This window comes from Talpa europaea (assembly GCF_964194135.1).
Source record: "Talpa europaea genome assembly, chromosome: 5".
NCBI classification, from domain to species: domain Eukaryota; kingdom Metazoa; phylum Chordata; class Mammalia; order Eulipotyphla; family Talpidae; genus Talpa; species Talpa europaea.
In genome coordinates, this window is record NC_140071.1 from 115,722,362 (window position 1) to 115,852,388 (window position 130,027).

Sequence of the window (130,027 nt, forward strand, 5' to 3'; positions counted from 1 at the left end):
AGCTATGGCTAAAATAATCAGATATTTCACAAATACATGGGAATCAAATTGTGTAAAATAAATTCACTAGTCCACAATACAGCAGATAAGTACTTTTTCTTTTTAGTTATCTCTCCCATTGTTCCCAGAATCCATCTGATCATTTAAAAACAATGATAAATGAAAAGCAAGAGGAGGGCCTCCCCGGTGGCTCAGTGGGTTGAGCGCAGCACTGTTAAGCTGTCCACAGCCTCTGTGGTGCGGGTTTGATTCCCAGCCTGCCAGGGAGATACCCACATGGTGCAGCAGACCTCTCCTGTCTCACCCACTGCTCCCCTCAGCAATGTATTTCAGTAGATCCGCCTGTTCTGTTCCCCACTCTGTCTCTGGTGAATCCTCTCACCCTCCTGTGCTTCTGGCCTATATCCCAGTTCTTGTATAAATAAATCTTTAGGAAAAAAAAGTATATATCTCTTGAATTGCCAGATTCCATTAAGTAGGAAACTGGTTAGAGAGCAAAGAGGGAGGAAAGGAGAGCCCGGTCTCCAGATTGGAGAAGACATAGACTATTAAATGTATGTCCATGGTAAAGTAGGGGTACATATTTGGATGTTTCCATTTTCCCCCAAAGGATTCTGCTGTCATCAATCTATAGACAACCCCCACTCCAGGTTGAGAATTACTGGATTACCACACTGATACTCTTATTTTGGACTGTAAGAAATCACAATCGACAGGGCGACATAAACATTTTTCACAGTTCTAGAAACTGGAAGTCCAACATGAAATTGCTGGCAGATCTAGTGTCTGATAAAGGCCTTCTTCTTAGTTTGCACATGACTTCTTTTATGTCCTTACATGGCAGAGAGCAGAAAGGGACTGACAATAATCTCTCATGTTTCTTCTTATAAAGGCACTAATTCCATTCACGAGGGCTCCACCTTTATGATCTAATTAACTTCCAAAGGCTCTACCTCTTAATGCCATCACATGAGAGGCAGGGATTTCAAAATATGCATATTGTAGGGACACAGATATTCAGTCATAATATTTGTCCCCATAATGACATACTCAAATGAATTCTCAAATTTAAAATTTTTCAAGAAAACAGAAACCACATTCAACATCTTGCTAGCTAGCTCATTTTTTTAAAGAAAAAAAAAATCAAAGTGGAAAACTGCCAGAAATGTTTGGAAGTGTTTACAGAAATATTGTTAGAAAGTTTCCATTGTGACAAAATAACAACAGAGAAATGTTTATGTGATGATTTACTCTGCTAGGGAACAATGCAAACATGAGGAATCTGTACATTTTTCTTCTCTACAAAGTAAGCCACAAGTGTAGAGAAATTAGGTCTCTAGAACTCTCAATCATCATAGATCAAGTTGTAAAATATAAGCTCTAGAATGGTCATTAATAAGTACCCCAGGGCCTCCCCTGGTGGCGAAGCAGTTGAGCGCTGGGCTGCAAAGCTGCCCACAGCCTCTGCAGCGTCGGTTCGATCACCGGCCACCTGCGAGGGTCCCACATGGCTTGCAGACCTCTCCTGCCGCCCGCTGCTCCCCTCAACAGTGTACTTCGTCAGTCTGCCTGTTCTGTTCCCCGCTCTGGCTCTGGTGAATTCTCTCGCCCTCCCGCGCTTCTGACTGTACCCAGTGCTTGTATAAATAAATCAATCTTTAAAAAAAATAAAAAAGTACCCCAAATTTCCATAGAATTGATTGAATTTCTATTTTATAGATTTCCTCAGAAATCTTAAAAAAAAAAAAAAAAAGGAACACTAAGGACATGTTGCATTTTACTGGAGTGGCAAATTACATCAGTTTACTCACTCATCAGTTTACTCAAGTTCCACCATATTATCAGTCTCCGAAGCAGAGTCCAAGAGTGTAGTGGCAGGACTGGCCACTCAGCAGGTTTTCTAGGATCCAGCAGACTGGGTAAAGGAGGAGTCAGAGTCCTCAGTGGTTTTTTGCAGGTCTTTATTGGGATTACCAGGTACACAGCAGGAAGGGGTGCTAGGGGACCGGTAGGCTGTCAGGCCTCCCAGCCCCCAGCAGGTCTTCACTCTGGGCTCCCTGGCCTTCTCTCGGCTTCTGCTTCTCTTTTGGCTTCTCCTGGCATCCCTGTGACGCTGCCCTTAAAAGTCCAGTCTCAGCCCAGGTGAATCCCACCTACCTATGCCCACACCCTATTCCAGGTGCCCACCATCAGGCATGCATTCAGGACCGCAAGGATCCATCATCTATCCTGATGGCGGGAGGGCAGAAAAGACTCACATTTTTCCTTACCCTACAGTCCACTCCCTCAGGTTTTTCTGCCATACAATCTACATATATACAATTTTCTTAGCAAACATAAACAATGCAGCCATGGCCCACAAAAGCAAATACATCACTATATAACAACAAAATACAACAGAACACAAATAAGTCCAGGCAGGGCCCCAACCTAGTGGCAAAAGACAATTATTGGTACCAGTAGATGAGCCACCAAATCTGCTGCTCTGCTCATATGAGGGAGGGGAATCACTCACAGCATCTACTGTAACACGCCAGGCGCCGTCAGGCTTCCTGGCCTTCTCTGGCTGTAGTCTCAGCTACAAGCCACACACCGCATCCACCCCCAGGATGCACTCTCTGGGATTGGCGATTCTATTCTGTTGGGGGTAATCGCCAACCCTCAGGGTTTCTGTCTGCAGTCGCTCCAACACTCGGCCTTCATAGCCACCAATGCGACTCGCAGACCCCTGCACTCAAGCCAACCCACTGCACAAGCACATGGGTCGGGGATCCAAACTCTACATTCGGCTTGGAGCCATGTTCCCCACCCGTCCCCCAAGGACGGGTTCCTTCGCTCCTCACCCTCACTCGACAATGAGCAGGGCATCACCCACAGGTGATTTTAAGAGACTCACAGGGCTTCAGCATACTTAGGCTGCTTAACAGCTGCTCAGGGCTTCCCAAACTTAGCATCAGCACCAGCTTTTGCCTTCTCAGTTGGCTTTTCTCCTCTGCCTGGCTGCTGGGCATACACAGGCTGCTTTTGGCCATCAAGGCCCACTGGCCACCCCCAGATTTTCAAAAAAACATAACCTGCCAAGGTCCTCCGCCTTCTGGCGGGATTGTCAGTCCAAGTTCATCAGTCCAAGTCTATTAGCCCAAGTCCTTTGGCCTCTCCCTGCATTAGCACTGGCGAGCTCCAAATCGTGGACCTCTCCTCTCCGACGATTCTGCTGCCTCGGGGGTCGTTGGCTGGTCCTCTAGGGTGTCTCCTCTTCGTGAGGTCTTGTCTCGCAGCTCCCGGACCTTGTCCCTCTCCTGTGCCACCATGATGCCTCCACCGTCGTAAACAGTCTGTTACTCCTTAGTCCCTCCAAGTCTTCGGAGGGCTCCAATACCTGTCTGCATGGATCATCTTGCCGACTTAAGCCAATTGTAGAGGGCAGGAATATCACAGGACAGGTTTTCTATGATCCAGGAGACCAGGTAAAGGAGGAGTCAGAGTCCTCAGTGGTTTTTTTGCAGGTCTTTATTGGGATTACCAGGTACACAGCAGGAAGGGGTGCTGGGGGGCTGGTAGGCTGGCAGTCCTCCCAGCCCCCAGCAGGTCTTCACTCTGAGCTCTTTTGCTTCTCTCTCTCTCTGCTTCTCTTTTGGCTTCTGCTGGCGTCCTCATGACGCCGCCCTTGAAAGCCCAGTCTCAGCCCAGGTGAATCCCATCTATCTATGCCCACACCCTATTCCAGGTGCCCGCCATCAGGCATGCATTCAGGACTGCAAGGATCCATCATCTATCCTGATGGCGGGAGAGCAGAAAAGCCTGACATTTTTCCTTACCCTACAATGAGTTTCCAGGATGCCAAACTCTTCTTTCTCCCCATTGGCCACAGACTTGGCCCCTTCCTCCAAGGCAGTTAAATGAGTTTGCTCAAAAGGGCCCAACAATCATAGGAAATGTGGTCAGCCGCACCCTCACCTGCCTAATATCCCAGGATTCAGCAACAGCAAGTACCTGCAGGCAGAGATGGTCGGAGGCTCTCTGAATCATGCGCTGGCCTGGGAGTCATCACCACCAGGCAGGGGAATGACGTAAGGCCAGTGCCTTCACGTACTTTCTGTGTAAACTAGTGAAAGGCATATGCTTTGACTTGCACCAAGCATGTTGTTGTAGAAAGGCAAAAAGGGATTAGTAAACATGTGTTTATATACAGAACAAGGCTAGTGTCTTCACAAATATTATATGGATGCATTTACCCCTATCAGCAAGGAGCCTTTTGCTTCTGGATATAGATTTCTTCTTAACTACCTCAGCTCTTCAGTTATTTGTCTATCCTAATGTTAAAAATGCCACTGAGTTCTTAATTTTAGTTGTAGCATTTTGAGAATGCTAGCATTTTTTTCTTTTTTCAAATCTCCTTTGTTACTTGATTGTTTTTGCTTCCCCTAGAATGTTCAAGCTTAGCTTTTATGTCCTTAAACACAGTAAATATAGCTGTTTTATAGATGATATGTGATAAACCCCCATACCTGAAACCTCAGTATGTCTTGTTTCTGCTGACTGTGGTTAGTGGTGTCTTATCTCATTGTGTGTGCAGTCACCTTTGATTAATGCACTGAGCATTGTGTATGAAAAAGTTATTTGTGTTAATAATTTGAGACCTGTTATTCTCCTGTTAGAGAATTATTAATCATATTTTTATGTTATTGTTTGTTTGTTTTCAACTTTGTCTGGACACATAAACCATTCTGAATCATCTTAATCTCAGTTTCAGGCCTGAGGCCCCAAGCTCAGGGCCTGTTTTAATAGCAAATTCTGATTTAGTAACACTGGGCAAGCCCTGAGACACCCACACTTTTAACAAGACCCACCTGATATCACCGTGCTTGTGATGGTTCATTTTATGAGTCAACTTGGTTCATTACAGGGCACCCATATAGAACATTATCTCTGTATGTGTCAATTGGGGCATTTTTCCTGGTGAGATTAACATTTGAATTGGTGGAGTCAGTGAAGTAGATTGCCCTCCTCAAAGAGGGTGGGCATCATGCTATCCACTGAGAATCAGAACAGAACAAAAGATGGAAGAAGGAGGAATTTTGCCTTTTTACCTCCGCCTGCTAGCCTCTGTTGGGACATTCATCTTCTCCCTTGATGCTCCTGTTTCTCAAACCTTCAGACCCATACTAGAATCTAGAACACTAGCTTCCTTGGGTCAGGCCCTCAGCTGCAGACTGAATTACACCACATGTAATTTGGTTTTCCTGGGTCTCCAGCCTGCAGGCAGTACATTGTAGACCTTTGCAGCCTCCATAATTGCATGAGCCAATTTCAAGTATATAATCTCTCTCTCTCCCTCTATCCATAAGCATATGAATGGAAGTGAAAGCTAAATTTTATATATATATATATATTTATATGCACACACATATAATTTATGGAGGGGGGAAAGAGAGAGAGAGAGATTATATACTTGAAACTGGCTCATGCAATATATACATTTATATATAATCCCATATATATGAGATTAGTCTCCCCAGATAGGCTTTTCTCAATATGCCCAAAGTAGGCCTCTTCCATTGTGCCACCTTGGTATGGGGAACTAAAGGTGAGAAGACCTAAGAACCTCAAAAAGTTGATTTTCACTAATTCAACTAATCAGTTCAGTAAAGTGGCAGGATACAAAATCAACACGCAAAAATCAGTAGCCTTCCTATACACAAACAATAAATCTGAAGAAGAAGAAATCAAAAAAACCATCCCTTTTATTATTGAAACAAAAAAAAATCAAATACTTGGGAATAAATCTAACAAAAGAGGTAAAGGACCTATACAAAGAAAACTATAAAACACTAGTTTTTAAAAGATATAGAAGAAGACACAAAGAAATGGAAAGACATCCCCTGCTCATGGATTGGAAGAATAAACATTATTAAAATGGCCATTCTACCAAAAGCAATATATAGATTCAATGCTATTCCAATAAAAATTTCAATGTCATTCTTCAAAGAAATAGAACAATTATTGATGAAATTCATATGGAATCACCAAAAACCCTAAATAGCCAAAGCTCTCCTGAAAAAAAATGAAAGGAATGGTGGCATCACACTCCCAGACTTCAAACTATACTACAAAGCCATAATCATCAAAACTGCATGGTATTGGAACAAGAACAGACACACAGACCAACAGAATCAAATAGAAAATCCAGAAATAAACCCACAGATTTATGGTCAACTAATCTTTGACAAAGGAGCAAAGAATATGCATTGGAGCAAAGAAAGTTTGTTCAATAAATGGTGCTGGGAAAACTGGGTCGCTACATGCAAAAGAATGAAGCTTGACTACTACCTAACACCATGCACAAAAACCAACTCAAAATGGATTAAAGAACTAGACATAAAAACTGAAACCATAAAATACATAGAAGGAAATATAGGCGAAACTCTACATGATATGCACATCAAAGACATCTTTACAGACATATCACCCAAAGCAGTGATAGTGGAGGTAAAGATAAACAGCTGGGACTACATCAAATTAAAGAGCTTCTGCACAGCAAAAGAGACAATAACAAAAACAAAGAGAAACCCCACCGACAGGGAGAACAATTTTGCACACAACACTAATGATAAAGGACTGATCACAAAAATCTACAAAGAGCTGATGAGACTCAACAAAAACAAAGAAAATAATCGAGTCAAAAAATGGGCAGAAGAGCTAAAAAGAAACTTCTCTGAAGAGGAAATGCAAATGGCCAACAGGCATATGAAAAAATGTTCAACGTCACTTGTAATCAGGGAAATGCAAATCAAAACTACAATGAGATACCATCTTACACCAGTGAGAATGGCACATATTAAAAAAACTAGCAACAACAAATGTTGGCGAGCTTGTGGAGAAAAAGGAACTCTCCTGCACTGTTGGTGGGAGTGCAAAACTGGTCCAGCCACTGTGGAGAGCTGTGTGGAGATTTCTTGACCTACTAAACATAGAGCTTCCATATGATACAGCAATTCCACTCCTAGGTATTTACCCAAAGGACAGAGAAACATCAATTCCAAAGAGCACTTGCACCCCTATGTTTATAACAGCACTGTTTACAATAGCTAAGCTTTGGAAACCACCCAAATGCCCAAAAATAGATGACTGGATCAAGAAAATGTGGCACATATACACCATGGAATATTACTCAGCATTCAAAAAAGATAAACACATGCAATTTGCAGCAACATGGATGGAGCTGGAAGGGATCATGCTCAGCGAAATAACCCAGAAAGAAAAAGAAAAATACTGGATGGTCTCACTCAAGGCAGGAATCTAGAAAACTTAAATAAGGGACCAGGAAAAAAGAATAACTCTAAGAAAGAAAAAATCAAAATCAACAAACAACTATGAACCAGAGACACTCTATGGGGGTTGGGGGGCGGGGAAAGGAGGGCTTGGGGTCAAAATAAGGGGGTTGTAATTGTATGGGGAATATAAAAATAAAATTTAAATAAAAAAGAATTACATAAAACAAAAAAAAAAAGTTGATTTTCAATACTGAAAGATGCAGTGAACATCCTAGAGGCTAAAAGAATCTTTGTCCTGTCTCAAACATTGCCCTTTTCCTAACAGAAGAAGCAATCACTACTCCCACTTCTTATGACCTAAAAGAATGTGGTTTGGGGGCTATCATCCAGGTGTAGGTTTATCAGTAAACATGTTCTCCCTGCTGACTCATCTTTTTATCTCAGAGTAAAAGGATGAGTCATCTTCTCCTTATCATGTGAAATCTCCTTTCTCCTTGACATGCCAATCCCTTAAACACTGTGTGTGTGTGTGTGTGTGTGTACACCAACACACATATATGATCTCTCTACCCCAGAGATCAAAAAGCGTCAGGGCTCTTTTCATTCTAAGATGTTGTATGCCTCCCTGAACAACATTCAAAGTCACTATTCCTTGTATAGATGGTGCTACTGGGCTAAATTCTCCCCATCACCTAATTGCTTGGTTTCAGTGAAGAAAATTCATTCCATGGGAGCCCCTTGTATGATGAAGTATGCCCCCTGACAGCTGGTGTGCTAACTGGTTAGAGAATGCTAACATGGTGTGCCATGTACAGGCATGGAGTGATACAAGCATGGGGAAGAGACAGATGATTCCATCAAAGCTCAGGGAACAAGAGTGAAGAGCATGCTAATGATAACAAATCCGCAAAAGTTCAATGGATATTATTCTTCTAACAATTAGACTAAACCTTAAACATTTTTCCCCTGCTTTGTCCCAAGAGGGATTTAAAACCACTTGATTTTGCAAGTAGTTCTTCCAACTTTTCAATAAATCAGTTTTCCATTTTTAAGATCAAAATGGTAAGATGATTTTATTAATCTCTAATAGTAAAATTTTCTTATATTGCTTCACATTCCATTTTTTAGATAATATTTAAGGAAAACAATTTGGAGGACTGTTTTTATTAAGTAATATGTTTTATAAAGTGATAACATTTCCCGCTGCATAGATAGTATAATTTTTCAAAATTGAGGCCCTTTGTGTGCAGCTTCCCACTTTCTTTAATCTCTTCTTTTTTATCTAACACACTTTTGTTTTCATTAGACTTTCCCAATCAATGAATTCTTGTTTTAAATAGTTCATAGAAAGTATTTGGGAGTGCTCATGTGAAAATGATGGTTTTTCTCAGAATTGTGTCCTTCTTTGTAGGATCCAAATCTAAAAAATAAAAATGTAAAAACCATTCAGAAAGATGTTTTTATGTAAATTTTTTACCATAACCTTATGGCTTTACTTATCTATCATAAAACCAGGAGGTATGTGATCAATTATAAAACAGCAAATGGGGCCTCCCCTGGTGGCGCAGGCGGTTGAGCGCAGCGCTGTGAAGCTGTCTGCAGACTCTGCAGTGCTGGTTCCATCCCAGCCAGCCAGGGAGAAACCCACATGGCACAGCAGACCTCTCCTGTCTCACCCACTGCTCCCCTCAGCAGTGTATTTCATCAGTCTGCCTGTTCTGTTCCCTGCTCTGTCTCTGTGAATCTTTTCACACTCCCACGAATCTGGCCAGTACCCCGGTTCTTGTATAAATAAATAAAACTTAAAAAAAATTGAAACAGCAAATGGGGAAATAGAGTTCACACTATGGGAAAGGCTCACTAAAGTTTTAACTACCAAAGTCCTCTTTTTGTGGTTATTCATCATTCCAAAATCACAACTAATTAAGGATTATTGACTCATAACATTGGTGAAGAATGTCTGGATTTTCTCCTCAGTTTGAATAATGTCTATTTTATAAGTGAAGGGATCATAAAATCTGAAATGTTATTCACGTTTCATTTATGCATATATGAAATCTATTTTGGCACAACTTCAACTTCTAAGTCTTCCACAAGTGCTCATGCACGGCACATTAACTACTCTACTGATGAATAACTAATTACATAACTCAGGTTGGTATGATGAAATACAGAAAGCACTGGAGAGGAGACAATTGAGGACCTGAGCAAATGAGGTCACTGACTTCCTTTTCTTAATCAGCAATCTCAATATCCAACTAACCTCATACTATAGAAGGTAGGAGATCTATTTACTTTGTCATCTCAAAATAGGAATGATAAGGAATATTAAAGTTTTGCAGACTTCGACTGTGCTATTTCAAGTCTAGAACTGAGTCCTATAGAAGTAATCAAGTATATTCCTAAAGATATAAGAAGTCCCTGGGAGAATTTTTTATAATAATGAAAGAACAAATGTGTAGAAACAACTAGAATGACTAATTTGTTTGGTATATCCATACCATATAATCATTAAAATATTTTCAGAATACATTCTATGGAAGGAAGTTCATCATGTTCTATTTGGATTAAAAAAAACAGGTTAACAAATAAAATGAATACACATAAGCACACATACATATATACATTTCATGTATTTATAAAGTTGGGGTATTTTGTAATATATAGATACATATGCAAATGAAGGAAAAGATGTATACAAAATTACTACCTGTGATAACCTTTGAATTGCTTTTCTCTCCACTAGAACACAAATTCTATAGGACAAAACTTAGTCCATTCATCACTCTGTCCTTAGTGTCTAGCACAAGGCCTAGCAGAGTCTTGGCACAGTGGTACTCAATGAATATCTGTTAAGCTATGGGTTTTTTTTTTCTCATCATTGCTTATCACTGGTGAAATACAAATCAAAACCACAATGAGCTGCCACCTCCTATCCATGAGAATGGCCCATATCAGAAAGCAGAAATAACAAGTATAGAAGTTGAAGAAAAAAGAACCGTTGTGCACTGTTGTTAGAAATGTACAATGCTTCAGCCACTATGAAAAACAGTATTGAGGTTTCTCAAAATATTAAAAGAAGACCTGCCATATGATCCAGCAATTCCACCCCTAGGTATCTTACCAAAGAATGCAAAAGGACTAATTTGAAGGGATACATGCACATCTGTGCTCATTCAGCACTATTCACAATAGCCAAGTTATAAGTGCCCAAGGACCAATGAGTGAATATGTAACATGTGGTACATACACACACACACACACTGGAATACTACACAGTTATTAAAAAACACAAACACATGAAATCTTGTCATCTGTGACAACATGACTGGACCTGAAGGGGATTATGCTAAGCAGAATAAGTCAGAAGGAATAAAACAAATGCCAGATGATTACACTTATATGTGGAGTATAAAGAAATCAAAGCAAAGGAACAGACAAAACTAAACCAAAACAGGGCCTCCCTGGTTGCGCAGAAGTTGAGTGCTGCGCTGCAAAGGTGTCCGCAGCCTCTGCAGTGCCGGTTCGATTCCCCGCCAGCCAGGGAGAAACCCACATGGTGCAGCAGACCTCTCCTGCCTCACCCACTGCTCCCCTCAGCAGTGTCTTCACTCCGTCTGCCTATTCTGCTCCCTGCTCTGGCTCTGGTGAATTCTCTCACCCTCCCGTGTTTCTGACCTGTACCCCAGTTCTTGTAAAAAATAAATAAACAAATCTTAAGAAAAAGAAACTAAACCAAAACAAACCCTAGAAACTTGGTTTCAGAACTGAGGCCAGTAGGGGGTCTCCCTGGTAGAGCAAGGGGTTAAATCACAGCACTATGGAGCTATCCGCAGTCACTGTGTCACTATCCACAGTCACTGTAGCACGAGTTCGATCCCTGGCCACAGAGCTAACCCACATGGTGCAGCAGAACTGAGGCTACTGGAGAGAGTGGAAAGCAAAGGGGAGGCCTGCGGACTGTAACAGAGTGCTATTGGTACTCTGCTGGTGGGCATCATGTGGTAACTTGCATCTGAAGAGGTGTAAATCTATATCCCTAAATCATATACAGTGTTGTAAACCAACCTTACCTCAATGAGAAATAATTTACTATTAAAAAATAAGAAAATAAAGTAGTACACACACCCTCAAAATAGAATGATTATGAATTCATCCTAGACATCACTATCCATACTTCACTCAGTTGCTATGATTTCAAAAATTACTAATTAGATTTCATAAAATATACCCTCAATCTATTATCAGATTGCCTATAATGCATTATACTGATAATTATGATGAATCATTGGCAAAACTGGTATTCTCTCATTTTGACCTTAAAAGATGGGCATTTCATATAGGTTAACCTCATTTAAGAGTGCATACTATGTCTGGGATGTTATAGAAATGGGATTTTTGGTAAGCCTAATATTCTTTGACTACTATCTTATCAATTTTCATTTGTACACCTATAAAAAAATTTTCAAATTAAGGAAGGCCTTCTATGTATGCCTCTGCTATATCCATAATTAAACAAGTGGGTAAGCACATCAAGCTGACTTCATATTTGGTCTGGATCAGCGTGCAGTGGTGTTATTTGGATAAAAGTAACAAAATATGTTATTTGGACTTCTCTGCACTCCGGTATAGGAGAATAAGGACATAGGAAAAGCTTTTCTTCCCAGATCTTCTGGTTCTATTTAAGAAGTGACCTTAATCAGAAAAAGGAGGGACACTTCTGTTGTACTTCTACTGTTACTACTATAAATACTATTGTTGCCCTGCAGTACTGGCTATGTGAGCATTCACTTTGCACTAGTCTAAGAACTTTATGTGTCATTCAACCTCAAAGAACGTTAGGGGGCAGGCACTGCTACTTTTCCCATTTTGCAGACGAGTGGCTTGCGGCATAGAGAGTAAGCATCTCGCCCACAGTTACTCAACTGTTTGTTGACAAGAGTGAGGATTTGAACCAGGCAGCATGGCTCCAGAGCCCACACTTCTTACAACCACATTACATTTACATAGGACAAGATCGAATAAGTAATGGAGCAAATCAAGACTTGGTCTAGTTTCTCCACAAAGTCATTGCCCATACATTGGTACAATTTTTTCTTTTTGTAAGGAGAGAAAAAGAACAAAAAAGAGAATGGATAAACATTCCTTTTCCCTCATCAAAATGAGGTCTGAGGAGTTTCTATAGCTGCAGCTGGTAAAAGTGGTAGAAATGTCAAATAATAAAAATGTATATAATTCGCTTAGGTTTAGTTTTATGCAGACGTTTTTTCTCATTTCCCAGTCATGGGAAGAAAAAAGAGCACATACTCTAAGTCACGTGTTTTGCTGTAAATAGATTTCTCAGATAATGTCTATTTAAAACTAAGCAAAATCCAACATATTTCAGATGGTAGAACATCTGTAATGGAAACAAACGATCAGCTCACCGTAGTCGCAATCCACTGCACATTAGAATAACCTAGAAAGACTTTTGGAACCCAAAGTCCTGACCAGCAAGAGCTCCTGAGGAATAGGCCTGGGTGGGGGTCTGGTAGTAGTAGCTTTAAAAGCTCCCATATGGGTCTGCGTGCAGTCAGTGCTGAATCACAGGAACCCAACGAGGCCCCCTTCCCACTTCTAGTCTGACACTGATGAGCCATGCAACCCTTGTGGAGTTATCTCCCTGTTCCTCTGCCTGAGCTTCCTGACTTATAAAATGGGGATAAGAAGAGTACCATCCTCAAGAGAACTAATCGAGCACCTAGAACAGAGTCTGGGAATACCAACATTCAGCAGCTGTTATGGTGTTAATGACGGCGACCATGCCAATGTGATTTTATTTTACCTGAGGTTTTTCCCAGAAAGCAGGAACCATGACTTCAACCCAAGCAGGATTTTTATCATCTTAACCATGAGTTCTCTTACGAAAAAAGTTGTAGAACCAGGGGCCTCCCTGGTGGCACAATGGGTTAAGACCTATGAAGCTGTCCACAACCACTGCAGCATGAGTTTGATCCCCGGCCGGCCAGGGAGCAACCCGTATGGTGCATCAGACCTCTCCTGACTCGCCCGCTGCTCCCCTCAGCAGTGTACTTCAGTCTGTCTGCCTGTTCTGTTCCCCACTCTGTCTCTGGTGAATCCTCTCACCCCCCAAACATCTGGCCTGTACCCCAGTTCTTGTATGCCTAAATAAATAAATCTTTAAAAATAAATAAAGCTCTAGGACCAAATATAATTTGCAGTTCATTGTCAGGCAACATTTAGTTTCCCTAGAGAGCGTGTTGCACCTTATAACTCTAGTGCATAACCTAAAGGAACTCACTCACCTGGGATTGAAATGAATATTCTCAGGAACTTCCCTGTGGTTTGTGACCACTCTCTGATTGTCTCTGTAATTACTGGGATTATCGGGGATCCTAAATTTGGCCACCTGAATTTCAGAGTCACTCAGTTCAGCATGGGAGATTCTTGCATAGCCCAATCTGCAACAGAAAAAGAAATGGTTGGTAAAGGTTTTATCATCATATAGAAATAGAATGAATTCTAGTAGATGACACCTTCATTATTCAGCCAATTTCTTATTTCTAACTCTATTCTGTATATTGCTAACATTCACTTGATTTGTTACTCTAAATATATATCAAAATATTACTTTTCTGATATAAATGAAATTGGAAACTGCACATACGTTTGTTTAATTAACCAAATGTACTTGGCAACCTTACTCTATTTTTCACACTAATGAATATTCTGTCTGTACAAACTGCCTCTCACACAATTATGTTTTGAGTCAGCAACAGGAATTTTACAGCATGACCAGAGCATAAGCCTAAATCCTTTCTTACCTTTAAAAATCCAAATACCACAGGCCTATTTATATCCACATTTACATGTCTAAAATAAAAGGTTTTATATGCCTGAAAAATTTCACATCCTGTTTTTGCTTAGAGCTTTCAGTTCCCCAGGATATTCAAAGCACTTTATAGATGTAATCCACAGTTATTGATAAACTTAGATGGGAAATGGAGAAACTGCAAGCAGCCAAGAATTTATTTATATATATATATATGTTTACTGTATCTATATATGTCCTCTTTGAAAATAAATAAATAATTAAGTCAATGCATTTATTCTATGGAAACCCAAAGTTCAGACCACCCAGAAGTCAATGAACACACACACACACACACACACACACACACACACACACCCCAAGTTCCTTCTACATTCAGGCTCCCTCCTGGGTCCTGGGGATAAACAGTGAACAATACAAAGCCCTTGCTTTCATTCTAGTTGGGGAGACAAATTAAATGTGTGCATATGCATGCATATCCATCAGGTGGTGACAAGTGCCTAAAGTGCTAAGGGGGGAAATCAGAGTGAAAAGCATAGGGACTACTTGGTGCCAGAAGTTGCTATTTTATAACAAATGGTCAGGATATATCTCTTTGATAAATGATGTTTGAGCAGAAAATTGAATGAAATGAGGGAGAAAAATCATAGCGATAATGGAGAAAAGGTGTTCTAGGGAAAGGGAAGGGAATAGCAAATGCAAAGGTCCCAAGGCAGAATGTGCTGGGATTTTTTGAGACTCAACTCCACAAAGACATAAGTAGAGTAAGGGACAACATATTAGATGAGCTGGGGACTGGTAGGCAGATTATGTAAAGCCTTCCTTGCTGACACGTATAAGGACTTCAGATTTTTTCTAAGCGTGAGATGGGAACCAAGGGGTTTTGTGCAGAGATGTGATGTCCACTGTGTAGAGAATAAACTCAGAAAAAGGCTTAAAGTAACAAGACCATTTAGGAGACCAATGCAATTAAAAAAAAAAAAAGACAACAGGATCTTCTTGTACCAGAGTGGTAGGAGGAAGAGCACTTTTAAAAAGTCTATAAATTGGGCTTCCCCTGGTGGCTCAGCGGTTGAACACTGGGCTGCGAAGATGCCCGCAGCCTCTGCAGCGCTGGTTCAATCACCGGCCACTGGTGAGGGTCCCACACGGTGCGCAGACCTCTCCTGCTGCCTCCCCTCAGCAGTGTATTTCATCGGTCTGCCTGTTCTGTTCCCGGCTCTGGCTCTGGTGAATTCTCTCACCCTCCCGCGCTTCTGACTGTGCCCAGTGCTAGTATAAATAAATTTTTTTTTTAAAAAGTCTGTAAATTACATACAATAGAGACAAAACAGAAACCCAAAGCCAGGCAAGGAAGACAGCATGTCTGCCCAGCATGAAGGGTAAGAGAAGAGCTGTGAGGACATCAGAGGTGGGTCTCAGCTATCTGACAGGATAATATATTTGTCTAAACTCAGGTCCCAAATCCCTGCATTTCTTTGTAATTCTAGCTCACTGCCTTTAGTAAATCTAGGTTATTTATTTCCCAAATCTCTAAGATCAAAGTTCTAACCTATTTCATAGACACTCCCTTCAAGCATCTTCCCAAAAGTCCTTAAAGATAAGAAAAATGACAATTCAAATCTTCCATGATAGCAGGGAATCTCTCATTTTTGTAAGTAAATATTTATTGCTAAGTGTGGGGCATTGAACTAGGTGATGATGATAAAGTTTATAGAATTGGTTTTGCAGAAAAAAAACTGAAAAAACACTAGTCCCAGGCTTTATTAATTGGGTATTATTGAAATTACCTTTCCATTTTTTACAGATTGAATGTATGTGTGCCTCCTACAAATTTATAAGTTGAAGCCCTCACCAGAGTGTTTACAGATAGGGCCTCCAGGAAGTAAGACTTAAGGAGGTTTTAAGGATGGGGCCCAGGTCCAATAGGATTAGTGTCTTTATATAAAGAATCTCTCCCTATCAATCTCACCCTTGATCTGTCTCCAGAACTGTGAAAAAAATAAATGCCTGTTGTTTAAGCCACCCAGTCTGTTGTACTTTGTTCTAGCAATCTAAGCAAACTAAATACATCTTTGACAGTCATACTGAATACATATATCAAAATATTTTTATCTAAAAATTTGCCATCCCACTCTCCTAAAGAGAGGTAGTAAAGGTCTTGGCCCACATGTGTACAGAGCTCAGTGATTAGCAATTATTGGCATTGGCACTAAAAATACCACTGTTCCTTGGCAACTAACAACTTGAAATTATACCTATTTCAGTCTGTGGCTTAAATTGCTTTCTAGAAATTCTAATATCCCCATTAAAACAACCATTTTAATATGACTTTAAGGAAAGAATGTTTTCAATCTGACAAATCAAATACTTTACAAATCTAACACTTTCATATGCTCTCACTTTAAACCTTTGAAAACTCCAAAATAATAGCCAAGCTATGTCTCCTGTAGCCATGCGGGCATGTGTTGGACTTCAATAGAGTTTCTGCATTGGTAGTGAAACCAGAATGATCTTAACATCTCAAGAGCCTCCTTGACCCACCTCAGTAAGTATATGAGCCCATTTTTGTGGTTGTCCAGAACCAGCAAAGGTTACTATTTTACTAAATAATATCCAAAGTCCTTAAGCAGAATCTACAGAAACTTACAAGATCTACTCTCTTCCTCTTTTGACCCCTTATCTCCTTCACCTCCATCCCCCCACACATACTTTCTAGCCCCACTAGTCTCACTTCTCTCGCTTATCCACCCAGCATTCCTGCCTTAGGGCTTTTGCATTCATTGGTCCTTCTACCTGGAAAGATCTTCAAATCTAGCTCCAGTGTCACCTTCTCAGAAAAACCTATTCAACACCTTATTTATAATTGAACCCCATCTCCATATTCTAGATGTTTCTTTTCTTGCTCAAAGTTTTCCCATCACACTCTTGGCCTCCAAAAATACAACATCATGGAATTAGCAACCATGCTTATTGCCTAGCTTCCCTCCACCACGAGAAGAGTTCTATTTGTTTTATTTGTTGCCTATACCCCTGGTGCCTGGTGTGCTTTATGCCCACCAGGGCTTGCTGAATGACAAATTGGATAAAGAACAGGAATACCTAAGAGTTTGCTTTCACCAAACAGTAACTGAACAAACCTTATATCCAACGGGAGAGAAACTGACTCTGTGGTTCTCTATTATTCTTAGACAGCAGACATTTTCTCTCATAAATGTAGATCACAGATCTTAGAAGGGGTGATCAGTTCAACATCAGCCTGTATCTTTAGGCAGGCAATGCCACAGCACCTCAGGGTGATGAACTGCTCTATATAGAGGAGGGACTAGAGCAAGAGTGGCCAATCCTAAAAGCACATGTCAGAGTTGCCAGTGGCGTCTTAAGAAAAGTAATTAGAACCTCAGGTCAAATATCTCCAAACAGATTCTGTACTAACAGGAGTACTGTGAGCAGCAGATACGGTCTCCAGCATGTTCCTGCCACTGGAGAACTCTGTAAGTGGAGGAAATCAATCACTGTATACATGCTCTGTACCCCCTTACCTCTCTCACATCAGCCCCATCTCACTCTACCGCAGTCACACTGACCACCATACTATCACCCAAAATACCAAGCATGCATGCCACTCAAACTTTTGCACCTGCTGTTCCCCTTGCCTGGAATGCTCTTCCCTGAATATAGACAAGAGGATTCCCTCATTTCATTCAGGTTTCTGCCCAAAGGTCACTCTATCAGAGCAGCTACCCTGCCCCACTCTGTAAAATATCCACCCACCCCTGGACTCCCAAATCCTTCTGACCTGACTTAATTCAACATATTTTCACCACCTTGATATCTTATGTTCTTATTTCCTGTCTCCTTCCACTGGAATGTAAACTCCAGGATAGTCAAGGATTTGGTCCTTATATACCCATTGCCTAGAACAACATTTGTCATATGGTAGGTATTTAATACATACTTTTTGAATAAATGAATGAAGAATGAATGATTAGTTCTTTCTTTTTTAGCATTAAATTGCTCTTTGTTTAAAGAAATATTGCCTTCAAAACAAGTTTACACACTAACATTTTTGAATTTTGAGGTCTTTCAGCTGTATTATTTGGAAATATAGGTGGAAAAGATTTACTTTTTGATGCGGAATGATATTTTTAAATATAATTTACCTAGAGACCTCATCACACTGTACTGGTGGCTCCAAAAAGTTAGTTTATTTGCCCAAGAGTACATGATAAGAATTTGGCAAATCTGTGATTCAAGCCTGGAGCTTTCCACCACACCATACAGTCAAAATGGTGCTATTCTAACACTGTTGACAGTACAGTACTTATCATGCCTAGTAACTTACACAATGTCATCTTTATATAATTAAGCTTAAATTGCTTAGCTATTTATTCCTTCTTCAATCATTAGATTACACCTTAGAAAAATGTTAAACTGTGTTACTGGCCAAATCAATGTTTATAAAAAGTAACACAATTAATTAATTCCATAAAGCTTTTCCTTCCAGAAAAGACCCAAAAGAGCACAGTAATCACAGATTAAAAAACAACCACGAAACCCCTATGCTCACCTGATCAGGCCTCGATACATAATGTATTCACACCATCTATCTTGATCTGTGCTGTCGATATCCTAATAAGGGATAGAGAAGAGAATGTATAAGGCATTAAAGACAGTGTTGCATTCTGAATTGCCAAGAAAACGTGAGAGCTACAGTAATAAATATGTCTTGAGCATGCTGTTTTCTCTGTCTGGTTGCTACTGATCCTTTAAGGTCCAAATTGTTTATTCATTCTCCTAATGTTTTAGAGCACTACAACATGCCATCTAGTTCCTGCTCTAGATGCTGGGAGGATAAAGGTAAGGTGTCTAGAGAAGGAGTCAGGCAGGAAAATCAATTATTACCATACAGCCCCTGGCTCCCTGCAGCTTTCCAAATTTCTCATCCCAGGCAGAATTGACTGCCTCTTCATCTGTCATCCCATCCCTCATCACACCGTCCTGTACAGTTATTTGTGTCTCTGTCTCCACCCTCCTGTTCCCGAGCACAGGGACCCTTGATCACTTTGCTGCCTGGTACTTAGCGTGAAGCCTGGCTTTCGGCAGGCACTCAATCTGTGTTTGTTAGATTGAATCACTGGAAACAAACACATTTGGGGAGCAATCATGAGTCTTTTTGATGTTGAAAGCTTGAGACCAGGGTTATTTTTCATCTAAGAAGCAGATCATATTTTTTTTATGTTGGGAAAAACTCTAAATATGGAACCTTTGTACTGAAGAAATCTCCATTTTGTTCTTTTAAAAAATCCTATAAATAATAAATACACCTGACTTCATTGTTTCTAGATTTTACTATTAAAATTTAATTAAAAATATATTTTTTGAATCACTAAAAGATTACACCACAGTTCACTGTTTTTTAATTTTCATTTTCTTAAGTTCAGTGGTAAACATTCGGATTTTTAAAAATTAATCTTTACTATTACTTTTAAATTTCACATGCATATGTATGTCTTTGTAGATATGGAAAAACTGTAATTTTTTAAATTAAATTCTTTAATGGTGAAAAAGCAACTATGTGAAAAAAAAGTGCTGTTCTGGTCTGCTTTGGGATGAGATGAAAAATATAGTTATTCAGCTATATGTACTGGGAATGATAAATTATGAATATGTTTAACTATCATTTTATTTTATTAGGGTTTAAAAAGATGCTGTCAAAATTTAGGATTGCAGAATTTAAATACTCATTTCTTAAGGAGAAAAATCTATTCTGTCAAGCATTTATGATTAAAACTCCTTCCCGCATTAATAAACTTCCTAATAGAAAAAGCCAAATAAGAACTCACTGCCAATCTTGACACAGTGTCTGACCATGAGAATGAAAATCAACAGGGAATTAAATAAAAATCAAATCAAATTCCTCATCCCTAAAACACACACACATACACACACACACACACACACACAGAGTTATACTTCCTTCTTACTATGATACAGTTTTTCCTCAGACTTGCCATGTGTTTTACAGGCCATGCACTGACACTTTTCTCTTGCTTGATTTTATACATACAGCCAGATGCATGCAATGCATATGAGTATCTACCATTTATCGAGCTCTTTCTACATACAAGACTGAGGGCTTTGCAGACATCATCTTACATTTCATCCTCATAACAACTGTATGATATTGCTATCACCACTTTACAGATACTAATATTGAGACCCAGAAAGGTTAAGTAATTTGCCACAAGGTCCCACAGCTACCAAAAGCAGCACCTACCAGGCTGGTGAATGGTGAGAGACCATGTGCACAGAGAGACCTGGCCAATAACCAGCACCAAGGCCCCAGATATGTGAGCGGAATCATCTTAGACCTTCCCCACTCCCAGGCATGGCCGAATCACCAGCCCACTCCCCCAGTGAACCCAAGCAAGAAGAGCAAACCACCCAGTCCATTCATAGAATCATGTTTTAAAACAACAAAGGTTTAAAACAACAACAAGGGCCTCCCTGGTGGCACAAGAGGTTAATAAGCACAGTATTATGAAGCTATCTGCAGCATGAGTTCTACAGCATGAGTTCTGCAGCACGAGTTCGATCCCCGGCCGGCCAGGGAGCAACCCACATGGAGCAGCAGATCTCTCCTGACTCACCCGCTTCTCCCCTCAGCAGTGTATTTCAGTCAGTCTGCCTGTTCTGTTCCCTACTCTGTCTCTGGTGAATCCTCTCACCCCCTGCACTTCTGGCCTGTATCCCAGTTCTTGTATGCATAAATAAATAAATCTTCAAAAAAAATAAAACAACAACAAACCATTCATTGTTTTAAGTTGCTAAGCTTTGGGATGGCTTTTTAGGGAGTGATAATCACAGCCTCGGTGATTCCACACTCTCTGAATATTTTTTATATTCTTATAACACCTTAATCTCTTTTCTAAAGTAATCTTTCTTCTCTTTCCTCACCCACCATTTCCATGAACCACATTAAATGTGGCTTTCATTGGAATTTTCTTTTTGTCTTCCATTTGTACTTCTTCATAAGCAACATCATCCACTTCAGTGGCTTCAGAGCTCACCTAGATGGTGGCAGCTACTTCAATCTATCTCTTCTCAACTCAGAGCCACGGAATCAGCTGCCTGCTGAAGATCTCCATTCACATTCCACAACTGCCTCAATTCAAGTGAAAGCTGAGCTCATCATCTTCTTTGCAACTCTTCTTCATGGAGTCTCTATGGTATTAAAATGTCACCCCCGGGGCCTCCTTGGTGGTGCAGGTGGTTGAGTGCAGTACTATGAAGCTGTCTGCAGCCTCTGCAGCGCGGGTTCTATCCTAGCTGGCCGGGGAGAAACCCACATGGCGCAGCAGACCTCTCCTGTGTCTGGCCCGCTGCTCCCCTCAGCAGTGTATTTCATCAGTCTGCCTGTTCTGTTCCCCACTCTGTCTCTGGTGAATCCTCTCCCCCTCCCACACATCTGGCCCATATCCCAGTTTTTATATAAATAAATAAATCTTTTAAAAAAAAGTCACCCCCATAAACCTTCTGATCAAGGGTCAAAATCAGTCTCCACTCTCTGCCTGTCCACCATGGAAGATATTAACTCATCTTCTCAAGATTCATCTTGCTTTTCTTCAAAGGTGCAGTATTTTTAGCAGAGTAAATGTATAACAAAAGTAAATATTGCACTGCCCAACTTCCTGTACACAGAGGTGGCCAAAGGATTAAATTACAGCCAGTAAGATTGGGAAAAAATCTTTGCACTCCATTCAACTGATAAGGGACTGATCACAATGATATACAAAGAACTCATACAGCTCAACAAAAACAAATAAACAATCCAGTCAATAAATGGGCAGAAGAACTTAAAAGACATTTCTCCAAAGAGGAAATGCAAATGGCCAACAGGCATATGAAAAAATGTTCAACATCCCTGATAATCAGGGAAATGCAAATAAAAACCACATTGAGATACCACCTTACACCAGTAAGAATGGCACAAATCAAAAAAACAAGCAACAACAAAGGTTGGAGAGGATGTGGTGAAAAAGGAACTCTCCTACATTGCTGGTGGGAGTGCAAACTGGTACAACCACTATGGAAAGCCATCTGGAGCTTCCTCAGTCTACTAAAAATGGAGCTACCATACTCCCCAGCAATTCCACTACTAGGACACAAAACACAAAGGACACAAAAACACTGATTCAAAAGAGCACCTGTACCCCTATGTTTATTGCAGCACTATTTACAATAGGTAAAACCTGGAAACAACCCAAATGTCCAAAAATAGATGACTGGATCAAGAGGATGTGGAATATATACACAATGGAATATTATTCAGCAATCAAAAAAGATAAACTCGAGAGTGGGGCGGAGCAACATGGCGGCGAGGAGACGCTGCGAGTAAGATCTCCCATTAAAAAAAGTTAATAGGGAGGAAAAGCGGCAGGTCCCAGTGAGAACCGGACACGGAAGATAAACGGGTGACTGCCCGAAGAAGAAAGTGGCCATAAAAGAGGACTAGAAGGGAGGGAAGCGCAGAACCCTGCTCCCCTCCCCCGCCCACAGAGGCGGCACTCTCCGACCAGCAGAGAGGAGGAAAACAACAAACCAAAACGACCCACAAGAACAAACGACGCAGCAAGCAGGACTGGGAGTGGAAAGGAACTATTGCAGCCACCACACCCCGTGAACGGGAGCTGAGGCGAACCCTGCAGGATTCGCCACGGCGGTGAGCGAACGGCTCCAGGCGCCATTAAAGAGAGACCCCGCCCCCAGGGAGGAGGCCAGGCCCAGCACACAGCCCCGGGCCGCCCGGTAAGCCTGCGCAAAAGCGGCGCGCTGGAAAAGCAGGCGCGGATCGCGGTCAGGATTCCGCGGAAAAGCAGCGCGCTGGAAAACCAAGTGCGGATCGGAATCGGGATCGCGCGCGGTAAAGCAGTGCAGTTGAAAAGCAAACGCGGATCCAGATCGCAGCTGCCCAGGTCCCTGCGCCTGCGACCTAGGCTTGCGGGGAGACGCGCGGAGGCCCTCACTGAGTGAGCAGGAACCAGGCGCCCAGGCAGGGGAGCGGGATTCAAAAGGCGCCATTCCCGCGCCACTGATCTGGGCTACAGCCCGCGTCCTGGAACTGAGGGCTTTGGAACTGAGACCCGGGGCACGAAATTAGGGGCGTGGGTTCCCCACGACGGTGGGGCACAAGGCAGAAACAGCACCCCAAAGCCATTGAGGTTTACCCTACCATTCCCGCTCTATTCCCTGTCCCACAGGGTGGAAAATCAGCTCCCCAAGGGCTCCAGGAGAGATCTCTGGCGCCACCTAGCGACTTGAAGCCAGCAGAGGCGCCTAGAGGAGCCAGTGGCCAGCTGGGGAGTTAGCCCACGCCGGGCCCCTTCCGACCAGTAGTCTGAGCCCACAGGGGGAGCGAGCACCCACAGCCGGGGCAGACCAGGCGCGCAGAAGAGTGTGCCTGAGACCGGACGTGCAGGGAGTGTGTCCCACATCACCATCTTAGAACAGGGACATTTCTTCAGTAAAGACTACCTGCAGAAGGCTTCCTCAGGAGCCAGAGGTGAGCGGGGGGAAGTTCGCCCACGCCAGACCCCATCTGGCCTGCAGTCCAAGCCCAGAAGGGGAGCAGGAACCCACCGCTGGGGCAGACCAGGCGCACAGGGGAGTGTGTCCCCACATCGGCATTTTAGAACAGGGACCTTTCTCCAGTAAAGACTGCTTGAAACTGACAGATGACTCCTGGAGGAACCAGAGGAGAGCAGAGAAGCTCACCCAAGATGCCGGCCAGTCCTAACTACACAGTGTCCCAACGAATACGGCAAATTAGAAAACAGACAGTAGGGAGGAGAAGAACCACACGCAACCTAGCAACTCCCCAGGGAAAAAGCACACCACAAAAAGAAAAGCAGCCCCCAGATTGCAACGACAGTAACTTGGAAGAACTTCTGAGCCTTCCAGAAAGAGAATTTAAAATTGCCGTGATTGGGGCCTCCCCGGTGGCGCAGCGGTTGAGCGCTGGGTTGCGAACCTGCCCGAGGCCTCTGCAGCGCCGGTTCGATCCCCGGCTGCTCCCCTGCCACCGGAGGAGGGTCCCACATGGCGCGCAGACCTCTCCTGCCGCCCGCTGCTCCCCTCAGCAGTGTACTTCGGTCCTTCTGCCTGCTCTGCTCCCCGCTCTGGCTCTGGTGAATTCTCCCACCCTCCCGTGCTTCTGACTGTACCCAGTGCATGTATAAACAAAACAAACAAACAAATGAATAAATAAAAGCATACCTCTATTAAAAAAAAAAATTAAAAAAAAATAAATAAATAAAATTGCCGTGATTAAAAAACTGACAGAAGTCATAAAGGAAAACAATGATAAGGGAAAAATAATCAACGATCAGAAGAATGCAATTGAGTCCCTAGAGAGGGAAAACAATGGTCAGAAGAATGAAATTGAGTCCCTAAAGAGGGAAGTAAAAGAAATGCAGGAGATCAAAGAATTAATGGAAGAACTAAAGAATTCTGGGAAAAGCAATGAAAGCAGAATAGATGAAATGGAAGAACGAATAAGTACTCTTGAAGACACAGAAATAAAAAGAACCAAAACAGAAAAGGAAAGAGAAGTACGAAGGAAAAAGAACGAAGAAAGACTTCGGGAACTATCTGACTCCATGAGGAAAGGAAATATAAGAGTTATGGGAATACCAGAAGGAGAGGAGAGAGATGTAGGAACAGAGAAAATATTCAAAGAGATAATTGAAGAGAACTTCCCAAATGTGAAGAAGGAGCTGAAAATTGATATACAAGAAGCAAGAAGAACGCCAAACTTCCACGACGAAAGGAAAAATACAGCAAGACACATAATAGTAAAGCTCCCAAGAATCCAGGACAAGGAAAAAATAATGAAGCTGGCAAGAGGGAAGAAACAGATAACATTCAAAGGAAAGCCAATCAGGCTGACATCAGACTTCTCCGAAGAAACACTACGGGCAAGGAGAGAGTGGAGGGACATAGTCAACAGACTCCAAGAAAACAGATGCCAACCAAGAATTCTCTATCCCGCAAAGCTCTCCTTCCTCTTTGAAGAAAGAATATGGACCTTCCCAGACAAACAGAAACTCCGGAATTTCATTACAACTAAACCCTCACTCCAAAAAATACTACAAGGAGTCCTAAAGCCAGAACCTCAGAGGGACGAATAACAATGAAAGAAGGCCAAAAAAAAAAAAAGTTATTAAAAGAATAAATAAATAAAATCAAAGGAAAGACAAACACAATGGCAAATACAGATGCTAACATATCAATATTAACTCTAAATGTAAATGGACTAAACTCTTCAATAAAAAGACACAGAGTTGCAGCCTGGATTAAGAAACAAAACCCAACCTTTTGCTGTCTCCAGGAAACACATTTAGCTACAAAAGATAAAAATAGGCTCAAAGTTAAAGGATGGAAAACAATCCTACAAGCAAATGGACCAAAAAAGAAAGCAGGAACAGCTATACTTATATCAGATAAAACAGATTTCAAACTCAAAAAGATAAAAAGAGACCCCAATGGCCACTACATTATGATCAAGGGGACAATACTTCAAGAAGAAATAACACTCATTAACATATACTCACCAAACGAAGGAGCACCAAAATATATCAGACAACTGTTGTCCTCTCTGAAAACAGACATCAGAGAAAACACATACGTAGTGGGAGACTTCAACACACCACTATCAACAATGGATAGATCAACAAGACAAAAAATAAGTAAAGAAACCAAAGCTCTAAATAAGGACCTAGAGCAATTGGGCTTAACAGACATCTATAGAACACTAAACCCCCAAAAAACGGAGTACACATTTTTCTCAAGCGCACACGGATCATTCTCCAGGATCGATCACATACTGGGGCACAAGACAAACATCAACAGATATACCAAGATTGAAATCATATCAACCATCTTTTCTGACCATGAAGGCATCAAACTAGAAATAAACCATAAAAAGAAGGCAAGGAACTTTCCTACCTCATGGAGATTAAAAACCACACTACTGGAAGACCACTGGACTAATGAGGAGATCAAAGAAGAAATTAAAAAATTCTTTGAATTGAACGACAAGGAGGACACCAATATCCTAAATGTATGGGATGCAGCAAAAGCAATAATAAGAGGAAAATATATAGCAATAGAAGCTCACATCAAGAAACAAGAAAGAACTCAAAGAAACAACCTAATCTCGAAGCTCAAAGATCTAGAAAAAGAACAACAAAAAAAACCCAAAACCAGTAGAAGAAAAGAAATAATAAAAACCAAAGCAGAAATAAATGAAATTGAAACTAAAAAAACAATCCAAAAGATCAATGAAACCAAGAGCTGGTTCTTTGAAAAAATCAATAAAATAGACAAACCCCTAGCCAGGCTCACAAAGGAAAAAAGGGAGAAAGCACAAATAAACAGGATCATCAATGAAAGAGGAGAAATCACAACGGACACAGCAGAAATCAAAAGAATAATCAGTAACTACTATGAACAGTTATATGGAAACAAGTTTAACAATCTAGAGGAGATGGACAAATTCCTACAACTCTACAATCACCCAAAGCTAGATAAAGAAGAAATAGAACACCTAAACAGACCAATTACAATTAGCGAAATTGAAATGGTAATCAAAAACCTCCCCAAAAACAAAAGCCCAGGACCTGATGGATTTACAAATGAATTCTACCAAACATTCAGAGACGAATTAGTGCCTATCCTTCACAAACTCTTCCAAAAATTGAGAAGGAAGGGACAATACCAAACACGTTCTATGAAGCCAACATTACACTAATACCAAAACCGAACAAGGACAACACAAAAAAGGAAAACTACAGGCCAATCTCCCTAATGAACACTGATGCAAAAATCCTCAATAAAATTTTAGCCATCAGAATCCAACAATGTATCCATAAGATAATTCACCACGACCAAGTAGGATTCATTCCAGGGACACAAGGATGGTTTAACATCCAAAAATCAATCAACGTTATCCAACACATCAACAAAAAGAAATATAAAAACCATATGATAATATCAATAGATGCTGAGAAAGCTTTCGACAAAGTGCAACACCCATTCATGATAAAAGCCCTTGAAATTCTTGGGATACAAGGAACATACCTTAACATCATAAAGGCCATCTATGACAAGCCAACAGCCAGTATCATTCTCAATGGTGAAAAGCTGAAAGCAATTCCATTAAGATCTGGAACAAGACAAGGATGTCCACTCTCACCACTGCTTTTCAATATAATACTGGAAGTCCTAGCCAGGGCAATAAGACAAGAGAAAGACATCCAAGGAATCCAAATAGGAAAAGAAGAAGTCAAACTATCACTATTTGCAGACGATATGATATTATACATAGAGAACCCCAAAAACTCCACAGAAAAGCTAATTCAACTCATCAATCAGTTCAGTAAAGTGGCAGGATACAAAATCAACACGCAAAAGTCAGTAGCCTTCCTATACACAAACAATAAATCTGAAGAAGAAGAAATCAAAAAAAACATCCCTTTTCTTATTGAAACAAAAAAAATCAAATATTTGGGAATAAATCTAACAAAAGAGGTAAAGGACCTATACAAAGAAAACTATAAAACACTGTTAAAAGAAATAGAAGAAGACACAAAGAAATGGAGAGACATCCCCTGCTCATGGATTGGAAGAATAAACATTGTTAAAATGGCCATCCTTCCAAAAGCAATATACAGATTCAATGCTATTCCAATCAAAATTTCAATGTCATTCTTCAAAGAAATAGAACAATTATTGATGAAATTCATATGGAATCACAAAAACCCCGAATAGCCAAAGCTCTCCTGAAAAAAAAAGAAGGGAATGGAGGCATCAGACTCCCAGACTTCAAACTATACTACAAAGCCATAATCATCAAAACTGCATGGTATTGGAACAAGAACAGACATACAGACCAATGGAATCAAATAGAAAATCCAGAAATAAACCCACAGATTTATGGTCAACTAATCTTTGACAAAGGAGCAAAGAATATGCGTTGGAGCAAAGAAAGTTTGTTCAATAAATGGTGCTGGGAAAACTGGGTCGCTACATGCAAAAGAATGAAGCTTGACCACCACCTCACACCATACACAAAAATCAACTCAAAATGGATTAAAGAACTAGACATAAGACCTGAAACCATAAAATATATAGAAGGAAATATAGGCGAAACACTACGTGATTTGCACATCAAAGACATCTTTACAGACACATCACCCAAAGCAGTGATAGTGAAGGCAAAGATAAACAGCTGGGACTACATCAAATTAAAGAGCTTCTGCACAGCAAAAGAGACAATAACAAAAACAAAGAGAAACCCCACCAACTGGGAGAACATTTTTGCACCCAACACTAATGATAAAGGACTGATCACAAAAATCTGCAAAGAGCTGATGAGACTCAACAACAACAAAGAAAATAATCCAGTCAAAAAATGGGCAGAAGAGCTAAAAAGAAACTTCTCTGAAGAGGAAATGCAAATGGCCAACAGGCATATGAAAAAATGTTCAACATCACTTGTCATCAGGGAAATGCAAATCAAAACTACCATGAGTTACCATCTTACACCAGTGAGAATGGCACATATTAAAAAAACTAGCAACAACAAATGTTGGCGAGGGTGTGGAGAAAAAGGAACTCTTCTGCACTGTTGGTGGGAGTGCAAACTGGTCCAACCACTGTGGAGAGCTGTGTGGAGATTTCTGGACCTACTAAACATAGAGCTTCCATATGATCCAGCAATTCCACTCCTAGGTATTTACCCAAAGGACACAGAAACATCAATTCCAAAGAACACCTGCACCCCTATGTTTATAGCAGCACTGTTTACAATAGCTAAGCTTTGGAAACAACCCAAATGCCCAAAAATAGATGACTGGATCAAGAAGGTGTGGTACATATATACCATGGAATATTACTCAGCATTCAAAAAAGATAAACACATGCAATTTGCAGCAACATGGATGGCGCTGGAAGGGATCATGCTCAGCGAAATAAGCCAAAAAGAAAAAGAAAAATACCGGATGGTCTCACTCATAGCAGGAATCTAGAAAACTTAAATAAGGGATCAGGAAAATGAATAACTATAAGAAAGTGAAAATCAAAATCAACAAAAAACTATGAACCAGAGACACCTTTAGGGGGGCGGGGGCGGGAGGGGAGGGATTGGGGCCAGAATGGGAGGGGCTGCTGTATGGGGAATATAACAATAAAATTTATTATCTAAAAAAAAAAAAAAAAAGAGTTGAATGGGAAAAAAAAAAAATTCCAAAGAGCACCTGCACTCCTATGTTTATAGCAGCACTATTTACTATAGCTAAGCTTTGGAAACAACCCAAATGCCCAAAAATAGATGACTGGATCAAGAAGATGTGGTACATATGCACCATGGATTATCACTCAGCAATCAAAAAAGATAAACACATGCAATTTGCAGCAACATGGATGGTGCTGGAAGGGATCATGCTCAGCGAAATAAGCCAGAAAGAAAAAGAAAAATACCGGATGGTCTCACTCATAGCAGGAATCTAGAAAACCTAAATAAGGGACCAGGAAAAATAATAGCTATAAGAAAGAAAAAAATCAAAATCAACAAACAACTATGAATCAGAGACATATTTTGGGGGGGCAGGGAAAGGAGGGGTTGGGGTCAAAATAAGGGGGTTGCAATTGTATGGGGAATATAAAAATAAAATAAAATAAAATAAATTAAATTAAAAAAAAGAATATGTTTATCTTTCCCCCCCAATCCTCAAATTTAATAAAAAAAAAAAAAGATAAACTCATGCCATTTGCAGCGACATGGATGGAACTAGAAGGAATTATGCTCAGTGAAATAAGCCAGAAGGAAAAAGAAAAATATCGGATGGTCTCATTTATAACAGGAATATAGGGGAACCAAATAAGACATCAATGTAAAAAAAAAATAATAACAGTACAAAACACAACAAAGCAAATACAGACAATTATAAATCAGAGACATCCTGCAGGGGAGGAGAAGGGAGAGGAATCAAAGGAGGGAGGGAGGAGAACAGGGGACTGTGGTGATGGTGCATGGGTGCCTTGGGGAAGGAAATTCTATGGGGACTGAACCTGAGGGGGGTGGGGGGAGGCAAATATTGTTTAAAAAAATTTAAAAAAATAAATTTCAGCCTTTGAAATGTAAATACAAGTGTGAGAGGTCAGTTTCCTGGATTTTGCCTTAGAAATGGCTTGCATATGTTATTGGCATCTTCTTTATCTTGCTTACTAGAACATGGATGCTCCATCTTGGGCATGAGGCAAACTTGGCAATGGAGGCTTTGTGGAGCAACAAAATAGAAGGAGCACATTCCTGACACCACATGGTGCATGCCAGTGCTGAATCTCACCCAGACTTTTACACAAAGAAATGTGCTTCTATAGCCAAAAAAAGAAAAGGAAGAAATATACTTCTCTCTATTTAAGCGACTGTCTTTTTGTGTTTTCTATCACATGCAGAAGATCCCCATTGTGCCATGCTTTCCTTCACCTTCCTTCTAAGCACTTAATAAAGTGGATAAGTTTTTTCTTTTTTTCTGTAGATATTATCTCAAGACATGAAGTCAAAAACAAAATGTAAAGAATCAAGAAATCTACATAGGGCTTGACTACATTGAACAATTATATTTCTAAGTTCATTATAAGTTAATGCATTTAGCATTCTAGTGCATACAGCTGAGGCTGGAACTACTTGAGTTTGCCCAGGCTTTTTTCTAGAACCCTGAGCTCCATATTCACTGGTTTAACCAAGCATGGATGCTGGTGGTTGAACACTCAGTACAGAGTCCATGGATACAGAGAGTCCCCTAAAAGGAACTTAGACATCTGCAGATGTTGGTGTCTGTGGAAGTGTTCTGAGACCAATCCCTTGAGGATCCTGGGGGATAACTGTAGTTAAATGTTTGGGGACTCAAAAGTTACAAGTGGGTCAGTACCCCCGACCTCCCACATTGTTCAAGGATTAACTGTATATCATTCTTGAGGACTTAATTTGGGTGTCTGATCCCCAGAGAATCATTATATATGGGTACACTGAAAAACTCAAGTGTTTTAGATATAAGCAGATGAGGACTAATTCATTGCCACTTAGGGAGGTCCTGCCTGTCTGATCAGCCATGCTTTCTGTGTGAAATTTCATTTTTATCTTTGCTCTCAGCATCATAATTAACCTCCATAATGTGTCTTTTCTAAGCATGGCTACAATATACTCACATTCTAGATGATATTCTTATACTGTGACTTTGATACTCCTCCCATCGAGAGGTAGAGTTTATATTTCTTCACTTGAACGTGAGCATGATGATGATGACAGAAATCACACTATATGACTTACAAGTCTGGGTCATACAAGGCAGTACAGCTTCTCCCTTGTTTTCTTGGGACATGCACTCAAACCCAGCCATGATGCAAGAAAGAAGCCCACGTGGTCCATGGAAAGCAACCAGAGCCCGAACCCAAAGTCCCAGCTGAGCTTCTGGTCAACAGCCAAGCACCAATTTGCCACCTGAGGGTCATGTGCAAAGTGGGTCATCCAGTCTCCCAGCGCCACTGTGCTTTACAGAGCAGAGATGAGCTCTCCCCACTGAACCACCCAAACTGAAGATTCACGAGTAGACAATTGCTGTTGCTTAAAGCCAGTGTGATTTTTGGTGGATTTTTATTTTACTTTATTCTATTTAGGAGGCATTTTATTGTTGCTCCAAGTTTAGAATTTCACTGAAACCAACACTTTCAGATAGTCTCTCACATCACCTTGCTCAGGTTCTGAATCTTGGCTTTTGCAGACACATCAACATACTTCTCTCTAATATGGACAATGATTCCACCCAGGGTCTTAACGTCTAACTTCAACACGTGATTTTCTCTGAGAAAGTTCTTCAGGATGGTTTTTAATTAAGTAAATGTGGCTTCATCTAAAGGAGATGCAGAGGTGAATGTGCCAGACGCTTCTCCACAGTGACACTCAGCATGGTAGAGAAGGCAGAGACAATTGCAGGGGGATTGTGCAAATGGCCTTTTTCAGCAAATAAATTTATCAGGTTGGATGTGAGGATAGAAAACCTTTTTCACTGTCACTTCATTTAGACTCTTCACTAATGGGTGGCTTCACATGGGGATTCCGAACAGAAGCAGCCATTTTGAGTTCCTTTAAGAGTTGCACCATGCTCAACAACTCCTTTTCTACTTACTCCAGCTTATTCTGTTAAGATGCAGCAGAATAAAGAGCAGTGGCATAGCAACCTTCAACACCACATATCTGAACAGGTGGCCTCACAAGTCTGATTATGGCCTGACTACAGAGGTACTGAAGCACTGCACCTGCTGGGACAGCCAGGACACTGCTGGGCGGGCATCTTCTCCTGCGAGCTGTTTAAAGCCAACATAGTTTTGGGTGGCTTTTAATGCAGCAGTAGAAAATCAGAATACATATTAAGTGTTGGGTTGGGATTTTTTTAAAGAAAAGGAAACATTTTACTTAGTAAATAAAAATCCTAAGAAGATTGTAGTACCTTCACATTGCCATGTTTAATGAGTTGTAGATAATCTCTGGAACCAGGTGCTGAAGTGACATATCCCAGAAATATCACTTGATGGGAGCTATTTTTCAGTAGTTTTGAAACAGCAATAGCCTGGAGTTTCCTATCGAGGTCATCTCTAAAAGAATGCAAAAAATGTATCTCTTTATTATAGTCACAAAATAATTTTTATAAAAGTCTTACATACCTAAGTTCCCATAGAATCTCTTCAAGTGGTACACTAATCCAGAACAAGTATCTTAACAGCATGAGAATGAATAAGACAGAGATACAGTGCTTCAAGTGAGTAGGCTGACAAATTTTTGACTAAGGACAACATGTTCTTTCTTCAAGAATCATTTGGAGTCAAGTTGATTTAAATATTTATCCTGAAACCAGCATTTGCTCAACTTCTCATCTGAAGAAATGTGTAAGTTGAGACCTGGACATCAGTATTTCAGCTTCAGACTAGTAGTCAAATAAGGAAGGAAGGCTGAGAAAGGAGGGAGGGAAAAGTGGAGGGAGAGAGGGAGAAAAGAAGGAAAAAAGAAAAGAAGGCAGGCATATTGGTAAAAAGGAGAATCCTAACATTCATAGAATATACCTATGTAACCTATTCAACACCTTCAACTGAACATTTTCTAAAAACCTCCCTAGTTCTCTAGGGCAACTACTGGCTTAGCATGATGCTTTTATTATGCTAAGCATGTAGATATATTGCTGAGATAATGAGACAAGTACATGAAGCTTTGGGAGGGCGGTTAGAGTCATACTATTTAGGGGAAAATAGGGACAATTTTTTTTTTAAAGATATATTTATTTATTTATACAAGCACTGGGTACAGTCAGAAGCGCAGGAGGGTGAGAGAATTCACCAGAGCCAGAGCGGGGAGCAGAGTAGGCAAAAGGACCGAAGTACACTGCTGAGGGGAGCAGCAGGCGGCAGGAGAGGTCTGTGCGCCATGCGGGACCCTCCTCTGGTGGCCGGGGAGCAGCCGGGGATCGAACCGGTGCTTCAGAGGCTGCGGGCAGCTTCGCAACCCAGCCGCTCAACCGCTGCACCTCTGGGGAGGCCCGGGACACGTTTTTTGACATAATCCAGTCAGGAAAACTAAAACTACTGTCGGTGTTTCGAACAAAGTGAATTTAATGGCGGAAAATGGTTACCTAGATGATGGCAATCAAATGGAAATCAATGAAGCAAGCAGAGTTTAGCAAAAATGAGACACTAGCAACATATTGACAGCTACAGAGATAACAGGAGGTGATATACTCAGAGTCTAGAACCTACCCCTGACTGTTGGGAGGGGACTAAGGAGGAGGCTGGCCCAAAGGAGCAGGAGCCCTCTGAGGAGGACCTGGAGCCACAGAAGAGATTCAACTGATGCCAGGCACAGCAGAAAAAGCAGAGAGAGGGGTGAGAAATGCCTTGACTTCTCTGTTCTTCCCCTCCAGTCTTGCACTAGCAGCGCCTCCCACTCGCTAAACCTACCTAGAAGCCAGAGGGCAACAATCTGGGAAAGGCAGTTCTCTACAATATGCAGCCAAAAGGGAGAAGAACCAGGAATGAATCCAAAAGCAAATAGGCAGTAGAATGACAGACATGTTTCTAGAAAGTTACATCATAAATGCTTGTTAAGGAAAAAATCATTGACAGAGGCAGATAGAGGGAGATCGTTGAGGACGAGGAGAAACCTCACAGAGGTGGGATCCAAAGAAAGGACTCAAGTTGGATAAGGATGTATAGACAGCTGAATACTATTAAATGATGTCTAAAGAAATAGGAGTGAAAAGAATGATCATTTGTTAAACATATTTGCTATTGAATGCCCATAATAACTGACAGGCAGACGTTAACTATTTTTAAATGAGGTTAAGTAATGTGTCCATGGGTTTGTCCAATTCTCCTGCCTGGCAGGCTGAGAGCCCCCCTCACCCCCAACACAAATGTTATTCCACCCACCCCATCCCTCCCCATGCATATTTTCTATTAGGTTTAGTCTGAGGCACTGGGAGATGAAAGGGTAGGAGGAGAGGGTAGTCGGGATATGCCTTGCTGGTCCCTCTGACAGTAGCTACATTCCCTGAACATGGTGGCCCCTCCTGCTGTCTCCAGGTCTCCCTGGACTCCACAACATTCGGTCAGCCCTAAGGATGGTGGAGTCTCACTGACACTGGTGTCTGAGTTTCTCAGCATCTCTCACCTGTCCCTCTGACCCTTCCAACACCTAGCATGCCAGCCCTTCAACAGGTGTGCAGGGAATTCTGTTCCTTCTGAAATGTGCAACAAAGACTCAAATGAAGACAGAGAAAATCCCAGTCACTGCTGCACCCCAGAGAATATTTTCTACTCTTCGATCACTTAGATCAAACTCCAGTATATAAGGACAAAAAATAAATGTATAATAAAAAGATTGGACACACAAATTTAACATTGTCTTTTTCTACTCTTCGATCACTTAGATCAAACTCCAGTATATAAGGACAAAAAATAAATGTATAATAAAAAGATTGGACACACAAATTTAACATTGTCTTTTTCTACTCTTCGATCACTTAGATCAAACTCCAGTATATAAGGGTCCAGAGAATATTTTCATCCACATATATTTTCCAAATCACTTATTATTAGAAAGTCATCTATGAATTTGATTTTATAATTTTCTTAGGAGGTAAATCTTATTCAGTGATAATGAGGTAAAAAGTATAGGACTGTGCATTAAGAAACGAGAGGGTGGGAGGAAGGAAGAGAGAACATTTTTGTTTTCTAAACTCTTAATATTTGATCAGCCCAATAATTCTATAAAGTGGGCTGGGAATAAAAAGAATTTTATCCAATTTTCAGAGACAATAGAACTGGAACTCACTGAGGTTATCTTACAACAGAAGCAAAACTAGAACAACAGACCATTGGTTCTGTGCTCTTCTTTCTTTGTATATTTGTACATATTATAGAAAAAAATGGTGATTAACTGGTAGCTCATTTAATTACCTAAAATATAGCTAAATGCTATTTACCTAAACAAGGTAAGTAAGCAATGCTAAGTAAGTCAGCAATTCTAAGCAATGCTGCTGTTTCCTATTTATTGGATGTAAAGAGATATTTGTGCAGCCAGTAATTTTTAAAATCCTTGTGATGCAGCTAATAGCATGCACAAGAATTCTGTAATTCACTCCTATTATGATTTCACATTTGTATGCCATAAATTTCTAGAAAATGAAATCTCTAAATAGTCACAGTAAGAGTTTTTGTATCTAGCATTGTAGAAAACAAAGGCAAACAAAAATCTGTAACGATATCTTCATGAATTACTGGAACTTGAACGCTCTCTTGTCACTTGTAGGGAGGCCATATTGTTTGTAGACAGGGCTTCTAAGCAGTGAACACAAGGTTGTGGCTCTAAGGCAAACAAGACCATACCAAGCACAGGTGTGGAACATGGCAGATGCTTGATTTATGTTTGATGAATGAATTCTTTTTTAAACTGCCCAACATATCGTACACTTAAGAGTTGTCTGATTTAGCTTAATGATAATGGTCAGTATTAATGGACCACTTAATGTATTCATGTACTTTGCATAAAATAACATATCTCACTTAATACTCATAAGAACCCTATAGAACAAACAGGATTATTACCCCTGATTTGCAGATAAGGAAACTAAGACCCTTGCTAAACAATTTAGTGAAAGACAGGCGAAGAATCAGGAATCAAACCAGAGTGTCTGATTCCATATCTGGCATTCCATGCTCTTAACCACTACACCGTACAGCTTCCCTCCCTCAAGTTACATCACCTTGTTCAGTGTTAGCTGTTGTTGGTATTGCTGTTGTTGTTGTTGTTATTATTATTATTATTATTAAATCAAGTGAATAATAGATAGTATTAATTAAATCAAAGAGTTTTGAATCCAAATTTCCCTCTTCTTTTCCAAACATTCTGAGGAATATCTTCTAGACTTCTATTCTTCTCAAGTATATTTTTTACATTTCAGGAAAGGTTAGAGGGAGTTGAAGGGGGTAGGGGCATCTAGGAGAAAGGCAAAGGAAAGAAGCAGATTCAACAGTTTCTTGGGTTGAAACCTTGTAATCCTTAAACACAAAAGTACCTGCTTTTAAAAAGACAAATCTGATTCAAGTGCAATTCAAGGTCATTGGAATGATTTTTATGCCTCTACTTGCTACATGAAAATTACTGGGAGAGGGGGCCTCCCCAGTGGCGCAGCGGTTGAGCGCTGGGTTGTGAAGCTGCCCGCAGCCTCTGCAGCGCCGGTTCGATCCCCGGCTGCTCCCTGGCCACCGGAGGAGGGTCCCACATGGCGCGCAGACCTCTCCTGTCGCCCGCTGCTCCCCTCAGCAGTGTACTTCGGTCCTTCAGCCTGCTATGCTGCCTGCTCTGCTCCCCGCTCTGGCTCTGGTGAATTCTCTCACCCTCCCGTGCTTCTGACTGTACCCAGTGCTTGTATAAATAAATAAATAAAATAAATAAATCTTAAAAAAAAAAAAAAAGCAAAGTGGTGGTAGTCTCAGATTCTTTCATTTAAAAAAAAATTACTGGGAGAAACAGAAGACATTTCTTCAAATACCTTTTTTAAGCAATGTGGACCATCCTTTCTCCAAACCCTACTGATTTCAAAGAAGGCAGGCAAGAGTCAGATTGATGGATTCACATTAAGGATTTGCATTCATTACATTTGGATGGTTTGTTTATCTTACATATGCTCTACTTACTTCATAAAATATTCAAATAGGCTTTCACAGATCCAAATAATATTGTGAGAAAAAGTGAGGTAACCAAAAAAATAAAGGTAGTAGATATAATTTAGCTTCATTTAGGTAAAACTTACAGTTCAATATTGTTATCCCTCTAATATTCTGTAAGTCATGCTAAAGGCTGAGGCCTCTTGTGTCATTAATTGTGTCCCACTTTACAGCACTGAGACATCATCTCAGTGTTTTCAATTATTAGGCCAGAATATTTAGTTTGGTAGAGTATAAACTACGTACTTTTATCTTTGCTTTACAATGTATCATTGGCGTGCTTCGTGATTTACTCAGTTGTAAATGTTATTCTTTGGGGATAAACCCCATTCCCTAAACTTCATGTTTCCTGGATGAGGGACTTTTTAAGAAAATCATTAAGGACCTCTCCCCCCCTTTCCTTTTGAAGAGGACTTTCTTAATTTAATTAAGTTTGTAAGAATTCACTGAAATCCTTGTCTCAAATCTTTCCTCTCCCTTTCCTTGGAACCTACCTAGAGAAAGGGTGTTTTCTGGCATATTTTTTCCACCAAGGGAAGACTTGAGAAGGTCGACTGCTGTTTGGGGGGAGTCAGATCTGTGTGCTGTCCTGGGGTGATGTCGGCAGGTCCATCTGGACACCCTTAAGCCATGTGCTTCAAATAGGCTTATCAGATTAAAAGCAATCTCCATCCACTAGACTCCTCTGCCTACCTCCCAGTCATAGTGAAAACAGGAGGAAAAAAAAGGAATATCATTTAGTGCCCTCCAATCTCACAGTCCTTCCAATTGTAGTAATCCTATGAGAAAGGGGAATCTGGTTGCTCCATAGTCTGGTTTTACCCTGTGGTTCAAGCACTTGTAGATTGTTGGGTCTCCCTACATCCTGGCTATGTGACGCAGCTTGCACAAATCACCCATCTAAGTCTTGTTCTACTTTCCTTATCAGTAAAATGGGGCTATTCTACCACTTACTTTATACAGAGTGAAGATGAACCTCAGTAACATACTTGGTGCAGCACCTGCACAGAGGTGTTCGCAGCTGCTGACCCACATGGACATCAGGTGCCCTTACCATCACCAACTGTATCCCAGATGTTCCTACGCCCAAATTTTCAAAGCACCAACACGGGGGAAAATATTTGGGGTGGAAAAAGAAGTAAGAAAGATCATCTCATGGAAATGAAAGCAAGGTACTTTCATTTCTTTCTATACTATTAGATAGACTAAAGAGACCCACTCGTGGTTCCCAAAGTGTGTGACAACAAAATCCACCAGTCTGTCCGAGATGTTCACTGTCAGTGTTATGGCTGGTGCAATCTCGCCCTCTGGTGACGGGAGAAGGTGATGCTCTGATTTCACAATTGGGTATCTTGACAAAGCCATGATCCTGTACTCAAATGAAAAGAAACATATGCATGTTTGACGGCTCCACCACACCATGCAGACAGGGCTAAGCAAACGTGTTAAATGGGGATGCGTCACACTACATGCATCCCATTGAGACGCATTTAGAGCAATAATGAGGCACAGAATGCACTTGGCTTGTCGGCTCATTGCATCTCTGCTCCTTAGCATGTCTCGCTGTGGCACTAAGCACCGCACTGTCAAGTCTGTTTTAACATGTGCTATGGAGACATGAACAGGTCATAATTAGTAATACTCAAAATCCATTTTACTTGCATTGTCACTCTGGCGTCATATTTGCATCAACATTTCTTATGTAAATCAACACATTTGGGACTGTACAATCTTGCCAGCAAGGACACAAAGTAAAATTTTTGCAAAATTAGAAAAACAAATTATCTAACAGTTTTTTGCCTCATCAAATTATCTAACAGTTTTTTACCTATCCAACTCAAAGAACTATATGTGAAAAGGATGAGCAGAACTCAGAGCTCAGGCTGCTTCCCTCCCCTGCCTGGATGCACTGCGTCTCCAATCATTTCATGGAGTCCCTCTGACAGGACCATCTCTATAGTGATGACACCTGAATATTCACGCCCATCTTGTCCTTCAGACTTCCCAGTATTTGTCACCTGACTGTCCAGAGGCATCTTAAACTTAGCACATTCTTTCTGCTCTGCTGGTTGTCTTGTCCCATTAAGTGGCATTCTCCTATTGGGCATTTAGGTTAAAATTTTGGATGCTGCCCTTGTCACTTTCTGGCCCCTGACCTCTAATCAACAGTAGATACTGTCAGCTTTGAGCCAAAATAGTTTCTAGATTTGCCCCCTTCTCTCCATGTCCGAGGCTCTGCTATCACATTCACCTGTGCTATTGCATCCACCTCATCACCTGTCTCCCTGCTTCCATTCTTGTGCCCTATGATCTGTCTCCAAGAGCAGCCAGGATGATCTTTTAAAAGTGTAACTCAGATCAGATTGCTCAAGTCTTTAAAATCTAATGGCTTCCATCACACCTGACTTCAGCTGAGGAGTAAGCATAGATTATGGGACTCTCTCAGAGCTCATTTTTCTCTTACTTGTGGTAACATTGGTTTACAACACTGTATATGATTCAGAGGTACAGGATCACACCCTTCGGGTATATGTTACCACAACACACCCACCTCCAATGCCCCACTAACCCTCCATTATAGTCCACTGTGCCCCCTCTCTCTCCACTCTGCTTTCCCTTTCATCTTCCCCCTCTGAAAGCCTCAATTCTACAGTCCTATTTCTAGGGAGTTTTATTGTTTGTTTTATCTCAGATCTCATTTATCTCTGGTTCCTCCTCGATCTCTACATTTCAGGCACACTAAGCCTGATCGCACCTCAGCCATTGCCCTGGTGGTTCCCTAAGATCTGCACATCCCTGGGTCCTGGATCCTTCTCAATGGAGGTCCTCAGTGAGATCTTCCTGACAATTCCACCTGCAGCAACACTTCCCATTGCCACTGCCACCCAGCTGCTACACTTTTCTACACAGCACTTATCGCTACCTCAAATTATCTTATTTTTGTTGATCACTGTGTATTTTCAATCTCTTCACACTAGAATGTAAGCTCCATGAGGACAGTCTTCTAGGTCAGCCATGCTTAGTGTGGACCTCAACTTTCTACTCCAAGTCTATGCTACTCATCTTTCAAGGCTATATTCAGGATTAATTCCCTAGGCACACTTACCCCCAGGTGTGATCCCTTGCACTTGGACCAAAGTCAGTATAGAAACCCAACTTCTCCCCTAACCACATGGTTAAGTCATTGTTTCCAATGAAAGGCTTAGAAGCATCACTCTCCAAAATTGTTATGAAATCTGCACCTGTTCAGGGAAAAAAATGCATAGAGTCATTAACTATAGCAATGCAAAAAAAAATTAGCAAAACTAACCCTTTACCTTTACTCATAAATCACAAATTAAGTTATTTTCCAATGAGTCACTAAAATGAAGTGGCTCAATTCTGAGCTATCAAGGAATCTTCTCATATTGTGAATGTAATTCATGGAAGACCTTAAGGAAACCCAGGAAAGGATAAAAGCATAACTTTTCTAAATTTCTGAATATTCTTAACATCTTTTTCTAAAATTTCAAATAGACTTAATGTCTTTCTCAAATAGCCAACTTACCTCAGAAACAACAGAGCGGTACACACTCATACATTATTCCTGGGCAGCACCTCCATGATATTGGCACAGAAGATAGTTTATTGGTTTTTTTTCGGACCCTGGTCAGATGTGTCTCTAAGGCGGGTAATGAGAGCTAAAAGACTAGCGCCAAAGACATTTCTTAGAGGCACTAGAATTACATAGACCCTGAGCAATCTCTCTGGAGACCTGCTCATCATCAGGAACAGCCAGAATAGTTAGTCCCTGATGCATCATGTCACACTCGAGTAGGTGGTCTGAGAAGCATCTAAAGGATGCTTCCTACAAGGAGGAGCACCCAGGACACAGAAACAAATAAAATTCAGGCTCTTGAAAGCCACTTACTTTTCAAAGGAACATCACTCTGACCCACATTCCCTTTTTATCTGACATTTTTCTGGTCCCCAACAGTGAGTCCCCAAGTGACAGGTGTCAACAGCAGGGGCATCTCTAAGAGCAAAGGCATGACAAGAATCCCCAGTATGAGACTTTGTTCAGAATCAACTGAATTAATTGCTCTCCTAGACAGGTGTGGTTGCAGAAGCTTAACCCTCCCACAGCTGCCCTCCAAAGGAAAAGCCTTTTTAAGAGATTAGTTTATGACCCAGCAAGCCTGTCTCTTGTTACTTATGATCTAACACAAAATAAAGGCAACAATAACAAAAGTTCGGAATTAATTGCAACAAGAGGTACCTGTTTGATTGAGCAGTTGTGCTGATCTTTCTAGATTGGACCATCCTTCATTGTCATAGCCAAACCTGAAAGGCCAGATGGCAGCAGAGACCTCTGTGGTTGGTACCTAAGAGAGTGTTTGAATCATAATTTAGCACAACTTTGAACAATAGCAGTTTCCCTGACCCAGTTTTCTCCACCTTTCTTTGTCAAAATTCATAGTTCAGCAAAATAATTTCCTTAGACATTGGCCCACATATAATTCATAAAAATAAGAAGACATAGCAAACTATATGTCATTTTCATAAGTCTGTGATCTTCTAGTTCAATCTTAGAAGTTAGAAGGAATGTTTGGAAAGTGAGCATTTATGATAAGCATGGTTTAGAATAGCAAAACAAACAAACAACCTGGCTATTGTCTCAATAGGAAGTGAATGAATAAATAAATGGCATAACATACGTATAATGGAAGACCACACAGTTACCTATTTCCATATGGATGAATCTTAGAGATGATTTTAAGTTAAAAAAAAAAAAAGGACGTTGTAAAATAACTATGTCAGATAAAGTTAAAAACATGGAAAAAAATAATATTGTCTAGGAATATATCCTGCACCAATAAATGACAATGACAAACACCACATTTAGCACAGGAGTTACCTGCACCAGAGGAGAATGAGATCAGAGAGAGATACATGGAGGCCTTTAACATATTTGTAAAGTGGACTGTCGACTGCCCCCGGGTTTGATATAATGCTAACCCCAGCAGTACTGGTGAGTGCAGGAAGGAGCACAGGCCCCTTGACAGCTCTTTTGTGTCCATGCACTTACTCAGTCCAATGGTATTTGTCCATCTCAAATGAATACTTACAGATCTACAGCAGGATCACCTTTCCTATGAAAGAGTATGGCTGAATTAAGACAAATTCATCACCGAAACTAACATAACAACTCAATGTGGACTTTACAAGTTCAGGATGGAAGAAGGATAAGCAGCAACATTTTATGTAGGAGGGCTACTACTTAACATGAACAGTTAAATATACATGTTCTACCAGCAGTGAGCTGGGCGTTTCAATTTTATATATACAAAGATTATTTGGTTAATTATTCCGTTTACAAAATTGCTCCTTTTAAATCCCTGGATGACTTTCAGTGTCCTCTTCTGATTGGTATTATGTTGCAATAATAACAACAGAAAAGGGCAAGAGAGCATGTAATGAATTTTACTTATTAAGAAATAGTTGCTGTTTTCTGAATATGTGTCAAGCACTCTGTGAGGTACCGGGAGCATAAGATCAAACATAAGAAGCATGGCCTCTATCCTCAGTATAGTATAGTTTTATTTAATATAAAAAATTTGCCTGGTAATAAAGATTGCTAAAATTCAAAGTTCACCCACAAATTCTGATTTAGCCAAAACTGTAACTCTGACTGCATTACAAAACACATCAAAATTTCTAAGTTTCGATACAACATTGCAATGACTTACTCTTGCTTCCACCTGCCTTTCCATAAGAGAAAGGGCCAATAAAACATTTAAAACTGGGGCCTCCCCGGTGGCGCAGCGGTTGAGCGCTGGGTTGCGAAGCTGCCTGCCACAGCCTCTGCAGCACTGGCTGGATCCCCGGCCACAGGGCGAGGGTCCCACATGGCGCACAGACCTCTCCTGCCGCCCCGCTGCTCCCTTCAGCAGTGTATTTCGTCATTCTGCCTGCTCTGCTCTCCCCTCTGGCTCTGGTGAATTCTCTCACCCTCCTGCGCTTCTGACTGTACCCAGTGCTTGTATAAATAAACAAATAAATCTTTAAAAAAAGAAATTTAAAACTTTAGGCAGCAAGATGAAAAAGGAAATTATAAGAAACTTCCATGACCCACCAATGTACAAGTGACCTATGATCTGCAAAGTCAAGAATTATCTGTAAGATTTTTCTTAAATCAAGCAATCTCACATTGTTGCCTTCACAATATCTAACAAACAGTACAAAGAAGCCAACTGCAAAATAATTCTATATTTTATAGTTTAGACATGGTAAATTATGGAATGACATAAATAATTCAATACTACACAAACACAAGAAATTTGTTTCTAGTGTATGGATCTTTTCTATACCAAGAACCCAACTTCATTAAATAATTCTACTATGTGATCAGCCTGCGACCTGAGGTTTAAGAAGATGGGGGGCCTCCCCTGGTGGCGCAGCAGTTGAGCACTGGGCTGCGAAGCTGCCCACAGCCTCTGCAGCGCCCATTCGATCCCCAGGCACTGGCAAGGGTCCCACATGCGCACAGACCTCTCCTGCCGCACCCACTGCTCCCCTCAGCAGTATATTTCATCAGTCTGTCTGTTCTGCTCCCTGCTCTGGCTCTGGTGAATTCTCTCACCCTCCTGTGTGTCTGACTGTACCCAGTGCTTGTATACATAAATAAATAAATCTTTAAGAAGATGGGATCCAGGAACCTTGAGTAATTAGATCCAGGTCAATCATGATGGTGAGGGGCACAAACGTACATATGTATATTTGCCATGCACAACTCTGTATCAAAAATTTTAATTACTTACCCCTTTCCCCAATTTCCGCTCATAGTTTTTATGCCGTAGTCCTAATCCCAATAAGCCCACTCCAACAAGCAACCACAAAACTAAACAGAAAGTAGAGATGCATGTTTAGAAAGTTTGTCATTAAAAAAGGTCATGAAATTATTGACTCTATTAGCCAAGGATTGTGTGCAAAGGAGGAATACTTAACATCCAGGTTTATTTTCATGTGTGACATGCATATTAAACCCAGATTTTAAAGAATTGCCCTAAAAATGTTCCAAAGACCATGAGCTTGAAGTAAGAATAAGTCACAAATACATAGAAGAAATAATATACAAGAAAGAAAGTTACCATGTGCAGGCACACGCAGGGAAAAAAAAATAACACTGAACAGAATGAAATCCATAAATGTGTCAGATAATAGAAATTTTAGGATCAGAATACAATATAAGCATGCTTAATATAGTTAGCAAAACAAAAGAGTATTCAATAGGATGACTAGAAAATACAAGATTAAATTAATGGTCAGGAAAATTTGTAAGGAAATCACAAAGATTTCTAAAAATAATGTTATACTGATAATTATAATAGTTGAAATTAGAAACTCAATGAACAGGATAAACAGCAGATTAGAACAAAACATTTTGGAAATGCTGCCTGTTGAATCATCTTATGTATGTTAGCAGTGAAACACAACTAAGACAGAGCATTTATGGTTGAAATGACAAAATAACAGAGATTTGCCTTCAAATATTTCAGCATTAACATTGTTAACAATGTTGGCAAAATGTTAATTGCTGGAACTGTGTCAAGGGTACATGAGGGCTTGTTATAATTTCATATATGTTTGAAAATTTTTATTTATAGTAAAATGCTTTTTATAAAAGGGAGCAAAATTACACTTACAAATTTTCATATATCTTTCACTCTTTCTGAAAAGCACTTTAGGACTGTTTTTTGTTTGAAGAAAGTCAAGGCTTCTCTTAGGACTAAACAGCATATTCAGTCCAATAATTAGCATCACTGTCCCTGTTAAAAGAGAAAATAGTGTATTATTTTTTAATCCAAAAATCATTCCAAGAGCAAAATCCCAGAGTCAAGATTGCAGATAAATGGGCACACCCTGAAAATTCAGTAGTTGAGTTAATTTATGTCAATACTGAAGCAATTACAGTGGTAGTATTTAAATAATGGGATGATCATAAGAAATCAATTTAGGCTCTGGGAATTATGCTTTAAATGAGAGGATGCCTGCATTTTCCAGATAAGAGATTTTTAAAATTTCCTGAGTGTTTCCTAGTTGTTAGCCTGCAAATAGTGTATGTCACTGAGTGTGGACTGGGCCAGGGAGGGTGGATGCACGAGAAAGGAGCCTTTCAATTGTCTAAGGGATACAATCCGCTCTGGTGAAAAGATCTCCAGTGCACCACATTGAGAAGGAGGATATGTAGGTTCTTTCAATGGCAGTGTTTGTGGTAGTAATTCTGGCCTGGGATGTGTGCTAGAACTCCACCTGTACCAATAATACAAGTTGAGCTCTGTTGGGGTGCAGGACCATACAGATTATGAGTTAGGTTTACATATTTCTGAAATTGTAGATAGCAAGAATGCGAAGAGAGGTGTAATTGAACAATACATTAATTTACAAAGTCAAGGAATTGTTGAGCTTAAGCAGAAGGCTAGTTAAAAATGTTATGTGCAATTTCCAGGAAATAGCAGGAAAAACCTAGACAATAAATTTATAACTAGTTTCTTATTTAATATAAGTTTTTTTCAATTGTATTAAAGTGACTCTGAACATTACCAATATTACTTTGCTGTTGTGCCTTATAATATACTGTCACCGTAAAAATCTCCTGTTATGAAGCTGTAATAAAGCGCTGTTTCTGCAATCCCGTAGGTAGTGGGAAGAGACTCAAAAAACACATCATTTTTAACATTCTAAAGAAATAAACTCACACCTGAGAATGACTCTTACTTTTTCCACATGGCAGATCCCTAAGCAAACTGGAGCAAGGAAAAAGGCAGGGCATTGGACAGGAAGACAGACAGAGTAGGCACACCTGAAAGAAACCAGAAGAAACCCAAAGTTTGCAAAGTCCAGATCACCACAGAGGAAATGAAGCAAGATATTTCTCTAGTATATTGAAAACTTGGATATTTTCCAGAAATAACAAAGTTTGTCTTAAAATAGTTCCTGTAATTTAGAATATATCTTCCAAGTCCACCTGTCCTGATACATGTCTGGCTTATGGGTGGAGGGGGGTATGTTTATATGGAAACATCCAGAGCAGTTGGGTATATAGCAAGGGCACCCCTTCTCCTTCATTGTTCTATGGGAAATCAGGAAAGGCTGATTTAGAATGAGACTGACAGCATCACTTACTGACCTTATGCAGGAGGGGCTGTTTTTGAATTGTATTTGAGAGGACAGAGAAATTCCAGAAGGCTGAAGTTCTTGGGAATAGAGTTTGACCAGTGCTCATTCCAGCTATATTTCCATTTTTCAACAAAGGCCTATCAAGAACTCATTTGGGGCCTCCCTGGTGGTGCAGGGGTTAAAGTCTCAGTGCTATCAACTGCCAGCCATTGCAGCAGGAGTTCAATTCCTGGCCCAGAAGCTGACCCACATGGCACAGACCTCTCCTGTCTCTCCCACTGTTCCCCTCAGCAGTGTATTTCAGTAGATCTGCCTATTCTGCTCCCCACTGTCTCTGGTGAATCTTCTTACCCTACCACACCTCTCTCACCCTCCCACACCTCCCACACCATACACCCCAGTTCTTGTATGCATAAATAAAAATAAATCTTTAAAAAAAAAAAAAAAGAACTCACTGGTCAATACTAGGTCATGGGCCTAGAGCTAAGGGTATGAATGAGTAGTGATGACCCCTGTTCTCAAAATTCTTACAGTCAGTTCAAGGAGACGGAAATATGACAGATTATTGCAACACGTGTGATATAGCTATCTAACTTCCCCCACTGCGCTATAGCTCCAGGTGGGCAAGGACTTTGTGTCTCTGAAGCCAGGAGCCCCTGGCACTGTGCCTGAAACATAGTAGGCATGTCATAATATTATTTTTTTAAGATTTATTTATTTATATATACAAGAACTGGGGTATACAGGCCAGAGATGCGGAAGGTGAGAAGATTCACCAGAGACAGAGTGGGGGACAGAACAGGCAGATTGACTGAAATACACTGCTCAGGGGAGTAGCGGGTGAGACAGGGGAGGTCTGCTGCACCATGTGAGTATCTCCCTGGCTGGGGATTGAACTCATGCTACAGTAGCTGTGGATAGCTTCATGGTGCTGTGTCTTAACCCCTTGTTTCACCATGGAGGGCCTGCCATAATATTTTTCATGAATAAAGGCACAAGTGAAAAAATGAATGTTTGAACAAGCAAGAACTGATTCCCCTTCAAACACACTGTCTTCTCATTTTTCAGAGAAGCATTTGCATTTTTTACTTAAACTAAAGTGATAGGCAGCATCTGATTTGCATGAGCCTGGGATACATCAGTAATTTCATTATTGCCATAAAACAGTTTTTAAATTATTAAAGTAAGCTAAGTTTATGAAATTTTAATTTTGCAACATAAATCCTTAGCCACTTAAATGGAAAACATATTTATCCTGTGATTTGGGAATTTATCATTTTTGCTGTGATTCATATATGCAAACTTTATTTTATTGACCAAAATATGGTAAATACGGTGGTGGGTGTGGTGTGACATATACAGGTGCCAAGGTGAGAAACTGGACACCTGAAACCTACACGTATGTTATAAACTGATGTTATCACAATAAAAATAAAAAGAAAAAGAACACATTCGAAGTAATCTTTAAATAAAGTCACTTAGGTAGTAAAAAACACATATGGTAAATAAAAGTCATAGATAAAAATTTAGGAGACCCTCCCCATTATAATTCCTATATTTATATTTATGGGCTTTACCATTAAAAAAGCAACATGAGCACGTGACCAGACTTTCCCCTATGTATCTTGTAATACACGTGTTGCATAGTGTTGATGCACACTTTGTGATGTATTAAATTTGTTTTTTCACAATAAATTCACTTTAAAGACCTTTGTAGTAATAAATATTACTGAAACTCACCAATGAACTAAGACATTTGTTTGTAAGTAGTAATTTCAATATTCCTCCAGTTGTTTTTTTTCTTACTCAAGAATTAATTTTAATAAGAAAGAGAAGATCATCCTATTTATTGCCACCCTTCCTGTGGTGTGCTAAGTCCTAGTCACTTCGGATGGGTGTTTTCCCCCAGTTACTTTAATCCAGAACTTTCACATGTACTCACCCAAAAGCACATCAGATCTTTCTCGAGCGTAGACACCACCTGGGACAAATTTAAAAGCCGTGCACCACGCACAGAAAAATGTTTCTAGAACATAAAATGCCATGGCAACAGTCATGGTTTTCCCAGGGTTTGACCCTGAGCTAATAAGATGTCCAAGCACCTGAGGCCACATGGATGCCGTGAAGAGCGCGAGCACACAGCCAGACATGGCAGCTGCCCACCTGGGCAGGTAGAGGAGACCGGCAGCCGAAGCCGCTCCTGTTTGTGAGAGAGAAAGGAAAAGCATAAGACAGATAAACAGTAATAGACTCTTCCATTTTCTTTAAAAAAAAAAAAAAACTTATAGGATGACTGACTTTTAACCATTTATACTGCCCTATCTCCAGAATGATGAGAAACTGAGTCCAGCAAGTTAACAGGATCTGTTCAAGGTCACACAGCTGGTTACTGGAGGCAGAATGTAGGTCTAGTTAATCTTAGCCCAAACTATTCCTTCAGGAAGGGTAGGGGTGGGGAAGCACTTTTAAGTTACTTGTTAAGGTCCTAAGAGCAATAAAAACTGAAAAATATGAAGCTGTAATATAAAAAATATGTCATTTGGGCCTGCCCGGTGGCGCAGTGGTTGAGCACTGGGTTGTGAGGCTGCCCACGGCCTTTGCAGCGCCGGTTCGATCCCCAGCTGCTCCCCGGCCACTGGAGGAGGGTCCCACATGGCTCGCAGACCTCTCCTGCAGCCCACTGCTCCCCTCAGCAGTGTACTTTGTCAGTCTGCCTGTTCTGCTCTCTGCTCTGGCTCTGGTGGATTCTCTCACCCTCCCCCATTTCTGACTGTACCCAGTGCTTGTATAAATAAATAAATAAATCTTAAAAAAAAAATGTCATTTAATTTTTCCAGTTGGAGGCAGGACATAGTAAACATGTTGAGTCAATGTGGTTTCTAGGACATAGAAGTGGACTTTCACAGCCTCAATCTCAAAAGAAGATGTAACTGAGATAACATCACTGGTATCATTGCCTTGGCAATTCTGTAATCAGTTCTTTTGTTTTCAACAGCTTTGTGGTATGTGTGTGTGTGGGGGGGGCTGTGCAATCGGTCTGGTCCATGGGAGGCACTTAGCAAATGTCTGTTAATTTGTTTAATCAACACTGAAGGAACATTTCTCCCAATTTCTGTGAAATCAACTTAGAGACAGCACATCAAGTGTCATAGCATCTGATATTCTAAGTATCAGGAGACATCAATATAACATTTTTCCATCAAATATGATATTTCTTAGACATTATAATCAACGCTGGATAGCTGACCCATCCTTAAGGGTATCTACAGCAGACTCCTCTTTGCTTAGTGAAAGAACTCTAGAAATGGAGACATGGGTTGCAGGCAGTGGCCCAGTCAGCTTCTTGTGTCCAATAGCTCACAATAATCCATGAATTCCACTTACACCATCACAGAGCAATGCTATGGGACTGTCCAGTCCCCCCATTTCAAGAAGAACATCTATCAGATGGACAAGAGAACCCGTTCTAGGGTCCTCCATAATCCAAGTAGCTTAGCTCACAGTGTGACCTTCAAATATTTAGATCTGACAATAGTCATTTTAATAAAACTAATGTAGACATTGAACATACAGGACTGAAGAAGCAATTAAGAATTGCCTAAGACTGAGATAAGCACTGCCAATACTCCTACGTATTTCTTCTAAGACTTTATGTACAATAGGAGTATTTTTATATAAATAGAATCATGCCACATACTGAAGATTATATTCTGTTTTTCACATGACATAATATCAAGAACATTTTCTCATGTTATTAAGTTTTTTTCTAAAACATTTTTATGTTTTATCCAGTGGATAAATACACCACAATAGAAGCTGCCATTTTCCTTTCGTTGGCCATTTATAAAGCTTTCATCAATAAGTGGAAGAATTTCTTCGTCAATTGATCTCTTAATTCATCTCTGATTACTTCCTTAAAACAGATTCTTAGAAGTACAACTACTGCAGCAAGAGATAAAAGCATTTTAAAGATTCATTATTCATGGTCAACTTCTTTCCTGAAAAGTTATATAGCCAAGCCTTCATTTCCTTCAAAATCTTGCCAAAAGTCTCACCTTATGAACCTTACTGGAGATTATTTCCTTCCAAAAATCTTTTCAAAATGAATGATGAAAATAGTACCTGTTTTGAATTTCATTTAATTGCTTATTAGTAAGATTAAATTTGTTCCAGTTTATTAGATGTCAGTGACTATTTTTTTTTAAAGATTTATATATTTATGCATACAAGAGCTAGGGTACAGGCCAGAAGTGTGAGGGGTGAGAGGATTCACTAGAGACAGAGTGGGGAACATAACAGGCAGATTGACCAAAGTACACTGCTGAAGGGAACAGCGGGCAAGTCAGGAGAGGTCTCCTGAGCCATATGGGTAGCGCCCTGGACCGCCGGGGATGGAACTTACGCAGCAGAGGTTGCAGACAGTTTCACAGGTTGAGCCTTAACCCCTTGAGCAACCAGGGAGGCCCAACCAGTGACTGTTTTTAAAAGGAGACCTACTCTGAATTTTTGCTCTAAAGACATTAGAATGACTTTATTACTTCTCTCTTACTACAGAGAAGTTTCTGGAGGGAAAGAAAATATCTCTTCAAATTTCACTTATTGCTTTTATTTTTAATTTAGTATCTATTTTTATTTTACTTCCTTTTAATTTTTGATTTCTTACCGTATCATTTTTAAGTAGGTAACTATGGCTTACAACATAGTGTATCATTTTGGGGTATAAATAAATTCACACCTTTTCAGATTACAGCACCACATCCACAAACAGAGCACCCATAATCCTCCACCATATTACACTGAGCTCCCTTTCCCCCTTCTTTTCTTCCTCACTCTCTACAGTCAGAGTTCTACAGTCAGATTTCTAAGGTTTGCTTTGGTTTAATATTTCTGTTCCTTTGTTCTGTTTGTCCATATTCTACATATGAGTATAATAATCTGGTATTTGTCTTTCTCCTTCTGACTTATTTTGCATAACATAACCCACTGCAGTCCCATCCATGTTGTCACAAGTGGCAAAATTTCATCATCTTTAAATAGTCGAGTAGTACGCCACTGTGTATATATACCACATCTTAATCCACTTACCTGTCCTTGGGCACTTAGGTTGTTTCCATAACTTAGCTATTGTAAATAATGCTACCATGAACATAGGGATGCATGGTAGTCCTTCAAATTAGTCTTTTTGCATCTTTCAGGTAGATATCTCAGAGTAGGATTGCTAGATTATAAGGCAGAGCAATTTTTGAACTTTGAGAATACTCCAGACTATTTTCCAGAGGGGCTGGGCCAATGTACATTCTTACCAGCAGTGTACAAAATTTCCTTTCCTCTACACTCTCGCCAAAACTTGTTTTTGGTCTTTTTTTTATGCGGGCTATTCTCACAACAGTGTGGTGGTAATTTAGTTCCTGTTTTTTAAGTAGGGTATATATTTTAAAATTTACTAAAATTACATTTTAAAATGTCATACATTTAAAATCCAAAATTTTAAAATTAGAGTCCCTCTAGTCCATCACCCCCTAGGTCCCTTTAGTGAAGGCAACCAAGGTTAGCATTTTTGTCTGCATCCTTCCAGGTATAATCTATGCATAGAAAGCAATATCGACATGTATGCATTTCCCCTTTCTGGAATATCAGTGGTGACATGACACATACTGTTATCACTATGACTTTTTATCTTAACTGTTCCATCATAACTGTATTTTGCTTGTTTGAGACAGAGTCCTTGCAAATAATATCACCCAAATCTTCATCTAAGACACCAAGGAAAACTTACCAGTAATTGAATATACCAATGATATGTCTAATAACTAACATTAATTTCAGTAAATCAAATTTTTCATATAATAAAATTATATCACACAGTATAGGACACTTGGCTCCAATCAACAGATTTAGTACAGCCTGGTCTTTTTATTTTTTATTTATTTATTTATTTATTTTTTAAATAGAGGCATGTTTTTATTTATTTGTTTGTTTTGTTTATACATGTACTGGGTACAGTCAGAAGTGCAGGAGGGTGCAGAGCAGGCAGAAGAACCGAAGTACACTGCTGAGGGGAGCAGCGGGCGGCAGGAGAGGTCTGCGCGCCATGTGGGACCCTCCTCTGGTGGCCGGGGAGCAGCCGGGGATCGAACCGGCGCCACAGAGGCCGCGGGCAGCTTCGCAACCCAGCACTCAACCGCTGCGCCACCGGGGAGGTCCCAGCCTGGTCTTTTTATTTTTTTTTTTTTATTTTTTTTTTTTAATAGAGGCATGCTTTATTTATTTGTTTGCTGGTTTGTTTGTTTGTTTTGTTTATACATGCACTGGGTACAGTCAGAAGCGCGGGAGGGTGAGAGAATTCACCAGAGCCAGAGCGGGGAGCAGAGCAGGCAGAAGGACCGAAGTACACTGCTGAGGGGAGCAGCGGGCGGCAGGAGAGGTCTGCACGCCATGTGGGACCCTCCTCCGGTGGCCGGGGAGCAGCCGGGGATCGAACCGGCGCCGCAGAGGCCGCGCGCAGTTTCGCAACCCAGCGCTCAACCGCTGCGCCACCGGGGAGGCCCCAGCCTGGTCTTTTTAAATACAACCTTGGTGTTACTGATTGAACTGTAATCAAAATGTAAAGCTCCTTTTTATTTTTAAAGATTTATTTTTATTTATGCATACAGCAGCTGGGATGTAGGTCAGAGATGTGGGAGAAAAGGGTGAGAGGATTCACCAGAGACAAAGTGGGGAGCAGGACAGGTGGATTGAACTGAAATACACTGCTGAGGGGAGCAGTAGGTGAGACAGGAGAAGTCTGCTGCACCATATGGGTTAGCTCCCTGCCCAGTGATCAAACCCACGCTGCAGTGACTGCTGATAGCTTCATACTGCTGAGACTTAACCCCTTGCACCACTATGGAGGCTCCTAAAGCTCGTTTATATGTGCATTTATGAAATTCTATTGCTCACTGCCCAAATTAATTCATACTGAGACCCAGCTGAGACTGCAAACTAACTGTACAATAAAAAAAAACTCTTTCTACATTCTTCTTGGTGACATGGTTTCCAGAGATAAATCAAAGTGACAAGCAGGCCCCACATTTAGATAATGAAGTATGAGCTCCAACTTCCTTCAGGTGAGCAGGAGAGGGAAGGAAGCTCTGAGTTATGGCTCTGCTTTCCTCTCTACTGCAAATAGCCTATTAAAGCCTTAAATCTGCTTGACCCTGGGGTCTATTAAAATACTATTTAACACTTCACATAGACAGCAAAACTAGATTAGATTTCACTCTAAAGGCAATGACCTTACTTACCTGGGAAAATAGGTGTAAGAGTAACATCGTAATTTCACTCCTTTTCTGTCCTTTAACAGTTTATGTTTCTGTGGACCTCAGTTTTCCCACATTTAAAATGAAACTGCTAATTACCTGGCCAGCAAGCATTTTGCTTATATTGCATGAGAAAGGGCATGATATAAATCCTGAATAAACTTTCAGTGTTCTGAAAAATTTGAAACAAATTGTTTCAAATTTATCCCAACTATAACCTCAGCATTAACTAAGTTATCCTGCTGCGAGGAATCTCATGAGGCATCTCTTTGATGAGAAGAAAGGTCACTCCTATATTCACGCAACTTCCACAGACCCCATGTGAATGTTGGATGGAAAAGACACTATCAAGCAAGCAGAGCGCAATGTGATTTCAATAGTTGACTCAGGGCCTCCCTGGTGGCACAGCAGTTAAGTGTCAGCACTATCAAGCTATCGCCAGCCACTGCAGCGTAGGTTCGATCCCCAGCCAGGGAGCTACCCACATGGCACAGTAGATCTCTCCTGTCTTGCCCGCTGCTCCCCTCAGCAGTGTATTTCAGTGGATCTGCCTGTTCTGCTCCCAACTCTGTCTCTGGTGAGTCCTCTCACCCCCCACACCTCTGGCCTACACCCCAGCTATTGCATGCATAAATAAAATCAATCTTAAAAAAAATAGTTGACTCACATGGCCCTAGGAGGATGAGGATGTGGCCGACCCCACTAACTGAACAGCCTCCATGCAAGGGTGATGGCATGTAGGGTGTGCAAAAATTCCTTATGATGCTGTTCAACCCACATCTTCTATCATCAATACACATCGTCCCACAAACCCACACAAAGCAACTAGCATGACACTTTGAGTCACCCGCTTAATTATTATGTATAAGGATATCTCTCCTCATAGAAACCAAACAGTATTTATTCTGTCACAGGAGTTGAGGATTTTTTTTTTAATTTAACACTGTAATTGATTCTAACCATTTTTACCTTTTAAGAGGAAAGGAGAAAATGACTTAATTCAGTCATAGGAAAATAGGGAGATTGCTCTTGAGCTATGACAGGCTTCAACAGTATTCTGTGACCCTAAAGGATATGACTGAAAGGACATGAATAAGCAAACATGGACCCCAAAGCTGGGTACAGGGTTACATTTAAACTGTTACATGTCAAAGAGAAAAGGACACTGAGCTTCATTAGGAGTTCCAAAGGAAGGCATTCTTGAAAACCAGAGAGGCAAAGAATCTTGGAGACAGGAAGAAATCTGGCAACGTGGTGCTGTATAACCCTCCCTCTCCCCAGGCCTTCCAAAAAATCACCACTGACACACATGCCTTGTTTGGGAGATGGGGAAGAATATGCCAACATAGGACAGAAGGAGACAGCTAAAGAAGGACAGAGAAAATGAAGTAGGAAGGTACAGGAGTCACTGGTAGCCACTGAGTTGCATTGCTGTATCTGATTATAATAATTCAGTTGGTAACAGCAAATATTTGTACAGCTGCCTTGGCCGTCTGCTTCCAGTGTAGGTACACATGTTTGTGAGTAAATAGGACAATCACACTGAATGACTGGTACATCTGCAGGTAAACTCCACATACCTGTAACCCACCAGATTAAACTGGAAGCAGGAAACCATGAACAAGTTGAAAGCATTAGTCCACTTGCTAAGCCAAGCAGAATTGCACCTCTGTAAAAAGAGAACGTGCTGTAAGACATCTGACATTATTAATATGTTACCCCAAATACAGAACAGAAATATATATCTCCTACTTCTAGGTACTTCCAAGAGATGATGTAAGTGTGAAATAACCAATGAGATAAAGGGAGCCCACTGAGAACTAAAGTTATATACATTCACAAAATGGAAGTAATAGCAACTCTAAAATGAAATTGCTGGGGAGAAAGAAATGATAGGCCCAAAATGGATTTGCTAATGCTAAGTTTATCAAGAATTAATACCTAATTTGACTATAGTTTCAACCCCCCCTTCCCAAGGAATGTAGTCGTAGCTGGTCAGTGTGGAACCTTCTGGTCAGTGTGGAACCAACCAATGAGGTTGGTTATCTTTTCCATTCCCCAAAGGAAGATGATGTAACCTGCCACATAGGCATTACCTCTTCCCCATAGGTAGCCTAAAGTATTTTCTTTTCATTAATGACTTCCTGGTGTTACTTTTGCACACCTTTCCCTTTCTGTGGCCCCATGGAGCGCACTTCTGCTTGCCAGGTGGGATGCACCTGATTCATGAATCATTTGATAATGTCAATTTGATCTTAACATTGACTTGGTTGGATTTTTGTAGTCTTTCATGGTGAATATAGACAGGAATTGAGCTTTCTCAGACTATTAAATTACAGTCTCCAAGTGACATTTTAAATGAACTGGCCAAAGAGAAGAAAAAGTCACTGGAAATAGCTTCTACTTTAACTGACCTCTTGTCTTTCTTTTTTTTTCTTCAAAGCTGTTTTTATCTACAGTGTCTGCCTTCCTGGCACTGGTGTCTATCTGATCAATAATTGATTATTTTGTGTCGTTTTTTTTTTTTAAACAACCACAAACTATTTCATTCTTTGGCTACTTTGGCAAAAACTTGGAAGTGGCGGCCTCCCTGGTGGCACAAGGTGTTAAGATGCAGACTATGAAGCTATCTGCAGCCACTGCAGCATGAGTTCGATCCCAACCAGGGAGCTACCCACATGGCGCAGCAGACCTCTCCTGACTCGCCCACTGCTCCCCTCAGCAGTGTATTTCAGTGGATCTGCCTGTTCTGTTCCCCGCTCTGTCTTTGGTGAATCCTCTCACCACCACCCCCACACACCTCTGGCCTGTACCCCAGCTCTTATATGCATAAATAAATAAATCTTAAAAAAAAAAAACTTGGAAGTGGAGGAAAATACAAGTTAACTATATACCTCCAAAGAAATTCTAGCTCCAACATGCATTCAAGTAAGCAGTCATATATAAATGAAGCTAAAAGCAGCACAACCTTTCCAGGCACTGTGCTGAGGTTTTTACATGTATTATTAACTTACTCAATCCTCACAAGTCTGTAAGGTCTGAAGAGAGACCTTTAGGAGAAAATAGTGAGAGCCTGGAATGCAGAGAGTGAGGACTCCACTAAGGCAGATGTGGCTGAGACAACAGAGAAAGAGATCCATTTTAGAGAAGTAACAGAACTGACTGGCTTGAATGGCCAATAAGATGCCCAAATTGAAGAAGACACAAATTCTAGAATGACGCTTGATTTCTGGCTTGGGTGATGGAGTGGATAGGCAGAGTGCACCATGGCATGGAGAAAGAATATATCTGGGGACTGGAAACTATGAGTCCAGACTTGGACATGCTGAGGCTGAGACACCTGGGGGATATGCCCGGACATGTATTGAGGAAAGACCCTGAAGGTAGCTACATGTTTCCAGACGTAGGAATTTTAGCTCTTTAAGAGAAATACAAATATCTGAGGTGATGTTTCAAGGTTTCCTCATTATTTTTGCATGCAAGAAAAGAGGTAGCAGGAAGAGTAGAGTGAGGACCAAGCACAAGGATCCTTAAAGCCAAGATTGTTAACTCCATGGGTGTCCCGTGGTTGGAGCAACTCCCAAAGTATCAGAGGATTCAGAGACCTCCCTCGACTCTCTCCTTTGATGAAAATAGAGATCTATGCCCAGGCTGCCAACCCAGTCGCTCTCATCAAGACAGTCTCAGGTCATTCTTTCAAATGTCCATAACTCTAAGGGGGGGGGGGGCTGGAGAAAATGACGTGAGAAGGCCATGACTTCTGTGCCACTTGCAATGGTTTTCCACATGAGGATTTCTGAGAGTGCACTTGTAGGAACTCCTGGGACCTCACAAACTGTGCACGAAACTCAGTCCTCCCTCGTCTACTTTTTACCAATTCCGCATTGGAGTAAATATGCTTCTAGCTTCTTCATCTGCATGGAACACAATAATTTCATGCAATGTTACTGATATCTAGGGCTAGTGGAATATGAAATAACAGGCTAGCACAGATCTACCGGCTGGACAAAGGCGATATTTTTCCTCCAACCGTATTAGTCAATTTCTTGACAGCTTCCAAACCCAAACTCACCCAAATGGATTAGGATCTGGTCCTGGGTGGGGATGCCCACTCACTGCCCATCTGGAAACAAGAGATACCTCTCCAAAAATCCAGTGGGTGAGGAACATAAGATTGCCAAAGGCAGCTCCTACCAACAGCCAGCTTGGTCTAGCAGCCTTCCTTTTGGCGGTGTCACCAGTCTTTTTCCCCTCAGGTTTACTGCACTCACCATCTGGAATAATAACGGAAAAGGGTCAGTTACATAGAAATTTACCCTCCATATTTAACAGACTTTAGGCAAGTAACAAATGGTAGCTGGCTTTGAGCTTTAGAAGGGGATGATGACACAGGCAACCACAATTCAAAGGAGAAAATATTGAGAGTTAGTTGGTGGGAGGGAATATTTCAAGGGGGCTAGATCAGGAAAGGTTTAGGGAAAACAGGACATTTGGGAATTTGACAAGCAAAAATGTAGAAAGTTATTTACTTCATGTGAAATCAATGGTATAGGCAAAAATATATGTAGGCAACACAAATGGTTTGTTCAGGGAACAAATGCAGTTCAACTTGAATGGAACATTCCCGGGACACCAGGCTGCTTCCCCCCAAAGGAACAGGGCTCTCATGTAACCCTGTGTCCCTAAGGTAACAAGAGTGCATTCACCAAGCAGTTATCTTCACAACTCTAGGAGGTCTGTCTATTATTAATCCAATTTTATAGATTAAAACTGAGGCCAAGAGAGAACATGTAACTTGGCCAAGATCATACAGCTGGTAAAGAAAAACTGGAGTTGGAGCTCAGTCAGTCTACTACAGCACCAGTATATTTAACTGTTATGCTTCATGGGATTATTGCACCACGAGGTTTCAAGTCATTACATCCATGATTTTACACAGAAAAATGTTATAACCAGAGAAAATACAGGCAGGAGAATTTTTTGTAGGAATGGAGAGCCTGTGGGCATAAGATTTGTGACACTGGGAAGACCCTCTGCAGGATAAGAGGAAGCTGGGTTCTGCCTGTGGGGCTGGCACCCTAGTTCACAGAGAGGAGGATAGTCAGTCTGCCAATAAAGGAGTCAGAGGACTGAGGAATAAAGCTGAAAATAATGGGGATGAGGGAGAAGGTAGTGAAGGTAGAGGAGGTCAGGGCCTAGAGGCTAAGCAGACAGCCTTTAGAAAAGACAGTTCCCTAAACTGCACTTGCTGACTTGTAAGCTGTGTACTATGGCAGTGACGCCTCCCTCAAGATCCAGAAAATTTTCAATAAAACTACAAAAATTTCCTGGTATGACCAGATATCCAGGGGGAAGCTGGTGAGGAGTCTTGTATTTTGTCAATGAGGACACAGGCCCAGAACAGGACACAGGCCCAGAACAGAAAGGCACTGACAATTGGGTCATATAAATTTAAAACAGAGGCGAGAAAGAACAAAACTCTAGTCAGGAAAAGTAAATGATACCCTGAAGTTTAGATCCTTATCAGGCTGTACCTGTGAAAATTGCTGCCTGAGTTTCCACCTCTAAATGTTGGTGTTTTCAAAAACATAAAACATAGACTGGGGCACTAACAGAGTTCTATAGGCTCTAACAAAGAATCATGTCACTTGACTAACTTATTTGCATGATTTCCCCTTATTCTCACTACCCTGGTTTCACGCCAATTGGGGCCAGAGGGAGATTGTACAAGCACTTTGTTCACAGACAGCCAAAACCCTCTAAACTTCCATTAACCTGTGAGATTTCCCCTTGCATTTACAAAAGAACAGTGACTCACTGAAAGCCACACAATAAGCCAGGAGCAAGTTAATTAGACTCTTGTAACCTTCTCCCTTTTTTTCATAAGGATCCGGAGTTAGCCCATGAAGCGAACATCCAAGCTGGGTGTGTGCCTGGGAGAAAGTCAGCTCTAGAGAGCGGCAGGTGAATTAGAAGAGGGTGTGAATAGGCAAGCTTTCCTTTCTTTTCAAGTTTCAGATTTGGGGTTTAAGTATTTTCAGACACCTAGAGTCGGTGCAGGATTGGGGATTGGGGAACCCAGTTAGTTTCCAAGCCCTAGCTCACAAATAACTTCCCACCGTGTTAGTGATATCCTGAGGTCATGCAGAGGTAGAGGGATGAAGGATCCCACCCTGGAAGGCCTGTCCAGAGCAAAGGAGGAGGAGGACAGAGTAGAAAGCCAGCTGGGCAGATGTGGCCTGGTCTTCCTCTCCCCCTCCTCAGTGATACAAGCCAGAGATGTCCCCTTTTTTCTCACCCTCTGTACTGGCAAGGAAAAGGTGCCTTCTGTTTGGATAACAGTCCACTGACTGCATGTGAATGGTTACTGCTTCGGAGGGGAAAACAGATTGAAATGGAGATGTAGTACAAAAAGACTTTTTATCTTTTTAATATGTCCTACATTCTGATAAGATAAACTATTCGAGAAAATCCCTAAAGAAAGTGAACATACACTTACCTGTGCAAATGCGATCAAGTGTAGCAATGGCACTTAAGGTCAGTATCACTCTATTGGACATCTGATAACTCCAGATTGGGTTTAGTGACGTGTACCATATCCGGAGAACAACAAGAAGAATCTGTCCTAAAATGAATCCCCAGATTCTGAGGTATCTGTAAGTACAAAAGTACTTTTAAAGCCTTCTTATGGGGTTTCAATGTACTGTGTCCACATCGTGAATTTCCCGCTTGACAGAATGAGTGAGTGTATGAAAGAGTCTTGCTGGTAATTCGCAGTAATGGTCATGACGTAGCCTTTCTATAACCCTTACCTAAACAACTTGTTATAATTTCTTAATTCTCAAAACATGATTAAAACAGCAAGGATTCACATCCTGGTTTTGTGAAGAGGTGTGGGGGAAAAATGGAGGTGGAGACTTCTAGAAAGCCAGATGTAAGATGAATATCATAACTTGGAACTCTTGATCTCAACTTCCCCTTTCATAACTGATTAAACTTGTTTGTGTATAGGTGCATAAGCTATGAGGCATACCTTTGTAACCCACTTCCTGTCCACCATGTCACAGCTTGTACTATCAGCGAGGAAGACACACCAAACGCAAGGACCACTAGCCGAAGTTCGGCACTTCGAGCCTGAAAGGAGGCTATGCCACCTGAAAAAAAATAAGGAGAACTAAGCATTTCTGGTAATCATGCATTGGTACTCAATGATCTGCATTTGACAAAGGCTGTTTCTGTTTCCGAGTTTAAACTCAGGATGACAGAGTTAAAAATACAGTAATTGTGTGTATATAAGTCATTTTTAAATTTTTCATTGATATCATTTATAACCTAAAATTCACCATGTTAAAGCATATCATTCAAAGAGTTTTAATATATTCACAAAGTTGTGCAACTATTACCACTAATTCCAGAATATTTTCATCACCCCAAGAAGAAACCCATACCCATTAGCCATTCCTCCTCTCTGCCCATGCCTTGGCAATCAATGATCTACTCTCTGTCTCTAGATTATTCCTATTCTGGACATTCATAGAAATGGAATCATGCAGCATATGGTCTTCTGTGACTAGTTTCTTTCACTTATATCATATTTTCTAGTTTCATCATGGTGTAGTATCATGTATATGCATGTATATCATGTATCAGTACTTCATTCCTATTTATGGTTAAAAATATTTCATTTCCTGGATCTACCACATTTTGTTTATCTACACATCAGTTGATGGGCATTTGGGTTGTTTCTATTTTTTTCACTATTATGAAAAATGCTGCTATGGACACTTGTGCCTGAGGCCTTGTGTGAATGTATATTTTCATTTTTGGGGGGGGGTGCATATACCAAGGAGTAGAGTTGTTACATCATGTGATAACTGTTCAAAAACGTGAGTAACTGCCAAACTATTTTCCAAAGTGGTCACACCATTTTACATTCCCACAGTAAGGTCTGAGGACTCCAGTTTCTCCATATCCTCACAACACTTGTTAATGTCTATCTTTTGAGAGTAACAGTTTTACTGGGTCAAAGTCTTTAAGGTCAACTAAATCAATGGGAGTATGAACTAGTTTAATGGTTCATTAACCTAAATATCTGAGGTGCCAGAGGTGAGATAGCATGTAAAACACAGATCTCTGTAGTTATGTAAGAATGCCTCAGGACATTTGAAAAACCAAGCTGTTCCATCCCTTAAGAAGCATCAGAAGGGAGTTTAAAGGCAAAGCATGACTTATTTCAACCTCTGTTTAGCATCAGCAAAACTCATGGTCACTTGAAAAAGTGTTTGGCAGAAACTGGCTTCTTCATTCTCAATTCTGGCCTCTTTACCCTCAACTCTGTGTCACTTTCCCACCTATTCCCCTTTCTCAAACATAGTTCCATCTCTGCCCAAAAAAGAGGGTTTTCACAGAGGAAGAAGGTGAAAGGGGAGTAAAAAGAGGTATCCCAAATGCTACATCCACCCCAAATGTAGTTAATATCACATTCCTTTACAGCCACCAGAAGTTGCTGAGCCAGATGACTGTGCCACTAACTGTTCAGTTGGTGACGCTATAAATTTGATGGCATAGCACAGGTGATGCTGAACAAAGGCAACAAAAATGTGCCACTGATGACATCACTTCCTCAAAAGCCAAATGGGGAGTATGATGGGAAAATGCAATGCCCAAGCCATAGTAATTCATAGATGGGTAATGCAAGCCAACAGCAGTTGGAGCTAGCATCATTTCTATTCATTCTCGAGCAGAAAATTTCGTGATCACTGAATATATCTTTCCATCCTTATGGATTCCATCTGTGTAAAGGGTGCATTTTCAGCGGTATACACCGCTGTTCTTTCTGAACCCAGCTTTTTAAAAACCAGAGCTCTATATCCTTGTGGGAGCCACAGAGTTCTTTGCATTCACCATGTTCTGTCTTCTTCAGAGACAGACACAGAAAAGCAGAAGGCAATTTCCTAGTCATTCCTGTCACTGTTTCTGAAGAAAGTCAAATGACTGTTTCCAGACAGAAGAAATATACAGTATGGTTCATGAACAAATGTCATTCAGAAAACTCAGAGGAACCAATGCATTACAGCAGAAGGGCAAGATCACCAAATTTTCAGTTACAGACTCAAACACACAGGAATTGGTGTGTTGTTCCTGCTAACTGCTCTGCTAACTTCAAACTCTTCTTCTACAGCTCCTTGCAGGCAATGTTGTGGCTGGTTTGATCTTCTATCCAGATCACTGAAACTTTTCCATATCAACAATAAGGCTGTTTGACTTTCTTATTCATGTGTTCATTGGGGTAGCACTTTCAATTTCCTTCAATAACTTTTCCTTGATATTCACAACTTGGTTAGCTGGGTCAAGAGGCCCAGCTTTCATCCTGTCTCAGATTGTGACATGCTTTCCTTACTAAGCTTAAGCATTTCTAACTTTTGAGATGTATGGCCCCTTGGTGGTGCAGCGATTGAGCGCTGGGTTGCGAAGCTGCCCGCAGCCTCTGCAGCGCCGGTTCGATCCCCGGCCACCTGCGAGGGTCCCATGGCGCACAGACCTCTCCTGCCGCCCACTGCTCCCCTCAGCAGTGTACTTCGTCTGTCTGCCTGTTCTTCTCTCTGCTCTGGTGAATTCTCTCACCCTCCCGTGCTTCTGACTGTACCCAGTGCTTGTATAAATAAATAAATAAATCTTTAAAAAAAAATAAAGTAAGAGATGTAGGGCTCTTCCTTTCACTTGAGCATTTAGAGGTCATTATATGACTATGAACTGGCTGAATATTGTGTCTTGGGGAATAGGGAGGTGAGAGGAGAGGGACAGAGGTGGAGAACAGCTGGTCAGTATTGTAGTCAAAGCACACACACTGCATAGATGAAGCGCACTCTATGTGGATGTGGTTTGTGGCGCTTCAAAACAATGACAATAGTACTAACAAAGATCACAGATCATCATAACAGATATAATAATGATGAAGACGTTTGAAATATTGTAAAAATTACCAAATGTGACACAGACAAGAATGAGCACCTACTCTTGGAAAAATGGCTCTTAAAGTCTTGATGGATGTAGGATTTGTGAAAAATGCAATATGCCTGAAGTTCAACAAAGTGAAGTACAATAAAACAAGACATTCCAGTATTGCTACAATGCTTACATAACTTTATATTTTTAACATTTTACACACATGTGGGTATATCTGTAAGACACACTCCTAGATGTGGAATTGCTTGGTGAAAGGTTATGTATACATTTGCAATTTTGATAAAAAATATTCTCAGCAGGGGCCTCCCCGGTGGCGCAGCGGTTGAGCACTGGGTTGCAAAGCTCCCCTCGGCCTCTGCAGCACCGGTTCAATCCCCGGCTGCTCCCCAGCCACTGGAGGAGGGTCCCGCATGGCGCACACTCTCCTGCTGCCCGCTGCTCCCCTCAGCAGTGTACTTCGGTCCTTCTGCCTGCTCTGCTCCCTGCTCTGGCTCTGGTGAATTCTCTCACCCTCCTGCGCTTCTGACTGTACCCAGTGCTTGTATAAACAAACAAACAAATAAATAAATAAAATACGTGCCTCTTTAAAAAAAAAAATATTCTCAGCAGACATTGTGCCTCTTTATATCTGCACCAGGAATATATGAGTGCCTGCACTTTCACCCTCACAATAGTGCTTTGCCAATCTGACGTGAAACAATATATAAATAGATGTATGTATAATTTGAATTTTATGCATTTTTGCATATATTTTAAGAAATAATTATATTTCCTTTCTAGCAAGTGGATCATAACATTTGCCCCCTTTGCTACTGAGTGGTTAGTCTTATTCAAACTATTCATTTGTAAAAAACCATGTATCAGGGAAATTAGCTCTTGGACTAAAAGAATTGCAAATGAATTTTCTACTTTGTTATTTGTAGCATTTGTCATGTCTATTTTTCCATTTTTTACATATTTATGTATAAAACCATTTTTAATGTTTTTTAGTTTTATATCATGGAGGGGGAAAAAGGACACAATATTTTAAAGAGATGACATTTTCTCCATATTATCCTTTACCTCCTCATTTCAGTGATTTCAGGTTTTTTCAATCTGGCAGAAAAGATAGAAATTTAAAATACACTGACTCTCAGTCTATCCTTCCAATTTTATTTTATTTTATTTTACTTTAAAGATTTGTTTATTTATTTATTCATACAAACACTGGGTACAGTCAGAAGCGCGCGGAGGGAGGGTGAGAGAATTCACCAGAGCCAGAGCGGGGAACAGAGACGTCTGTGTGGCGGGACCCTCCTCTGGGGAGCAGCCGGGAATCGAACCAGCTCCGCGGAGGCTGCGGGCAGCTTCGCAACCCAGCGCTCAACCGCTGCGCCACCAGGGAGGCCCTGTCCTTCCAATTTTACTAAAACTCTCCTAAAAGTAGTAGGAGAAAGAGAAATCTTTTTTTATATTCAATCAGTTAGCATTCAAAAAAAAAAGTCTACAAAAAATTTCACTTGATTTTTAACTGGAAAAAAAAAAATCTTCAAGAAACACTTTCAATGGGGCCTCCCTTGTGGTGAAAGGGGTTAAGTCTCAGCAGAGCTATCACCAGCCACTGCAGCAGGAGTTCCATCCCCAGCCAGGGAGCTGACCCACAAGGCACAGGAGACCTCTCCTGTCTCTCCCACTGCTCCCCTCAGCAGTGCATTTCAGTAGATTCCCCAGTTCTGCTCTCCACTCTGTGCCTGGTGAATCCTCTCACACATAAACCCCACACCTCTGGTCTACACCCCAGCTCTTGTATGCCCAAATAAGTAAATCTTAAAAGAAAAGAAAAAAACACTTTCAAATCTCACCAACAGTTATGATCCGCAGCAGGGTGAGCATCCACTTCTTGTTAACCAGTTTCCAGAAAGGAGTGACTATTAGGAAGATGGGAGAAAGAAATGCTACACCAAAAACTTCAAGCCCAGTGAGCTCCAGAGTTTGCAGAGGAAAGTAGTAAATCATTGGTCCCAGGCCATGGCAGAGAGACAAAGAAACATACCCTAAGGGAGAAAAAATAAACATTTTAAGAGAGACAAAGTGTCAGTTTCATCTTTGCTTCAAACAGTGAGCCTATGCCTCCAGGCCAAGGGCCACCTTCTCCCAACTCTGGCCTTACTTGGGCCCCCAGACAGAACTACTTCCTTCTGGGTCAGGCCCAGGCTGAGAATCGCTTCCTGCTTTGCAACTTCCTCCCAATCCTTTGTTTCACCCTTTACCTTATTCATAACCCTGGAGGAATAGGAGTCCTTTTACTAAATAAAGCTTCTTCATTGGGACCATCTAGGTTGACTGGGGCTTCCTGGGAGGAAGCCTGATTGGTAAAATTCCTCTCCGGCCATACTATAGCCACAGGCAGGTTAGTTAGCCAACGTTTTCTTGTGAGTACACTGTTTTAAGAACAACCCTAGAAGGCAGTGTGTGCATGCTGGGGTGGATGTGTGGGATGGTAATAGAATACCCACATCTGAAGTTAGTTTCACCTCTACCAACTACTGTGTAATCTTCTACAATAATGGTAATTAACACTAATGGGCACTTGTCAATATTAAGCTCTATGTTAAGTATGGGGATCATCTCTTATTCCTCATACATAGAATCCCAGGTCCTAGGAGGCTGACCCTATTTCTACTCCTCTCTTAAAAATGCGAAAAGGGCCTCCTTGGTGGTGCAAGGGGTTAAGCACAGCACTGTGAAGCTGTCCACAGCCTCTGCAGCACAAGTTTGATGCCTGGCCAGCCACGGAGCTAACCAATGGTGTAGCAGACCTCTCCTGTTTTGCCCGCTGCTCCCCTCTACAGTGTATTTCAGCCAGTCTGCCTGTTCTGTTCCCCACTCTGTCTCTGGTGAAGCCTGTCACCCCACCCCCACCCCTGCACCTCTGGCCTATACCCCAGTTCTAGTATGCATAAATAAACAAATAAATCTTTTTTAAAAATGCAAAAAAGGAACAAGACAAGGAGCAAACAAGGAAAACTCCCAAGAATAGACTCAGAAAGTGAAGTCATTGTCTATGGTCATAAAGGTAGAATTAACTTAAACCCAGGTAGACTGGTTCCACTAAGTTTAGTAACTTCCCCCCAAGTTATTTCTCAGTCTCCTGTTCTCAACCAGCAAAAATCACTTTACAGAGTTGTTTGGAGTACATGACATCAAGCACACGGAGAACCTGGCATCCTGGATACTTGTTGAATGTATGTAATTTTACAGAGGCTGAGCCAGGAAAATGGGACCTCCTGAGCATTGTCAACTTCCAGAAAATATATTGTTCACAGAGGCGCCCCTTCCAGGCTCGTTCCTAATAAACCGCGAGAGTCTAACAATCCTCCCAAACATTTGTGTGTACGTTTTCATCGTACAGCTCCCACTGACACCAACAATTGGTCTTGGACGTTTTTCTAAAGCAGCTGAGCGACGGGCCTCCCTGGTGGTGCAAGGGGTTAAAGCACCTCACTATGAAGCATGCCAAAGCCTCGGCAGCATGAGTTCGATCCCCGGCCGGCCGGCTGGCCAGGGACCAACACACATGACGAGGCGAGGCAGACCTCTCCTATCTCGCCTACTGCTCCCCTCAGCAGTATGTTTCGGCCAATCTGCCTGTTCTGTTCCCCACTCTGTCTCTGGTGAATCCTCTCACCCCCCGCATCTCTGGCCTGCACCCCAGTTCTTGTACGCATAAATAAATAAATCTTAAAATAAATAAATAAAGCTGCTGAGCGAGCATAAAGGACTCGAGTTTAAAGCTTTCCGTCAAAAGCCCAAAAGGGCAAACATCCCCAAAACCACCTGTGCCCCACCAAGGCCGGGGGTGGCAGCTCCAGCACAGCGAGCGCACCTGCACCTGGAGAAGACGGCGCTCCTCTCCTTCTGAAGTTAAATTTCAGTACTGAATTTTACTAAGTTAAACGTAAAGATCACGGGAGTGAGGGGGCTCGAGGGCGGTGTGGCCGCGCGAGTCCGCAGCCGTCACGTGGAGAACTCGCGCCCCTCGAGCGCACCCCAATGCGGAGTGGGGGCTCCCGCGGCACCCCCTCCTGCAGGCGCCCGGCTGACTCCTGAGCTGCGGAACCTCAATCTAGGTCTTTTCTTTTTACCTTCGGTAGCAAAAGGTCCCAAGAGACGATAAGCATCTCTATTCTGGGCGCTGATGGCGCTTTTCTACCTCCCAGAGCTCAGCACGCCAGGCCGATCCGGCCGAGCGCCGCGGCTCCGGGCAGGGCCACCGGCCCCAGGCATCCGAGAGCGCGCGGCGCGGGCGGCCTCAGCTTACCCAGGAGGGTCTCCAGGAGGATTTCTCTCCACAGGGAGGGCATGGCTGCTGCGGCGGCGCTTTCCAGGAAAGTGGCGCGCGCGCACCCTGTGCCCCGCGCCAGCCGCCGGGTCCTCCCGGGTCTGCGTCGGCGCCCGGATCCCCTCACCCCGGTCGCAACCCGCGCGCTGAACCGACGCGAGGGTGCGGCCACCGCCGCTCCGCCTCCGCCCCACCACACCCAGCCCAGCCGGCCCCGGCCCGGCGCCGCCCGTGCGCGCTCCCCAGCCGCCGCCGGCACCCGGGTCCCCGCGCCCCTTGAGCGCCCTGCGGCGGCCAGAGCCTCGGCGCAGCCCCGCGCGGGCTGCCGCTGCAGGGGACAGGCGTCCCGGCGCGGGGACTTGGCACTCGGACCCCGCCTCCGGGTAAAAGGCAGCCCCGAGGATGGATGCTGCCAGCGCAGAAGAGGGGACAAGCGCGACTTTGGGTTGGTGATGCTCAGATCTGAGCAAGGCCGGCAGGGGTGCGTGGAGAGGAGAAGGCGCGAGGGAAGGCTAAGGACGCAGATCTCCGAGCCTGAACTGTGCGCAAAGACCCGCAAGCCAGGCTGTGCCGCCCTAGGCGCGGCGGCGTGGGGCGAGCAGCACCTTGGCGTTGCTGAAGACCTAAGCAGTGTTCCGAGGTTGGTTGGCTCCGGGGAGAACCCTCTGGCAAAGCTACTCCTCGTCTTTGGTAATAAGCAAACTGAGTTCTGGGAGGGTGGTCGAAAATTCCAGACTATAGGATTTTCTGTGACTTGTAGAAAGAAACATCGCAACATTTACTCAGAAGAGAAAGCAGCTAGTAAGAATGAAAACCTTGCCCCCCCTCCCCGCCCCAGTTTATGAATCATCGTCTCTGAGAGTGCCCATCCCTAAGAAGGTGAGAGATGCTCTAACCAACAATGGAGGGAGTGAATGGGGCCAGTTATTTCTTGTTCAAATAGTATCACACCTCAGGAGGCATTGAGTTTATTTTTAGCTCCATCTCAAAACAATTCATTTTAATACACTTTAATTTTTAAGAAGAGTTATCATTGATCACTTTTGAAAAGTCTGCTGTGGAATTAAACAGTAACCATGGGTTGCCAAAAAAAAAAAAAAAGTGTAAGAATCAGGTAAGAGCAATTATTGCTGCAAGTCCATACTGGTTTTGAGTAGAGTTCCAAATCACTCACTTATACTCGAAGTCGCAAGGATAAACATTATCGAAAGTTCAGAAACAGCCGAAGTAAAACCCATGAATCATCAAGGTAATATAAGTAAAAGTTTGTTGCACACATATGAGAAAGGCAGTGTGCAAACCAGGAGCACTGAAATCAAAACATGGGACAGAACTCCCATGAATACTGCTATAAAGGACCTTAGGCAAGGGCTGCTTATTTTTCACAGTGATTATTACACTAAAATTTTCTGAAATTATAGGAAATTGATCTGTAGTTACTTCATATCAATCTTTGAAACAGTTTATGTTTTACTTGTGATTTGTGGGGATATAAACAAAAAATTGTCCAGGTCAAGTTAGTCTAAGGTGAATTAAACTTTGCTTGTATGACTAAACTGATTTTATCAGCTCAGAGAATTTTCAAGTCTTTGTTTTCATTGTAACAACTCATAGATCAATGGAATAGAGTTGAAAGTCATAAATAAACTCTTTCATTTAGGGTCAAATTACTTTCAACAGGTTTGCCAAGACAAGGACATGGAGGAAGAATAGTTTTTCCAACAAATAGGGAAAAGATAACTGAATATTCACCTGAGAAAGAACAAAGTAAGACTCCATCTCATACCATAAACAGAAATTAACTCAAGATTTACCAGACCTAAATGTAAGGTGTAAAACTATAAAACTTTTAGAAGGACACATAGGAGTAAATCTTCGTGATCATCAGTTCAGCAATGGATTCTTTGATTCAAAATCAAAGGCATAAATGAAAAAAGAAATAAAGGATATCTTGGATTTCATTAAAATTAAAAGCTTTTGTGCTTGGTAGGATATTACTAAGTTAAAAGGCTATGCACAGAATGGGAGAAAATATTTTTTAAATCATATGTCTAGTATATCCAGAATATACTTTTTAAATTATTGTAACTCACTTATAAAAAGAAAAATGACCCAGTTTAAAGATAAACAAAGGCTTTGATAAACATTTCTCCAAAGAAGATGTGCAAATAGCCAATAAGCACAGAAAAGATGGTCAATGTCATTTCATAGGGAAATGCAAATCAAAACCACAATTTCCTTCCTCTTTGTCCATGTCTATTTTCCATGCACCCACTTGAAGAGCATCTAATCTGTGTTGTGTGTGCCAAGTAGGTGTCCTATAAAGCTTATTCTTTTCCAAAATCAAGTGCTAGGAAAAACTCAACTTCTACTAAGAATGCAGTGATTTCTGTGTGTTTTCTCTTCCACTCAGATCTCAATGTTTGGTCTTAGTGTTTTGTTTCTTTTTGACAGTGTTGTAAGAGCTAACTGTGGTAAGAGCTAACTGATAGGAGTCTGGGAAATACACAGTGGCTGTGAGCTCAAAAGAAAGACAGCAAGTTTTGGTAAAAAGCTGTCCATCTCTGCTATAAAACCTACTTCATAACATAGTATTGTATTGAAATTTAAATAAAGTACTAAAGCACCCAGCACATGCATATGGTATTCCCATCATTGGGTGAATGGTAACTTTTATTTTTTATGTGCCCCCACCCCCATAAGGCTCTGCATTTTGTTTGGCAATTACATCAATAACCTCTCCATCTTGAGATCATTTTAATTCTCTTCTCCAAGTCATTCTGATTCTTTTTTCCAATTGCAGAGACAGTACACTGGAGGGCAGCAAGATGGGGTGGGGCAATTTCATCAGAGGTCTTTTTCCCTTCTTCTTCTACAAACGTAGAGTAATGTTTTAGCAGTGTTTGTATTACATTTTTCTGTTTTACCATTTTGTCCCTCTGTGGCACTATGTGGGAAAGTTTATCATGATTCTTGCTCTTTTTCCATGTATCTTTTAAGTTTGATTTATTGTTTGTATAGCCAATATGAAAATTAAGTCTTGGGCAAAGGAAAAGGACTCACAGAGGCAGAAGGCAGCACATCAAAGAGAAATGCTGTGAAGGTATCCAGTGGTCTGTCCTGTCGACTTACATAGCTCAACAGGAATCGCTCTCTGGAAGCCTGGACCTTTCCTTGGGGTGGCCAGCAGATGTGTGACCAAACACATTTCCTCATGATAAAATATTTTATCTCCTATGTTCTTCCCTCTCTCATGCACAAATTATGCTTTACAAAGATAACAAATTTATGTTAAGCATGTTACATTGTCTGGAAATTAACATATGCCCATGAAAATGATGCCTGTGAATTCTTTGTTTCTGTCCTGTGCTTGTCTCAAATGTATCTCCTCTTCTAAGAAAGCCCCACATATCTCAACACTTCATAAAGCAAAGCCTACCTAATGAAAATGCAAATCAAAACTACAATCAGATACCATCTTACACCAGTGAGAATGGCACATATTAAAAAAACTAGCAACAACAAATGTTGGCGAGGTTGTGGAGAAAAAGGAACTCTCCTGCACTGTTGGTGGGAGTGCAAACTGGTCCAACCAGCTCTATGGAGAGCTGTGTGGAGATTTCTTGACCTACTAAACATAGAGCTGCCATATGATCCAGCAATTCCACTCCTAGTGGAATTAAATAAAATAAATAAATAAAATAAAATAAAATAAAATGCAAAGGACACAGAAACATCAATTCCAAAGAGCACCTGCACCCCTATGTTTATAGCAGCACTGTTTACAATAGCTAAGCTTTGGAAACAACCCAAATGCCCAAAAATAGATGACTGGATCAAGAAAATGTGGTACATATACACCATGGAATATTACTCAGCATTCAAAAAAGATAAACACATGCAATTTGCAGCAACATGGATGGCGCTGGAAGGGATCATGCTCAGCGAAATAAGCCAGAAAGAAAAAGAAAAATACCGGATGGTCTCACTCATAGCAGGAATCTAGAAAACTTAAATAAGGGACCAGGAGAAAGAGTAACTCTAAGAAAGAAAATATCAAAATCAACAAACAACTATGAACCAGAGACACTCTATAGGGCATGGGGAAAGGAGGGCTTGGGGTCAAAATAAGGGGGTCGCAATTGTATGGGGAATATAAAAATAAAATTTAAATAAAAAATAAAATAAAATAAAGCAAAGCCTACCTGATAAGAGTGGGAGAAGCAGCTGGCTTGTAGCTTTTTCCCACCAGGCTCTTCTCCTGGATTCAAATCCTTACTTAGATTATCTAATAAATTTTTTGCCTAAGGATCATTGAGACTTTTATTTCAGTTAATACCGGTTAATTATGAAGTTACTTTTAATTTCATTCCCTAATATCATAATTCAAATAAATTGCTCCTATGAGTTTGTAATTACCTAGCTCTCCATTGAATTCCACTGTTGTTTAACTACTATGACTGTAATATTTTTACTCACTACATACAGGATATGAGTTACTGTGCAACTGACAACAGCATCATTCAGTTCCACCTGCTCTGGGAATGTAGCCATTCTATTTAAGTTCACTGCTGCCACCTCAATTTCCATATTTATAATCTTCCCGGGTTTTCATTTAATTTCAAAGGTGATGGCCTTTTCATTTTGGCTGGAATCTCTTCTTTGACCTCAAGTTGCCATTTGCATTTTTATTTTACATGAAAATGAATGAAGCCCAGGAGAGTCCTATTCTCTGCTTCCTTCTTTCTCCCCAGCCTCTTGGAGCATAAACACATCAAGCTCAGTCAGAACAGATGGAGACTATTTTTCTTTTTTATCAGAGGACAAGATCTCTTATTCTAAGAGATAATACTTTTTATGGTATAATAACAAATCTGGTCTAGCAAAAAACAGAAACCTTTTTCTTTGAAGAGGTAAAATAAGGAGATGCCACTTCAAACTTTCAATTGTGCTCATTAATTTTTTTAAAGCATCTATGCCATTGTAGAATAAGCAGAGTTCATGTTTTACAATGACAGATATTTATTTCTTGCTCACATCACGTGTCCAGGGTGGGTGGGCTGCAGCTGTGCCCTGTCAGCAAGCATCCTGCAGGCGCTCAGGCTGAGGGAGCAACCTCTGCCTGTGGGTCAAGAAAACCTCACTTTCACTCACACAGCAAATACAATAGCCACACTGACCTCGTTGGGCCTGTGCCTATACAGAAGAGGCAGGAAGTGTTTTTGAATAATAACACAGTTACAACCCTCTTTTAAAACTTAAGAATGTATAGTTCTAGTAGTTCTTTTAATTTTTATTAGTACTTGATTTGTAGTTATTTAATTATTAGCCTTGGTTACCTGACCCTTTTTGCCCAATACATTAAGAATGTTTTCTCATGCCAATCATTTACCTTGGGGCTTTCCTGCTGGCGCAAGGGGTTAAGCACAGCACTGTGAAGCTTTCCACAGCCTCTGCAGCACGAGTTCCATCCTGGGCTGGTGAGGGAACAACCCACATGGCACAGCAGACCTCTCCTGTCTTGCCCGGATGCTCCCCTCAGATGTGTATTTGGTCCATCTGCCTGTTTTGCTCCCCACTCTATCTCTGGTGAATCCTCTCACCCTTCCCCAACCCCCACACCTCTGGCCTGTGCCCCAGTTCTTGTATGCATAAATAAATAAATCTTAAAATTAAAAAAATTCATTTATCTTGTGTAATATGACTTTCAGTGGCTGTATATTATTACCCAGACTGGTTATATATACTTTACCTTTATAAAGAATGACGTCACTGACTCAAATTAAAATAGAAACAGAGAAATTAACCACAGAATCACCCTCTTTAACATCCTCATAAAACTGGATCTCACCGTTGGATTGGGCCAAACTGTCAACATTCTAAAAAGCCAGCACCAATGAGAATCGCCTCTCTGGAAGGACCAATACAGAGAACTTTCACCCACCTTCACTTTGTGTCACCTCCACCTGACCATTTTACCTGTGATCCTTTGTCTGACTCATCCACAACCTCACCCTCTATCCCCTCATCCTTTTTTTCCCTAAGAACCCTTCCACTCCTACCCCTGGGTCCCTCCTCTAGACATGTGTTAGGTTTCTGCCAAAATTTGTGTATCCTGTATTGTAATTATCTGTGATTCCCAAATAAAGGTATTTGGGTTTACCCTCTGACCTTGCTGTTCTCCTATTGAGGGTTAATGCCCTTTTGATGGATATTTAGGTTGCTTTGTTTATAATAATACTTAAGTATACAGACTTTTTATCCAGAAAATATATATGAAAAGAAGAATGAAAAAAGCAGCAGCATTTTATGGCATTCAAGTCCCTCATTTTATTTTTTTCTAAGGCCCAGCTGCATGCCTGCCTTTCCCTTGATTTGTTTTTTCATTGCTTCCAAGAATCCTATTAGTCATAAATCCTCCCTGTTGCCCAAGCCAGTGTGATGCAGATTTCTGCATCAATTTGAAAACAGAATTATCTTTAACAATTCATAGTCAAACAAAGTAACATTTTGTAATTGCAACAGAGCTTTTTCATGGTGTACCTGGCTGGAGTCCCAGAGAGAGAGGCTGAGGAATGAAGGCTAAAGGTATAAGGGTTCTTTTTTTTTTTAAAAGATTTATTTATTTATGCATACAAGATTGGGTGCAGGCCAGAGATGCGGGGGGATAAGAGGATTCACCAGAGAAAGAGGGAGGAGCAGAATAGGCAGATATACTGAAATACACTGCTGAAGGGAGCAGGGGGTGAGTCAGGAGAGGTCTGCTGTGCCATGTGCGCCACCTTCCTGGTTGGGGATCGAATTCATGCTGCAGTGGCTGCAGGTAGCTTCATAGTGCTGTGTCTTAACCCCTTGTGCCACCAGGGAAGCCCCTAAAGATGTGAGGCTTCTTTTAGGGATGATGAAAATATTCCAAAATTGATAGCTGTACAACTTCAAATTACAAAAGCCGTTGAATTTTGTGCTTTAAATAAGTGGACTTTATCATATGTCATCTCCTTGAAGTTGTTTTTAAAACTGTTATAAGTTGAAGAATGGCCATCTGTGCCCATAAAATAGTTAACAAGGGACTCTCCTTAGATTTAAACTCAGAGTTCTATAAAATAGCGATCAAGGTGATAATTTCTATCTCCACAGTTGACAAAGAAAGTTATGTTCTAGAAACAGCGAAGGAAGAATTCTATTCTCAGAGATTAACCACAGCAATCACCAGGGTTTCACAGAGTTGATAGGGCATCAGTCACTTTGCTCCCCACCTCATGAATAAAAGGCCTGAGGGAATAACTTTCAATACAGTAAAAATAGAATAGGAAAGCCTTGAGAAGTGTTTAATTCACATACTTATAATTAAATTATCCTTCATCTAGACTTAAAATGGAGAACATTCCTCTTAGTCCAGGTTTTTTAAGAAGACTAACTTAGTGGCGCAGGGGTTAAAGACAGTGCTATCAAGCTATCTCCAGCCACTGCAGCATGAGTTCAATCCATCCCCAGCTGGCCAGGGAGCTACCCACATGGCACAGCAGACTCTCCTGTCTCACCCACGGCTCCCCTCAGCAGTGTATTTCAGTAGATCTGCCTGTTCTGCTCCCCACTCTCTCTGGTGAATCATCTCACACACACACCCCCCCCCCCGCACCTCTGACTTACCCCCCAGTTCTCATATGCAGAAATAAATAAATCTTAAAAAAAAAAAGACTTACTTAGAAGACAGACCTGGAAAAGCAAGAATATTCATTCACCTGTTTCTTTGATTTATACATTTTTATTCATTAATTCTAACATTTCCTGGGAACCCTCTGTGTGGGAGGGACAGTCATCTTCCCTGAGTATATCAAGATGATCAAGAGTGTCCCAGCAAGAATAGCTCAGGGTTCTGGGGTGGAGTCTAATGTGCCCATGTAATCACAGCCGAACATGCTGGGTTGCTTTGGAGACCCGAGCTGGAGGTTCTGGGTTCTCACAGGAGGGAGAGCTGGCCAGGGGTTCCTTGGAGGCATGGGTGTGATGGTTGATTTACTCATTGCATATTGTGATATTCATTTACCTGCCTTCATTTTCCCACCTAGTGAGTAAAGCTAATTACAGAACACAGGAAGTGATTGCATCTGTGTACTAGCTGGTCCAACTCGAATGACACAGATCAAACTTTTATCATATGAGAGTTAGCTCCTATGGAACACTGAGAGCCAATACATAAATTTCTGAAATGACTTATCTAAATAAAAGAATAAAAGAATTCCATTAAGTATTTCACTTATTTGTTCATCCAATGAATATTTATTGGGCAACTATTCACCGTGCTTCTCAAACTGGAGTATTCACCAGAGCTGAGCAGACACTGTATTAAGATATGCAGACTCAGCAGTTCAATATGACACATCTTTTCAAACCATCACAATAATTCAGTGTGAGCAATCCATAGCACCTTTATGCTAATGTAATGTGGACATACTACAAAGAAGAATACAAATTACATATGAAGTTTTAAGATAAAGCATTGAGACTCTAGTAGACTTCTTTGATATATGTCTTCCAGAATTCACTGGAGGTGGGGGGTGAAGATTTGTTCATTCTCTTCTGACTTAGTTAAATAAGTGTCTTAGAAGATGCAAAATATGCCTCCCTTTAAAAGGATATAACTTGAGTTGAAACAAGCACCATCAAATAGATATCATGCATGTGTCTTTTGAGAAGTTGTCAGGTGGTTTCCATAGCTGTGAAGTTATTTTGTTTTAGACACTGGCCACAATAGAACTATGAATTCAGGGACCCCCATTAGAGAGTCCTGGAGAAATTCAGCATGTCGCTCTTCAAGGAAACATTTGGAAGTAGCAAAAAGAAGGCTCTTTTTGCCCAGAGCTGAGTCTTCCATCCACTAAGGCAATCAAGGCACATGAACTTGGCAGGATGGAGACAACTGCCAACAAGAACCTTGAGGAAAGCCCATTCCAGGTGACTGAAGTGACATTTAGAAACAGGACAAAGGAAAAGTGGAATTGCATTGGGGTTCAGGGAGTAATCTGTTGGTCTAAAACAGAAGTTTCACCAAGCATGCCAGCACTGCCTAATGAAGGAACCTTGAAACCAAGAACAAAGTAGGTACCGGCCACTTAGCTCATGCTTGAATGAAGTTTGCTGATCTAAATGAACAAGGCAGGGCAGATGTGATGGTGTATTCCACCATTTCCTGGCAAGTTAAAACCAGTTTAGTGCCAAAGTCAGCTTTAAATGTTTCCAGTTTATTTCTTCCTCCTCTCCCCTCACCTCTTTGTCTATCCTCTTCCATCTCAACACACACACACACAGAAAAAACATTTCACAACCATTAGCAACCACATCATTAGCCTCATTACAGGCAGTTAGAACCAGGAGTGCTCCATGTAATGACTCACTCAAAGGTGGAATAATTTATGTTGGTGGACACAAGATTACCCAATTTTTGGTGTGAGTTATCCTTACATGTTTGTAATATTTATATCTCCATGATTGCTAGATTGGCCACAGCCTGGGCAGGAACTGTGTCTTGGCTAACTTAGTCCCCTGGATCTTGCCACATATAGCATGGAGAGTTAAGAGAATCCATCAATAGCACCCTTCTTCCCCACCCAAACCCTGAACCAACTGAGAGATGCAAAAGAAGCAAGCAGATGGAGATCAAAAAATTAGCAGCTTACTTACTGGTAAAAGCTGAATGGGAGCATGTGATTTAGAGATGCAGCAGCGATGACTGTCTTCATAACTGAACCCAAGGCAGGCAGATTCACCTGCACAGAGAAAGGGAAGAGGAATGGTGTGTGGGAGTAACTCCTTCCAAACCACCGGCATCTCCTAGAAGAGGCTTGAACAAGGTGGCATAAGAGACCAGATATGTTAGCCTATTAGGTATTCTAAGGGGCAAAGAACCTACCCCCACAATGTGGTATTACTGTTGTATTATATGTGGCACGGGGTTGTCTATGTAACAGGGGACTTACTAAGGCCAACTTTAAACAAGGGGCCCATTCAACGCAGGCACTCAGTTATTCCAGCCTCTCCTCCAGTCCAAGAGGCATTGAGGAGGGTAGAGGGAGCATCAGAAGGAATCCTGGCACTGTTCCTTCTGGAGATCTCTAGAATATACAGCAGGTCCCTGAGGAGGAATAGAATGGAACTGCGTAGGAGCCAAGGCCTCTGGGAGAGAAAGCCCAGTGCCCCCAATACCAGGGGTCCCAGTACCTGCTTTCAGAAACATAAACACTTGCTAACTGGTTAGCTGAGGTGGAAATAGCATCAATCTTTTCCAAAAGGCAATAAAATTTGGGAGTTCAAAGCAAATTATAGCAAAATGGCTTTATCTTCTATTTAAATTATTTTAAAAACAATAATCTCCCCTAGAAGGTAGAAATTTTTAACGATGAGCAAGAAAGCCTAATGATACAGTGATGCTTTTGCTGAGTTAATAATAAGCATGTACATATAAAATTTATTCAACAATATTAAATCAATGGTAATCACTATGGAACTGAGCTGTCAGTAAATTCTCTAGTCTAACAGAAGAGTGTGAGGTTCTAGGCCAATTAATATATGAGGATTGTAACCAGAACAAATGTTTAGCCCATTTATTAAAGCCAAGACTATCAAGCCTAATGGCATACAGATAAAAAAATGATTAAACTAACTATAAATAATTATTGTAAGTTCAACCTTTAACAAAGGTCTGGTTTATTCTCTGCTTTGAAAAAAAAAACCCAGGATATGTTCTATTATGTACACCAAGGTCATAAAGACCTTCAAAGTCAAAAAAGGAATCTTAGATATCATCTATTTAGTTCAATAGATACACCAGTTCTCGCATTTTATAGGTGAGTGACTTATCCGAGGTCAAGAACAAAACTAGGTGAGTGTTTTATAGTTCATACCTTAAAATGTACACTTAAAATCTTTTGAAATTCTAAATTGTCTGTATTTTAGACTAGTTTACTATCCTTGTGATCTAAATTAAAGTTGTGTTTTGTACAGAAGAAAGACAGAATGGAATCAGTAACTTATGTGGTGAGAGGTTTACATAAAATTTTCAAGAGTAAGCTATTTTAACCATGATTGGTTCAGTAAGCTGTCCCTTTTCATTCTAACTTCCTCTCTGTCACTCTCCCACAAGTGAAGAGCATTAAAGTAGCCGCAGTTTGGTTTGGTTTTAGAGATTGAATTAGCTTTATTAAATAATTTATGAATCAGCAATATCTCATATAGACGCTGCCTGCTGCTGGGTTGGGGATCCTGCCCAGGAGAACTTGAGCAGAGATATGTTGTTTTACCTGCGATTTAGAAAGTTGTTTCGTGGGGCCTCCCCTGGTGGCGCAGCGGTTGAACGCTGGGCTGCGAGGCTGCCCGCAGCCTTTGCAGCAAAGGTTCGATCCCCGGCCGCCAGTGAGGGTCCCACAAAAAAGAAAAAAAGAGAAAGAAAGTTGTTTCGGGCCTCCCTGGTGGTCTAGCGGTTAAGTCTCAGTGCTATCACCTCAAAAGCCTGAGTTGGATCCCAACCAAGGAGTTAACCCGCATAGCACCCACCGCTCCCCTCAGCAGTGTACTTCAGTCAATCCACCTATTCTGTTTCTCACTCTGTCTCTGGTAAATCCTCTCACTCCCTGTCCCCCGTACCTCTGGCCAACACTCCAGCTCTTCTATGCAAAAGTAAAGTCTTTAGAAAGTTATTTTGGAAAATTTTGGTAACATGAGAGAAAAGTAACAGACACCATTTAACTTAAAAACAATTTTCTCGTGTTATTGAGGTAAAATTGACAAATAAAATTATATAACTAAGTTATTCACATGATGATAAATCTGTCCTAAAATTCAGGGAGAAAATGAGTAGAATATATTTTCTTGTTTATTTTTTAAATAGTTTTTTAAATTTACCATTAGATTACAATAATATATAAGTTTTGGGATACAACATCACACCCCCATATGTGCACCTACCATGCCCCACCCTGCTTCCCAGGATCCTGTGGTAACACAGGTAGTGTTGTCAGAATCTAAGTTATTTCGCTGTGTTCTGTTTCTTTTATTTCTAGTCCACATATGAGTGGAACTGTCATGGCAATTTCCCAGAGAAATCAGGCGCCACTCAGAGAGGTGGCATGAGGGAGATTTATTTGTCACACCGGCGGGCCCAGTGGGATAACTCCCAAAAGTCTGAGCCCTGAATTTAGGAATGGTAGGGTTTTATACGGTTGGTATGTGGAAGCTTTTACCCCATCCAGCATAGACTTTACTATCTGGGAAGGGAGTGAAGGCGGCCATAGCTACTACTGTGGGCAAGCGGCACACAGCAGGAACTTTCAAATCCAACAAACAGCATAAGCCAGCAGCAGACCCCAAGCAGCAGACTTAGCAACTTCCTGCCTCAGAACCATCAATATTTGTCTTTCACAAACAGAATGAGGAACTGTATACCTGAAACCCATAGTGTTGTAAGCTAGTTTTTTGTTTTTTTGTTTTTAAGATTTATTTATTTATTTATACATGCACTGGGTACAGTCAGAAGCGCGGAAGGGTGAGAGAATTCACCAGAGTCAGAGTGGGGAGCAGAACAGGCAGAAGGACCGAAGTACACTGCTAAGGGGAGCAGCGGGCGGCAGGAGAGGTCTGTGCGCCATGTGGGACCCTCCTCCGGTGGCCGGGGAGCAGCCAGGGATCGAATTGGCGCTGCAGAGGCTGCAGGCAGCTTCGCAACCCAGCGCTCAACCGCTGTGCCACCAGGGAGGCCCGTTGTAAGCTAGTTTTTCCTCTACTAAAAAAATCACTTGTAAACTATAAAAAAATAATGGAATATGAAACAAAAGTGGTTACTATGAAGTATGAAATTAACAGAAATTAGTCTGACATTGAAAAATAAATTGCAACCAAAAAATTTCGAACGATACCAAAAGCAATAATTCATCAAGAGGAAGATATAAATTTCAAATAGTAGTAATGAATCCATTTTTGAATAGTTTGATAAGCCCATTAGTGAAGAGGAGTGAAGATACATTCAATTAGAAAAATATCTAAATTTCTTGATATTTGACATACTGTCAATTAAAAAAAGTCATAGAAATCATAGGATACCACAAAATAGAGTCATAGGAACAATCTGGTTCATAAGTGTGTTACAGAGCAGGGTGAGGGGCACCCCAGCACCCCCAAATCTGCCTGCTCTGTATAGGTCCTGCCATACACCACATCAAGAAAAAACATACTTTAGTGTGTAATGCCTTTAATAGAAAGTAACTTTATACAATTAGTGTGCAACAAAGTAAAGACAAAGAATATAGTTTCCAAATCAAGCACCTGAAGTTACCCAAACAGGTTGGCCCAAAGCAGGGTCACTGAAGCCCAAAAGTCTGCCTCAAGTCTAAGACACCTCCTGGTGGGGACCCATTGGAAAGGGGCAGAAGGGGCCAGATAAGTCTGGGAGGAAAAGACCGAAATCAAGATAAACACTGCCACTGGTCCCTCATCCACATGTGCTTCAGCCAGTCCAAGGCCAAGAAGCAAGTGCAGCTTCTTTGCATGTATCTGCTCCATGTGCCTCCTGCAGGTCCCCTTCTGTCTCTGAATCGTCTTCCTTTCTTCTCCAGTCTTCTCTACACCTTCTCCTCCTCCCTGCTCAGCTCCACCCTCCCTTGGGTGGAGCTGGGAACCTGGCACCTCCCCTTTTCCTGGAGACCACCCTGTTACAAGTGCTGTCAGTTCAAACAGTGCTCACAACTAGACCTCGTACAACAACTAGCAAATGTCCTGAAATCTTATCAGTCATACATGAATGATGATTTCCCCAAATTTGACCATAAACTCAACACATACTTAACATAATAAATGAATTGTGAAGCTGAGGGAAGTTCTTCTCAACTATCAGCAGTTAATTGTGATGACCTGTTTTCAAGGAAAATGTGAATTATCTTTCTATTGTCATCACAGAAAATATTACAAAGTCTTTTTTAAAACAGATTTTTATTTATTTTTTCATAGAAGAACTGGGGTGTAGGCCAGAGGTCTACGTAGGGAGGTGAGAGGATTCACCAGAGACAGAGTGGGGAGCAGAACAGGCAGATTTGAGGCAGGAAGAGGTCTGCTGCACCATGTGGGTTAGCTCCCTGGCCTGGGATCAAGCTCATGCTACAGTGGCTGCAAATTGCTTCATGCAGCCGAGACTTAATCCCTTGCACCACCAGGGAGGTCCCTACACAAATCATTTTTTAAATGAAAAGACAAATATTTTTCAAATGTAGGGGGAAGGTGTTTTAGGTGTGTGAGACAATAAAAAGTATTTCATTTTTCTGGATTATGCACTATTTGTGGTAGTTATAGACTTTCTGACATTTGTAGTTTGTTTCTTTTCTCAATTTAAAATACTCTCTTCTATACCTAATTTTATATTAGGCATTGTATTCTTTTGCCTTAAAGAGGCGAATTTCGCCCAAATTGCTACAGGTCCACAAAACCAGGCCCTGTTCCAGGATGCAAGTTAAAATTGCAACGTATTTTCTTAAGTCTAAGTCTTGGGTCTAAGTCTTCACCTCTTTTTGCGACCTGGCTGGGGGCAGGAGCCGGGCGCAGAGAGACTCAAGACAGAGCTGATGAGCGCGGTCACAGGAACCAGGGTTGTACTGATCTTGACCAGCAGGTGGCAGTGATGTAGAGCAATTCCAAATAATTGCCCGGATGCCATTAAAAAGAGCAGCAAGAGAGGATTATTTTTTTGCCTGGTACCAGATGTTTTACTTTGGTGCTTTGGAGTATTAGAGGAAGAAAGTTTTAGGAAAGATATGAAACACTAAATCTATTGCTTCCTTAACTAGTTAAAATATACCAAAAGAATCTTATATTTAATCTTATATTTAATATATAAAATAAATTTAATATATTTCCACTTATATTATAATTATTTAGTTTTATCATTGCAAGTACCTTGCTTTAGCGCTTTACTATACCTTTCTTGTTACCCTGCAGAAGAGACCAGTGTTTATACCAAAAATTCTTCCAATCTTGAAAAGCAAATATTAATTTGTAGGGACTGTTACACGCAAAAGGAAAGGAACTCTATGTTGATGAAGAACACCCAAGGCAATCATGGCAGCAAATGGGCCTGTGGCAGGTGGGAAGATTATGGTCAATTAAACCCCAGGGTCCTTTCCAAAACTGACTCCCAGATCCTTGACATAGCTATTATCAGTAATGCCAGGTCTTCCGTGGGGCTGGCTCTGTGCCAGGCATTGCTCCAAGTTCTTTGTATTGTTTTGTTACCTCAAATAATGCTCACAAGAGTTATATGAGGTGGTGCTATTAGTACTTGTCATAGGAGGAACCTGGGTCACTGTAGGGGCAGGACCTGGCCACAGTGCAGGTTTTCTGATCCCATGCAGACCGGGTAAAGGAGGAGTCAGAGTCCTCAGTAGTTTTGCAGGTTTTTTATTTGGGGTTCACCAGGCATATGGCAGGCAGGGGTGTTGGGGTGTTCACTCTATCTGGGCTCTCTAGCGTTCGTTCTGCTGCTTCTCGGCTTCTGCTTTGGCTTCTACTGCTGCTGCTGCTGCTGGTGCTGGTGCTGCTGCTGCTGCTGCTGCCGTCCCCGTGACACCGCCCTTAAAAGCACAGTCTTAGCTCAGCTGAATCCCATCTACCTATGCCCACACCCTATTCCAGGTGCCCGCCATCAGGCATGCATTCAGGACAAGGATCCATCATCTATCCTGATGGCGGAAGGGCAGAAAAACCTGATATTTTCTTTACCCTACAGTCACAGAGAGGCTCAATTACCTACCTCAAGTCACACAGTAAGGGACAGAGCTGGGCTTTGTGTCTAGGCAAACTGCCTCATTTATTGAAGCACTTAAGCACACACTACTGCCTTTTGCTGTAAATCCAGTTTGATTTCATCCACTCCAAAAAGAGCATCATTATAAAACAATCAGTAGGCAGTCTGGCAAGATGGTGGCAGAGTGAAGAAGCTGAGCTCTCTTTCTCCACATATTCACACCTAAATTGCAGCAGAGCAAAGGATCAACAAGCCCTGCAAGATAAACAGGTGGCTACTGCATACATCAGGAGTGGGCACAGCTGAAATGAATATGAAAAACTGGCTGAACTGTGCTTGCAGTGATACCTGGGCATTTGGCTTCTAAGAGGGAGGGGTGACTGCCGTAGGGAGCTGCTCTGTGGTGTTGACTGATAGTCACATGCTCATACCAGGGACTTTGGGGAACCACCCCTCCACGAGAGAGGGGGTGCACAGAACTAGTGTGCAGAACCGGGTTCACTACTGGAGAACTATCAGAGTAGGGGTACACAGGGATGATGAATGGCTTGAGCCTGAGACTCCCAGTCTGGAGCTGGAACTCGAGCCAGTGGGGAGAGGAAGGCTGGATCACCTGTGTATCCTCATAGAAGAGGCTGATACTTGCAGCCCAAGGTTGAGATATTTGAAACATGTCTTGCCTCTACCCCAGGCTAAACCTGATACAACTGAATAAACCTGATACACTTAATAAAACTTGAACACCCAGATCTTAATAACAAGAACACATGCTACAGAGTTAGACTCCTTACTAGGAAAGCAAGGAGAACAATTCCCAGCTTGTGACCTTATTTCAACTATAATCTTCACCCAGCACTGCATAATACTCAGCCATAGTCTGAGATTATAGAAGACATTTTCTCCAAGGGGTAGACCTGGGGAGGGGATCATTTGAATCCTCAGCACACAACTTGGGTTCCTGCTGCACAGAAGGAAACTTGAATCCTTGATATTCACTGGAGATCACCTTTCTTGAACAGCCAAAACAATTCTAAGAAAAAAATGAAGGTATCACATTACCTAACTTTAAACTATTGTGTAAAGCGAAAGTAATTGAAACAATATGACATTGGCATAAAAATACACACTTGGATCAATGGACTAGAATTGAAAACCCAGAATGTACAAATCAATACTTAATTCATGATAAAGGGGCCACAAATATCAATGGGGAAAAGAGTCCCTTTAATGAATGGTACTAGGAAAACTGGATAGTCACCCATAAAAGAATAAAGTTGGATCACTCTTTAACTCATGCACAAAAATAAATTCCAAACAGATTAAACACTTAGATAAGACCTGCAATGGTAAAATATATAGAAGAAATATTGGCTGTATGTTTCACATCAATGACAGATGTTTTTGAGACTTGATCCCAATGGCAAGGAAAATGAAAAACAATTGGGATTATGTCATGGCAGGACAGGCCACTGAACAGGTTTTCTGATCCAGCAGACCTGGTAAAGGAGGAGTCCTGGAGCCCTCAGAGGCTTTTGCAGGCTTTTATTGGGATTTACTGGGTACATGGCAGGTAGGGATGCTGGGGGGCCGGGAGACTGGCAGCCCTCCCACCCCCCAGCAAGTCTTCACTCTGTCTGGGCTCTCCGACTGCTCTCTGCTTCTCTTGTTGTTCTGCTTCTGCTTCTGCTTCTTCTACTGCTTCTGCTTCTCTTCTTCTCTTGGCTTCTGGTGGCATCCCCACAACGCCGCGCCTAAAAGCCCAGTCTCAGCCCAGGTGAATCCCATCTACGCATGCCTACACTCCAGGTGTAGGAGTGCCCGCCGTCAGGCATGCATTCAGGACCGCAGGGTTCCATCATTTATCCTAATGGCGGGAGGGCAGAAAAGCCTGATACTTTTTACCTTACCCTACAGACTACCTCATATTAAAAAAGCTTTACACTGCAAAAGAAAATATAAATACATTAAAAAGATATCTTACCGAATGGGATAAAATACTTCACATCACATAACCAATAAAGGGCTAACATCCAAGACACACAAAAGCTAATACATTTAGCAATACAAACAACCCAATTAACATATAAATGGACAGCAAGTGTGAACTACAACTCAACTAGATATTGAGATAGAAGATATCCAGAAGGCCAAGAAATACATGAAAAAAATATTGAGTATCGTTTTAAATAAAGGAGATAGAGGAAGATCAAAACTACAATGAAATATCATCTCACACCTATGAGAATTGTGCTTCTCAACAATGCTGGGAAGGATGGAAAGAAAAAGAAAGAGGAACCTTATTACATTGTTGGTGCTAATGTACACTGGTGGAGCCATTATGGAAAGAGAGCTGGATTTACCTGAAAAAACTAAAAATGGTTGGCCTCCCTGGTGGCCTAGGGCTTAGGTCTCAGCACTATCCTTGAGGCGGCCTAAGTTCAATCCCCAGCCAGGGAGCTGACCCACATATGATGCAGCAGACCTCTCCTTCTCGCTTGCTGCTCCCCTCAGCAGTGTATTTCAGTAAATACGCCTGCTCTGCTCCCCACTCTGTCTCTGGTGAATCTAGCCTGTACCCCAGTTCTTCTAAGCAAAAGTAAATAAATAAAATCTTTTTTAAAAAAAACAAACAAACTAAAAATGGAGATACTGTATGACTTAGCAATCCCACTTTTGAATATGAAACCATCAACTCAAAAAAATTATACACTCTGTAATACTTACTGCAGCACTATTTACAATAGTTACGCCATGGAAACAACCTAAGTGCCCAGTGATAGAGGACAGGATCAAGAAGATGTGATATAGCCACACAATGGAGTAATAGCCATAGGAAAGCCAAAATAATTTCATTTACCGTAAAATAAAAGGAGTTTGGGGGAATCCTGTGTAGTAAAGCAAGTAAGAATGACAAAGGTGGGCTGTCTGCAGCCTCTGCAGTGCCGGTTCGATCCCAGCCGGCCAAGGAGCAACCCACATGGCGGGGCAGACTGCTCCTGACTTACCCGCTGCTCCCCTCAGCAGTGTGTTTCATCAGTCTGCCTGTTCTGCTCCCCGCTCTGTCTCTGGTGAATCCTCTCACCCTCCCCCGCATCTGTCCTGTACCCTGGTTCTTGTATAAATAAATAAATCTTTAAAAAAAAAAAAGAGGGCCTCCCCTGGTGGCGGTTGAGCGCTGGGTTGCGAAGCTGCCCACAGCCTCTGCAGTGCGGGTTCAATGCCCGGCTGGCTGCCGGGTGAGGGTCCCACATGGCGCGCAGACCTCTCCTGCCGTGCCCACTGCTCCCCTCAGCAGTGTACTTTGGTGCTTCTGCCTGCTCTGCTCCCCGCTCTGGCTCTGGTGAATTCTCTCACCCCCCCCCCCCCCCGCACATCTGACTGTATCCAGTGCTTGTATAAACAAATAAATAAAATCTTTAAAAAAAAAGTGTGACTTAAAAAAAAAAAAAGAATGGGAAAGGTAAGTACGTATTGGATGTTTACATAATGGATGATACGACAGAGCAAAATACTTAGAAAAACTAGCAGACACTAATATACAAAGACACTAATATATTAAGGTTTTTCTTCACATGGTATTCCCTACAAGTTATACAAAGTCTCTTCTCCCGTTGCTGTGAAACTCGAAATAGACTACCCACACTCCCCACCGCCTAATCATCCACTCATCCTCAACCCTCCACCTGTTTCTGCTCCACCCTCTCCTGGAAAAGCAGATCTCAGTGAGGATAAAAAGAACCTTCAGTTAATCAAGTCTCTATCTCCCAGCCCCTTCCCTCTGCTTCCATAACCCTCCTCCCTCTGAGTCCCCTAAATCTCTGCCCTTTCTTCCTTAGTCTCACTGATGACTCCCCCTCTTCCTTGCTCCTCCCCAGCTCTCCTCTCTTGTCCTCTGTCCTCTCCTACTCCTCTCATTCTCTACCCCTCTCCCTGGATCCTCTCATCTTTGTTAATGCCATTGTTCTGAGCAGAGGCTTCACCCCACTCCTCCCCATGCCTGCAAGACCAGTTTCAGTAATTATCTGTGAAGGATTAGTGAGGCTCCCTCAGCCCAGGCAAGGCTCAGCACCCCTTCCTCAAAACTTGAAGCCAGGGCCTTCTTGGTGGCGCAGGGGTTAAAGACAGTGCTATCAAGCTATGCCAGCCTCTGCAGGACGAGTTCAATCCACAGCCAGCCAGGGAGCAACCCACTTGGCAAGACAGACCTCTCCTGCCTGGTCCACTGCTCCCCTCAGCAGTGTATTTCAGTCAATCTGCCTGTTCTGTTCCCCACTCTCTCTGGTGAATCCTCTCATCCCCTCCCATCACCTCTGGCTTACACCCCAGTTATTGTATGCATAAATGAATAAATCTTTAAAACAGACAAACAAAAAAACCCTTGAAGCCAACTATTATACTGATGAATTCTTCCCTCCTGTAGACTAGTTGCTCTTTAAAAGCAGGAATGGTGTCTTCTGCATCTTTACATCTAAATATGCTTATAAGTACATTCAAGAGGAGAAAATTGTAGCATTCCATATTGTTATCAAAGGTTTATGACTCAACATGATTCCATGAAAATTAATTTTAAATATACTCTGTATTGAGATGTCCTGTACATTTGTGAATTGCCTTTCAGATTATGTGAAATAATTTCCTACCTTGATACAATAAAACCTTGTTAGTTTGACCCAAGAAAAGTGCTAGAGAAAATAAGATTGAACTCTGGATTTTTAGTATTTGCATTAAAAGACAGCTGGTGAAACATCTAAAAGCAGTCATTGCTAATATTTACATATTGTTTTGAATAAATAATTTTGAATTAAATGATGCATAACTATATTTGTTTCCACTAATATTGTCCACATTTCTGTTGCTGCTGCTGCTGTTGTTTGTCTGACCCCACTAAAACCTAAATGTTCAGGGCCTCCCCGGTGGTGCAGCGGTTGAGCGCTGGGTTGCCAGCCTGCACGCAGCCTCTGCAGTGCCAGTTTGATCCCCAGCCAACGGCCAAGGGTCCCATATGATATGTAGACCTCTCCTGATGCCCTCTTCTCCCCTCAGCAGTGTACTTCGTCAGTCTACCTGCTCTGCACACCCCTCTGGCTCTGGTGAATTCTCTCACCCTCCGGCATTTCTGACTGTGCCCTGTGCTTGTATAAATAAATAAAACAAATCTTTAAAATAAATAAATAAATAAATAAAACCTAAATGTTCAAAAAAGCCAAGAATCCTGTGAATTTGTCCATTGCTGTGTCCCTTCAGTCTAAGACAGCTTGAGCTAATATTTGTTGACTAGATGTCACATAAATGGATTATGCTATACCTTAATTTTAAAAGAATATAAATTATTAAAATGCAAAATATTACATGCTGCAATGTATTTAAGAAATTAGTTGAATATAACTTGAATGCTCCAGTGTATGGAGATACCTTCATCCTTGTGACCCACTAACATCTCAACACTGTACATCTTAATGTTTCTTTTGTAACAGGGTGATCTCCAGGAAAAGGGGAAGTCCCAGGTTCCCTGCCCCACCCAAAGGAGGGGGGAACTGAGCAGGGAGTAGAAAAAGATGGTGAAGAGACTGGGAAGGAAGAAAGAAGGATGGGGAGCCAGAAGGGGACCTGGAGGAGGTACATGATGCAGAGAGACATGTGAAGAAACTGCGCTTGCCTTTTGCTCGTGGACTGGTTGAAACAGAAGTGGGTGAGACCCGTGGGGAGGTGACAATGGCAGCTTTTATCTTGATTTTGATTTTGCTCTTTTCCTTCCAGACTTGTCTGGTTGTTTCTGATCCTTTCCTATGGGTGCCTGCCAGAAGCTACTTTAGACTTGGGGCAGGCTTTTGGGCCTTGTTCTGGGCCAAACCCATTTGGGTGGACTTTTACCCACGAGGGGACGGGTAACTGTGGGTGCTTGATTTAGAAACTATATTCTTTGCCTTTCCTGTATTGTTCACTAATTGTATTAAAGTTCCTTTCCATTAAAGTCTTATATGTTTTGTGTTGATGTGGCAGATGGCAGAACCTATTTGGAGCAGGCAGGTTTGGGGGGCCCTGAGGTGAACCTCTCCCTGCCCTGTAACACTTTGAGTTTCTAACCTGCATTCAGCAGCCAAATCTTCTCCACACTCCTTCAGACACACATCCCACCCCACTGACCATGCCTGCATTTCCTTCCTTACTCTGATATTATACCATCTGATGCGATCTCCTCAGCTTCCTTATTTTCTATTCAAAGTCAACACATCATTAACTTTACTCATGGTTCCCTTTCCATGCCTCAGTTTCACCTCTACATTCCCTCTTTTCCTAGAATTTTCTTTCAAATCCCATACGCCTAGCTCTTCCTCATTCTCTACAATTGAGCACAGAAACCATTGTCTGGGAAAACTTTTTGGACCCCTCTATTCAGATGTACCCGTGTGCCCCCTGCCCCATCTTTTCCAGCACTTTCTGTGCTTTTCCTTTAGGAAATCCTAATAAGAACTTGCTTGTACAAAGCATTGTTAACAGGACATGGTTCCAAGTCTTGAGGAGTTTACTATCTAGGAGTACAGTCCAATGAAGGACCATGAAGCAATATTCTCAAGAAGGTTCTAGATTCCTTTTAAAACATAAGCTACCTAAAGCAGGTGTTGGGGTTCATACCATACAGAGCATCTTATAGGCTGTCATGCACTTAATAAATCCATGTTTCTAGATCATTTAAGAAAATTCTGGGGCCTCCCCGGTGGCACAGAGGTTGAGTGCTGGGTTGCGAAGCTGATGGCAGCCTCTGCAGCACTGGTTCGATCCCCAGATGCTCCCCGGCCACCAGAGGAGGGTCCCACATGGCGCGCAGACCTCTCCTGCCACCCGCTGCTCCCCTCAGCAGTGTACTTCGGTCCTTCTGCCTGCTCTGCTCCCCGCTCTGGCTCTGGTGAATTCTCTCACCCTCCCGCACTTCTGACTGTACCCAGTGCTTGTATAAATAAATAAATAAATCTTAAATAAAAATAAAAAAGATTTTAAAAAAAGAAAAGAAAATTCTGGCTCTCTACACAAAATAATGCTTTCCTGTCCTTCATGTAACATTGTCCGGAGTGGAAGTCCTCTATCTGCATTCACAGAATAAGGTAAGTTTCCCTGTGACCAGTCAGCAGATACAGATGAGAAAGCTAGGAGCTAAAAAAAGAGATTGTTCCTTCTTGTTTTTTAAAATTAGCCTGGAAAAACTGGGGACTGGAGCAGAAAAGAGGATGAGGTGAAGGACATAATAGTTAAGGTGTGCTAAGACCTAGAGAAGCTGGAGCAGACAGTTTCCATAAAAAAGAAAGAAGGAAGGAAAGGAGGGAGGAAGAGAGTAAGCAAAGGAGAGAGAGGAAGATGCAGAAAACAAAAGATGGGGGAAGGAGATGGGAGGGGAGCGGAGGAGAGCTGCTCCTTCTGGGGGAAGAATGTGTTGTTATGTCTGCAAGAGGCTTATTAGTCGGTTGTTTCTTTTTTAATGAGGAAGATAAGTGTTTTTTAAATGCTTTCCTAATATATACTACAGCATGAAAGCATTATGCTAAATGAAAGAAGCCAGTCACAAAAGGCCACATGTTGTATGATTTATTGTATATGGAATATCTAGAACTGGCAAATGCATAGAGAGAGACAGGAAGTAGATTAGTGGTTGCCAGAGGCTGGAGAGGAGGAATTAGGGAGTGAATGCTGGTGAGCATGTGGCTGGAGGGGGTGCAGGTGATGAAAAATGATCTGGCATTGGTGTTAATAGTTGTGTTAATTTATGACTATACAAAAAAAGTCACACTGATGGGCCTCCCCAGTGGCCCAGCGGTTTCGCAGTGGGTTGCAAAGCTGCCCGCAGCCTCTGCAGCGCCAGTTCGATCCCCAGCTGCTCCCCGGCCACTGGAGGAGGGTCCCACATGGCGCGCAGACCTCTCCTGCCGCCCGCTGCTCCCCTCAGCAGTGTACTTCGTCAGTCTGCCTGCTCTGCTCTGCTCTCTGCTCTGGTGAATTCTCTCGCCATCCCGTGCTTCTGACTGTACCCAGTGCTTGTATAAATAAATAAATAAATCTTTTTTTAAAAAAAAAGTCACACTGAATTGTGCTTTTTAAGAGGGTGAATTTTATGACATGTAAATAATATCTCAGTAAAGCTATGTGTTGTGCCCAATGTTGACCAGTGCAGCCCCCAAGGACACAGACAGCCGCAGCAAGAACACAAGGAGTTTATTACGGGCTCGAGTCCGGGCTCACGAAGCGCACCGATGCAACGGCAGAGGTCGAGAGCCCCGAACAGAGGAAGCAGGGGGTCTCTTATAGGGTCACAACCAGGCGCGAATTTTGAAACAAGCTGGCAATTACTCATTGGCTACTACAAAGGCATTTTGGCGTGCACAGTTATAGTTTCAAACTGATTGGACGGTTAGTTGTGCTGTCCCATTTATGGATAGGACTGCCCTCATTGGCAGCTGGGGTGGTTTGCTTTTTCATCACCAAGTGGAGTGAGGGTTGTGACTGTTGAAACTATCTCCAGAATGCGGCTGTACAAGGACTAACATATCAAAGTGGAGGATATACAAAATGGCGAAACCTTGGCTAAGCTTGTTTCCACACTATGCTTTTAAATAAATATTCCTTACTATAAGAGCTTTTACATCCAGGCAAAGAAATTTCTCTCTAATCCATTGAGTCCCCCAACATTCTTCCCTTTATTAAACCCCGAAACTGCAAGAATTATTTGGTCAGTCACCATGTTGAGGCCCTACACACCCAGAAAAAAAGGAGGCTTTTCCTTTCCTTGAGAAACCATCCTTCCAGCCTCTAGAGATTCATTCTGGGCTCTGTTTTTGATTGGTCTTAAAGAAAAACAAAAATTTGCATAGGTGGTATTACTTCTTTCCTCACATTTACAATCTAATTAGATAATGAAAAATTAATTCACATGTAAATGGAAAATGTCATGGAGTTAAATAGCACAGGAGATGGCAAAGATACCATAGAAACACTTCTTCTAATAAAAAGGTTTTATAATTTGTGCCCCAAACTGGGTATAACTTAAAATTCCAATATTCAGAATAATTAAATCAAGGGCCATCCTTCCACATGCAAAGACTATTTTTGAAGGTATTATAGAATAATGTGGGGAAATGCTCATGAAATCATCACAAGTGGTCTAGAAAGAAAACAATTTATAAAGTCTCGTCCCATGGTTTCAAATATTTCCAGAAATAGAATTTTAGGCTTAGCATCCTTTTGGAAATTAGCCTGTGTTACTTTAATTCCTTTTTTCACATTTATATTTCAAATAGAAAATACTTGAATACCAGAAAGAATTTTAAAGGGTGTGCAGTGAAAAGCAATTCGCCTTCTGGAGACTGCGCTTTAGTCTTTAGCTTTGTCCAGGAGGCACCCGCGGCCCTGGGGGCCTTGCTGTGCTTGGGGAGATGGTCTATGCACTTAAAGGCAGCTGTGCCCTCCAGCCATGGATGGGCTAAGATGGTTTCTGGGTGAGCAAACACCCCTAGAAAGAAAGGACTAAAAACTATTCCTTCTATCAACCTTTCCTCCCCACAAATTCACTCTAAAAGGATTTTTTAAAATATTTTATTCTATATAATTCTTACATCATTTTTCACTTTTGCACAATGTATGCATTTTCATTTTGGTTCTAAAAGGATCTTAAGACTTGCCTGGTCTGATATTTCAGGATTCCTTGGGCTCCACAAATTTTTTCCCCACTTTTCTCCCAAATACCTAAAATCCCTTTGGCTGGAATAGAGCTTTTCAGACCCAGGTCAGGACTGTGTAGAAGTTCTTACTACCTGAGTGTTACCTAGGGGCATCCTGTGTACCGCCAGTGGTTCTCCTCCCATACTTGGGAAACTCTTGCGTGCTCATAGCACAAAATTCTAGTTCACCTTCATCTCCTAATTTCACCTTCCTAAAATACAAATTTGAGGCTACTTTACTGATTACAAATTTCAATCCACTGCCGCACATTGAAACTCCTTCAGTTGGCATTCAATGCCTCTGTAATGGCACCATAACCTGCATTCATTTAACAGATATTTATTTAGTAAACACCTGTTATGTGTCTTTCCAGGTTTACCTTCTACTATGCCTTTAACATATCTTAAGTTGCAACTAGCAACTAGCCACACTTAAACATGGGAAACTGCCCCTCTCCTTCCCACCTCTGTTCCTTGGCTATAGTATTTCCTTTCCTCCCTGCCTAAGTGCCCTTCTACCTTAGCCATCTCCCGCTCTCAAAATCCCACAGCCGCAGGACTCAGCTCAAGTGCTTTCTCATCTATGAGGTCATCCATCATCCCTCTGGACTGGATAATGCCTCTCCCTTCTCTCCCTCCCATAGCCTTTGGCTATCTACTGCTATTGAAGTATATCATAGTTATATTCATGCTTGACTTCACTCTCGCACAAATTTAATATGTTTCCAAAAGCAATCTTGCCTGACCAACCTCCTCTACCCTATTCAGTGTCTATCCTAATTCCTTGCATTTCATAATATTTGTTAAACTCAGCTTAATATGAAAGCTTTCTTATAGCAATATGTCTACCTATTCCATAATATCTCATTTTAAAAACGCACATTAGCCATAGGAACTTACATTTTTTGCATCATCACTCATCCAATAATATCTGTTTTGGGAAATTTCCTAAAACTTTATACCTGTTTTTCAGGCCACCCAGTTATGTTGTTCCATTGGGTCACATTTTGGGGCCTGGGTAGACTGTTTCAAAAGACATGAAGGAAACATGGAAAATTGAAAGATCCATAAATCCTATTTATGCCAACAAGTTGCAACTAGCCCGCCATGTGAGAGCTGCCAAGAGGGAGAGTCATTTGTGAGTCAGTCATGGAACCCAGGTTGGTGCAGGGAGAAACATTTCCAGATGCTTGGTTACCAGAAAACTGCACTGTCATCCCCTCTTAATTTCTGATATAGCTGGAAGGGCCACAAAGCACTTGGCATATTTATTTGTTGGTCTTTTATCCATATTAAACTTTACTCCATGTATTTTATGTTTCCAATTAGGAACTATAAGACTCAGATGGAATTAGGGCTTAATAAAAGGTGTGACATATTCTTCAGTATTTCTTAAAATGTGTACCTCCCTTCTAATGGTAGGAAAAAATCCAAAATCTTATGGGAAGACAACACAAACAAATCAATTTCCCTTCTTAAAGGGAATCTTCTAATCTGCAGGTGGGAAACTGCTGCATTTCATTTCCGCTTAGGAGTCTTTCATTTTGATTCTTTCTGACACCATCAACCCCAGTAAACTTCCAAGGTCAGCTTGTTCCTCTCTTAAGAACCTGGTTTACACATAGCCAAGAAACAGTGCCTCACCCTTTAGCACAGTTGAGACAGGATAGAATTTTCAAAAATACTTTACAAAACACTAGAGGGCACACCGGGAGATAAATCAGGAAAACGTAAGAAAAATTCTAGTTCAGCAATTCTCAAATGTCATAGGGGACATTTGGCAATGTTTGCAGATGTGTTTTACTATTACAATTGGGGACGTGTGGTTGGCTGCTAAGGAGCAGAGCATTCCATTCTGCTACTGCCTACACTGTGACATTGCTGACCCTCCTCCAAGGCCTACAACAGCCCCCTGCAAGAATTATCAGTCTAAAATATCAGTCATGATAAAGAGTCATATGCTAGGATCCAAGAAAGAAGAGGATCCAGCCCTTTGGAGCCAGAGTGTTGCTATCTTAGCAGTTAGAACAAGACAGGGCTGGAACTCAGGGAGAAAGTGGCCCCATGGAAGGCCTCACGGTAAGACCTCACAGCCTCTCCCTGGTCATCCTAACATGTCTGGTCAAATCCAAGAGAAAGAAAGGACTCCCCTCCCCCCATTCTGTTACCCACTTCACACCTCTCCCACCCAGATCTGGGATAGTGGCCTCTCATCTGCTTGGTGACAGAATGAATTATCTCACCCTTCAAATAAGACTTAGTTTCATGTACATGAGACTATGTCTTTATCCTTAGAGCGAACACCATAAACATACATTGTGCAGAAAAATAACCATAGCATTAACCTACACCAATGCTCCATATAGGACCCCAAGCCAGTCCTCAAGGACAAATAGCATTCACCGGTGGCAGCTGTAGAGGCTGAGGAACAGTGGCCCAAATATTGCCTAGCTAAGAAGCCATGCCCTCGGCTGTTCTGATGCCAGCGCTCTGCTTATTGCTAGATAAAGCACATGGTGCAAGAGAGGTGTGGACTATAAAAATGAATCATTACATTGACAACTTAGTGAGCGACATGCCAGGCACAATGCCATCTGCTTTATGTCTATAGTTCAAACGATTATAACAATAATATAATTAGGTATTTTGTAGTTAGGAATATAGCATCAGAGGTTAGATAACTTTCCCACTAGTCATGCTTTTCTTATGACCCCTCCTGGGATATGTCAAGAACATTTTTAGAGTCCAACTCCATATTCTTTTCTGCTCCCAGTCCAATTGGCCCAATTTTTGCTTACCTCCAATAGCAATGAATGACAAGGAGGAAAGTACAAAAGAAAGACAAATGCTGACTCGGGCTTCTCCTGGATCCTGCAGTAACTGCGTTGGTTCATTTGCATTGAGTAAGCAGTTGGTTTTTGCACCCGAGGTCGTATCCAGAAGGTGGCATTGGAGGCCTTCTCCCACATGTACCCACATCTGCCATTCTGCTACCAGCAAAGTGCAAAGCTCTGCTGAAGGAGCCAGAAAATAAAAAATTAAAATGTGCTCAAGTGATCACAAGACTTAGACAGAAGGCACTAAAATATCAGGCTAGAGGGGAAAAGGAAAGACTATGGAATTGAACAGTCAGAAATGCAATTAAATGTTATTAAATGTAACCTAGAAAGGGGCTCAAAATTCCTTCTTCACAAATGCTACAAAGAGGGTCCAACATGATCATCTGTGATACATGTATCCTGGTGTATTTCTAATAATGTTGTGGTTGAGAATGCTTAATACAACAATCTAGACTCTCTGAAGACAGAACAATTACTCCCTGTAATTGGGCAAATTCCCTTTCAATCTTAGGAAATATTAGAATTGAATAAAGATGAAAAAGCAATTCAAGGTCACAGAACTAATAGTTTCATATTCACTTTAGAAATCAGTTTTAGATTAGAACATCTGATGAATTAGCTTGTGAATTCAATTTGAAAAGTATAACAGATTTTGACTTGAATTTTTTTTAAAGATTTATTTATGCATACAAAAAGATTTATTTATGCAGGCCAGAGGTGCAGGGGGTGAGAGGATTCACCAGAGACAGAGTGGGGAACAGAACAGGCAGACTGACAGAAATACACTGCTGAGGGGAGCAGCAGGTGACAGGAGATGTCTGCTGCGCCATGTGTGTTTCTCCCTGGCCAACCAGGGATCAAATTCGTGTTGCAGAGGCTTCGGATTGCTTCATAGTACAGTGCTTAATCCCTTGTGCCACCAGGGAGGCCCTTGACTTGTAATTTTAAGTTGGAAATCAAAATAAACCTTCAACAAATATTTAACTAATATTGATATATATATTTAAGAAAATGAAAGGTAACTATATTTATAAATTTAACTTAATGTATAAAAACCCTCTAAAGTGCTTAAAAAGGTTTTGCTTCTTAGGTCATAAATCTGCCATGCTGGGCATTTGAAGCACTTAAGAAAATTAAATATATCATATGTGTAAATGCAACTTGAAATATTAAAGGCTTTTAATTAACTTTGTAAGCAGAAACAATGTTTAAGGGAATTTAATCTGTCCCACTTTAGTAAATCTAACATAAACCTGAGAATAGCTAAAGATGATTGTTTTTGTTTTATTAGGTTTATAAAAAAACAACAAGATTACAGAAGACCTACATATCTTGATTTCCTGGTAAGCAAACTGAAAGTCATATGATGTATTTAGATCACCAGTAAATAAGAATGCTCACACAACAAAACCAAGTTGTCAATTCACATGTACTCCAGATAAAATTTACAGATCATTAAAAAAAAAAATTACAGACCATAATTGACATTACCCAGATGGTAATAGAGAATTTCCTTGCTTTGGGAGACATAGAAAGGGCCATCCCAACTTCAGGTCTCCCCCAAGATCAGCTGAGGAACTGCTATAGGTGCAGTTCAGCTTCTCATGTGTCCCACCTGCTTCCCCACCCCTTTACAGATCACCTGAGAGCTTGCCTCAAAAAAACCCTGCACAGGGCCTCCCCTGGTGGTGCAGTGGTTGAGCGCTGGGCTGCAAAGCTGCCCGCAGACTTTGCAGCAACAGTTCGATCCCCGGCCACCGGCGAAGGTCACACATGGCACGTAGACCTCTCCTGCCACGCCCACGGCTCCCCTCAGCAGTGTATTTCATTGGTCTGCCAGTTCTGTTCCCCGCTCTGTCTCTGGTGAATTCTCCCACCCTCCTGCGCTTCTGACTGTACCCAGTGCTTGTATAAATAAATAAATAAATCTTAAAAAACAAAAAACAAAAAAAACCCTGTACAAGAGTCTCAGTCTCAAAGTTTGTTTCCAGGGAGACTGACCCAGACAGCATGGCACAGAGTCTGTATCTCTCTCTCTGATTATATCCCAAATCTGCCCTTTATTCTCAGATGATCACTGTCTTGGTCATCTCTGTCTGCTTTCATTGGTCTCACACTTTCTTCTCCCCTCCCCATCACATTCCATACTCTACCAGCAACTCCAGGGAGTGTTAGAACTGCCCCCACTTTGTTGTCTATTTCTTCCATTGAAATGTAGGAGCAGAGACAGACAGTGTTAGTCTGTCTCCATCTTACTTATTTCACTTAGCATAATCTCCCCTTAGCAATTCCACTTCTAGGTATCTACCTGAAAAATACAAAAACACTAATTCACAGGGAAACATACACTCCTATGTTCATTGTAGCACTATTTACAATGGCTTAACTATGGAAACAATGTAAGTGCCCAAATACAGGCAAGTGGATCAGAAAGATGTTATACACACACATACACGCACATGCACACGCACATGCACTGGAATATGCTTAGCTATCAAAAATGATAAATTTTGAGTCACTTTGGATCCTGTATTTCTTTTATGTTAATAGTTGTATTCTCAAAAAATGTTATAATGGTAATATCTGAGGAGTAAATCTTACTCTCTCAATGACTAAGTGGGGAGGAAGAAATCATTTCTTGATAGATCCAGTTGAAAACTCTCTTAGGAAGTACATAAGTGTCCTTTGGCATAATTCTTTAAGTTTTAGTGTAATTTTACCATGGGTTTATTTAAAGTGGAGTATATTGGTAAAATGTAACTTGACAAGTAAATTTGACAAATGAAAACCATTTAAATCTTTTTTACTGGTAGCTTTCTTTTGGAAACATACTAATCTTTTTTTTTTTTTTTTTTTTTAAAGATTTATTTATTTATTTATTTATACAAGCACTGGGTACAGTCAGAAGCGTGGGAGGGTTCACCAGAGCCAGAGCGGGGAGCAGAGCAGGCAGAAGGACCGAAGTACACTGCTGAGGGGAGCAGCGGGCGGCAGGAGAGGTCTGCGCGCCATGTGGGACCCTCCTCTGGTGGCCGGGGAGCAGCCGGGGATCGAACCGGCGCCGCAGAGGCCGTGGGCAGCTTCGCAACCCAGCATTCAACCGCTGCGCCACCGGGGAGGCCCTGGAAACATACTAATCTTAATTGTAGTGATGAGAGAGGAAGAGAGGAAACTTTGACTTAGCTGGTCATCTCCAAGGCTGAATTCAGGAAAGGACACTTTTGTGATATAAGTACAATTTTGGAATGACTATCATTGAGGAAGAAACAAGTGTTCTTAGGGGAATCAGACTGATTCAGACTCCAAAAGCATCACATGATTTATAAGCATTGGCTTCCTTGAGAGAACAATCCCTGAGAATTTATATATATGTGAAAACCTATGCCAAAAGTACATGAAATCACTGTCGATTTAAAAAGGAAAAATTTGGGACTCCCTGGTGGTGCAGGCAGTTGAGGGCAGCTCTGTGAAGCTGTCCGCAGCCTCTGCAGTGCGGGTTCAATTCTGCCCAGTTGCAGAGATACCCACATGGCGCAGCAGACCTCTCCTGTCTTGCCTGCTGCTCCCCTCAGCAGTGTATTTCAGTCACTCTGCCTGTTCTGTTCTCCACTCTGTCTCTGGTGAATCCTCTCACCTTCCAACACATCTGGCCTGTACTGGTTCTTGTATGCATGAATAAATAATAAAATCTTTAAAAATAATAATAAAATAAATTAAAAAGGAAAAATTTGAGATCAAAAAGGAAAAAAAAACCCTGTCGATTGGCCAGAGCAGATGATGTGGCATATAGAGAATGAAATCCCTCTCTGCATTTGGAGACCAATAACTGCAGGGCTATCAATAGTGTTATTGAGCACCCATTGTCCTCAGAGCAAGTTATAAAGTAATAAATAACATATACGTACATCCTGGTGTCATGGGGACTTAGTTATTCCTGCTTAGGTGCCACATCACACTGAGAACCATTAAAGTTTATTCAAACAAGTGCTCAAGGAAGAAATTAAAAACATTTTCAGAGAATTGGCTACATACATGGGCTATAACACCAACCAATCATGGTGCCTATCTTCTGGCATTTTCAGAGAACAATTAACTCCAGTGCTACATAAATTGCTCCAAAATAAATAAAAAAGAACTACCCAATTTATTTTATGATCTAATATAACTGATAGCAAAACCTGGCATGATTTAGCACAAAAAAAATAAAACATCATTTCCTGCAGAGAACCTTTTGGTATTACTTAGCCAAATTAAGTGTGCATATGCCTCTGATTCAGAAATTAACTCACAAACGAGCATATGTCCTGGGGACATTCCCACCCAGGTCCACAGGGGAATGTGGTTGCTAGGTCAATGCAGCCTGTGGGAGCAGGGAATTGGAGTCCTGGGTATGCAGCCAGCATTGGCAGAATGAATGGGTAAAACTTGCCAGCACATCCCAGGGTGTTTGTAGCAGGTAGAAGCAAGGGGCTGAGGCCTCCCTGGTGGCGCAAGAGGTTAAGAATCAACCTATGAAGCTATCCTCAGCCTCTGCAGCCCGAGTTCAACCCCGGCCAGGGAGACACCCACATGGCGCAGCAGACCTCTCCTGACTTGACTGCTGCTCCCCTCCGCAGCGTATTTCAGTCAGTCTGCCTGTTCTGTTCCCCACTCCATCTCTGGTGAATCCTCTCACCCCCCCACCTCTGGCTTGTAACCCAGTTCTTGTATGCATAAATAAATAAATCTTAAAAAAAAAAAGCAAGGGGCTGAACACACTTATAGCAAGATGGATGGACATTAATATCATGGTGTTTTGTGAAAAAAGCAGGCAATAGAAGAATACAATATCACGTCAACGAAAATACATTGCACAAAGCAATAATATATGTTTTTTAAAAATGGATCAGACTATTTAATCCAAAGAAAAGAAACAGCAAGTGTTGAAATGAATGTGGAGAGAAGGGAGGACCTTGTGCACTATTGGTGGGAATGTAAATTGGTGCATCCACTATGGAAAACAGTATGGAAATTCCTCAATAAATAAAAGTAGAAATTCCATATAATCCAGTTATCTCATATCTGGGTATTTACCTCCAAAAAAAATCCCACTAATTTGAAGATGTATATGTATGGTGATGTTTATCACAACATTACTTGCAATAGTCAAGAGCTGGAAACAACTTAAGTGTCATTAACAAATGAGTGGATAAATAAGATGTACACCTGAGATGAGAAATCCTACGCTGTGGAAAAAACAGACAAGGATATAAAATAATGGTAAGTTGTTAAAAATTTTTAAAAATGAAAACTTTAAAATCTCATCATAAAAAATAAGATGTGATATATAAACAAATAAAATAATACTCAACCATAAAAGAGAAGAAATCCTGCCATTTGCAACAGTGTGGATAGAAGCTATTATGCTTTAGTGATAAGTCAGACTTAGAAAGGCAAACGCCCTATGACTTCCTTCATATGTAGAAAGGAAACTAAACAAATGAAATAAATAAAACAAAAGGAAAGTTTTAGATGAAAAACACATTTCATCACTCCAAACAGAAACCTATACTCATAACAGTTACTGTCCAGCCCCTGATTCCCTAGCTCTACGCAACCTAATTTCTGTCTTTATGGGTTTGTATATTCTGGATATTTTGTATAAACAGAATTATGCAATTTTAATAAAATATCAAAGACAAAAAAGAAAGAAAAAAGTAGAAGTCACCACAAAGTTTAGAGTTCTCTAAAATCCAATTTCTTTACTATCCATGGCAATAATACTCCTTTGACAACAATCGCAAAACACATTCAAATAGATAAAAAATACATTGAAAGCTTTGCTTATTGGGGAGGATGATAGAACTGGGATATAAGATAAAAGAGATGAATAAATACAGGGCCACATTCTGATTTCCATCAGCCCTAGGCCTTTTTATATTCATGGGTCCTTTCCTCCATAAAAATATTTAAAATACTTAACAACTCTGTTAGATAAAGACAAATATATTAATATTATATATAGAAACATCTTCTTTGACCTGAAAGCACATTTTTACTGATTTCAAACGGTATGAAAATATTTTTGTGGATCATCTAAGAGCCCAAAGGATAAATTGTCTCTGAAAAAAAATGAACAAATGAATGAGAGAGGAGCTTTGCATGAACTAGTGATAATAATGTGCTACAAACTGAGGAGTATGTTTCATTCAATGCTTTGCATCTGAGGTCCAAAAACCCTTGTAAAAAAAGCAATTCCTTAGGTGTGCTGGAGAGCTCTGGTGTTCTGGAATATTACTGAGGCTTAAGGGGAAAAAGAGGGTCCCTTCTCCAACAGTGCTTTATTTGGAAATGCTGAGTTAAACGAATCATATGATCTGTCAGAACCTTTATGATATACTCTAACATAAATTGTGAATTTCCATTAGAAGAGGGGAAGGGAGTCAATTTGTAGAGTTTTCCAAAGCAACTCAACAATGGAATCCTTCCACTTTGACGGGGGGAACACTGAGAGCTGGCACTCCCTGGGAAGCTTGTCCAAGTCAGCCTGTGTGTCTGATTCAGGCAGGACTATCCCTGCATCCACCCTGGTCTGTCAGTCCTGTTCTACCTGCCTCAAAACGTTGGACTTCCACTTGCAGGCAAGGAGAGGGTGTGGCTCCTTTAGCCTCCAGGTTGTGAGAACAATCCATGCTGGACACAGACTAGGCCCTTATGTAACTTGATTTCTGATGTCTGAATATTTAAACACATGCACACTTTCGTACTATTTTTTCTATGAGAAATGGGTTTTTTTCCCTTCTTCCCCCCTCCCATCGCCATCCCTTATACCCCTTGGGCCCTTTCTTCCTAGCCCCTCCCTCCTACACTTGGAAAGCTTACTCCTACGAGATGATGAAGATTTTGTAAAAAGATGGGATTATCTGAAATAAACTTGGAGCAACTCAGTTTAGATTGAGATCTTGATATTTCATACTTGGTTGTATCTGAGGCTGAATAACCCAGCTTTGAGAGAGTGTACTGGCATCAGGCCATGTGGTTATCTTATTGAAACCATAGGGCCAGACCATTCTCTGCTGAGAATAAGTACGTCAATCTCACCATCACTCAAGGCAGTAAGTGAATTGTCTTGGGCAAGTAGGCTAAAGACAGAAGTTAGGGAGAAAAGTCCTTTTTCTCTGTAGGGATGGGAGACAGTTGGCGCAAACCCTGAAAGATTTAGAACTTTCCAGTAAGGAGTGATCTGCACCAGTCTGATGAAGGGAGGGAGACCTGGGTTAAGTAGAGGTTTGGACTTGTTACAGAGCCAGAGTTCTGCTCTGATCTCTCTCTGTTGTACTGTACATCCCTTTCATTATCATCCGATCTTTAGGAAAGTGTCCTTAAATCTTGGAGGTAAGGGGAATAAAGATATAGAAATATTTATATAGAAATATAAAGTGGTGGTAACAGCATCCGTTAGCATGGACCACCTCAACAGCCTCTGCTCAACTGAAGCCATGAGCATCAGCCATAGACAAGGCCACAGCTAGAGGAACATGTGAGTAGACATGTAAAGAATGTCTTGTGCATGGCTCAGAAATTACTAAGGGACACCAAAAGATACTAATTTCCAGTAATAACAGTGTTATAGGAAGGACAGATCAATGCAGATAACTGGAAAAGGTAACTTGTTTATACTATATTCATTTTATTGTAAGAATTCAATTCCAAAAACATGCTTGTAAATCACATATGATGATCTTTCATCCAAGGCTCATGTAAAATAATTTTAAAACAGGTGGGTGGGAATTGAAAAATTCTGTCCCTCTTTCTGAAAAAAGGGTCAATTTATACTTCCCAAAGCCAACTTGATTTGAAACTATAAAAAGGAAACAATTCTTGGGCCTCCCTGGTGGTTCAAGGGGTTAAGCACTGCCCTATGAGGCAATCCACAGCCTCTGCAGCATGAGTTCGATCCCCAGCCAGCCAGGGAGAAACCCACATGGCGCAACAGACATCTCCTGTCACCCGCTGCTCCCCTCAGCAGTGTATTTCAGTTAGTCTACCTGTTCTGTTCCCCACTTTGTCTCTGGTGGATCCTCTCACCCCCTGCATCTCTGGCCTGTACCCCAGCTCGTGTATGCATAAATAAATAAATCTCAAAAAAAAAAAAATAAAAAGGAAACAATTCTTTCAAAAATTATCTACCTATATCTTTCATATTCTTGGGGTACTGAAATAATCAAGTGCGATCATACAGTCTGGATCAATAATCTTTGCTCATAATAACCCCTTTCAAAGTGCATTTAAGCCTACTGCTAATAACAGTCATGAATCACATAACCACACTGAAGCCTGGACAAGCCTGGTAATTATATCAGGTAATAAAAGTGAGAAATAGCCATTAGAATTGGGAAGCTATTTTTATGCAAAGCACAGGCTTTTAAGTATAGAATCAGTGTGACATATTCAGGATGCAAACATTATGTGTAAGCAGTAGACGTAGTTAAATCTGATCCCAAAGTCAATGTTTCTATTATATGAAGCCAAAGAGGAGCTAATGCTAAGAGCCAACCCCGGTATGGGACAGGGCCCAGGGACAAACTCCACACATGACAACTGACTAGCTGTCCCAGGCAAGTCACTGCGCCTCTCTGGGATTCAGTTTCCATTGCAAAAGATGCGTTGGAACAAACGCTCTCTATGTCCCACTCTAGCTCCAAATTTCTATTTGCAGCTGATACAGAATTCATTCAATACTCAGGAGTCGAAGAATCTAAGCCAGTAGGTATTGTAAGCTCTGACTTAAACAAAATCTATGATCAGTGGTTCTGATAGTTGGTGTCCATCAGTTAAAGTCCTTGACAGTCTGGTCCTGTGGTTCTGAAGTGGGTAACAGGCAGTGGCACATTGCACAAATTTCCAGTGCAGTTCTGGTATGTTCTGAAATTTGAGAACTACTTGTTCTGTTAAATTCTCAGGCATGTTGACCAGTTATTGGAAGAGGCTGAGAAGAGAAACAGCATTTATTGAAAACTTGCTCCATGCCAATACTGAACATATGTTAGCTCCTCTAATCCTCACAAAAGTCTTTGATTCAGAAAGATAGGAAATCTTTCCTTAGGAGGAGAAATCAAGCCCAAAGAGGTGAAAGTATGGTAAGTTTATGTGAATTCTACATAATGTGCAGAAATTAAGTTATCCTATTGATTCTTGTCCACTTAAGTAAACAATAAATCTCATTATAAGCATTGCTTTGTATATTTTCTTTAATCTTTTGAAATAGGGTGATGAAAGGAGAAACAAATTTCATAAATTCGATAGTTGCATAAATATAGTATATTAATTTTATAAGTAAGCTCATTGAAACCAGAAAAAAATCAACAAAAGAATTAAGATCTTTCTTGAGTAAATAAAATGTCAGGCTTCAGCTTAGTTTTACTTTTTGTTTTGTGCTTACCAACCATCACTCCAGACAAAGATTTACTCAGCTGCAGTAGAAAATTAAGAGCTCAATGCCTCACACCTTGCACATAAGCTCTATTTAATAATATGTTTCCCCCCGTAGATGTGCCAAATGTCGAGGAAGACTAATAAAAACTTAAAAATTCCAGGTTGCTAGGGCACATTATTCATTTATTCTGAAGTACCAATCTCCATTCTGGCTCATGCTGGGAGAAATTATCATTACTAAAAAATCTTTAGAAACACAGTCAGTTCTCAAAGTGCTTTTCCCAGAATATTTATTCAAATGGCACTGCCCTACAAAGGCTCCTGCTCTTTATTCTTAGTAACTTGGATGGTGCACTGACAGGCCTACGAGTTAGCATTTGGGAAGGCATTTACACCCATGGGTAGTCCAACCATCAGAGAAGAGAAATTTATAGATATTTTGAAACCTCAGTGTGAAAATAGAATTTGACCCTTGGAAGAAGATGGAGCAAAGCAAATGGAAAATTTTCCAATATTTATTTTTAGTGTACTTTCAGATTTAATGTCATTTTGTTCAGCAACTTAAAAATCAAAATGTTAGTTTACTTACCAAATCATCACATGTGATGGCTTATAAAGTGTAATTTATTTTGATTTTTACAAATACATTGCCCGCGTGTTTTTTTCAATGTTCAAAAATGTTCCAATGAATGGAATGATTTATGGCTGAACTTAAAAAAAAAATCCATCAACATTAGGTTTTGCTAGGAGTAGCCCAAAATCTGCAGAGGATCACTTACTGAATGTATACAGAGCATTTTGGAGCACTTACTGTACACACACACAATTTCAGATATTATCTCATAATCCTGAAAAATGGAGATTATTGGCCCATTTTACAGATGAGGAAAGAGGGTTGAGAGAAATCCAGTGGGTCACTCCAAAGTAAAAGAACTGGGAAGGTATACAGCCCACCATGTATTGTAGACTGTGTTTCTTCTCTTACATCATTCAGAAGACTGGAGGTCCTCAGTCATTGGGCCTTGCAGAGTGTGTTTTATCCACCGCACTTGCATCATCTGAGTATTGAAGGCTGCAAATCCTTGGTCCACTAAAACAAAGGATTGTCATAGCGAAAATGCCATAGAGGACCAAAAAAAAAATGAAGGATGTTCTGAAGTTCACCCTCAACTATACCAATCTGTAGCAGATGGAGCCATGGATGCTGCCAATTTTTTTTAAAGATTTATTTATTTTTATACAAGAATTGGGGTATAGGCCAGAGATGCGGGGGGTGAGAGGATTCACCAGAGACAGAGCGGGGAACAGTACAGGCAGACGGACCAAAATACACTGCTGAGGGGAGCAGCGGGCGAGACAGGAGAGGTCTGTCCCGCCATATGGGTTTCTCCCTGGCCGGATGGGAATCGAACTCATGCTGCAGAGGCTGCGGATTGCTTCATAGGTTGCATTTAGCCCCTGCGCCACCATGGAGGCCCCGATGCTGCCAATTTTAAGCAACTTCTTCAAGAAAGAGTCAAAGTGGGCCTCCCCGGTGGCGCAGCGGTTGAGCGCTGGCTTGCAAAGCTGCCAGCAGCCTCTGCAGCGCCGGTTCAATCCCCGGCCACTCCACGGCCACTCCACGGCCACCAGAGGAGGGTCCCGCATGGCGCGCAGACCTCTCCTGCCTCCCGCTGCTCCCCTCAGCAGTGCACTTTGGTCCTTCTGCCTGCTCTGCTCCCCGCTCTAGCTCTGGTGAATTCTCTCACCCTCCCATGCTTCTGACTGTACCCAGTGCTTGTATAAATAAATAAATCTTTAAAAAAAAAAAAAAGAGAGAAGACTTAATTTGTGTTAAAAAGCTTAGACCTTTCTTGGTTGTACATATTGGTTTCTGATTCTATCCACTGGCAAGAAGTCTTAATCATCAGATTTTGTGACCATGATGTCCATTCTCCTGCTGGGTTCTCAAATAAAGATTTGTGAAACAATAATATTGGCTCAGTCCTAGGGTCTTCTGGACAATAGCAGTTTTCCAACAAGGAAACCCTGACTATTACAATGGTTCCACTTATGTCTATTTTTCTCAAACTTACAACTTCCCCAATGCACCCCTTGAACCATATTGCCATACAAATCTCTTGAATCATGCCAAAATAAATCACCCTGAAGAAATGATAGCACCATGTTCTGGTCAAAACCCTTAATGGTACTGATTAAATACACCAGGATAGTGACGCAATGCGCACAGCACACAGTGGTGATTTATTGTCTCTCTGCCTAGGTGGCTAAATCCTAGCTATGGGATAACAAATGGGCCTGTGCGGTGCCAGCTGCTTCTATTTCAGTTTGGAATTTGTCCTCATGGAATTTCAGTCTGATTTTCTGGCTCCACTCATAGGACAGCACATGTTGTATATGCCTCTACAGAAGGTGTGTGGACTCCTGACTTTTCATGCGAGTATATTCCATGGTTTCTCAATAGCAACAAGCTTGATTGACCTTTTGGACTGGAGGGTTCTCTGTTATGGTAGCTGACCTGTGCATTATACAATGTTTTGCTGGCCTTCATGCTCTAGATGCCAAAAGCATTTCTCTGCATTTGTGACAATCAAAACTGTTCAGGCATTGCCAAGTATTCCCTGGGAGACAAAATTGCCTCCTGTTGAGAACCTCTGACTCAGCCAGGTCACCAAATTTGGACATTTGGTCTTGGAAATAATGTTGCCTTCCATGATTGTCCTGAAAAAACAGAGGCTAGTTCAGCATCTATGTATTTTCTGACTCCCAGATGGCTGAAGATGTTTCTCTGTCACTAATAAATTTGGGCAATTATTTCAGACAAGTTTCTGTGGCTCATTTACATACACACACACACACACACACACACACACACAGCTTTGTGAGCCATCACTCTCACAGGTCCTCAGATTGAACTAATTTATATTTCACAATTGCTTCAGTCACAGTAACTGTAGCCTCTAAACAAAGACTTCAGTCAAGGTTTGATTCACGTGCCCAAATTTTTTTAAAAACGGACACTTCCAGCATCCATATTTACCCCTGCACAGTCCAGCATTGAAGCCAAGTCTCAACATGAGCTCCTGATTTCTATTAAATTTGGCAGATTCAGCTAATAAAAATACAAAGACCCAACTGGACTTTAATTTCAAATAAACCACAAATAATCTTTTAGTATATTATGTACCAAATAATGCTGAACAGCCTATAATGCATAAGATAACCTTGACATCAAAGAATTCCACAGTCCATATATATTACATGAGAGAAAGGTGCGTTTTATCTGGCAAACCTGTATCTTTGTCTACTGTACCTTGAACATGCTGCTACTGTGTTGTCTTCAGTAGTCTTTTCCTATCTCTACTTAGAACCAAGGACATTTCCTTGTCTGGAGTTGCCCTTGTGGGCTCTGTGCGTGTCAGATTCTGCGATACTCAGTATTTCAGCCAGGGTTCAACCAGAAACCCACTGGAATTTTTTAAAATTTTTTTCCCCAAAGATTCACCTATCTATACAAGAACTGGGTATAGGCCAGATGCACGGGAGGGTGAGAGGATTCACCAGAGACAGAGTGGGGAATGGAACAGGCAGACTGATGAAATACACTGCTGAGGAGAGTAGCGGGCGCGACAGGAGAGGTCTGCTGCGCCATGTGGGACCCTCGCTGGCCAGCCAGGATCAAACCGACACTGCAGAGGCTACAGACAGCTTCACAGTGTGGCGCTCAACTGCCTGCGCCACCAGAGAAGACCCTGGAATTTTAATACATGGAATTGGTTATACCAGTAATGTAAGAGGCTTGAAAACCAATGAGGAGACAATAAAGACTCAGAGATTAGCAAGAGCATAAAGCTTATTTCCAGCCCTAGGCTGGAGCTGGTAGAATTACTGGAGCTCAGGGCTCAGGGTCACCTGGCAAAAGCTAAAACCTGAAAACAAGATGATCCAGTGGAAGCAGGAGATGAGAAGAGGAAGCAGGTCTTCTCTACCCAAGGAGAAAATGAGAGGAAGGAAATCTGAATTAAATAAAAAAATCCTGATTGTATGCACTTAGTCACGTACTTACTGAGTTTTCCTGCAACAAGTCACACCAGTGCTGTTCCAAGTCCCATTCTTTCTGGTTCTGCTCTTCAGGTATATTAGCCCTGGTGCTATTCCCAAATGCCTGTGCTCTCTGCTCAGGTAGCATTGCATGTCCCACTTCCTTTGAAGCCCAGTGTGAACACGTGCCGTGCATTGGCCAGTGAAATGTAAGCAGAAACAAACATGTTTCTTCCAGTTGAAGTCTTAAGGTTGGCCATTTATTATAATTTCACCATTCCCTGTTTCTGCCTTAGGGACCCTGAAAGCACTTATCATGATGGAACATCATCCCCTGTTGCTTTGTAACTAATTACCACAAGCATAGTGGCTTGAAACAGAACAGATTTATCATATATTGATAGTTTTAGAGGTCAGAAGCCCATATGATTTCATTGCACTAATGTCAGGTCATTGATAGGGCTGATTCCTTCTGGAGGTTTCAAGGAGAATACCTTTTCTTGCCTATTTTTAGCATCAGAGCCAAATGCTCTCCTGGGCTTGCAGCCCTCCCTCACATATCTTACTACTGCTTTTGACCTTCTTGCCTCCTCTTACAAGAACCCTTGTAACTATATTGCATCCCTCTGCCTCATCCAAGATAATCTTCCCACTTTAAGAGCCTTAGCTTAATCAAAGCAGCAAAAAGCCTTTGCTAGTAAGTTAACAAGCAAATTCCCAGGCTATAGGGATTAGGTTATGAATACCTTTGGAGGACATTATTCTGCCCATCACAACCCTGGAGAGATTTTTTTTAATGTCCCTATGAAGCTAGCACATAGTCAAAATAATGAAGTTCCCTTATTCCTTTGTTTCTTTTCTCACTTTATTTTTCTTTATTAATACTTGAACCATACATTGGTTTAGTTTCCTCGTCTTTAAAATGGAAGTAATAACTATGGAGCAAATATTGTTTAAAAATGAACAATGATGTAAAAAATAAATTAATTAATTAAAAATAAATAAATAAAATGGAAGTAATGTAATAGTACCTACTTTAACAAGTTGTTAATAACTAAATGAGATATAATAAGTGTAAAGCACAGAGAAAAAGCACATGTGTAATCACTCAACAACTGTTAGCCATTGTTTAACTCTTAACAAATTACATATAACTTCAAAAGTAAAATATTAATCATTTATTGTACTATTTTCAAGAAACTACATAGAATAAATAAAACTTCTCAAAAGAAAAAATAAAGCACTATGATTTAAGGATATATGTTCACATCATTTTTTATTATTTATCTTATTTATTTATTTGTTTATTACATCATTGTTCATTTTGTACCATATTTGATTTCTCCCCATAAATCTCCCACCTCCACACTGTGAACTGTTGCCATAGTCCCTTGTGCTCTTCCCTCCCCTGTTTTGCCACCCTGCTGTATACCTCAGATCTATAGTTTGCCTGGAAGTTTTGTCTTTTTTCTGACCCTTTGTTCAATTTCCCTATATAGTCTGGAGAAATTTTAATGAGCAGAGCTCCACTTGCCAAGCTGCTCTAGACATGCAGAATGAGAAAAAGATCAACATTTATGGCTTTGAGTGACTAAGATTTTAGGGGATTGTCTGTTACTGATGCATAATTTAGCCCTATTTACACTCTGTTTCTTCTGTCTCCTGTCTATATTTTGCAAAATTTAAAAATAACTGAAAGTATTAAATATGACTATTTTCTGCCTAAAGTACACTTTAAAAATAGCATAGTGTAAATAGTCAATCTATGAACAGGGAGGGGGGCAGATTTTCTTCCTGAACAAAATTAACTTTAGATCTAAAGTTAAGTAGACTCAAAAAAAAATTGCACATAAATCTTTTTTTCCAAAAAATTTATTTATTTATGCATACAAGAACTGGGGTACAGCCAGAGATGCGGTGGGTGAGAAGATTCACCAGAGACAGAGTGGGGAACAGAACAGGCAGATTGACTGAAATATATTGCTGAGGGGTGCAGTGGGAGAGTCAGGAGAGGTCTGCTGTGCCATGTGGGTAGCTCCCTGGCCGGAGATCGAACTCATGCTGCAATGGCTGCGGATAGCTTCATAGGTTGCCTCTTAACCCCTTACACCATCAGGGAGGCCCTGCACATAAATCTTAACAGAATTCTTTTCTGAATCTGAGAAACCTTCACAGATTCCCTTTTTCCAAAAAATTTAATATGTTAGCAATATGAATGTACTTAGTTGTTGAACCAGGTGTAAGTAAAAAAGAAAACAACTCAATGAAAGATTATTAACCCAAGTCCTGTTTTCCCTAGAAGTTGGGGGACAAAGGGGTTCCTGATAGTTGAAATGAAAACAATTATCTGAATTTCTAAACCACATTTTTTTAACTTTTGTTTCTTTTTCTTTTTTTTTTTAACTTTTTTTTTTTTTAACTTTTGAACTGTACAGATTGTGAGATGGAGCCTGGGGGTCACTTTGTCCAGAACTCTTTGAATATCTATCTACTTAGTTAGGTTTATTTTTGAAGGAAAAAACAAAGAAACAAGCAAATACCCATCACTAAGGCCTTATACTCCCTTAAAAAAGTATAATCATTTCCAAGATTATATCATAGGCTACAAAAAGTAGAATGATAAATATCTCCAATCTTGAAGTACAGATTCCAGGTTTGGGTACCTCCTACCCCTCTTTTTCCTAAGTCAGATGGACATGTGAACAGATTGTCCTCAGTCCAACTCAGTGCACACCCACTTTTTGACCACACCTCTCTAGTCAGAGAAAACTCTTCAGTACATGTTTCCAATATGTATAATCTATACAACTAGCACTGCTGTTGTAAAACAAATCATAAAAGGTGTTATGAGCATTACAATAAATCCACACAAAAAAAAAAAAAAAAGAAAAGAAAAGGACATACAAAGATCAAATAAATAAGACTTGTAAATGCCTCATTAACCACCATGACATCATGACTAGCTTAGTTATTTCACAACACAGATGTCCTCCGGAGAGGCTGCTCCCTGATGATCATATGTAAATCTTAGAAATGTAAACACAAATTGTCAACCATGTTCTTGGTAAGTCTGAATATTTTGTCAGATCTGATTGGCTCCTCATTATTTGGGCCTTTAAATGTGGACAGCGGGGCACTTGTTCTAGGAGTGAAAGGGCTGCTCTGTCATTTTGTCGTTGTTTGCTTGTGCTCACATTATTGTTTTCTCTTCCACCCACGGCTTCTTGGCAGGAAAACTTTTTAAGTCCTTTTTTTTTTTTATGAGTGTTCATTCCATTAAAACCAAAGAATATTACCGAAAAACAGTCATGATAATGCAAGCAGGCACACATAAACTAACCCATCTACTGTGCTGAAAGCAAATGAGAGTATGAGGAAATCCCCTGCAACCCCCCCCCACACCATGTTCTGGAGCTCCTGCTCCTCTCTTGGGGTGACTCCATGAACCAAGACCATGTGACATTTGGATCAGGTGAGACTATCCATGTCAATCCAAGTATTTTTAACATGATAATGTTTCTGGGATGTCAGCACCATAGTCTGTACAATTTAAGGTAAACAACTAAAATGCAATTTTCTAAAAAAGACCCTTTACAGAGCAATTAATTCAGGTTTGTGATGGAAGATGCGTAATCTATTTGATTAGCACTAGTATTATAAAACAAATTATAAAAAAAAAAAACTGAAGCCCAGTGAGTCAGGATAACTTCCCCCAATCCCACAGAGGATTCTTGGCGATTAGGGCCAGAAACCATATCCTCGGAGCTTCAAGCCAACACGCTTCCCATTGCACTACAAGATTATGAATAAATCAAGTTAGCAACTTCGTGACTGAATTAACTCCTGCTGGCCTCCTTTCAACATAGTGCTAGGTGATGAGGGGGAGACTTGAGCCTGGAGAAGAAGAAACCAGAAGGTGACAAGTTCAGGCCTGGAGAAGGGAGAAAATTTTTAGTTCTCTGTAAGATGCAAAGGGGAGAAGAGGGTGACTTGGCTTCCTGCTGTGTCTTTGCCCCCCAGTGTGTGTCTCACTGACAAAGATGATATTTTTTAAAGATTTTATTTATTTATTTTTGTGTAGAAGACCTGGAGTGCAGGCTGGGGCATACAGGTGTGTGAGAGGATTCACCAGAGTCAGAGTGGGGAGCAGAACAGGTGGAGCTTCTGAAATCTACTGCTGAGGGGAGCAGAGGATGAGACAGGAGAGGTCTGCTGTGTCACATGGGTCAGCTCCCTGGCCGGGGATCAAACTCAGGTTGTGGCAGTGGTAGCGCTAAGACTTAACAGGTAGGGGGCCTCCCCGGTGGCGTAGCGGTTGAGCGTTGGGTTGCGAAGCTGCCCGCAGCCTCTGCAGCGCCGGTTCCATACCCGGCTGCTCCCCGGCCACTGGAGGAGGGTCCCGCATGGCGCGCAGACCTCTCCTGCCGCCCGCTGCTCCCCTCAGCAGTGTACTTCGGTCCTTCTGCCTGCTCTGCTCCCCGCTCTGTCTCTGGTGAATTCTCTCACCCTCCTGCACTTCTGACTGTACACAGTGCTTGTATAAATAAATAAATAAATCTTAAAAACAAAACAAAAACAAATTAAAAAAAAAAAAAGACTTAAAGGGTAGGCCACCAGGCAGGCCCCACACTGACAAAGATCTTTAGGTTGATTGATAAAGGTTCTCCTGCAAAAGTGTTCTTCTGTGCCTCCCCTACTAGATATTTAAGGACATTAGATTCAATGTCACATTGATAATGTTAATATACATTGATTATATTTGGGAACAGCCAGCCAGAAATGTGTCTGCTGTGGCACTCTATAAATGATGCTAAAATGTCCCTGGAAGTATAATAAGATGAAGATAATTATAGTTCTCTCCTGCACCAGTAGGGCTCAATCAGAGAAGCAAGACAACTAAGATTACTATGGCATAGATTATGGATTAAGACATTCTGGCTTATACAATTTGGGGAGGAGCTGACAAAGAAAGGGTCCAAAAAATATCAGAGAGAATCCTAAACAGCCATGGTGACTTGTCCAACCAGGTAGACAAGTCAGAGCTTGTTGGCAGCTAGAGGAGACCAACTGTTGAGGAAAAGCCACAAAGGGGCTAGTGTGGAATTCTCTGGAAGACTGTGGGCTCTTTGTGGCTTCTGCCTCTGTGAGATCACAGGAAAGCATCTCATAATGGGTATGAGGTCACTGCTGGTCAGTAGGGTCAGCAGCTGGGAAGAAGAGTTGGATCACAGAGAGCAGAAAATCGAAAGCAAAGTGAAACCCACCGGTATCCCTGTGACTTTCCCTAACTACCTTTGCTGGCCTTTAAGATGTAATGGCTGCTGCTTCATTTCTGCCTCTCAAAAACACACAGTTCTCTGGTGCAACCATAACTGTGAATGATACAGGGTGTTCCTGTATCTAGGTATCTGGGAAGTGGGGTTCTAATTCAGCTAAGTTGACATTGTGCAAAGTCACCACAGTTCCTCTCGGAGACAAATTCTGTGTGACTGGAAGCAATTGTTTGATGAGCCACTTGTAAGTGTAAGACACCCAAAGCTCAAGCTCCAATTATGATGCCTGACTGCTAAGCTGCCAAGCGAGGGAATAGGGCTATTAGTAGTAGGGCTATGGTTTTGTGTATGGAATATACTAGTTTGGAGTCGGACCTGATTTGTGCAGATGAGGCAGCAAGTTGCCTCTGAGCAGCACTTCTCACCCTTCCCTGCTGCAGGGCTCAGCAGCCTTGTGAAACCACTTGTAGAATTTGGGTTTAGAGAGAAATCTGCAACAGGTCCTCCAAGAACCAGCACTTGGGCCTCCCCGTTGGTGCAGCGGATTGAGAGCTGCACTGTGAAGCTGTCTGCAGCCTCTGCCCGGCCAGAGAGAAACCCATATGTCACCGCAGACCTCTCCTACCTGTCCCGCTGCTCCCCTCAGCAGTATCTTCAGTCATCGACCTGTTCTACTCACCACTCTGTCTCCAGTGAATTCTCTCACCCTCTGATCTGTACCCCAGTGCTTGTATAAATAAATTTTAAAAATCTAAAAAAAAAAAAAAAAGAAGAAAAGAAAACACTGACTTGAAGTAGTATATCATTAAAAAAAAAAAAAAAGAACCAGCACTGTGATAACATTCCCATTGAGCAAAATCTAATCTAATTTAGCAATTCCCTCTGGTGTGATTTTTAACTCAGTGGCATTTTCCAGTGACATAGTGACATAGTGACAAAGTCATCAAACCCTACAAGCATGTTAACGATTTCTTTATCGCTCTTCATCACAATGTAAATTCTTGATCATATGCGTTTTTTCACAAGCTGTAGAGGAGGCAGTTGTGGTGGGTTAGTGGTAGTGTAAGCAGCCATGGCAAGGTTAGCAGGCAACCCTCACTGTACCTTCATGGTTTGATACCTCACACTGAAATTTCCCATCTGTTTAAGTCCCTGGTGTTATAGTTAATAAGTTTCTCTGTTTAGGGAGACTTATTTACTTTTATAAAATGCAAGAGAGAACTGGATCATTTTTTATATGAATATAGACTCCAGTATCCTCATGATGTCGGTCTTAAATTATTTATGCACAGCTCAAACCTCTTGGGGCATGGTTTTTGAAAAAGCCTACATTACTATGAATCATGAGCTTTTTCTCAGTGAATAATAAAAGAAATGAGTGCTGCCTTCAGAAACTTGGAGGAGAAGAAATCTCATTTGAAGATTCTTTTACTTTTGATAATGCAGTATGCATGTATTAAGACTGTAATATGGAGCCCAAATAAAAATGCCTTAAATCATCATGGTTGAAAATAGAAATAAAGAGTGAATTTATCACTATAGCTCTATATATTATGGTAATGGTAATGATTTTTTAAAATCTGTATTCACATAATTACTCCTGAAGGCATCTAAATTATTTGTTTATCCCAATACTTTTCAATATGAAAAGCTAGTGCTCTGTGTTAAATTATAGAAAGATTTAGTAGGTACAGAAACTGTCTATGGGGAAATGTTGACTGCTTTAAAATTTCTTGAGACAACTTGCCTGTGTAATGTAACAGACAGCAGGCTTGACCCGTGAGTTGTGGGTTGATTGTGGGTGTGTCTATCATGTGTATAACCGCCACCCTCCCAACCCGCCCCCCTCCCGCTTCTGTGTGCTTCCTTTGGACTCTGTAAGTAGGTCAGACCTTGCAGAGATTGTTATGCCCTGCCCTATGAGGGCAATTTGATTGCTAAGGGAGTAAAAGCCTTACCTGATGAGCTGCAGGCTCTCCTTGCAAATTCAGGTCACTGCATTGTGGAAATGCACTATGGTATTCTTTTTATGAGACTGTGTGTGATTAGTCTATAAAGTTTGCCTAGAATGGATAATGCTTTAAAAGGATATATAGGAGCTCGTGTGTGTGTGTTCGTTGGTTGTTTATTTGTTTGGAAGAGTTCAGCTTTTTTTTTTTTTTTTAAGAACCCAGCTTTAATGTAGACTTCTACTTTTCAGAGATTTAGGAAGATTTTGAATGTCTTTTCCTCCAGGTAAAGCAAATCAATTTATTGATTAAACTTCTAATGAGCCAGACTACAGTGCTGCCTAGTAATGGAAGTAGTTATCAATTCTACCAAGTACCCAAATGGGTTCACAACACCCACCGCAGGGATTTTGATATTTCATTCACCACAGTATCCCCAGAACGTAGAACTGAGCTTAAATAAATATTGGTTAGTGCTTACTTAGTGCTTAGTTAATGCTTAGTGCAATCTCACCTTATTGCAATGTGCTGCCAATGTGATCTCAAACTAGTTTTTACCTTCAGGGTATAAGTTTCCTCAAGAGGCACAAGATCAGTGGTGTTCTGAGAAGTAATGAGACATTTCATGTAAAATGCTTCGGCATAGTTCTTGTCATTCACTGTCAGAGGGTTTTAAATTATTTAAAACTTAAAAAATGTTTTGCTTTTATGTAATTACGATGTGGTAACACAGCAATCTCTCATTTATGAAATTGTTGGTTTGGAAGTACAGACCTTACATGATGAATGGTTTTTATAATTTTTTTTATGACTGTAAACCCTAACCTGACCATTAAGATTTTCTTTAATACACATGCATTTAATCTTGAAGATTAAAGTTTACTCTAGAATCTAAGATAAAAGTGCTATTATAACACATTAGAAAATCTTTACAACTTCTAAAGTTCAAAGTTTTCTTTATATCAGGAAGTATAAAGGAGTAGAAAAAGTTGTTGTTATTAAACTTTAGTAAAAACAAAAAATTGATAAATGCATTTTAAAAAGCCATTTAGTATACTGATAGAAGTACAATATTTATCTAACTGAAAACCTGAAACATAGTTACAAAATCATATTTACCTTCTTTCTGTTTTGTTAATGACAATGATAAACTATAGTCCTAAATCAATAGTTCTTTCAGATTCTTTTCTTTCACATTCATCTTATTTTTTATGTGGAAGTATTTTATTCAAAAATCCTTATTTCAAAAAATGTAATTTAAATGACAGACATCACAACCTTCCACCCCTAAATACTTATCAAGTGGCTAATGAACATAAAACGATCTTAATGAGTATTAGTATCTCTATGACCCATAATCCACTTTCCATAATTGCTCCCAAAATTGTTCCAGTAACTATTTAAAATTTTCAAAGTAGAATCTAATCTAGAAGTCTCCATGTTTAAGTTGAGTCCTTAAATTCTTCTTTTCTTCTGTATCAGCCTCTGTTTTGAGGGAGCTGGTTTGCTGAAAATCCAAACAGCTGTCCTTTGAGGTTTGCCTGAATGCTTTGTGATAATGTTAAGCTTGCCCTTACTTTTTCCATGTATTATCTGTCTTTTAGATACTATTCTGATACTTAAAAGAAACTAAATCAAGTCTGTGTAAAATAAATCAAGTTAGAACAATGTAGAAGGCTTGAATAAGCACAGATCAATGACTAAGGAACATTTTTGGATTATCTCCAGATTTAAGTCATTTGAATAATCCTGGATGAATGGCCACAAGTGATCTAGGGGGGGGGGGATAATAAATAATAACTCTTATTTTGAACAAGGACTAGAAATCAGGTACAAGGCAGTTCTGCGAAATGGATGCCAGTAGGAAAAATAAACTTCTGGCTTTCTGTCTAATGGGCCTTGTGGTATTAGGTAGCATTTTTGTGATAGAAATTCTGATTGATGACTTCAATCTTTACAGAGTCAAAAGTAAAACAGCCGGGTTTAGTTGCTTAGGCAACCAACAAAGTCAGCCTGGGGAGTTATAAATTCAATTTGTTGCTAACATGCAGTCATGAAAGTCTTTTGAAACTTTCTTTGTTCAAAGGCCACTCATTTGAATGTATTTTAAATGCTCAGGAAACAGCCTTAGATAACCTTTATTCAAGGTAGGTAAACAAAAGTGTTTCTATGACGATAATAAAATAGACTGGGTAAATTTCAAGATACTTTCACATTTGTCTATTCACCAAATAATCTGAGTCTACTTTTGCCAGGACCACAGACATGAAGGTGTGAATTGTTAGATCACATCACCAGGGCTTCAAAAATGTCATGTTCCTTCATCTCTCTAAATAAATTTACATTTGTTCAGAGGCCCCATTCATGCAGGAAATTCAATCCTGGGAATTTGGTAGGAGTAGAGGGTTTGCAGATAAAACCTTTCCTCTTAGAGTCAGAACAGGAGAGCTGGGTTTCTCCCCCAGCTCAGGACTCTAGAAGTCCCTCTGATCCCCTCTGGCCACAGTTGAGATGTTCAGTGTCAAGATCCACCAGGTTCCTTCAGAGCAATAGTGCCCCCAAGCCCAGATCTTTTTTTTTAATAATAAATTTTATTTTTATATTCCCCATACAATTGCAACCCCCTTATTTTGACCCCAATCCCTCCCCTCCCGCCCCCTATCCCCCATAGAGTGTCTCTGGTTCATACTTTATTGTTGATTTTGATTTTCACTTTCTTATAGTTCTTCATTTTCCTGGTCCCTTATTTAAGTTTTCTAGATTCCTGCTATGAGTGAGACCATCGGTATTTTTCTTTTTCTTTCTGGCTTATTTCGAAGCCCAGATCTTTTGAAGACTGAGGAACTAGATACTTAGTGAGGCTCCTCCCTCAGGTACCTGCAGCATTTTTGCCCTGAGGTCCTTGCACAGACCTTTGCTGTCGGAGGGATCAGGCACTGATTTCCACTGCCACAGCACCTGCACACCTCGGCTGCCACCCAGGTCTTCAGAACTCACCATCTTCCCTCAAGAGCCAGCCTACATCTTCCTCTCTCAGCTGGGGCCTTTTTCTACAACAAAACTACACGAGGGTGATGTTCTAGATGTCTGCTTCGTGCTTTATTTCCCAATTCTCCTTTCATCTCTGTAATGCTCAAGTCATTAACAGTCTTGGAGGTAGTCCCCCACAGGGACTCTCTTGGATTGAGGAAGAGAGAAGACCCACTATTTTTCACATTGCTGAATGAGTTATAAAACATAAATGACGATCTCAATGTGGTTTTCCCGTCACAGATTTGAAGGTAGGAAAGACAGACCTTGTCGGGCCTCCCTGGTGGCGCAGCGGTTGAGCGCTGGGTTGTGAGGCTGCCCGCGGCCTCTGCAGCGCCGGTTCGATCCCGGGCCATCGGCAAGGGTCCCACATGGCGCGCAGACCTCTCCTGCCGCCCGCTGCTCCCCTCAGCAGTGTACTTCGGTCCTTCTGCCTGCTCTGCTCCCTGCTCTGGCTCTGGTGAATTCTCTCACCCTCCTGCGCTTCTGACTGTACCCAGTGCTTGTATAAATAAATAAATAAATCTTAAAAAAAAGAAAAAAGAAAGAAAAGCAGAAAGATATTAAAAAAAAAGAGTGAATGTGATGGACTCTGGGTGATGGTAATGTGTCAATGTAGGTTCATCATTTATAACAAATATATCACTCTGGTGGGGGATGGTGATAATGGGACAGACAGTCTATGAGCAAGGGCAAGAAGGGTTATGGGTAATCTTTGCACATTCACTCAATGAATCTAAGACTGCTTTAAAAAATAAGGCTATCTTGGGCTTCCCCTGGTGGCGCAGCGGTTGAGCGCTGGGCTGCGAGCTGCCCGCAGCCTTTGCAGCGCCAGTTCGTTCCCCCGCAGCCAGCGAGGGTCCCACAAAAAAAAAAAAAAAAAAAAAAAAGGCTATCTTTTTTTTTTTTTTTTTTTTAATAGAGGCATGCTTTATTTGTTTGCTGGTTTGTTTGTTTTTGTTTTGTTTATACATGCACTGGGTACAGTCAGAAGCGCGGGAGGGTGAGAGAATTCACCAGAGCCAGAGCTGGGAGCAGAGCAGACAGAAGGACCGAAGTACACTGCTGAGGGGAGCAGCGGGCGGCAGGAGAGGTCTGCGCGCCATGTGGGACCCTCCTCTAGTGGCCTGGGAGCAGCCGGGGGTCGAACCGGCGCCGCAGAGGCCGCGGGCAGCTTCGCAACCCAGCGCTCAACCGCTGCGCCACCGGGGAGGCCCAAGGCTATCTTTTTTAAGGTAAGTCTACTCCAAAGAATGCATATACGTTGCTCACAAGCACATGAAAAAATGTGCAATGTCACTTATTATAAGGGAAATTCAAATCAAAACCACAATAAAACATCACTTCACACCTGTAAGAATGCCCTACATCAAAAAGACTTGAGAAAACAAGAGTAAGTGTGGAGAAAAAGGAACTCTCATCCACTGTTGATGGGGACATAGATTGGAGTAGCCTTTATAGAAAATAGTATAGATATTCCTTAAAAAACTATAATGGAAATATCATATGATCCAACAATACCTCCTCTAGGTATTTATTCAAAGATTATGAAAACACTATTTCAAAAAGACATTTACACCCCTATGTTCACAGCAGCATTATTCATAATAGCTAATACATGGAATCAACCTAAGTGCCCAATGACAGGTGAGTGGATCAGGAAAGCGTGATATATATGTTCAATGGAATACTATTCAGCTGTTAAAAAGGATAAAAGTATGCCCTTTGAGAACATTTGGATGGAACTTGAGGTGATTGCACTAAATGAAATAAATCAGAAAATGAAAGGCAGTTACCAGATGGTCTCATTCACATGTGGAATATAAATAACCAAAGAAAATAAATTGGAAAAACACAGCAAAAATAACTCTTAGATTAAAAAATACAATGGTTTCCAGAGGAGAAGGGGAATGAGGTAGAGGGGGTTAATGTGATAGTATGGTAGCATATATACACACATTGAAGTGAGAAACCACACCCTTCAAATTACAGAGATTTATAAACAAATGGGAAGTCAATCAAAGTTGACTGGAAAAGTAAGACTTACCATACATACTATAAAATGTAAAGCTTACTAGTTTCTGTCAGTTAGATCTTGGTTAATATGCCCCTCTTCTAGGCCTCCCTGGTGGCACAAGGGGTTAAGATGCAACCTATGAAGCTATCCGCAGCCACTGCAGCACGAGTTCAATCCCCAGCCAGGGAGATACCCACATGATGCAGCAGACCTCGCCTGTCTCACTTGCTGCTCCCCTCAACTGTGTATTGCAGTCAACCTGCCTGTTCTGTTCCCCACTCTGTCTCTAGTGAATCCTCTCACCTCCCATACCTCTGGCCTATACCCCAGTTCTTGTAGGCATAAATAAATAAAATGTTTTTTTTAAAAATTTTAAAAATAGTTTAAAAAAAATGCCCCTCTTCTAAAATGGAATTATGTCCTGCAAGGAGCTATAGCTGTGCTTGGATTTTTCAGCAGAAAATCAAATAGCTTTTATCTTATCCTGACTCTGGCCAAGTGGGGAGGCTGATCCGGAGACAGACACTAGAACAGAGACCATGGCATGAAGACATCAATGCATTCTTGACATGAAGTCAAAATATCTGCCACAAGATATGACTGCTCTGCTTGACCATACATTCTCACTGCTATCGCAGAAGCATTCTGGTTTTGGTTTTTGTTTTCCCAAAGGGCTTGACATAACTCTGGCTGTGGAAAGTAGTATTGGAATATTCAAGTGCTGAATTTACCTTCAGAATGTCTATTATTGGCATTTGTGAGTAAAACAAAGGCTAGGCCAATCTCAGGGAAGACTGGCGATACAACCAAATCATTGTACTCATCATATTTCAAATTTTCCTCATTTGGGTCAAAATTATGCTCTCTGGGACCTGCTTTGCCCCTTGCTGAGTCTGGCAGCCTGAACATCAAATCCAGATGAACCTCAAGCAGCCAGAGCTCTCGGTTGATGGCCCAAAAGCTCAAGCTGAGAGTCTGGCAGCCTCTCCTGACAGCGGTGCCAGTTCATAAAGGAAAGCAGAACCTGCATTCAATCTTTATGTGACACCTCATTTAAACCAGACTGCTCTGCTTTTGTGAGACTTGACGTTATTTATTCCTCAGAGAGGGAATGAGTGACTCACGAGATCTTGTGATTTCACAGCCTCTCACAGAAGTAGGCAGATGGCAAGTGAAGGGCTGGGCCAAGGAAAAGGATGGCAGGAGGGTGAGGCTGATTAGGCCCCTCCAAGGCCCCCTGCTCACACAGGAGGCACTCTTCCCACCGTGAAACCAGCCAGAACCCATTTTGCCCAGCAGGAAGAGGTGGTTGAGCGTGAGCTCCTAGTACCCTGTGGTCTAGATTCCTACTGCATTTTGTTTTGGATCCATCCTGTGCCTGCCTTACAAGGCCTGCCCTCCTGCCAGCTATGGTGCATAGCTCTCTCTTCCTGCTCTAATGTGCCATTATGTCTTTATTCAAATGTAGGTAAACTGTTCATTGGGCCGCTCTCTCTCCTTTGCTGCCCAAGCACCTGTTCCTGCCTCTTGTATCCAATTATATATTTCTTCTGTCCAATTGAGCTACTGGAGACATACATTTTGTAAAGATTAAAAGCCTGAGTCTGGGGCCAGACCACTGAGTCTGAATGCTAACAGCGCCAATTCCCAACCCTGACCTTGGCCTTGTTGCTTTACTTCTCTAGGCTTCCTTTTCTTACACATAAAGTTGGAATAATACACTCATTACTCAGGCTCTTTAGAAACACCCTGACACTATTTTATTAAGGAAGGGAGGAAGAAGAGGAGGAATGAAAGGAGGAGAAAAAGAGAAATAAAGAACCATGTATTATTCATTGTCTATGTTGTACTTCATTAAATTCATTTATTCATTCATGAATCCACGCAATGTTTCAATTACTGAACAAGATCATCCCTGACCTCAAGGAGTTCACAGTAAAGAAGGTGTGACAATAAGTGACACCAGTGTTCAACCACTAATGTAACAGTGTGATGACAGAGAGGGACAGCAGACTGGCATCGCTCAGAAGCACATGGCTCTGGAGACTGAGTTCAAATTCTGGTTCTGTCAACTCCTGGCAATGTGACCTTTCTAGCACCTCCTCTGTGGAACTGCTGTGGGGTTGAAGTTAAAAAGTGAAGTCAGGGCCTCCATAGTGGCGCAAGGGATTAAAGACAGTGCTATCAAGCTATCTCCAGCCACTGCAGTTCAATCCCCTGAGGCCAGGAAGCATCCCACATGGCGCAGCAGACCTCTCCTGTCTCACCCGCTGCTCCCCTCAGCACTGTATTTCAGTCAGTCTGCCTGTTCTGTTCCCCACTCTGTTTCTGGTGAATCCTCTCACCCCTCACACCTCTGGCTTGCACACCAGTTCTTGTATGCATAAATAAAATTAAAAAAAAAAAAAGTGAAGTCAGACCAGAGGTATGCCAGGCACATAGTATAACAATGTTAGTTACACATATTACTCAGGGCCTCCCCAGTGGCACAGCGGTTGAGTGCTGGGTTGCCAAGTTGCCCGCAGACTCTGCAGCACCGGTTTGGTCCCCGGCCGCCAGGCGAGGGTCCCACATGGTGCGCAAACCTCTCCTGTCGCCCGCTGCTCCCCTCAGCAGTGTATTTCATCTGCCTGTTCTGCTCCCCACTCTGGCTCTGGTGAATTCTCTCACCCTCCCGTGCTTCTGACTGTACCCAGTGCTTGTATAAATAATAAATAAATAAATCTTTTAAAAAATTATTAAAAAAACAAAAAACAAAAAACAAATATTACTCACCAAAAAGATTCAGTGAGCCTCTCTCAAGATGTCTAGAATAGGCCTTATCCAGGGCCTCCCCGGTGGCGCAGCGGTTGAGCGCTGGGTTGCGAAGCTGCCCGCAGCCTCTGCGGCACTGGTTCGATCCCCAGCTGCTCCCCAGCCACCGGAGGAGGGTCCCACATGGCGCGCAGACCTCTCCTGCCGCCCGCTGCTCCCCTCAGCAGTGTACTTCGGTCCTGCTGCCTGCTCTGCTCCCCGCTCTGGCTCTGGTGAATTCTCTCACCCTCCCGTGCTTCTGACTGTACCCAGTGCTTGTATAAATAAATAAATAAATAAATAAATAAATAAATAAATAAATAAATAAATAAATCTTAAAAAAAAAAAGAATAGACCTTATCCAAAATGTGACTCCCTAGTATGTGGAACGAAGGTCAGTTGAAGCCATTTGAGCCTCAGGAGAGAGACTGTTACTGTTACTTAAAGAATGCAGATTACTTAGATTTAGGGGTATCTCCAGAAACAAACTTTTTATCAGAGAAACCTCTCATAAGGCAGGGCAACTTCTTGAGACAAGTTTTGTCAAATGAAGTTATCCCCTCCTTGTCACATGAAACCCCCTCCTTTCTTCTTGATGCCCCAAACCCCTTAAAATGGGATATAAACTCTCCAGCTTTCCCCATTTACTTTATAATCTATTGCCATGAACATTCTCCATGTTATTAAATTTGGTCTTTTTCGCCTACTAATCTGGAAGATGTTAGTTTGTGTGTTCATCCAGTCTCAGAAGAACCCTGAGGGGTTGGGGGAAGATTCCCCTGCACCCTGACATATATATGTATCATAGATACATATGTGCCTGTGTGAATATATATTAATATACATATGCATAGGGCTTCCCTGGTGGCACAAGGGGTTGAGACGCAACTTATGAGGCAATCTGTAGCCTCTGCAGCACGAGTTCCATCCCCGGCTGGGGAGCTACCCACATGGAGCAGCAGACCACTCCTTCTCGCCCACTTCTCCCCTCACCAGTGTATTTCGTCAGTCTGCCTGTCCTGCTCCCTGCTCTGTCTCTGAATCTTCTCACCCCCCCCCACCTGCCCCCCGCACCTCTGGCCTGTGCCCCAGCTCTTGTATGCATGAATAAATAAATCTTAAAAAATATATACACATATGCATAATAGCGATCCACTGCAGAGAGCAACAGGAGTACAGAAGGTGGGAAGTAAACTCGAGTCAGGCAGGACTGCCAAGAAGAGGTGACACATGCTATCAGTCTTTAAGAGTGAGTGAGAAAGGGGTGGGAAAGCAGAGGAAGACTGATTTAAACTGAAGTTCCAACACGTGCAGAAGCACAAGGAGGGAAATCATCAGCACTCCATAGTGCCCCAGGAGGGCCTCAGAGAGATGTATTGGAGGGGCAGGCGGGAGCTGAGTCACACAGGCCCATTACTAATGAATCTGGATCTTGCCTGAGGAGAATACAGGGCTATGGAAATAGTTTAAGCCGGAGCCTGTCATGAACATTTTGGCACTTTCTAAATCATCCACTTTCTGGACTGCCAGTGTTATGCAATTATAAGGCCAAACATATTTATTTATCTTAATTCTTTAGGAAGTGATCAATCTTTTGTGGGAAGGATCTGTGCTTGTCTCTTTAATCTCTAAGAGTGCCTGGAATAATATATGGGCACATTTGATTTGTCTAACAAATATCAAGTGATGAAGTCATAGAATTTACGCATATTGCATATGGTGATTTGTGGTTACTTCAGACAATTAACTGGAACATTCTGATGGAATATAGAAATGAGGGTGGGGACATAGACTTTATTCTAGCGAGATATTAAAGGGCAAATGCCCTTAAAGCATTCATTGGGCCTTAGACTTTGATGCCATGGAAGGCCGTTCATTTTTATCATAAAACTAATTAGAAAGCTATGGAAAGGGAGTTCAAAGAAACTGGCCAATCTCATGGAGAAACAGTCTGGATCTCTGAACACAGCTCTCTGTCATTCATTCCTGTTTTTTCAACAATGATTTATTGAAGTTCTTGCCCTATCTGAGAGGCTAAATTAGAATAGTGTACCTAGGGAAGATTACACTAAAGCAGGGGAGACCAGGTAGATACAAAGAAACACACTCATAATTACATACTGACAACTTGTGATAAGAGCCCAGAGAGAAAACAGCAGGGCCTAATGCAAGGACAGAAAGGAAGGGAGACCTGCTGGAGGCTGAGTGAGGATCACAGCAGGTCTCCTGAGAAGGAGTAAGAGAAAGGGGAGCAGGAAGAAGCCAGGACAAGGCCGATGGGGAGAGAGCTACCGGCAGGGGAGCCCCTCTAATCCCCCCACCCCAGGTCAGGTAGAAATGCTTTGTGAACCTGAGGAAGAGAAAGGAGGCCTGTGTGGATGAGCCTGGAGGGAGGAGGGGATTAGTGGGGGTGCCAGAAGGCCAGAGGCAGAGAGACCAATCAGGACAGTAGGAAAAGGGTGGAAATCATGAGAGCTTGAACACACTCAGCGAGTCCCAGTGGCATGAGTTCCAGGGAACAATCTCAGGCCGGATATGGGGTCAGCCCCACAGGTAATAAAGGCCCCCAGGGGATCCCTGCCAAGTCCGTGGTTGGCAAGGGCAGGAGCCTGGACTGGATGCAGAACAAAGGAGACAGAAGTCTCAGGAGCAATGCTGACCTGACTTGAACTCTACACTCCCAGCGTGGCCTTGCACAAGTCAGTGGCCTAGTGCATGGGCCGTGACAGCAGTTCTCGCCCAGCGCGGGTTTAGGGTTTGCAGCTCAGCGCCTGAATGTCTGGCCCAGGGACGGTGCTCAACAAGCAAACGCTTGTTGCTCTTAAGGCTGGGAGGAAAGGACTTATTCCCCAGACATGGAGGCGGGGGGCTCTGTCAGGGGGCTCTGTCAGGGGCCTCCACCGGGCAGGACAAGGTTGGGGGTGGGGGCGATCATGAGGGGTTCCAGCAAGAGGCGAGTTTCAGCCTGAGCAGTTGGGTGTGGGTGCGGATGCCACCCACAGAGAAAGGAACTGCGTTCCGGAGTGGGGGTGCACTTGTTGCGTGACTTGGGCGAGGAAGCAAGAATCCGCGCGCCCGGGGGGCGGAGCGAGAGGAGGAAGGAGAAGGTAGGAGCCAGGACCGGGGAAGCAAGGTGAGGGCCCCGCGGCGCCGAGAAGCGACCGCGGGTTCCGGGGGGTCGCGGGGAAGGCTGTTGGGGGGCCGCTGCGGCAGCGGGGGTCGGGCTCGGCTGCGCGGGCGCCGGAGACGGGGGCGGCGAGGCGACCCCCACGCCTGCAGGTGAGCCTGACAGCGGGGTATCGTTGGGGACGGGGTGCAGGGCGAGGAGCTGGAGGTGGCCGCCTCTGTCCGTTTCTGGGGTCCTCAGGGGACAAGGGCGTCTGGGGGCTGCGCGGGCCTGCTGCCAGGGCTCTCCCCAGCCAGGCCTCCCCCTCCTGGCTCGGACCTGGCAGTGATCCCGCAAAGGTAGGGGTATGGGGGGCAGGGGTGGGGGGGGAGACAGGGTCGTGCCTGCTGCATCTGGCTGGGGATGGCGGCGATTTACTGCGTGATGATTCCCGGCTTTCCAGAAAGTGCGGTGACCGGCTCCTGCTGTCCTTCCCAGCATGCGCCTTCACCCCTCAATCTACTTACTGCTCGCTGCCTTGTCCACTTGCCCTCCTGGCAGCACACCTGCCCCCCACCCTCCTTCCGCTCCTGAAGAAGCAGAGGGACCCCATTCCAGGGCTGGGTGCCGTGGTAGAAACTGCTTCTGGAAGACAAGCCCAGGGAGGACTTACCAGATGTGGACTGATGATTAATTGGTGAGAGGGGATCAGACCACCAAAGCTGAGATGTTGTGGTATCTCTGCTTTCTGATTTGGGGGTAACAACCAAACTCTTGACTAAGTAAATATAATCTAATTTGACCTTAGGTGAGCACAGACTCTCTGGGAGTCCTCAGGAAATAAGGGGGCCAGGGCGACTGTGACAGCTGCCCATTACTGCTCAGACACTCTCTGTGTTCTGCATGCAGAACCTGAGGGACCCCCCCTCATCATCCCTCACCTTCACCCCTCATCCTTGCAAGTCTCTCAAGGTTGCTGTGTCCACCACCCCCACTTAACAGGTGAGAAAACTGAGGCACAAGCGTGTTAAGTTACCCCAAAGCACAAATCCTGGAGTCAGGATTTGAACTCTGATTCCAGGACTTTTCACTGTAAGGCACCATGGTGCCTCTACAAGAAGCGTTGACACTTAAAGTGAAACTTGGTTTCATCCTTGGCTCATATGCCTGGCTGTACAGTAGGAAACAGACTTGCACATGAGATGTAAGTTTTGCAGGGAAATTAGTAGTATTCTTGAAGTTCAGGGCTGCACAGTCCGGTGGCCATTGGGGTGGGAATGTGGTTCTCATTGTCCACCTGGCATATGCCCTGCAGTATCTAATCACTTTCCCAGTCATGTGACACCAAGGGAATGATTCATTCCCTTCTTCAGAAACACCCTGTCTTTATCAACTATTCCTTCGCAGTCTTTTCCCTGGTCTGTTTGATTTTTTCTTTCTCTTATTGGTATTTCCTTACTCTCAGGGTCCACATTCTCCAGTACTCTTCTAGACATTTTTTATTCTAGCATAACCTTTGCTTTACCTATCATGTCTATGATAGCAATTCCCAAATTCATTTCTCTAGTCAACCCCTAATCTGTAATGCCAGACCTAAGTAGTCAAATATTCTTATCCCCACTGGCTAATTCTAGTGCATGCCCCACAGGCACCCAAATCCAACATGTTCAAGCCCAAATTTCTCATCTCTATCCTTCCCCCCAGGGTCTTGGTTGAGGTCTGTTCAGTTCGTTGCTTGGATTACAGCACCTTGCACACATGCTCTATCCACTGTCCTCAGGTCCTCTTGAAAACTGAGGAGGGCCTCCCTGGTGGCACAAGGGGTTAAGACGCAACCTATGAAGCTCACCGCAGCCACTACAGCACAAGTTCGATCCCTGGCCAGGGAG

General features: G+C 41.6%; 1 protein-coding gene and 1 pseudogene across 2 annotated transcripts; both read right to left on the reverse strand.

The window, feature by feature from the left end:
• Positions 1-8,615: 8,615 nt before the first annotated feature.
• CWH43 (cell wall biogenesis 43 C-terminal homolog) lies at positions 8,616-68,212 on the reverse strand (the record flags this gene model as incomplete). The annotated part of the gene is made up of 16 exons (XM_084233491.1): positions 8,616-8,694; positions 13,580-13,735; positions 18,677-18,738; positions 32,679-32,823; positions 38,666-38,815; positions 40,553-40,688; positions 41,705-41,810; positions 44,247-44,326; positions 45,132-45,254; positions 48,548-48,805; positions 55,484-55,572; positions 57,976-58,177; positions 60,403-60,557; positions 60,937-61,057; positions 65,711-65,902; positions 68,170-68,212. The coding sequence occupies 16 exons, from the start codon at positions 68,210-68,212 to the stop codon at positions 8,616-8,618; spliced, it is 2,097 nt and encodes a 698-aa protein (XP_084089617.1).
• LOC311171215 (ATP synthase subunit O, mitochondrial-like) lies at positions 31,912-32,541 on the reverse strand (annotated as a pseudogene). Its single transcript has one exon. The product of its transcript is annotated as an ATP synthase subunit O, mitochondrial-like (transcript).
• Positions 68,213-130,027: the final 61,815 nt, after the last annotated feature.